The following is a 142,786-nucleotide window of genomic DNA, read 5'->3' as shown; positions in this document are numbered from 1 at the left end:
ATTCTCCAGTCATTTTTCCCTCGGTATAACCTTCACCCTCGATTTCATCGTCGTAGGGGTTGAAAGAGAGAAGACGGGCCTCCAGTTTTGAAATTTCTATCCGGGACAATTTCTACAATGGAACGTGAGATTCATTCGGAAATTGGGTCGAATCGGACGCATAAGATGCCCCCCTCCATTCCTCAGAACTTACTGAAAGCGCGATTATGAGCAATTTATTCCCACCCGTTAGGGTGGCTACGGGGGTGGGTTTTTATGACGATTTAAAGAGCTCGCATTTTTACGAGCCAATTTTGAATGGGGCGGGAGAGGAGGAGAGAGGCGCATAAATCCAGGGGACCTCTTCCTTCCGGAAAGTCTCGCGGGGGGATGAATTAATTTCTTGGCGGCGATAAGGGTGATAAGGAGGGCAAGAGATTTCGATAGATTCGAACCCTTTCGAAGGCCGCTTTGCCCCTCTCGGGACCGTAAAATCGGCTCGCGAGGTTGGGGGGGAGGGATTCCCGAAGGAGAGTGTCATCCCGGGTGTACATTCCGCACCCCCTCTATTCCTGTGGTACATATGTAAAGGGAGCTGCTCTACATACAAAGTCTCTTTTCCCGGAGTGTCGACGTTCGCGTCGAGATTGGAAACTTCCCCCGGGGGGTGGGGGGTGGAGTTTAAGGCGAAATGAAATCGGGCTAATTTAATACGAACGCGAAGTTGTGCCTTTTTATTAAAAACTCGGTCTGCGCCCCGTTTTGTGCCACTTCCGTCCCCTCTGCCTCACGCCCCCCACGTTCGCGTAAGGGAGTAGCAATAGGGTGGCCAAGGGAGGGGGGGACGAGTCTCGCGAGCGAAAAAGAGAGGAATTTTGAGTTCCGGCCTGGTGGGAGAGGAGAACGGGGATAACGGGGCTGGGTTGAAAGGCAAAGAAAACGAGGGGGCTGGGGGGGAAAAGAAGGGGGGACGCGGAAAAGGGAGGAGGCCAACGAGCTCGCAAAATGTGGCGGCCTGAAATGACGGGGGTGCGTCGGAAGTGAGACGAAAAACGAGACGAAAATATGCAGCCGACCTCGAGTCCTCGAAACGTCGGGCGGGGGTTGGGGTTGGGGGGGGAGCGCCCCTGGAAAAGGGGATGATTAATTCCCGGAGATATCGCGTACCCGGGGTCGTTACACCCCCCTCGACGTTAATACATCGCGGGTTCTTAAGCTTTATCGCCGTCGTTTCGACCGAGTCGCCACCCCCAGGCGGTCGCCACCCCCCGCGAGGACCTAGGGGGAGGGAGCCGGACAAGGAGACACCCCGGAGAACTAATTTCAAAGGGAGAGTTAAAAAATAATTTACACTGCCGGGTTCTTCCGACTGCTTCTTCCCAGCGCCGGGAGTTGAAAGTCGTCCCGGCGAGGGGGATGAAGTTTCGAGTCACCCCCCTGCCCCCAAGCCTCGCCCTAGAACAATTCATGCAAGGACCCCAACAACCGGGGGAGCGATTCCCCACGATTTCTCACCAACCCCCCGACAGTGATAACTCCTTCGAATTCGTTTACTCGGCTGCAAATGACCCCACTGGCTTTTCGAGGCCAAGTGCGAGGGGGTGGAATCCGGGATTTGGCGCCCCCGAATCGGAGGGGGAGGGGGGCTTTAACGGGACGAAGAGCTTTCACTAAATCGGGATGATTGCCTGCTGGAAAAGGACGACCCCGCAGGATCCCCCGCAACCGATCGGAGGATCTCCTCTCTTCCCCCCATCGAGAAATAGGGAATTCATTAAAAAGTTCCGGATGAGCCCCCTCGAACCCCCTACCCCCCGACTTCCGGACTCGCGTCTCGCAGATGACAAGAAACTCCGCGGACACCGGAAGGCCACGTCCGCTTTCGCTCCCGAACTATTTCTCATTCAGGGTCTGTTCATAAATGGGGTGGGCCGGCGATATTAGTATGTAAAAGGCGCGCCGTACCACCCCAGGGGGGAAAGGGGAAAACCCCCCCGGGAAAAAAGATGGGACAATGGCCCCTGCGGAGCCGCCGCTGATAATCCCATTAGGACCCCGGGGGGGTTGGCAACCCTGCCAACCCTGCCCTACCAACCAACCACCCCCCGACCCCCACCGCCCAATAGGTACATTCTTGCGAAACTCCGCGGTCGCGCGAAACTTACTCCCGCAGGACCACCGCAGGACTCGCGCAAAGGCCGGCCGGTTTTCTTGCCGATAACTTCGCGGGGGACACGCGACCCCCTGAAAACCCCCCCGGTGGTCACACGGGTCCCCTCCGGGTATGGTTTCTTGTCCATCCTGCAGAGGACGACGAGAGAACGGCTCGTCCTTTCTTACTCGCCCCCTCGACACGTGTGTCCTGACCGCACTCGGGGGGGTGGAGAAATTCACGCCACCCCCAACGAGGGCACCCCAAGTTCGGAGATTACGAAAGTCCGCCAATTACCCGGGAGTAGGAATTTTTGCGGAACTCGGGGGAATTCAGGGCCCCGGAAGTTTGCCGGGGGGGGAGTGTCGTAACTTCGTGGGGCATTCCTTAAGAACGGGGGGACGGTCAGGTGGCGCCGAAGGATGCGTCGAATGGGAGGATATCCAGGTCCTGAAGGACTCCCCGAAGTGGAAGGGCATCATGGTCGCGACACCCTTTCATAATTCATGATAAGGGAGTGCATCCGCCCCACCCCCCCGTGGATGCTGTGGCTCGATTTTTAGAGGCCGGTGGGGGAGCGGGAGCGCGTGTGCCCGGGATTTATGGTTTTCATTTCTTGGCTCGTTCCGACGGCCGGGCGGACGGGTACGTGACGGAAATATTCATTCCGCTGTGCGGAAGGGGTGCGGCCATGGGCGATCCGCGAGGTCGCGCGACGCTCCCCTCATTTCCGGCCGGGCCGGGCTCTTAATCGACCAATTAGGAGGGGTCCATGGGGACCTCTCTTTGCCTCGTGCGGCCGACTTCCGGTCTGCGGCCGGACTTCCGGCCGACACCGCACCCTCTCGCACCTGTCGATTGCAATCGCATCCCCCCCTGCAGCGAGGCATCCATTTTTCCCCGGAGACCCCTCGTCCACCTTTTCACGCGAATGTCCTATTTTCGTCCCTGCCCCCCAACCCCCCTCGCCGATCTTCCCAATGGACCACCGCGGCTGATCTCGCCTCCACACCCCCCTGGTAATGGGCGTCATCGGAAAATTGTAATTCCAAAACGCGACAGGCAGGGGTAAATAATCTCCCTGACATTTCATTTTCCACCCCCCGGCCAACATAAAGGACTCCCAGGCCGGAGAAACTCTTCGCGGAAAAATTCAGGGGGGGAATTTCCTTTCTCGTTTCTCCATCTCCCCCCTCTTTCTTTATTTTTCTCTCTGTCTCTTTCTCATTCCCTTTTCAGGGAGTCGGGGAAATTTTCGAGGTAGAAACTTTAAGATCCCTTCGCGCATCCTGCCACCTACGGGCCGGCAAGCAATTTCGCGGGGCGGCAAGTAGAAACGAAAGAATAAGATCCCCCATGCTGCCAACAAGCAAGGGGGACAGTAAGTAAAAGCAATTCCTCCCAGGATCAAGCCATCAAGCTCTGTTTCTATTATGGCGCCAATAAGGGGGAACTTTGACGCTTCCGGGGGCCAGGGAAAAGTTATTATCCTTACAAACCGAGCGCGTATAAGGAAAGTTTGATGGCGAGTGACGACGATGGCCCCCGGACAAAGAACGAGTTTTTTTTTTTGGGAGGGGAATTTGCCACCTCGCGGGATACCTCGGAATTGGCTGGCCTCGATAATCCATTTCCCACTTTTATTCCGGGGAATGGGGGGACGGCGGAAATGCATTCCACCCTTTGATGGGAATTCGACTCGATACAAATGGGAAATTAAAATTGGAGGTTATGGGGGCGTTGCTGTGATTAGGATTTGAGGGCACCGGAGGGAAGGGGAGATTCGTATAAATCCGAGCCCGAATCAATAGGTTGACAAGATAAAGATATACAGGTGAATTGAAAGGGTGCAGGGGGTGGCTGGGTGGAACAGGGACGTCGAATGAACGGCGGGTCCCCGGTGGCGCGGGACGTGGAAAGACTCCGCAACGAATCCGCACCGGCGAGTGCGGCCGTTCCGGGACCTGCGGAGTGAAACTGCGGGGTCGCTGTGACTTCCTCGGGGAACTCCCTCGGGAACGCCCGACACGACTCGGGGAGGATTTCCGAAAGGCCCGGAAACGCGAGGTCTGCGTGCTGCAGTACGCTTCTCTGATAAGGAATTTCTGTTAACAGAGGGGGCTTTTTATCCTAGAGATTCAGATAACGTCGGAAGTAGAGTACGCAAGAGGAGGCGGAATGTACTTTTAATATGCTCCGTGTCATTGGATTTCATGGAAACGAGGTAAACGCGTATCAGGCGCGTTATCGGAGGCACTTGCGAGTCGAGAAGCGGAGAGGCCATTTCCGCGCGCGGAGTCCAGGCGGATCCCGGTCCGGGAACGCATTAACGAGGGCGGCCGGGACGTGCCGGGCAGCGATTCCCGAGGGACTCCCGAATAGAGGATATCGTGTAAGAATATCTCGTTACGATTCGTAAGCCGGCGGAGGATGCGGTGGGCTCTTTACAGCATCCGGTGGTCCCAGTTGGACTGGACCCACTCCTGTGGGGAGAGTGGGAGGAAGGGGGAGGGAAGGTGGGTGCTCGCTTTGCGGAAAGGGGTTGGGTGGACGGGGGGTCTAGGGGGTCCAGGGGGATCCTGGGGATCCCGAACCAGGAGGGGACCAGCCACTGGTCGGACCGACGTGACCGGAATATCTGCCGGGGGTCTCATCCCCTTGGCGTCGCGACGACCACCCTCCCGCACGGAATCAGAGTGTGTACCTTGACAACAGACGCCGGCGCCAGGCCAAACCGAGCGTGGCCGAGGGGAGCGTGTCCAGGAGACGCGTGGACGAGTTCGGACGGTCTAGATCGGCGACAGCGGGGCTTCCTTTCCGAGACTTTTCGGCACTTCACCCTCTGGGGGAAGAAATCACGACTTGAAGAAAAAAATTTCTTCCTGGATCGAATGGAAATGTAGGGTTAGTCCCATGAAAGCTAAAGAGCCGGAGGACGATATTCTTTCTTTCACCCTCCAGAGGAATGTCCGTGGCACAAAACCTAGGACATCCACCCTCGCAGAGGTGGTTCCCCCTCGTAAACGAGGAGGAGCAACGTAATCCGCCGTGATTTTTTTGGATTTGAGAAACGGCACTTTGGCTGGCGCCAACTCCTCGTCTAGCAGAATGTCCGTCTCTTTTCTCCCGGCTCCTTTTCCCGGGAATAAAACCACCCCTCAGCCGGGATCCCAACCCCCCATCCGTTGTCATCCCCCGCGGGTTATTTATGCTAAGATACACAACACATACGCCCTCGCGTTTTCCGCTCTTCCACCCTGCAGCCCTATGGCAAGAGCAACCCCATGGCCGTCGATCCCTGGGGATGAAAGCTCGTCTATTATCGATACAAGAGGGTGATCAGGGAAGTCAGAAAGTGGAAGAAATTAATCGTTGTAAATTAAACGAAATTAAACGAAATTAAACGAATTCATATTCAAGGAACAACCCCCGAATTTGAACCCACCGTGCGTTCCAGGGCTGCGTATCGATTGAGAATAGAATCCTGAGGGCGATGCTCCCGAATTTTCCCACGAGTCACTCCACTCGGCGTGATTCAACCCCTTTCGGGGAGGAACCCCAGAAAAGGGTGCCGGGGGATGGATCGGAGCCAGACTCCTTGTACTGATTTCCGGTGGCTTATCTTATTCCATTAGATCTCCTTAAGGAAATCCTGGATAAGGGAGACGTCACCATGGGCACCCTCGACGGTTGCTCTGGGTATCCCCCAATCACCGAAGGGGTGTCTCGGGGTATTTACCTTTTCTCCTCATTCTGTCCCGATCTCTCGACGCGGAAGGCACGTAGGTTTCGGAGATCCCGCGAATTCCGCGGAAAGTACGACCGAATCCTGCGGGAATCCTGGTAGGGGGTTCCGGGAAACGCGAGTCCCCGATACCGCGCTTATCATGCCCCGGATGAAGTCGCGCCCCCCTCGGGGAGCGTGATGTTTCCTCGGGAAAAATTCTAGGAAAATTCTGAAGAATCGTGCCCGTGATACTACCTCCCTCGAAACTCGAAGATTCATATGTTTATTGCAACTCCATAATTTTTCTTAAAAATGTATATCAATTAATTTCCGTATCTTTTAATTGCGGCGGTAATCAAGTGGGGGAGATCTAAGGGAAAATTTCCTTGGGGAAATTAGGACCCTCCATTTTTCTTGGACTCTCTTGGGGGTGGTTTTCGGGTCCGTCTCCGTCTCTCCCTCGGGAGGCCTCCCCGCGTTTCCGGCCCCGGTCGAATATCAAGCGTCAACCGGAAGCCCTGGGACAGAGGGGCGCGCGAGCGTCGCGGTAATTAGCCGCTACTCGAAACTAAACCCGAGCAGCCAACTGGATTAAGTACTTTTCTGGAAAAGTGCCTAATTCCACGCTCGACGTAACGACGCCCGAAAGAGCTGCGCAAGCTCGGGCTCGAGCCTCCCTTGAGCTTTTTCCACCACGCACCCCTTTTCACTCGCGAGGGGCTGCCTTTCCTCGCAGCCGACACTTCCGGCATCCCCGACGACGCCCTGCGTCTCCCGGAAATAACCCAGGACTGATAACATGGATTTCTAATATTTTTAATATAACGAATCGTAAAATAAATCGGCGGGATCTTTGAACGAACTTAACCCTTAATCTCTGAAATTGGTAATTATTAAAAAGACCTAATCATAAATCTATAAAATGTGCAATCCACAATAATGACAGGATGTCACGCACCGGACAAATAAATCCAAATCAAAGGCTCTTATCACCCCACGATTTTTTATAATAATCCATCCTCATTCCAAATCATTTCCGTACATTTTCCCTGTTATAACCTCACCCCGAGTTTCCCGGCGCTAATGGCCGGTGCGTTCATTAATTAAAATTTGTCACTTCTGTTTTTTGCTCGGCTCCTCTCAGTGCTTTAATTCGCCCCCTGTTATCGCGGTGTCCGAACAGTGACGAATCAGCTTCCGGCGGAACCGCCGCACTCCCGGGCTTGATATATCGCGATATCAGGCCGCGCGCGTTATCAATCGAGCCGGATTTCGCCGCAATCTTCTATCTTATCGGGCGGGAATAAATCGCCGATTGCGAAATTTGCATTCGTTCAACCTGGAAGAGGATTTTCCTTTGCGAGGCGTTTGTAAAGCCGTCGCGATAAATGCCGCCAATTAAATGAGGGGTCTCGTCGGATTGCCATCTCGCTCCCGTCTCCCTTTGTCGTCGGCCTTTGTAGCTGATAATTTTCCTTTATCGATCCCGCGAATGGTCGGACGAAAGTCGGGCTCGGAATCGGAGAAATTAATATCCCCGCATACAGGGATGGTCCCGAAACGCGATTTAATGGGCCCGAAGGGTCGATGCCGATAATTTTCGCCCTCTTTATCCCGGCTTTATCCAAGCCCTGTATATTAATAATGTCCGATGCTCTTTCCGGCTTACATCCCTCCGAAACCCCCTGAATTTTTAATCACTGCGGAAAATCGAGGGAAATTTTTCACCGTGGGAAATTTTAAAAAATCATCCCCAAGGTAGGCGCCAGAATAAATTGTTCACCGCTTCGCAAGAAATCTCGAGAAATTCTCAAATCACTCTACGACTCACCACCTCACGTCTCACGTATTACCCTTTTGCGATAAAGCTCAATGAAAAATGTTTTGAAAATTCCCTGAATTTTTTTCAAAATCTGATTAAACAGGTAATTGTAGTCCCTGATGAGTTCCAAGTGCGCATGGATTTATTTCCGAATTTTTTGGAGCGAAATTCAAAAACGAGGGGCGCCGCGAAGTGGCCACCCCCTCCTTATCACGTTTCTCTTGGATCTCGTCGCGCGATAAGCCGACCCTTTGAGGTCGGGCCTATTTAAAATCCGCCTTAGTGATCCCGATATGGATCGGGCTCGGAAGCCTAGGGGTCGTAATTAGTGCACACCACTCGAGTTTATTAGTCCCCTTTGAAGACACTAACAAGCGCCCTCGAGCCACGCGCCGCCGTCACGCCCTTTTCAGTTTAGCCCCGAAAACCACCCCCGGCTTCGATTTACCCCGGAGCCCCCCGGAGGGCGAACTTTCCGACTAAACCTAATGCGATTTTCGTACCCGCGACTCCGATCGCGGAACTTTTGCGGCCCCGCGATTTCACCCCCGACGCACCCCCTGAATACCGAACAAGGGAACTCCGTCCAAGGAATGATAATCCCCCTGTTTGCCACGGACAAATTCCCCCGACTTCCGGGGGATGTTTTTTCTCAGTTCCTCTCCGACGTGAAAACGAACCGCGGAGTTTGGCTCCTCCGTGCGTGGCGAACCTTCCGTGGATTTTGCGGATTTAGGGGTGGAAACGCGACTTGCGAGTTTTTCCCCGCTATGTGACTTCCACCTGGTGCCATGTGTCAATTTTGGGTAAAATTGACCGATCATTTGGAATTTGCGAGATTATGCATTTTGGAATTGATCATTACAAAAGCAGGTGCAGGTGACCAAGATGCAACTTCGGGAGCAACGGGGGGTGCGACTTTTCCAGCTCGCCCCTCCGTACATACTATCAGTAATTATTCAACGAGCTTAAGGAAATCCTCCCTAAAGCGTATTAACCCGGACTCACATCTCCCGTCTTGCACACCTCAGCACGTTATTTTCATTTACGGCCGGAAGAAGCGGCTTTAAATTAATTAAGAGCTTGGCGCGCCGACTAAGTGTTATGAATCGTTATGAGTCGGGGGGTGGTTCTTTCGTTCGCGTAGGAAAAATAAATTCCGAGCACGGGGTAAGTCGGAATTCCCTAGGGAAGAAGAAGAAGAGACGCCTTCCCGAGTTCGCCCCTAACCTCGTATTTCTCCCCAGCACGGCTGATTCGTTAACGAGAAGTCGGCCACCCCGAAGAGGACGACGTCGAGGAATGAACTCCACCAAAGATCCTCCCTCAGCCATTCCTGAAGAGCCCCTGGTGATTTCCATAACGAAGCGACATGTCGGGATGAAATTTCCGAAGAGTACCCAGAAAATCCGAAATGAAATCAGACCCGGCGAGGGAAATCGCGAAGCCGAAAGATCAGAAAAGCTCCTCTTTTTAAGTAGCCCTTCTCTCGGGCGATTCCAAGGGGGGAATTTTTCCAACGAGCCGGTCTGAAACTGCTCTCCGAGGGGAAAGAGAGAGAGAGGACTCTTAAAGTCTCGCTTTTAGCACGCGATTCGTTACCCAGAGGATGGTCAGCGCAGGAATGACCGTCGGCTCTCTTCAGGGGTGGCGGTGCTGTAAACGAGTTTACGCCACAACGACGAGCTCCTCTTTCTCGGCCGTTCCGCCGGAGGGAAAAGCGCCTCCTGGGAAATTTACCGGACAAAATTACCGCCGATTCGGAAAAGAACTTGTTTAGTCGAATCTCCGGCCGTAGGCTTCTTCAGGTACCGCTCTTCAGGGCGCGCTTTCAGCTTTTACGGGCCCGACCTCGCTCTTTCACCGCGGATCGTATCTCTTATCACGGCGCATCTGAGCTTTGAATTATGACGGGGCTTTTTCGAGCTTTACGAGCCGCCGATAAACGGTCACCTTTAGGTCCCTCATTTCCCGGCCGGATGTTAACTCCGCCCTACCTTTTATGTTGATCTGCTGATGAAATAATGAAACTAAATTGGCTCGTTTATCCCGCGATATTGCGCCGACGAAAATTCCCCCGCGAGCGCGAAAATGCTTCTCGCTAATCGGGCGAAATGACTCGCGGCCGAGCAGTTCGACCCCGTTTCATTCAATTTGCGATTTAATTGATAATAATTAATTAAGGAGGTCTTTGCAGCGCCGGGAACTTTACTTAACCCGGATAAACTGCACTTTTTCCGGCCCGAGTGCGCCGACTTAGTCCGAATTAAGCCGCGGCGTAAGGGATGCAGATTGCCATTTTAATTCAATATTAACTTCCCACTTTTTCTCGGGAATTGTCCCGAGGACGCTCGAAGGGCGCGACTGGAAACCTCGGTTGCACTTTCCCCGGTGGAAAATAATTTGCAACCCTTCTTTCGAGAATTTCATTACTCGCAATTTCCTTTGAGGAAGCTTTTTCTTCGCGAGAAAGGGGAATTCGAATTTTTAGGGGAATTGAGGAAAGATATTAAGTATTGAAAGATACGTCATTAAATTATCCTGAAAATTTACTTCCATGAAAGGGATTTTCTTTATTGGAGGAATGAAAATAAGGAGGTGCGAAAATTCGACTTTTCAAGGGAAGTTTCGGATTAGTTTTGGTTCCGCTCGTTTAATTTCTCTAAAAAGGGGTGTCGGGGACGTATCTTCATCCCTTCGCGAAAAGGGGTGGTTTCCTCTGTACGTTTCGCTCCTTTTGGAGTCCTGCACCTGTGGCACCAGAAGGGCGAGCTGTCCGGTATCGGAAAAATAAAGGGGAGCCTCAATTTTCAGAAGAGCCACCCCATCCCGCCACCCACCGTCCACCCCCTGCGACCTCTTGATTTTCCCGGCACGAATTTCCAAGCAAGTGTAATTTACCACATCGGACGAGGCTCCGGAAGACTAAACTGTAAAAAACCGACGAACAATTTAATCATAATAATTCTAATTACGCAGCAAGGGCACCCAATCTCCGAGAGAGGGTACGTGGTCAGGGTGGACGTGCGTGCTAGAGGTGCTTCGTGGCCCTTGAGTAATGAGATTTTTCAAAATCCTCCGCCCTTCCACAACCACGAAAATGCCTGCACCCTTTGTGGCACTTTTTTCGAGCGGTCTGCACATCCGCTGATTAATAACGGAGCGGCAATTAATTTTGCATCCCTCGCAAGGGTGGCGGGTAGTAATGGCGGACGTCTCACGTGTTGGCATTATAAAAAGCGCTCGTTAAATTGTTACGACTATTACAGTCGGGTCGCAATGTGGAAATTACCCGGAGAGCTAATGAATTCAAAACGCGAGAATTATCGCCCATATTAGATCGGGGGTTGTTTTCCGCGGTAATAAAATTGAGGGAATTTTTCTGTTAATATGTTTACGGTATACAAATTTAGGAGGGGTGGTTCTTGGCGGAAAACGCAGGAGGGGATTCTTTTTTCCGTTCCTTTGGAAAGGGAGGTCTTGATGGAGCAGGAAGCACCAGAGATGTGCTCTCGGGGGTGGTTTTTCGTGCGTGGGAGGGAACGAGATATCGAACCCTCGCAGCAGCCTTGGGGGGAATAAAGAGAGTGGAGGCTCCTCCGGAGACACAATGACGTGTTTCGAGAGGGAAAAATAAGAGGACACTTGAAGGGGCAGCGAACGACACTGCAAATGCGACCGGCTGAGCGGCGAAAGCAAGGAACAAAGCCCAGGCCGACACAAAGAGCATTGAAGCTCTCGAGATTCCGGCCACTTCTCGCGAGGTGGGGTAATGAAGTGCCGTTCCGTGTCCCCGAAGCGTAAGGAACGTCGACTTGGACCCAAATCCAAATACTGCACCGAGACTTCTGAAAGGGAAAAAGGCACCGCCCCAGAAGAAGTCCTCTTCGAGGTTCAGCGAGTCGGCCGAGTGCAAGCAATGGATTGCTCCTCGGCATTGTCAAATTTTCTGTGACGTACAGGCGTCATGAACGTCATTTTCTGGGCTTAATCCCTGGTACAGAAGCATCGACTTAGACGAACATCCGTGTCATTTGGGATAAAAAGGAACGTCACTCCCGAAGAAGCCTTCTCCGTAATCGAACGAGCCACCGATCGGGTTCGATCAGAGCCCGCCTATCATCCAATGGACGGACGTCATGAACGTCACATCCCATAATTATTATCAGCCTCGAAGATCCCCACGGGAAATTTCTCCACCCTGGGGAGCAATTCCTTGCCGGCGTTTAACAACCCATTAACGATAGATGGGGCTTCGATACGCGTTCGGCCAATTATTCGCGATATTTACGAGGGGACTTGCCAGTCGGCGAGTACCCGGCTGAATTACTTGCCTCGTAATGGGGACACTCTATGTTTATAATAACAATTACTCCCTTTAGCGATCGTTAGTCCTTGGTTCGCGATATTACACAGAGGGTAATACGCTTAAGAGGTTTTATGCTCCCTGAAACCGATCTCTCTTGTCCCTGCACCGAGGGTCCTCCTTTAACGACGACTTACTGGCCCGAGTCGCGTAATGATATTACTTACAAGGAGTAGCATCACTTTCTAATATTTTTCTTCTTTCCCCCTTCAACCTGAACCACCTTTCGACCCCCTCGGCCCTTTCGATCCCCGGTCTCCGGTTTTCATCGGCTCCGTTCTCGAAAATGCATACAGGTGCATGCAAATGCACCCGAGTGCACGCCGGGATACGCGATAATTTATCCCCCGGTTTACAGGAAAACTCAGGGAGAGCCGAGGTTGCTGATCATTATCCGGATACGTATTATTTGCGTGCATAACCGATTACCAGCATGCGATACGATGTGCAACGAAGTCCCGCTCATTTTATTGAATTTCCAGCCCGAGATCGATACGCGATACAGGCGCCGATCATCTGTAATAATTATCCGACAGTGCGGCCGCATTAGTCATTAATTGTAGCAATGCCCGAAAATTACGGGGATTCACTCCATTAACGAAATCCTCCCCCAGGCCTCTATTTACCCCCCGATTTTTTTTTAAACCCCATAATCAATTAGGGGGAAGTTGCTTAATGTATAAAATGAACCACTGCAACGAAACGTAATTTAGAGGGTCTAGTTCCATCTAGTCGGTAACAAAATTTCGTTGTATTATTCTATTCCTAAATAAATGTATGGACTACAAATGTCCACGGTGATTTCAACGAAAGTCAATTGGGTTATATTAAAATATTTTTTTTTTTTTTCTAGATCAATGGTCCAATTTACGCGATTCGTTCATATGTCATATTCATTAGGCATTATTTCATACATCTTTCTCCCTTAATTTCCGCCGGGACAATCAGTAATTACGGGGATGCTCGGGATTATTCAGCCGATATCGAGGGTCGGTGACAGCCGGGGGTGGGCGGGGTGCAACTATTAAAATACTCGGCGTTTGCGGTAAATTAATGCGACGCCGCCACCAGGCGGTCGGGCCAAACACAGAGGAGTCCTGAATAACATTATGTAAAGTTCATTAAAAACCCACCTCTTGGGCCGGGGGTAGTGCTGGAAGTAGTTCGCCAACCCCTGGCGTTGCCAACCCCCTCGAGCCTCGAGATGAATAACACTTTGCTGAACCAGCCGGCAAACCCAGGCTTGAAAACTTCGAACCACTTCGCGAAGTGGGCTGGCCCTCCGTTTTCCACCCCCGCGCGGTGTTTCTTTCCCGCCCTATCAGCGGCAGAATTTTCCCTCCCTTGGGACGATCGTTTCCGAATTTTTTTATCCCTTTTTGTTTTTCCCACTCCAGGTGGCAAAATAACTTACAACAGAATTCCCGGCCCACGGAGTACATCGGGTAATGAGTTTGATTTCTGGACATCAAGTTGACGCGGCTGTCAGTGATTCACCACGAATGCGTGACACCCCCGGAAATTGCATTCTGATCAGTCGACTTCGATAATTCACGATGTGATATGACATAACAGGGTCCCTGTCCGTGTAATTTTACGGAATGCCATGGCTGGGACGGTGTGGATTTTTCTAACAATTTTTTGGGAATTTATAACGAGAGAGTAGTTTTTTATCTTGGGGGGTGCACATGGTATATTTGAGCCAGATGCATCTATGGCTGATGTGCATCTAGAGGACGTAGAAATCCGGTGTTACGGTTCCCTTGCGATATGCAATTCTCGAGACGCATCTATTTGAAAAATAATTGCCAAGAGGTTATCTTCCGATCTTGAATGGATGCACTTGTCGCTGAGGTGTCATAAAGAGCTGCATCGATGGCTGACGTGCATCCAGAGGACATAGAAATCCGGCGTTACGGTTCCCCCGCGTTATGCAATTCTCGGGGTGCATTTAGTTGCGCAATCCCTCCACCCCCGGCGGAAACTGAGACAAGTCTCAAGGGAGGGTCTAGCTTCGATATCTTGCGATTTAATATAAATCCACCTGTGTCGAGGAGGGAATAAAATTGAAAACTTATTAACCGCGGGGCCAGAAGGCGCCCTGAATAAAAACCGAAATTCGCGAGGGGATATATTGGTTTCCTGCAAATTGCCCCATTTCTCGGGAAATTCGCGGGGCGTGTACAGAGTTGGCCCAGGTCAGGGAGTTTCGCGAAGTCGAGGTCAACGCTAATAAGCGACGTATGGAAGCTCGTAAAGGCGGTCAAATTCGCATTTGTCTTGGCCGGACCTTCGGCCAGGGTCAACATTTGTCTTCGGTACGAAGAAGCGATACAGCTCAACGCCATAGGGGAAATAAACTAGCCTCGAGGAAAACCGCGGTCGAACTTTCCGCTTTAATTTTCGAAGGTGTAGGAGATAGCACAAAAGAGGAGGAAGCGAAATAGGGCAAGCTCCGTCTTCGGCAACGATTGGCTCCACGCCCGAAAGGGCTGGTCTTCGGGGTGGCTTTGGGATGACTTCGGGGTGGTGGAACGACTGCGGGGAGCCGAAAGTATCCGAAATTGCGGCATAATCTCTCGGTTAAAGTAATCGGGGGTTAAATGGCCAGATGGGAGGGTGGGAGATTACCCCGGGGTGGCCCTTTGTGGGGCACCACCCCCTCCACCTCGGAGATTACAATCCATCGGACACTCTCCCGGCTTTTTACTTATTCTTTGGACGTATTCCCGGGATATTATGGTAACTCTCGAGGGTGCATAAACAAGGGTGAGGGGGTGAGAACTCTTTGCCAGCGTCCGCTTAATTGCTCCATTTTTACGGGGAGAGGGAAAGGCGGCTCCAGGGGAAAGGGCCGACCCCGGCACACCGGAAAGTGGCTCGGTCGAAAGTTGCCTCCGGTACGTCGGATATGGCAGAAAAAAAATTATTTTAATTACGAGACGTCAAGCTCGCAATTATGGGTGTTCTTCAGGGTCCCCTTCCTGACTGCTCGCCGCGAAGCCGCCCTTCGCCCTCCCCCTGGGGAACTTTTTCCTCCTTCAACCCTTTTTCCAGCGAATTTCCTCCGGAAATAATGTCAAGACGTCGTCGATACTGCCGTAGAATACATAATTAATTAAGACACGATTTGTTTCCGTTGGAAAAAAAAAAATGAAATTTTGGAGCTTTACTAATTTATTCGTGAATTTTCTGGAGGGACCCAGGAATTTCCCCTGGAGCGACCGGAGGAATTAGCTCGGCACAGCGGAAACGATCTTTGACTCCCTAGGGGGTCCTCGCTCATTTTGGCAATACAGTCCCCCTCTTGGCTTCGAAAACTTGTCAAACGACCAAACTCGGCGGTTCGCCGCCCAACTTCCGGTAAATCCTCGGCCTCGAGACGTTCTCACCCCGTGTCCCTGGCCTAAGTGGAGCAAAGTGCAATTACCGTCGAGATAATTTTGATACACTCCTGGAAAGGAGTGGGGTCGAATTGGGGAAAAAGTCACCCCGTTAATATTTCACGTAATATAAAGTTTCCGAGGGGCACCTCGAAGAAGAAGCTCTCGAGGACGTCGGGAGTTTCGGGGGAGGCTCGCGACTTCAAACGCGCGAATAATTACCGCGACGTGTTGGGCCTAGGAAAGCGGAGGGGCTTTTAAGAGCTTTCATCGAGACCAGGATGGCCAGAGAAAAGTTTGAAAAAATGATGAGCCCATCCAACGATCCGTCCGGCCGGCCGTGTGCGTCGGAAGTGGCCCGAGGTGCGGTGGAGGCACTTTTTTCCCTCTTTCCCCCCACTTTCCTCATTTTCCCTTCGACTTCTTTTTCGCCCAGAAGGTCTCCAGGAGGTAAAAGAGCACTTTCCCGAAACTTGACTCCGTGAAATCCCAGAAATCGCAAGTCCGACTCGTTAACGTAATTTTTTTTTCTAAACCGATTATCCAACAATTTCTACGAGATGCAATTTTCCGGTTATCTGCGGAAAACTGTACCAGGCTCGACATTTCAACTCGCTTACACGCTTTCGGGGGAGATCGATCGGGTTTTCTCATTAAAACGACCTATAGATAAGGTATACATCGTATTAACTTCGACTTTCGACATCCCCTCATAATGCAACCCCGCGTGCAGCCCCTGGGGTACGGGATCCACCTACTTACCCCCCCGAGTTAAAGTAAACGGGATAAACAAACTTGCACGAACAAAGAGAGATAAATTGCCTCTTATCCGATGGGTATTGAAAATGCCGGAAAGCACGAGAACCGACCGAAAACCCTTCCGCGCGTGCGCGAAGAAATAAGGAAGTACGGACAGAGGGGGGTGCAATTGCGCAACCGGGGTGGAAAAAGCGGGATCGGGTCTGTCGGTTCCATCGACCGCGATTTAAATATGCTCCATCCACCGGGAGAGGGATGGTGTATGCCCGAGAGCTCGCATGAATTTATCAGGGAAGTTCGATCTGATTTATCGCACCGGCTGGTTCCGCATTCGGTAAATCACCCCCCGCGGGGGATGCACCCTTTCGACACCTTTTCGTCACCCCGCCAATCTCGCTTTCCTCTATTTCTCTTTTAATTTCTGTTACGACTTATAATTGCGCCGGAATATCGGGAAAAAACCCGATGGAACTGGAAATCCAAACATTTTTGAGGTTAGGATTAATCCCCCTCTTCCTCTACCTTTTTGCCATTTTCATTTGAATTTGTTATCGCGTCGGGGTGAAAATGGAAATTTAGGGTGCGTAGAGTGCTTGGCGAGTAGTCTGTATTATTTCTGTTTTTAATGTTTATCATGACTCATGATGGAGTGAGGATAGGAATTACGTTTTTAGGTTAGGTTCCAGGATACTTTCTGGATGTAAAGGGGAAATAAGGTACTAATGGACGTTTCCGGGTCGGGAGTCTGACATTAGTCCTGCCGTGGTCATGCGAGGCAATTTCCAGCAGCGCTATCAGCGAAAACCGGGAATCCCGCGATCCCGAAGTCCCTCGGGACCCCTTCCTGGATCACGAAGGACCAGCCGAGCAGACCGGAGAGCCCCTTCCTGCGGAGTTTCCGTTCCAGCGACCATGCGAAGCGAAGGCTCTCCCGAGGGAGCATCGGGAGTCAGGTGTCGACGGATCAGCCTCGGAAATGTGGAGAAGGATTGTTCCGGGACGCGCGAGTTCCGCGCCCTCGGGAATCGCCCTCTAAGTCGGACCCAGAGAGAGTCCCTAGGCACCCCAAGATCCCGCGGGACCTCCCGAAAGGACCTGGGAACGCTAATCGAATATTCAACTCGGCGTTGTGTCGGAAGGGATCCCGGGGAATCCATCAGCGACCATTCGAGTCCCGAGGGACCCGTCCAGAAGGATGGATGAGCCTTGGGGTTCCAGGAATAGCGGCAACCCTGGTCGAGATTCCCTGGATATGATATCCCGGGAAATCGGAATAACCAGGAAATGAGAATTTTCTGAAAACGAACGTTTTTTTTCAGGAAATGAGGATTTTTCAAGAGGTCGGAATTTAAAAAGTGGAATCCAAATTAGGGGGAAAATCGACCGAGCCAGTGGATGGTCGGGAAGAATCGGGAAGATTTGAGGAAATTTCTGGAGTCGTAAGCGGGATTACTCGAAAATATCTCGGGACACTTTCCGGGACTTGGGGGTGAGTTCGCTGTGGATGAGTCTCTTAAGTGGAGGTCGCGAGCTGTATTAGTCGAGACGAGAGGGGCTCCCGAAGGAGCTCCGGGAACGGCGCATACATATTTACGCCCTCTCGGAACATTATAGATAATATTTACCCAGCTGCCGCCATCGCACGACCCCTCCGGAAATAGACGGAGAAGCTTCCGTAGTTTAATTTAACTGTCGATCGCTCGGGAAGAGCTGCGGAAGTTGAAGAGACGGAATCCCGGTGTTCCCTAAACGGTCAAGGCAAAGGGGAACTGGGAAGGTCTCTTTGCAGAGGTTGGGTCAACCTCGATCCCAGGGGACGAGGTTCCTAAGCTAACCTCCGTGTTAAATTTCATTGGATCTACCCAATTACATTAAAATCAGAAAACGTGAAAAAGAGGCTCTTTCCTAACCGACCTTTTTGCAAACGTCGACCTCGATCCCGAAGGCTGACGCTGGTATTAAAATCAGGAAACATGAAAAATAGACATTCGAGCCTATCATCGAAACCACGGGAATATCCCAAATACCCTTATCATAAAATGATAAGACCCCAAGAATCTCATAAATTATTTCCAAATCTGTTATCGCGATAAAGTGGACGCTTTCCGTATATTCGATTTTTCTCGGGCAAGTTCTCTATGCGAGGCACGCGTTTCCCGGCGGGATTTTCTACGGCGTCTGCGTCTTCTTGCTGCGTTTCCGCCGGGCTCTGCATTTCCCCGTCCTGGAGGAAGAGGACCTCCACCTGGCCGAGTGCTTAATCGAGGAGGAAGAGGAGCCCTGCTTGCAGGCTCGCCCCCTGAAAGGACGCGAAATGAATTAATCGCGACGCGGAGTGCACGGCACTCTTCAGCGATGAAGGATTCAGGGTGCGGGGCAGAGGGTGCGGAAATTTTCCGCGGGCGAATTAGCCAGGAAATCGGGCAGGGGGACTCTCTAAGTGGCGGGGGGTCCCTCGACAAAGAGCCACGGCCGGGATTTCAGGAGCTTAATTCGAGCGGCGGAGAAAACGCGGGCGGAACTTTTTCCGCATCACGCACGACGGACTCGGCGAACTTTGATCCCGCCTCAGAGAGAATACCGAGCTTTCTTTTGACCGCCCTAACGAGGTCGCGGTCGGACCCTGCGGAAGGACTTTACCTTGGGGAACGCTTATGGGTCCTGCGGGAATTCCGCCTGTCCGCCACTTCGACGAGCTCCCGACTTTCCCGGCCCCTTCGGGGACACTTTCCCGGGTCCAGAGAGAACGAGAGTCCCGAGGGAGGAGGTCTCCGAGGGATGTCCCGAGGGATCATGAAGATGGGTCGCTTTCGGCAGATGCAAGACTCCATCGGCCGCAACGGGTGGTGGCCCATGGGCGCGGTGGATCTGCGGAACTCCCGCATGGTCTCCAGGATCCGCTTCCAGATCCTTAGACGGAACTCCGTGCACGTGGAGTTCTACTTAGACATAAAAAACAATCATTCATTTTCGAAAGAACGTCGTCTCTTCAACCCACGTGAGATTTATCATGCGGAGGATTTATCGAATATTGAAATGTTCATCCTTAGGATGTTGTACAAAGAGACGGAAAATTGACAAGAAAATTCAATACTCTCAATTTCTGATTTTTTCCAAAATTCTCGGGAAAAATTATCCCTTGTCGAGAATATTAGTCCACCGGAAGTGCGGAGAGGGAATTTAGGTCGAATTTGAGGAGCACTTTTGATGCCACTTCTGGGTCCAGCGCGTCTCAAAGCGGCCGCCGTGAAGATCAAAAGGAAATCATGAATTTAAATACCGCCCCCAGAGTCCTGAAAATATCCTGCGGAATCCCTTTGCGTAGAATGCGCCCCGGCGACCGCTTCCGGCTTTGGAATCGATAGAAGAAATCGATACAAACCCCACAAGGACCCCCATGGCAGGTGCGGTTAGGGGGGTAGATCCTGGGATCGTTGGGGCAGGACTCGGGAAAGCAGCATTTCCTCTTCTCCGGGATGTATATCCTGGAATCCTGCGAGCTGGTCTCGGAAAAGTAGCACTTCCTCCTCGAGGACTCGCACTCGTCGTCCTGGAGGAAGGATACGCACATCCTTGATAATGTTCCGGAAAAACGCACGGAATTTCCGCGAATCTGCCTCACCTGGTTTGGATGCAGAAGGAGGCACCCCCCAACGATGACGGCCAGGGTCAACACCACGGCCAGAGCTTCCGCCATCCTTTAAAGGGGTGCTCGTCCACCCTGTGAAATTTCCGTGGGGTCCTTCGGGGGGTGGGGCGGACGCGCATCCTGCGCGCCTCCTCAGGGTGCATTTTGCATCCTGAGGGTGCAGGTTAATTCCCCGGAAACTCCCCTCGGCGAGAAGAGACTTCGCCCCGATGGGGTCGATCCTTGATCGACTGTCAATTTCGACAGACTTCGGTCAATAAAATTCCAAGGACTACTAGACCACTGATATAAAAGTATCCCTACATTTATATATATTCTTATACCCGATGTAATTGAAAAAAAAATCATCCCGAAATTAACTAGACAATTAAATCCTGGAATTTAATCCCACCCCTTGAATAGAACTTGAAATATTCTTTCGAACTCGCAAATCGCAACCCTTCAGGTTATCACGGAAACGCGATTAGTCACATCCAGGTTATTCCTTTATCAGGGGTGCAATTACGCCGTCATTCGATTTTATTTAATCTTTTTATTTCGAGGGGAGTTGTGGGTTATGTTCGGAAGTTTGCTTTTCCTCCCTCGGGACCCGTGTCGTTTGCCACCCCCGGGACCTGGGGTGCGTTAAACCAGCTTTGGATACGTTCTCCGGGAAACGGGGTGACAGGACGTCGCTCGACGTCGCTCGGCGTCGTATCGCATCGAGCACGGCATAATTGCACCCTAAATGTTCGCGCCCCTGCCCCGGTCCTTCGGGGGAGGTTATGTTACGCGACTAAATCCACCCTCCGCACGTTTCAGATGGCCGCAACGACCCCACAGACCCGAGGGTGGGGCTAGAGAAGAGGAACTGCGCTCGAGCAGTCATGTGGCGGGTGCAGCTCCTGATATGTTGCTGCCTCGCCATGCTGTCGGCTATCGGAACGCACACAGGTACGTCGATCAACCCCTTATCAATCGTCATCGAACTCGATAATCCCCGATTTCGACGACCTGGACCGATAATCAAAACTATACGTCTCTGATTCGATGAACTCCGTTTCTCCACTTTCACATCTCTCAGAATGCCACTCTTCTGATAAGTGCTCAAATTGGGCACAAAGAATTACGCCGATTAATATTGCAATTCATACGCGGCAATAATTAATTTTGCTTTTGGACAAAAATTATCTTTTTCCTGAATTTTTTGCTACATCTTTTAACTATCCTGATGATTAGTTATCAGGTACGTTCCGAGCTTAAAATGATGACAGAGAAGCGTGGCGAGAAATAATGTAATAACTCACGGTAATCAATGAAAGTTTTGAGTAAAGTTGCGGAATTTCTTGTCTCTAATGATAAGTGATAAGCTCGGGAGACGCACCCGTGCCGAAATGAGCATGGGCGAAGGCGGCGCCCCGGTGCGAAATTGGATAGGAGAAACAATTTCGCCGGAGAGTAACGTTATGCCACGAGGGGGTGGGAAGGAGGGGGGTGGAGATATTGCTGCCGAAGACCGGGTACGTGTAACGAAACCGGAAACGGAATGCGACCATGGGTTTGGTCCTGGCAAACTTGGCCGGATGGAGCCCAATTGGGAACGAGGTTTCGTCCTGCCGAGCGAAATGCGTTTCATCTCGCCCCCTCCGACCGCCCCTAAAATCGTAATAAATCGAACGTCCGTTTCAATTTATTATGCAAATCCTGGTCGGCGAGTTTCCCCGGCAACGGGACTAAATGCGAGCCTTCCGCGCGGCCGGATTTATTTGCCGGTAATTGCCCGGAGCCGTCTGATAATGCCGATAAAAACGATTTTGACGACTTTCGTGATTTTCGACGTTACCGCTTGCTATCATCACTTCCGGGGATTTTAATCCTTCCGGAAGGATCCTCGGGTCAGCGAGGGTGAGCAGGAATTTTCCGGATGCTAGAGACGCGGATTCCGCAGCGGAAGATGAGGGTCGAGATTGCCCCATTAAGCCGAAATCCCGCAGCAATTCTCACCGTGAATCGGCCCTGAGTGCCGCAAGAAGTCGATCGTCAGGCTCGGCGGATTCCGCGCGGCGCCCGCAAGCGTTTCTGCGCGGGAACTTCCGCCGATATCCCGGGACGACGTCGCGTTTACTTAATTAATATCGCGCGAGCGGTTCCTTTGATACGCGCCGGGCGGGTAAACCAGGGCGGAATTCCGCGGGGGTTCGGAGGCGTTTAAGAAAATCCTCGAAATTCGTTCCGACTCGATCCTTTATCGGCATATAAAAATATCTCTGGAGTGCAAAACTTCGCAAGAAAGGTGATATCGAATCGGGCAAATTTTTACAACGGTGTAAATCCTCCCTGAAATTTTTCATTTCCCCGTTTTCCGCCTCCGCTTTTCCAGATCCGACCTTATTCCCGCTTCCCGGGTCGTTCTTTAAGTCACTCCATCCGTCCATCCGGCCACTTCTTCTTGGCGAGTCTTTCAGAAAAGAGTGCTCCAAGTATTTCTCCGTCGAAGCAGTCTTCGAGAGAATGGCCCCGAGCTTACATCCGCGCCTCTTCGGCTTCCATTGTCGGTCTTCAGGACTGCCACCTTCTCTCGCTTTCCCTCTAATTTCATCGTTTCCGACCCGATGGCCGATGTCGAGCCCGCGAATATTACGCTCCCGCTGGGGGGGTGACTTTTGTCGCCACCCCCCTCGCTAACTTATCCATCGGAAAACCGCCGCGGGAGCCCTGAAAATTCCCGGCTTCTCGGAAACCGAGGTCGCACGACTTCCTCGGGACGTCGATTCAATGCCGCGACTTCGAGGTCTTCCTCGGGGCCGCCGCCCTCTCTTCGGCGACCCCGCACCATATCAAACCTCAATAACGCCTGATTAGATATGAGCTAACAATCTATAAACGGATTTTGGGTGACGCATTTCCCTCTTTCCTCCTCCTTTCCTCCCTACTTCAGATTTTGGGCGACTTGGAGACCCCTCGATGCCCTTAAACCCCGTATCGATAACGACGCTATCGCGGGTGGCGGCTGATAACCTGGAAAAACCAGACCCCGTTTACAGCGGGTCGTCTCGGCCATAAATCCCTCCCCCGGCTCCTTTTTTCCCCTCGTCCTGTTCTCTTTCCCGATAATGCACGCGGCGAAACGCTGGATTCCCGCCAGCGCCTTTTTCCAGCCGCGGGTGACTTACGGGGTGCATCCGTGGGGTGCATCTCTGGGGTGCATCGAGCTTCACGGCTCCCCATGAAGGACGTTCCGACACCTCTAAGGACGATCCGAGATGAAGGGACGGGAATTTACGCGGCCGCAATGTCGGATGCGGCAGCCCTCGGGCCGGATGCGGCGCGATGCATCGGCGCTTCGAAGTGCAGTTTCCCGGGGATTACGGCGTAACGCGAGTCGTAAAGGACTCCCTAGGTCTAAGGTGGCCGAATCGCGTGGTATCGTCAATCTGACGGTCCAAGATATCAAATCTTGGCGAAATTTGAGATTAGACCTCGCGATTCGTAAAATTCATTTTTCCCTCGAACAATGTAAAACTGAGAACGGGGCTTCGCGGGGAGGCGTGATCCCGGAAATGGAGGAAATCGCGGCGCTTCCGGCGCTCCCGGTGATAACGCACGATCGACTTTATCGGAGCGCGAGCATAAAGTGTCGCGACCGTCGAGGACCGAGCCTTCGGGGATGGGGGGTTCGGCGAGAAGAGATCGTCCCCGTAAAAAATCATCCCCTGGACCGGTGGCCCCGCTTCGCGGGGGGCGGCTTTACGAGGCGAACTCCTTTACGGCCATGAATACGCGCCACGGTGCTTAAACGCGGCCCATAATCCGATCTCTTTCCCGAGGATGTTGATGCAAACTTTACAGCCTTGTAGTCGATAACGGCACTCCGCCACCCCCGGCCGCCCTAATAACCGCGGACGGATCGGGGGTGCATTATTGCCCCCGGGTGCAGCCTTCGCGGGGGGCCTCGGCATGGATCGGCGAGACGCAAGGGGTGAGCCAAGTAGCAAACTTAGGAACTTCCAGGGGGGTGAAATGGACCCGAGGGTCGGTCTTCCCCGAGAAAATGCATCCCCCCTCTAGCGAAACATGAGCCGCCCCCAGTGCATCCCTACATGCACTTTGTCAATTATTATCTATAGATTACCGTTTTCGAAATGTAAGCAGGATATAAAAATCCAGAGCTGGAAACATCGGCTTAGGGGATGCCAAAGGGTACTTCGAGTGGGGGAGGATGGCGTATGGGGGAAAAAATGGAGTCTAAGGGTGGCTTTTAAGGCCGGCCCACCGTTAAGGGCGATTAAGGCCGGTCGTAGGACGGGAAAATTGGCCGGTTAAGTAACCGCGGGAACGTTTGTCGTTATCGTTTAGAAGTCCCCGAGAATTCCGGCTCTCCACCGGCGCGGCGACGCCGCGGGGTTTTATCCGCGGCTCTATGGGAAACTCACCCCCGTAAAGCGCACCCCCAGGGTTAAGGGCTTTCGCGCGGGTAAAGAGGACCGGCAGGCGGGCGTACGAGCGAGTTGTAAGTTTCCCCTCGTACCAGGTGTCGACAGGTGAGGGACGCGAGCGGGGCTTAATCTCAACAGGGTTGAAGGGGGTGGAAAACCCCCCGGGGAGGAAAACTGCGCGTCCTCGAATGGCGACCTGCCGAACGCTCGTCGGGCGCTGACCAACCCCAAGGATTAAACGAAGGACCGTAATATCCGGAAAACCGAGAAATAAAGGCGCGAAGGGATACTAAAGAAAATCGATTTTCGATTAATCAACCCCTAAGGGAAAATAAGAAAATATTTAAGAATCGTCGAAAAATACTTCCCATGATCGAAATCTATTATCATTCCTCGTGGTAAGATTGTAATCTGATGTAGTGAAAATCCATGCGTCGGATTTAGCGATTGCAGCAAACCCCTAGGGATAAATTGACCACTCCACCCCGCTGTATATCCCACCATCTGGACATCTTATTCCGATCGATCGGCAATTTACTTCCTCCCCCCAATAAGAGGGGGCCTCGTTAAATTTGACATCGGAATTCCTATCGCAAGATTCGCCTCCCCCTCACGGAATTATTCATCCGTCTAATCTCCATATTAAACAATCCAGGGCGATTTAATTCGAAATGGGATTACCGCATCAGCATGGACCGTTCGATCGGCGTTCGATCGCTCGATTTGTCCGATTAAGGCTGCTTACTAGTTAGATTATGCCTCCACCAAGAAAAAAGAATTATCATCGGACCTCTTGTTCTTCCCTTTTCTTTTTTCTCCCTCGTTCGACTAATTCGCACCGATTAATCCGCGTCGCCGGCGCGATTCGCGGTTGAAACGTCAGCCGGCTTATATTAATCCGAGGTGGAGTTCTGCATGTGGAGGAAGGCGAAAATGTGTGCCGTATAACGGCGAGCCGTAAACAGCGGCGTTAAGGCTTTGATGCCGCCCGGGCGAGAACGAGGGGGCAGGAAAATATGGAGCGCATATGTATCCGCCGTCTTGGAATATTAATATCACGCCGCGGGTTCCGCTGCGTGCCGTAAAAAGTACCGCACGCGGCATTGCGAGCGCGACGACGGCGGCCCTTAAACACGCCTCTCATTTGTAATTAAAAATGGGAACCTCGTTAAGGGCCTCTCTTCGAGTGAGGATAAATATGAATAATTATAATCGAGGCGATTTTTAAATATCGCAATATTATCGAGATAACCTTGATTTCGAGGGATTGTAAATTAAGGGGATGTGAAAGTGCCATCCGAAAGCTCGAAACTTTTCTACGAACTGGGTGTACCGAATTGTTTCATGAAATTTCACTTTTTATAAAGAATTTTCAAAGTATCAAGGAAGAATTCATTTTTTAATTGAAATCTCATGGGCGCCAGGAACTTCCTTACAGGCTCCATATTCACATTGTCAAGTTTGAAACAATTCGATACACCCTATTCGGAGGAATGTTTCATGATCCTAGGTCATGGTGAATTCTGAATATGTGAGAGTTAAATTCGGAGAGGGGGGAGATGAGGACAAGTTTAATTGTCAAGATGCGTAACTGTATTGCAACTCGGTTCACATATTGCGCACTTGGGCCGCGTGCTGTCAGCGAAGACAACAGTTCGGTACAGAAATGAATAGCGACAGATTATCAACTGGCAGTAACTCGTGACACCTGCCAACTAGTTTGGGACTGTTTGACAACGAGTTCCGCCGACATGGGATTCGGCTGCATGCCGGTAATTTCGGAAACGCAACCTCGCCGTTGCGACAACGGGCGGATGCATTTCGGTGGGTGCATCCCAGGGATGCAAGGCGCCGCGCGATCCAGGACTCGAATTTCGAATAATTTTCGAAAGGATCGCAAATGGAATTTCAAAGAGGGTCGTCAACGGGGCCGTCTTTCGTCGGGGTTTTCGTAGCGAGAGCGGCCCTAACGACCGATATATCGGGTCGTTGGGCGTTGATAACGCGGCCAACAATGCCTTTACAGGGGCTCTGAAATTTAACGGGGAGGAGTTTCGCGGAGTCCGCAGCGAAGATTTGATCGGCGGATAAAGTCTGAAGTTGTCGGCGAGCGGGCGTTAAACGGCGTTATTGAACCCCGAAGGGCGCCGTTTAAAGGCGGCCATCGGCGAAACAATGACGCGCTCAGGGCGCGGATCGAGGCCGATAATTCCCGAAAACGACCCCTCGCCTTCCGTTTAACGCCCAGCCGAGGCCGCGAACTCGATTTAACGCCACGAAACGAGGGGGTAGATTAATTCGCGCCCTCTCCTAACGCCGACTGGCGTTTCATAGACAAGGAACGCGTCCCAACGGCGAGGGGCCGTTAATCCGCATCCCCGATCGGTCTCGCCGTTGCGTTCATCGTGATTCGATAGAAAAACGGCCACGATCGCCCCTGGTGTCGTTAAACGACGAGTAAGGATTTCGGATATCACCGGGGAATCCGCGACGAAAATTCGAGGATAAGTTAACGACCCAAGGTGGGAGGAAACGGGCGTTGAACGGCGTCGTCGAACCCCTAAAATCGTCGTTTAAGAGCGGGGATTGGCTGATAATTCCGAAAAACGAGCCCTCCGGCTTCCGTTAAACGCCCGGCCACGACTGCAAACTTGGTCTAACGCCGAGAAAACGAGGATGCCGATTAATCCCAGGCGTCCCTTAACGCCGAGCGGCGTTTCATCAACGGGAACACGTCCCAACAGCGCCGGGCCGTTAATCCGATTCCTCGATCGGCCCCGCAATTGCGTTCCTCGCAATTCCAGAGGAAGATGGCCATAATCGTCGCAGCCCTCTCGGAACGGCGAAGTCACGGGCGTCGTTAAACGACGAGCAACGATTCCGAGCGAGTCGCGAGACGGAGGCGTTGCATTTCAATTAGGGAAAATCGCAGCGCTACGGATAAATCTCGCCGTTTCGCGACTTTTAATCAAGCCCATTAACGACGTCGGCGTTATCAGCGTCGTTACAAAAACTCGGCCCGATTCCTCGTTACATATCCTCCTAAAAGCATCCGCCGATCGGAACCCTCCCAGAAAGCGATTCCTTCGCATAAAAAATCGGAAAAAAAACCCTAAAAAAACGGAAGAAGTCCCATTTCACTAGCGCGAAGTCGTGGAATCAACTGGGGGAGTCCCTTCGGGACGCCGGGAATCCGGGAAAGACGTATACATATGTATGAGGGGGACCCGGCACGGAACGGCTTCGTTTATCCCGGAAGGATACTCCACGGTCCGGAAGCGTTGCCGAGGAATAGGGATTATAATTCACACCCGGTCTCGCCTCCCTGGGGATTAATGGAATTCGGTCATACCAGGTGTACCAGACCAAAAAAGAAATGCCTCCCCCTCTAGCCTTTAAATATTAAAAAAAAAAACCTGCAAACCCAAAAAAATAAAAAACCACCCTCCACCCTGACATCACTCTCCCCGAAATTCCTATCGGCCTAGAATTTCCCATTTTTTTTTTCTTTGTTTCTCCCTCTCCCTCAGGATGCGTTGTTGTCGCCGTTAAATAATCCCACGACCGCGCTAGTCGAGCTTTCCGCGGTTTCCCGGAGTTATTAATGCCTCCCGTTGGAATCTCGTCGTTCTCCTTCCCCTCTCCTCCCCCCGGAATCGTCGCGGTCGCTTTTTAAAAGCCCCGCGGAAATTCTCCGCGGTTTTCGCGATTTCGCGCCGGATGGGGGGGGGGGGGGGTCCCGCGGGAATCCGCGAGAAAGGAGGAATTGCCGGGGCGGTTGTCGCGAGCGCGGAAATTTATTTCGTAGTTCCCCCTTCGTCATCCCCCACTTCCTCCCCTTCGTCGAAGTACCCCCTTTTCCTCGCCCTCCCTCTTTTTGCCTCTGTGTATCCGACTTGGAATCCGATTAACCAAAATGGATCGCCGCGGGAACTAAATAGACTTCCCATTAATTCCGGAAATTGTTTCGGTTTCCAGATTCGAGAGAAAAATCCCTCCCCCCCCCCCGCGACCCTCCCCTTTTTTCCCTGAGGGTCGTTCGCCAGGCGACAGGGAATTATTCTTCATTTCAGGAATTATCCGAATCGGCGTAAATTTTTCCCCTGGGGGATAAATTCCCGGATATTGCCTGGAATTTGTCGATAAGTGTTTTGGGGGAGTTTTTGGGGGGGAGGGAATTTTCCGGGGGGAAAGTCGTTCTTAAGAACGTCTCGCGACAGTTTCGGCGACACGTCGGCCGGGAAACTCGCGAAAGATGCCGTTCCTGGGACGCCTGTCGGGAATGCAAAAATTTATCCCCCCCCGTGCTATCTACTCCAAGGGACTCCTTCAGGGGGTGCTTCCCCCCCAGGGTACATCTCGAGCTTAACGCGACTCGTCAGTCACGTTTCCGAGTGTCAGGACCGGCGAGCATCTTCCGCTTATCCGATCCCACGTCCCGCAGGAGAGAGACGCATTCTGAATTCCATCCCCTTTCGGGAAGACTTCTACCCCCGGGACGGCGCCGGAAACGAGAGGAGACCTTGCCAAAAAAATGGAACCGTGCCTATGGGGAAAATATGTCAGGGGGCCTGTAAGAGAAAATGTGGACGTGCCTGGGAGGAAAAGAAGGGTTGAGAGTTATGCGGAAAAAAGGATAAGAGGGAGGATGCAGGTGCACCTGCGAAAGGAATTCGTACTTGGGAGGGAAAAAAGACTAGAGCATCAGAAAAAATTCTAAGTGAAGAGTAGTTTGAGAGTAGGGGCGAGAAAAAAATATGAGAGTATCGGAAAAAAAATATAAGAGTACCTAGGAGATGAAAGTATGAACGTGGCGGGGAAAGAGAGTAAATGAAACATTGAACGTCGTTGGAATCCGAATCTTCTTCATTGTCTCGTTTAATAAAGTGTAAAATGCCCTCGTGCGAAAAGAAAATCTCCGACGGAAAAGACGGTACCGGAGCGGCGGAAATCGCCGCGGACGCCTGGGTTTCCGCACACGGAGACCGCCACGCCTTTCACGGCGGACCCGGGAAGGGTGGGTTTCGACGTGGAATTTAATGCGATGTTCCGTGTAGTTATGCATAAAACATGAATCCAGCTCTATGCTCGAATTGGAATTATTTACCGCGGTTAGTCGCGCCGTAAAATTACGCGCCGCTTTTCCGGACCGAGCGGACGTTTTCGCGGGAGCGCTCGATTATTCGCGACCTCCGAGGGGATCTTCTTTTTTTTTTATCCCAATCATTGGATCAATTCTGACGCATAGAGAGAGAGGAAGAGGACTCCGAGATTCCTGCGAACGATCCCCCGCAAATACGGTAACGATTAAAACAATTTAATAAGGAGCCTCATGAGCCAAAAGTCAGCTGACGAGTCCACGCAGGGACTTGCGCCGAATTTCGGAGAGAAATGGCGAAATCGTGGGGGCTAATTTTTTTCTCTTTCTCTTTTTTTTTCGTAATTTCAGGAGACGGGCCATTTGTCGAGGGGACGTTAAGCTCTTTCGGCCGAGTCGTAATTCGCCGGCTCTAATTTCCAGGGGCCGAGTTTTAGGGCTCGTTTCATCTCGAATTCGCGGCGCCGCGTGCGTGCGCGGTGCGTTTATCGCGCGAGGTCGGCGCGGTCCTCTGTTATTTTTCGAGGGAAACTTTGGGGCCGCGGCGGAATTAGTTGACGAGAGAAAAAAAAACGAAAGGAGGGGGGTAAGGGGTAGAGGACGGTAAAAGAGCGAACTAGCGCCCCCGTATTTTTACGGGCGCGCCACTCGCGCGGCGCTTCTGTCGTTCCGCGCAATTAAGGGGATCCTCCATGGGCAGTCTCGCTACGCAGGGCCGTTTAATTTTTTTAATGAAAGAAAAAGCCCCGGCCCGCGACCCGCGATTTTCCGCGAAATGAAGCACGCACCCGGCCCACGGGGAGGGAATATTCGTCGCGCGGCCCCTCTTGGAAAAATGCAAGAATCCGCGAATTTCCACATTCGCTGTCGCTTAAAGGAAAAAATAACATCCCATTGAGTTATCCCCATTTTTCTAAGGTCCCTCGGGAGCACTTTCAGGCTCTACGAGAATCCGGGAATTTTTACATTCACTGTCCGTAAAAAAAAAAAAAAAAATAGGAAAAGGCGCCCCATTGAGTTACCCCCATTTTCCAAAGGTCCCTGAGAAGCGCATTCAGGCTCCGCAAGAATCCGCGAAATTCCACATTCGCCGCCCTGGAAAGAAGAAAAAGAGAAAAAAAAAATAGAAACGCTCAGCATCGAGTCATCCCCATTTTTCGATGATCCCGAGAAGCGGTTTGGGGTCCCGAGAGTCCTCTGCAGCCCTCTCGAGAAATCCTTCGCGAGTGCGTAATGAAACCTCGGTAATTGGAACTCGCCGCTGTCGCCGGTGCAGAAGTGCATGGAGGATGCACCTCCCTCGTCATGAAAGAAACAGCCGCATAAATGGAGCACGCATTGCATCCCGAATGAGTCCTCGACTGGAGGAAGTCGAGGACAGGACATCTTCTCGTGATTCCCCATATTATTCCTCCTATGACCCCCCCTCGTTAAACGGCCGCCTTCCCTCGGGAACCGAGCCGGTTCGCCCCTCGAAGCTCACCCCTTCAGGTCCCATTCACCCCGAAAAGCTCGAAAGATAAGAGACTACCTCGCGTCCTTATTTATCCCCCCAAAACTCGAGAGATTCGCGAACGGCGATATGGAAAAGCGATATCGACATCCCCCATGCGGCGCTGATCAACCCTCCCTCCCTTAACTTCATGATTCTCTCAATTTGCTTTGCTCTACATATAATGTCGCCCCGGGGTACTTTGTTCCCTGATATAATAAACCAGCCTATCTCGATACCGTCGACGGTTCGAAAATTCCCCCGCAAACTCGAGCTTCCACCCCCTCGCGATATCAGAGAATTTCCCCATTTTCCGGAAAACCTGACTGGCGGCCCTTATCGGATCTTTAAGGCCCCTTTAAGGTGATACGAAAGTAGCGTCTGAAGGGTCCTTATCAAACATTCCTCCGAACCGGGTGAACCGAATCGTTTGACATTTTAAGCTCCGAGGAAGGTCCTGACACACAAGAAATTCTACTCTTTATGCATTTGCTTATGAGGATTTTTTTTATTTCACATACAGAGTGACATTTCATTTAAAAATTGCAGGTACCACTTTCATATCACCGCGAGGGGATGTAGGTGAATAGAAATGCTGGAAAAGCTTTATCTATTTTTTTTTTTTCTATTTTATATAGTGAGGGGTCTAGGAAGAAAAGGGGGGGGAGAATCATAGGGAAGATGACGTTCATTGCGAAAATGGTCCGGCAGAGCTGCCAATTGGGGCAAGTGACGCGCTTTTAGGACAATTACCGGGGAAACGGGGGCTATCGCTCGCACGGATGACGGGGGACCCAATGGGGCGGGGGAGGAAATTCGATGAAACGCGGCTTAAATTTGGCCGGCGATATCCGGCCCGGTCGGTGCAATTGCCAGGTGCAATTGCAATTGCGCCCCTGCGCGCGAACCGCGTCGCGTCTCGAACCGGAAACGACGGGGAGGGTCAATGGGAGTCGAGCCCAGCATCCGGCTAATTACCAGCGCCCAGCATCCGTCCGGCCTAACCGCGCGTTTCCTCCGGACGCGGTGCGCCCCGGGGAGAACACTTCCCCAGGGCGGATAAAACGACGCGCCGGGAGTTACGGAGTCGAATTAGCTCCGGAACTGATCTTCGATTCCCTAAGTGCGACACCCGGATGCACCGCGATGCACTTATCGTTGCATTTGCCCAGGTTGAAGGATTGGCCCCGAAATCGGAGACATAAACAAAAATTGTCTTCCATCGGTGCATCTCTAGGTGCAACGAGTCCAAGGATGCCCGCAATCCCCGATGCAACTTTCGCGATGCACTCGAAACTTCATCAACCTCGGTTGAATACCTCAAGAGGAAGAGCCCGCCTCCGGAATCCGCATCGCGGTCATAAGCCGCAATTTCCTCCGGCCAGCACCACCTGTTTCGCGAGATGGACCGCCCGGGATTCCTGCAGGATTCCCCGGGGACCCGTTCTCCCAGAAACGCACATCGAGGTGCAGTCCAGGCCGGGGATGGCAAATGGACGAGGATCTGAGAAAAGAGCACCGTCAGGCTGCCCCAAAGCACCTGAATGGCGTCGCGACGCTCCTAGCAGCATCGGAGGTGGCGGGGGCAGGGGCGGGGGGATGTTCGACCGTTTCCAAGGACTCCGAAAAACGCGCAAGACCGGAAGGAGGTCAATTAAAGCCCACGTCCCGATAGCAAAAGGAAGAAGGACGACGCCTCCCTCGATACCCTGGGACCGCCGCTCGATGCACCTCTTCGGGGNGGGGGGGGGGGGGGGGATCGGGGGGGCTCCAATCCCCTCGCGACTTTCCGCCCCAGAACGAACTGTAATACGGAAAGAACCTGGGAAACACCTGATAGGACGTGGGAAATCCAGGGTGGTCATCCACCTAGTGATACATTATTAAAACGAAACAGGTGCGTCGATGCACCCGGGGTGCACCTGGGATGCACCTCCACCTCGAGTGGCTCATAAGACCTGGTGATTGCGAATCGATCCATTGTTCCGGAAGGGGGATGACCGAGGTTTTCAGGACTCCCGCGATACCGGGGTCGGAAAGTTCCCCGGCCAAACAAACGTCGGAGTTTGATCCCGCAGTTGACCCTCGACCCACCCCTCCGGCCGATAATAACGAGTCAATATTGTTCCCCGAGGCACCCGCGGTGTCGCCACTTCCGGCCAGCAGCGGTACCGCCGAATGCCTTCGATCGAGCTGTACAACTAGTCCAAAACAAGCAATTTCGCCCGGCGAAACATCCCTTCGACGGCCGACAGCCTCCCCGATAATCCGCCCTCATAAACTATCTCTGTTATCACGAGCTTACGTCGAATACCGATCGATAGCCCCTTCGTGCCAAGACGTATCGCTGCTGATGTCGAATTTCGATATTTCCAGGTCGGTTCTACTTTTATCTGTTCCAAGACATAAGGCGTCTCCTGTTCTCCAGTTCCACGGGTCGGGAGTAACGACGTCCACGTGGTTTTCTAGGTTAGGTGGAGGCTGGAAGGATATGGAGAAAAAAAGACCTCGGTGCCACGCGGATTCCTGCAAGTCGACATTTCCTTCAGGGTTGGGGGTAACGAGTTTCTCGCGTTCTCCAGAGCGATTTCCCCTATACGAGGCCTACCTCTCCGGCGATAATGCGAAGCCGATATCGACGTGACAACGTCGTTCAACGTATCGGTAAAAACAATACCATGCGTATAATTGAAGTATAAAAAATACCCTAGAAAAATCCCGGACAATTTTTCATTCTCCAAGGTCGGCGATAACGAGTCGGCGGCGTAAACCCGTCGTTCTTCGGGGTGATTTCCCGGATACGAGGCCCCTGCGTTCCGGAAAGACGCCTTCGATGCGGAACCGATGTCGATATGATAATGATTTCCATATTCCGAGGGGGGGGGGGGAGTCTTTGGGACTGGGGCGCATCGGCAACCGGGACACGCTTCCGGGGACTCTTCCGGAATTCCGATCAGTTCATCTTCCATTTCCCGCCACCCCCTGGACGGGAAAAGGCGCCCCTCGGTCCCGGGCCGGGGAGCAACCCCCACGAGGAAGTGCTCCGGAATGTAAGGAGGCGTCGGCCAAGAACCACGGAAAAAGAACAACCCCTCCTAACCGAGATTCCCCTCGCGGCCCCGGGTCCCGGTTTCTTCGGATCCCACCCCGGAGGCGGCTTTCTAACGAGCCCTCCACCCTTCGTTCCCTCGGGACCTCCGCATTCCGCCGGCGTCCCGGAACTGCGAAGACTTTTACGGCCGGACCCTGTCCGGCTCGCTTCCGGCCTGCGCCAACGAGGATTTATTAATACTCAACCCTCGCCCCAATTACCCCGAGTCTGCGTAAATCCCCCCTCCGGGGGCGAATTTGCCCCCGCCCGCCAATTTTCGGGACCGCCTCGCGAAATACGAAACCGCGACCTCGGGCAATTTATTGTACTTCCTTGCGAAGTGCACTTTTCCTCCCTGCACCTGACTTATATGAAATGTAAGAAATTTCGACTCAATTCGGGAGAAATAAATCCGCTACGGGTCCAGGGAATTTCTTTAACGTGCATCCTGCGATGCACCGCGAGGCCAGAAGGGTGCAACTCGCCTAGGGCCGGTGCGATCTCGTGTAATCCATCACGATGGTGCACAGAGCCTCGGTTTCGTTGCAAACAGCGTTTGCAACGACGCCGCGGGCCTGCGAAAGGGGGAGAGGGAGTGCATAGGGAGACAGGAAAAAGCGCATCTGCTTAACGCACGTCACTCGTCAGGGCGGTCGACGAGAGATGTCACCAGGGACTCGGCTTTCCCGCACAAGCGTGGTTTCGATGAAATTGGAAAATTTCGATTTCCCGTTCTCATCCCTCGGGAGCATCTTAAACAGGAAATTCGTCTCGACTCGTGGCTGACCTGCCCTAACCCCAAAAGACGACGTCGTTACTAGGAGTTCCCCCGCACGGTGCATCCTGATAGGTGGCCAGATATGGAGGAAAGTCCCATTTTCCGGGAAAACGTCCGACATCCACTTCGCTGACGGATGATCCGAGTTTAGGGGAAACAAGCCGAGAAATCCTGTGACTTTGTCTCTGGGAATCCTCCGAGGGGTGCTTTAAATCCCTCCATTAGAACTGACGTATAAAAACCATCATAAATAAATGAAATATATACGTATAGTGCTACCCGACGTAATTCCTTATAAATTCATGCTTTACCTCTGAGAATCCTCCTCGGAGTGTTTTAATCCTCCCAAGAATAATTTAGAAAATTCACATACATCTTAATAATTCCAGTTATTAATCTTTAGTTTATCTGTAATCGATCGTCTTCGTCTAGGGTATCTTTCAAAATGGCGGGGGCTAGTTGGTCGCGCAAAAGGGTCATGAAGGTGTTCGCCGAGAACGGGCCCGAGAAATACGCTCTCGGAAGGAGTCACGATCCTTGCGAAACCCCGTAGTATTGTGCAGCGATATTATTGCCGACACAATGGCCGGAAAACCCGGGAGAGAGAGAGAGAGAAACGCCCCGGCCGTTGTGCTAAGAAATTGTGTCCGACCTCGCCACCGCACCGGCTGGACCACTCGTCTCCTCGGACCTCGGCTTTTCAGAGGATTCCCCTAACGAAGCATTCTACTCCGACTTTTATGCTCCTGGGGAGTCCTGACGGTCCGGTGCCCCTGAATGGACCCATTGCCGAGGACACGGGGGACGACGAATCGCCCCTGTGGCGAGATCGCGACCCCAAGACCCCCATAAAAAATACATCCCCTCGAGATTTATCTCAGGACGATTCCCGACAATTCACTTATCAGGGTCAAGTAGCGAAAAAATTATCATCTTTCGGGATCGAGTAATGAATAATTATCATTTTTCAGAATCACCTGTGACGACGCTGCGGTCCTCGACCAGAGTGACGATCGCTGCCAAGAGATCGATCCCCACGGATGCGCCGATCCTGAACTACATCTTCGATGCACACAGCACTCTGAACAAGCACCAACACCATCACGACCATCGATGGGGTCCCCATTTCGAGGGAGAAAGCCAAAATATCACGGTCCAGGCTGGAGCCACGGTCGTCCTAGACTGCAGGATATCCCTGCTCCAGGATAAAACTGTAAGCAGACCACAGACGCAATGATAAATAAAATGCATCGACATAAAATTTCATACCAGAACAACCGGCTTCATTTCCTCTGAAATCTTTTTTTTTTTTTTTTCATCACTCCGATGAGACTAATTGTTCCGGCATCGAATTTTTCATCCACATTCCTCGATCACATCGAAGCGCAATAACTGCAGGACTGCGCTGCAGTTACACATAAAATGCACCGCGCACAGTCGTACCCTCGGTACACAATAATTCGCTAATGTACCGCACGGAGTTAATTAAATTTACCTTGGAAAATTCAATTAAAACCCAGGCTAAATTATGAACGCTGATAATCCCGGGCACGCTCGAGGAGAAGTAAGACTTTTAATTGTATTTTGATAAGGAGGTTAAGAAAGGGAAAAAAAAAGTAAAATAAATCATGGAAAGGTGTTATCCGTCAGGGTGCAAGGTCTCCTCTGCGAGGAATTCCGGGAGTCGCTTCGAAGCGTTCCCTACGATCGCCAAGTGGCCGATGCACTCGGTGCATCCCGATGCGGATGCACTGCGATAACCCACCGGCTGTCCATATTTAATCGAGTCCGCTGAAGAATTCCGTATGCAGGACGCATCGGTGCATTAGCGATCGCGAGAGAGCTCGGTTCGCTTTTATTTTCCAATTCGGCCCGCTCGCACGTCCCGGTGCATCGGTGCATCGGTGCATTTATCAGCCAGTTAATGAGGCGCCAATTTATGGGCGATAATGTCGGAGAATAATCGAGCACCTCGAAGGCCGATCCTCGGACATCTTCCCAAGGGAAGGGACGAAGTTCGAGGATCCTGGCCGGTGCGACCGTCTCGTGTCTTGGTGCACCAGGTGATGGATAATCGTGCCCTAGGTGTCCTGGGTGCGCAGACAGGAGGACGGGGAGAAGATGAACCTGTTGACAGTCGGACAACAGACATACACCGGGGATCCCAGGTACACCGTGGAGTTTCAGTATCCGAACAACTGGCGGCTCCAAATCAAGCACGTCAACAGCAGCGACGAGGGCCAGTACGAGTGTCAGATTAGTACTCATCCTCCGAGGTTCATCCACGTCAACCTGCACATCAACGGTGAGTGCACGCGAACACGTTGCATCGACGTTCGGCGCCAAAACTCGCGAGCCAATGATAAAATCCTTCCCCGTTATCACTTCGGGTACTCTACCAATCAAGGGATTAACTGCAAGGGAAGCTATCGGTTCCCTTAAAAAAAAAAAAAAAATGAAGACAAAGTACTAGGTACCAACGTTACCTCTATTACCCAGATTTCTCTACGAGGAAGCTCCCACTGGTTCCCGGGGAAAATCGGGAGGAAAGAGATGAAATAAAAGTAAGGAACCACGTCGCCGGACTCACATTTAACGTCCGCCATATCTGGCCCCGGCTCCGCAGCACATTCTTCAGGGTAAACGATATCCCGGCGCTGACTTTAAAATATCTTTAAAGCCTCCCCGAGCTGCGCCCGACGATCGGCGAGCCAATTCCCGAGGGCCGCGGGGAGCATTTCGAAAATGGATAGGTATTGTTCTCCGAGGCTTTCCGAGTCCGCCTCGGAAGTCATACGTCAGGAAAGAGCTGAAAAATTCCTCCCTCGGAATCCCGGGAATTATCGGGAATTTAACCAACGTCCTCGAAACTCGCCGTTGCCTTTCTCCAGGGTGTGGGAGCCGCGCAGTTTCCCCAGGACTCGTCGTTAAGTCGATTAAAGGTGGAGCTTAAGTGTTCCAGGACGATCGGACGGGTTACTCGGGTCCCCTTCTTGTAAGGAATCGCTGGTGAAATAATTGGAGACGAAGAGAGGAGCCTGAAGAGGCGGCGACCGCCTGGAGGGGACTCGAAGAAGTCGCGGAAGAACTTCATTTAGCTGAGTGCGAGGGACGGTATTAAAGTGCGTCGATTAATCCATCCTTGGTCCTTGTCGGACCCTGAAGAGGGTCCTGGGTTTCCAGGCAACCCCGAAGTAGAGGCAACCCGAAAACGGAGACACCTTAATTCGAGGAAAGCCATTTCGGATGACAGGTGGACCAAAAGTTCGATCTCTCCGACCAGAAGGGCGATCCTCCCGATAAAGGTCTGTACGGCGCTGATAACATATTTAGCTTTCGGGCGCCGAGCCAATTTCGGACCGACTCTCGTCCCTCGAACGGGTCTCCAGGATAGAGGGGTCCTTTGTCGAAGAGATCGAACCGCGGTCTCATTTCCAGAAGAGGGGACCTTCGTATTTTAAATCCCGAAGAACGTCAGCGGGGATGCTGGAGAACGCCCCGAAGAGCCCGCCATTCTGGTATTCGATATTAAATTTCGACGATTTCTCATTATCATCGCTATCACGTAATCATCTGTAATCGAGGCGACATGAATTGGGTATCTTTTTTTCGTCCCTTGCCGGGTGCATCGGTGCATTCCCGCGGTGATAACGATCGGCCGAGAATCGGCGACGATGCAGCTCGGTGCACGGAACACGCCGATCGCGGAACAATCCTCAACGTGGGAACCCAGGGTTCGTTCTCACGTTTCCCTCGGAGTTTCCACTCTTGCATCGGCATTTCCCGCGAGTCCCGGCTTAAGTGCCCCTCCCGACGATTCGCCACGTCGTGTCGCCCCCCGCGAAAGCCTCGGCGATGCAGCGCGATGCATTACCGCGATGCACCGGAGCTCGGTGCAAACGTAAGCTCCGAGCATCCCCCGCCGCCCTTCGCCCCTTGTTTCGAGATATCGTGACTTTCCGCGAAAGAGGAATTCCTGGAACACCTCGGTTGGTTCCCAAGGAGGGATTCCCGCGGGAGCCGTCGAAAGTCCCGCGATTCCTCCCAAAAGGACTCTTCGGGATGTTCCCTCGCGGCGACCCGAAGGGACCACAAGATTCCTGTCCCCCGTTTAAAGCGTTTATCTCTGCCAGGGATCCCGTTTCATCCCGATTCCCGAATTGGGGTAGAAATTTCGAGTCGAGGGATTTCTTTGCTTCGGTTCCAGGATCCGGGGCTCGGCAGGACTCCCCGGGATAATCCGATCCAACGATCCAGCCGGGTTCATGTACCAGGCAAACCAGGGCGCGGGATAAACCGGGGCTCAGCGGTTAATCCCGAGGGAGAGACTCCCCGAGCGCAGTCGCCTGACTTATGTATGCGACAGCCTCCAACTTCTTGACCTATCCCAAATTTCGAGCCTAGGAATCTCTTTCCCGCCTTCGCGATCCTTCAGGATCCGACCGAGGACACTCCGAAGGTGGAGGCGAAACCACCCGGGGATAAACCGAGGCTCAGCAGTTAATCTCGGACGAACCTCCGCTGTAGGTGGGGCTCGTCACTTACATATGGGACAACCTCCGACCTCTTGACCCGACCGGCATCGTCCTGGCATCGCGGCGCTACAAACTCCACCGGAAGTGCCGGCACCATCGTCCAAGATTTACGTTACGACCGGGGATGGATGCAGTTAGTCTCTCGGTACAAGGAAAAGTGGCGAAGTAGTCCGATGAGGCTGCTCCGCCACATTAAGACGTACCTTAAAAGAGGGTTTCCTCCGAGGAACCCGAAGAAAATCCTGAAGAGCTCGATTTTGGACTCACTGGTAACAATAGGACCGGGAAATGATAACCGCGTCTGTTAACGTCACCTGGAAACGCGATAAAGTTTGAGGAGGACATCTTTATCCCGGCGCCGGAATAGTTGAAAAGGGGATCGATTGGGTGCTTCTTTTGGCATGGATACTGGCTCGACGGAGAAGTAGACTCTCGTAACTTAAAACGATCTCTTAAGATTCAGTCAAGATACATTGTCGTGCTATATTTCGATGGTCCATAGACTGCTAGAGAGGGTCGAGAATACCGGGAAAGATTTATGAGACGAGCGCCAATCGATGCGGTTCCTAGCCCAGAAAAGAGTACGTTTGCCTTGGACCGAAGACCTCATCATCTTCGAATCAAAAGCACCGGAACAGCTCTTCATCATATGTAGGTCGTTAAATCAGGCTGGATAAACATCCCGAGAAAATATAAAAGACGGGAAAAATTTATTAGGCATCGTATCACCCCACTTTGAAGTACTTGATCAGGTACGCGCATGATCTCGGTAGTTCATCTTCGAATCGTAAACGTGAGAAAAATAATTCTACGCTCTTCGGCATGTCTAGGTCGTTAATTTAGACTGAAGAAAAATCCTAAAATATATGAAACATGGTAGAAAAAAAAAAAATTATTAGACACCGTATTACCCCACTTTGGAGTACCCGAAGAGCGACACTCCTCGAGAGGAAAACTGACACACGCTATCTCGGTACCTCGAACCAGGAGTGTTAAACTCTCCAGCGACGCGATTGTTCCTGAAGAGGCCCTTGTTTAACTTGTCAGCTGCAATTTCATGACTCCGGGGTCGTTCTTTGAGGGCGCCGCGTGGCGTTACCGCTGCAAATGCAGTTGTTAACATCAGGTATTTACTCCCGGAACTTATGTCAACAGCTTAGTACGCAAATGAGCAATTCCGTCGCAGAGTTCGAGGAAACTTTTCGGTGCCAATGGAACATACGTAAGGCGATTAATTGTTAGGGGTTGATTGTGTTGGAGGGAAGACAAATTTCCACCTTCAAACACGGGTTAAAAGGGATGAGGAGATGAGGACAAAGGGGACCACGAAACGAGGACTGAAGGAAACTAGGAGACGGGGACCAAAGCGAATTGGACGATGACGAAAGTGAACCAAGGAACCCCGAGGAGCGACGATGACGAAATTAAGCCAAGTGACGAAAAAGGGGAACCAGAAGATATCGGAATGACGGAAGAGGACAAAAATACTCGACGAGCGATGACGACGAAATTGAGCCAAGAGTCGACGAAAGGGGACCAGAAGACCTGCCGATAAATCGAAAGAGCAGGTGTCAACGGAGCTGTCTCTCTTCTGACAGGTCGTCGTCATCCCTGACGGCGCGAAAGCGAGACTCGATAATTTCAGCCCGACGACAGGCGGCATTATTCCCGGACCCGCCGTCAGGAAAATCCGGAAACGCGGATTCCCGGTTCCTCCATCTCCCGGCGATACAATTCGCCGGCGAAGCGCGGAAAATGTTTGTTTAAGGGAAGCAGAGGAGGGCGAGTAAATGAAGCAACGTCGGCGGCTGAGAAAAATTCCCAGCACGCCGGAACGGGGAGGTGGGATAAACAAATGGGGAAAATCAGAGAAAGGGGAGAGAAAGAGGGAATAAAAAAAGAGGGACCACGAGGTGCGACAGTCGGCGGTCCGTCGATTTACCGAACGACTATCCTGGCACTCCTGCAGGAGTTCTATTCCCTGTTTAGTCGAGGAATCAATATCGGGAAACCCTTAGCACCGCGAAAACCACCCTTGTTTCCATTTTCTTTTTTTCTCCCAACCGGAGGAACTTCCGCGATTCCCACATTCACCCGTTTCAGGGGGAAGTTTCGCGTACGCGAAAGCTTCGCCACCCTGAAAAAGATGACGAAGACGGGGGTGGATATAATGGAAAGTCAACGAGAATACGGGGTGACCTGGTTTTACCGGGGACACCTTTATACCCCCCCACGTGTACCTCCCCTCGTTACTGCCAGGAAATGCATTATTTTCCGGCCATTCTTTATTAACAACTTTTTGTTCAATTCGGCTTGCAGCCCCGTCGGTGCAAATTGTCGACGCCATGGGGGAGGCCCTGAGGGACAAGTACTACGAAGCCGACAGCACCATCGAATTGTTATGCGTGGTCCGTCACCTGGCCATGCAGGTGCAGTACAGCGTGGTGCAGTGGATGCACGGGAACCGAACCCTGAATTACGACACGACGAGGGGTGGTATCAGGTGAGGACTGCATCGACTCGCTTTCGCTGCATCCCCTCTGTACGTACCCATGTGCACCCGGTGGAAGTAAGTGCAAGTTGCGCGGATCATGACCTACTTTATATGTATGGTGGTCATGGTGGAGGGTGAGTAAACCAGCGATACGGATCCTGGCCCTGACCTAGGATGATTTAAGTAACTATACGTAAGGCGGGGGACGACCTACAGTTACGGCAACAATACCTATCTTGACCATAACCTAGAATGATTTGAGCACGTAAGGTAGGTCATGTCCAAGGGTGACCGTCACCAGGACATGAGAGGCCACCTGACTCCCCTTAATTTCCCTAAATTGCGAAACGTCCACCGAGGGGGTCCAAGGTGAGGAACGCCTCCACCCGTGGTACGGAAACAAGGTCTGCACAAGGGGGGATCGATTAAAAAGTTAAATTGCGCCCAGAGGCCAGGGCCGTGGCAGTATTTTTCTAGCCAGTAGGAAAATACCATGGCACGGTGCTTTGGAATTATCGAGCCTCGTTTATCCCGGAAATTTCCATTTCTCCCCCGAATTTGTCCAGTTACCCCGAAAAGGGTAAAAATCGACCATACGGCCGCCCATCGATCGGAGTAATTAATTTCGGAATTTATCGCCCCGGCGATAATCATTTTTTCCATACTTCGATTCGACCCCCTTCCTCCCCCAAGGTCCGATCGATGCACCCCTCGCCGCCCGGAAACGTGATTTCTGGCTCGGAAGGGAACGCAATGATTCGTGAAATATTGCTCATCGCTTAAACGGATTTATTTGCCGTAATCGAAATTTTCATTCCATTACGGGCCTCGCCGCGGCTTTGAAATGGTTTCCGAAAATATGTCTCTAGTCGGGGGTATCGATTGACACGTCGACTGATTGCATTATCAGAGGGGGGTCTTTGTCGGACCCCCGAAAATTCCCCGATTTAATTACCGAGGTGATCATACTTTTCCATGCTTGTTGAATAATTACGGAGGCACGGCTCTGGAATTTCTCGCGCCTCGGAAACCACCCCCGGAGGGTGCAACCCTTCCTTGACACCCCAGAAACGTCTCTGCACTCTCGCGGAGGTGATAACCAAATGCGATCGAGTTACCGACGTTACCCTCAAACTTATAACTCACTATAAACAATTCGGGTATACTTCCGGGGGTGAATCTGCGAGGAGGGGTGCATTGTCACGTTAGAACCTCCCCCCGAGAGGGGCGCTTCTCGACTGAGAGCAAAGTTGTCATCGGGGGTGTACTGGGGGGTAAGTGGGGTAAGTTTACAGCCGTGTTTACCCAGGATGTATCTTTGCACGTAATTCCGGTAATTTCGACACCCCTGAAACAGCCCCGATCCACGATGAGACAAATCGCCGATTAAATCCCCTCCGCTAGCAAATCCTATCCGTGGATACTATAAAAAAAATAGAAAAATATTGACGGATGGTCATGACCAATTGTCTACAAGTTTACAGTCGTGATTACCGGCGGGATATAATTGCAGGTAATTCGGGGTAATTTCATAACCACCTAAACCTCCCGAAACAACGATGATATAAATCGCTGATTAAATCCCTCGAAGGTGTCAAAACGTCCCCGTAAAAATTAAAAAAAAAAATGGGAAGGAATTATTTCCTTTCGGCTGGATCTTTTTATAGGCCGGTTAATCAAGTATGGGGTGCGATTCCGTTTTATCGGCATTTCCGGGAAATACTTTCCCCAACCACGGGGGGATTTTATCCGATCGATGGGACGAGACTGCAAGCTCCGTTCTCAATGGCCGCAAATCGAAACGGCCACTCAACCAATCAACGTCGGACTAATCGGCCGATCCGAATATTCCGGGGGCCGAATTTAAGGGTTATTTATCGGGGCCGCAGAGATCCCGAGGGAATGAAAGAGGCGGAACAGCCCTACCGGGAAAAAACATCCGCGGTTCGCCCCGTTTTCGGAATTCCGCCGATCGCCGCCGATTGGGCGAGCCTCAAGCTTGGGAAAATAAAAGGAAAAGAAAAATAGAAACTAACGAAGATCGATGAGAGAATTAATCGCATAGGAAGGGGGATTAAGCCGGGAGAAATTCGCAGAAAATGAAATCAACCGGCGAGGATGGAAAATATGTTGCATCGATGCAACAAAGGGGGAGAAGGGCGGAAGAACAAAAAGAAAAGGTGGCGACGGAATCTGCAACTCTGTGCGGAAAAACTGCCGAGGGAATAAATTTCGCAGTATTTTACGGAATAAAAGGGGGGTGAAAGGGGTGGCGCAGCTTTTCGCGAGCATATTGGGGGGAGGGAAGGAGAAATGGGGGAAGGAAGAGGAAGAAAAGCTCGCGTTCTCGTTACGGAAACGCAGGACATTTCAGAAAAGGAGATCTCCTCGAGCTTTCCTCCTTTCGCTCGTCTTCTTTGATTTTTCGTTTTTCTTTTTTTTTTTCTTGTATTCCTCTCTCCATAACTCGGTAATTCTTAAGGACACACCGTCTCCCTTAAGGGAAAAGGTCCACGGGGGAAATAATGCCCCCCCATTAATTAAGGACAAATTAAGACCGACCGGGACAAAGAATCCTCGCGAATCGATCCCGCTTTGATTAAAAACGCTCGGCGGTAATTCTTTCCGATAATTGCGGGGCTACTGCGAATCCCGGAGGAACAACGCGAAAATTACGGCGGATTAAATAATTCTGGAGAATTATAATTGTAAGCGGTAGAAGGGTACGGGGGGGCGGAAGCGCAGAGAGGGAGTACAGGCAACTCTTTTCAAGTAACTCTTAATTAAATCAACGATTTAATTAACCGCCGAATTTGGAATTACAGATCCGGGCTCGTTGCATATTCAGCCCTCAGATAAATAAAATAATAACACCGTCACTGGGAAATTAAGTCGATACGCATTACGGCGGGTATATTAACAATTTAATTAATCAAACTACACGGGGACTCCTCCAATCGGTATTTACAAAAGTATCCCCTGATTTAAATATCAATACCCGACGAGTACGGACGGCAAATATTCCCGGAATCATATTCATAAAAGGTAAAGTCTGCCTTTCGGAAATATTTACTCAAGGCGGCGTTCCGACGGTCGCGATTCCGCGCGCGGACGATTTTTCTTGACCCGAGGAGACTGACTGAAAAATTCCTGAAAATGATGAATAAATTCTGATAAATTTTCCCGATGGATTTTCGGAGTACTGGAGGCGTGTAGGAAGAGGGATGATTTAAAAATTGGAAGATGGGGACTGTGAGAGGCGAGAAATCGTCTCTTTGGGGGCCTATTAGGAGGCGGTCGATTCCTGGAAAATCGCGAGGGGTTCCGCGCTCGTAATTACGGCAAATGGATTCCTCTACTTTTCCGCGGCTCCGAGAAACCAGACCGGGAAGTTATTGTTGGGAATTATTATGACTGGTGGCCCGGGGAACACGGCCAACTGAATTTTCCCGAGGTGCCAGGCCACGGGGGTTCCAGCTTCCCCTCGAACACCCGACGAGCCCGTCCATCATCCCCAATTTATTAATATAAATCCTCCCCCGACATGGCCGCGAATTCGAAGAAGCCGCCACGAGAGAGGGGCTGAAGGGAAAATACCCTCAAAAATGTCGCCTTCCGCGGGGAAACTCTGTTATCGAACGTCAGCCGTCCCTCCTTTCCCGAAAAACCCGGAAAAGCGTGTTACGAGTATAAATTTTATTCCTTTTATTCCTATTTACCGCCTGGGTATTTTCCCGCTCTACTTGTCGCACCCGAGTCGCCTTAAGACGCGTCTCTGTAGAGCTGTATGATATGTATATCATAAAAAAATGATAATTCATAAAACTTAAGGAAAATTCGGTTGCCTCTCAAACAAGTTCAAAAGCCTCGACTACGAGTCGCGTCTCTTTACTCGAACGTCGCTCCACCGAGCATTCAATTTTCTCGCAAAGACCATTTCTAATTAGAATTAATATAGGATCCAGTTCCCAGGATTACCAATTTCCATATCTGCGTTTCCTTAAGACCACGTCGCCGTTTGCCATGATAAATAATAATTTACGACATCACTTGGAGTCAACGTGATATTCCCCCTTGAATTTCGCGATAACCTGAAAATTTCCCCGCGATAAACTCTCCCCTTTGGAGCGACATTCTGGACCCGAATTTCCGCCTCCCCCGAACTTGCTGGCCGAATTTCCAAGGTGGTCCCCGATTAAACACGCATCCCTGAAACCGCATCGGCGATTCCCGATAAAATTCCCACGGTGGGGGGAATAAATTTCGGAACCGGAAGTCCCTTCCCGGTTTTTGCATTATTCCTCCCGCACGAGAATGGAGAGGAAGAACCGCTCTAGCGGGAGGGGTTTTTCACGCTGGAGCAATATTTGCTCCCGCGCGAAATCCGGCGCGGTTTCCCCGCCGCGGGGAGCCTGTAAATTCTCCTGGACTCGGGGAAACGAATGTCAAAATGCAGGAAATAGGGGGGGAAAAAAAGAAAGGAAAAAAGAAGCATCGAAAGTCGGCCTGCATTCGAAATTTCGAAACGTCCGCGCTGGCCCTTGGCTCGCGGAGCCGCCGCCGCGGAATCGCCGCCGATGCAAATGCGCGTTTTGTTCGGCGGGTATCGAGCGCGTATTCCGCGGCCGACTAGATAACGAGTAGACAAATTGTTAAGGGGGAACTTTTTCAATTAAAGAGTTCCGCGAACGGAACCGTCGAGCGGAGTTCGCCGGCATAAATCAGCGGAAAACCTTGCGCGGAGGATCCGCCGCGGAGAGGGAGGATGGGCTGGCCAATTTGACATTGAATTATGCGACGTCGAGCTTTTAAAGGTTCGACCTGGCTTATTTCTCCGGCGATTTTCAAACTTCGCGTTCAGCCTGAAAATGTCGTCCGAAAAATTTTCATTTTCGCATTACGACCGAATTTGCATTCTCGGTGTATGTATGTCTCTTCGTTTCGGGTAATAAAACGGAAATATTTTTCCAAGGCTGGTTGGTCCTCTCTCTTATTCGCCTTTTTTTTTTTTTAATTTTTTTCTCTAGCCCACCTACATTTTCCGCCATATTGAGTATCAGTAGAGGACGTCGGTTCCCCTCCGGTGCGCCGAAGTGATTATTAAGGATGGCAGATTAACGAGGACATATTTGCCTGGCACAGAAAGACATTAATTGGCCATTGGACATTTTTCGTGTTTAGACAGCGTTTCAGTCCGCCAGGAGGGCCGGAGAAATCCCGTGTAATTGCCGGGAACTTGCTGAACCAGGAAATTCGCCCCGGCGGGCGGAGAGTGTTAAAGCCGAAGTTTCGTCGTGCCGGCAAAAAGGTGTACAATTGTTGCTCCGGCGAAATTCCCCGCAAAACCGCGTCCCAAGGAATTAAAAAGTTTCGACAATTTCCCGCCTCATTAAGGGGGTTCTTCTCAAGGGGGGCTCCGACCCCCGGCACCGACTATCAGGGGGCGAGTCGTTATCCCTCGTTCGCTTTATTTCCATTGAAACAAAGAAATTCCCGAATTCCCGAGGAAACATATTTTTAATACAACGAATAATTATTTCCCTCGATTAAATCGTCACAATTTCGAATTTCAATTATCGAGATATTTCTTTCGTGCCATTCGATGAAATATTTTTCCCCGGTTCGGGGGAAATTTTTTTTTTTTCAGTTTGATTGGATTTTTAAAAACTTCCCAAAATTATAAAGGAACATCGATAAGTCTATGACGGTGTTGGTTTTATTTCTTTCCAGCGTCAAGACGGATTTGATGGAGGAGGGTGCCAACTCCACCCTGAGCATAGCGAGGGTGGGTCCAGGTGACAGCGGGAATTACACCTGCGTCCTGACCATAATGCCGGATCGTCCTGCGACGGTCCACGTTCACGTCCTAAACGGTGAGAGACCCAATTTCGAATGCGGGTTTATCCTGGGAAAGCGGGAAATCCCCGGAAACGAGTATACTCTCCCCTTTCTGCCTCGCCGGTGCATTCGAAACATCCGAGGCGCTCCCCGAAGAGGACCAACTTCTCTGACTACAAATGAACGCACTTAAGAGTCGAGATTTCCACCCCCAATTAAGCCTTTTGTTTCCGTTAAGTAGATGTTTAACGCGTGTAATGCTCCCGGGTGTACCCAACCCCGGTTCATTAGCCAGGTGGAATAACCGCGTTTTCCCAAAATTCCGGACCCATGCTCCAATTGATAATTCCAAACAAATTATGAAATCCCCTCCCTCGAATTCACGGTCGACGGGTGGAGGCGTAATCCCTCGGAAAATATCGAGATCTCCTCCCAGTAATCCAGGATCCCCTAACGATTCCCGAAACCGTTTCGTAATTCTCTCACAATGACCCACGGTCGAGGAATTCCCTAATAATTCCCGAAATGTTGGAAATTTCCTTCGCGCTGCTAACTCCCAAAAACTTCCGCCCAACGACCTAGTCCACGTCTCCTATAATAATTCCGGAAAATTTGGAAATGTCCCGCTCGAATTGAGGATATCGACGACTTCGGCAATGACTCCCGAAGATTGGACAATTGATCGGAAATGGATCGGGAAAATTCGAGGCAGTCCAGAAATCGAGCGGCACCTCTTCCGAGTGTTCGCGGCCTGAAAGAGCTCAATTTAGGGGAGGAAGGAAAAGAGGAGCTCGATTCTAGGATTACAACCCCTGAAGGATCCCTCCTCGAGGGGTCGAAATAAAGGCGGGCGGAGTTTCCGCTCGCCGACTTCTTCCCAGCGGATTGCACCTTCAGGAAGACCTCTCCTTCCCGGGGAAAAGAAAAAAGAAATAAGGAAAAAAAAAAGAAGAAGAAAATTCCCGGAGAGAAGTCCATTGATGTCGGCGGAGAAAAAGATGACTCGATGACTCCCGGAATCGTTCCCGGCTCGTGGATGGTTTTCAGGATACCGAGACATAAGGAGCAAGGTCCATGCCCGAGGGGTGCATTGTTCTGCCAATTCGGTTAGCCAGGCAGTAATTAGGTTTACCCTGCCATTAATTTGCGACTACCTCAAGTGCAATAATACCCGCAGGTACGGGTCCGGAAGTGCAACGGCGATGCAGCTAGCTGCACTGCTCCCATCGCGCGCGTCCCGATAACGATCCCTCGGTTATTTCACTTCGTTATCCCCCTCCCTCCGCGACAGAGGGTCGTTAATTGTCGCCAATAATGTCACGCAGGAAAATCTGGGACGAGCGGACAATTTGCGAGTGATTAGAGCCGCCCTGCGGGTAATTTAAGGCCCGACTGCAGCCGGACTTGCGTCCTCCCATCGCTTTGAACAATTTAAATCCCCGACCATCGATTGTCCACAAATCCTGGAAAAATAGATCGGACCGCCCCAGTTGCGACGATAAATAAATAAATTCTCCCGCTGGAGGGAAAGGATGAAAATTTTCGGAAAATCGAGCCAACTCACCCAAATACGCTCAAAACCCTCGTGGGCTCCTGAAGAGTGCCCCTTTCAATTGTCCGAAAATCCTGCAAAATTGAGCCCTTCCTCCCCAGTTACGGCGATAAATAAATTAATTTCCCCATAAAAGGAAACATTGCAAAATTTGAAACTTTTTTTTTTTTTTTTAATCAAGCGAAATCGCATACTGATGCATTCGAGACTCTCCGGGGCTCCTGAAGAGCCGCCTGTATGAATGCATATTGCTAATATATTAGTGTAATATTTGTCCAATATTCCCGATTACTAGGCAATATTGAGCCGATATAACATTTCGGGACGCAGTAAATATTAAATTCAATATACTGGGACAATACAGGATAAATGTGATTAGGCACGGGGTATCACATTGCGATACACCTGGAGTATAAAACACAATATTGCCGTTATACATTACGACGGGAAATTCAAGCAATAAATGAAAATATTAATTTCGACATCGTGGCAACATCCGTCATATTTAACCGAGATGTGAATTCCGGTTTATCGATACGTGTCAATTGATATCGGTACATGGGGCGTGTACGGTGTTTGAGTGGAGCTCTTTGTTTCAGGAGAAAGTCTAGCCGAGCTGCACCATGGATCGGCCAGCTCTTTTCGTGACCCCTCGACCCTAGGACTGCTCTCATCCCTGGGATTCGTCCTGGGAAGGATGGTGCTGAGATGAAGAACCCGACAACGGGGCGCAGCGAATTAAAGTGCTTCGACGTAAAGGACCGGTGGGGCTCGTCGACTCTGGACTGGCCGGTACAAAATGTGACTTTTACCTTCCCCGGGGAGAAAGTGCGACACGGGGGGGTGAAAGATGCGAAGGGGAACACAGAAGAACACGAACTACCCCCGTAAGAACACTCCAAGAACGGTGCAAAAGAGCTTGGAAAAGCAAATGGCCGCGCATAGGATTTCGCCGGATTTCCAAGATGGCCGCGAAGAGAGATCCCAAAAGAATTCGGAGAAAGTTCGTTGACTCTCTGGAAACGTCGCGGGGGGGCCGGGAATTGTTTATGCAAAATCGGGAGAGCGGGATCACCGTCAGGGGAATTGGGGCGAGGAGAGCACCGGCGCGGGGGAGACGGAGCGGAAACGTCGCTGGATGGACATGAAAGGGGCCAAGAGGTAAAGAGGTAAACAGGGCGAATTGGCGGAGGCTGAGAGGGAGAGGGTAAACGTATAGCGACATAGGCGCGACAAAGAGGGAAAAAAAGCTCGTTCGACAGTGGCCGGTACAATGCGAACTTTTATATCGCTCGCGGAGAGATGGAGAGGGCGAGAGGCCGAACAGGGGGGGGGGGGGCGGAAAGGAGAGGGGGCGAATAGAAGCGCCGGAATGAAAGGACGTAAAAGGGGCCGCGGGGTAAAAAGGTAAGCAGGACGGATTACGGGCGAGGGGCGGAAAACGTACGACTGGATACGCGACAAAGGGGAAGGAAGAGGGAGATATGCTTTTCCCGTTGTTTCGAGACGGTCAAAGGGGTGAGGCGCGTTGGGGTAGGTCGCGGGCGCTCCTCGTTTTCGCGACCTAAGGGCGAGAGAAAGGATCGAGAGAGCACCTTCTCTACGGGACGGAAACGAAGTTTGGCGAGAAACGACGGGCCAGGGCGATGCCACGGAACGGGGAGAATGCGGAATTAGAGAAAGGGGTGAACTGAAGCCGGAGGAAAAATTCGAACCCTTCTGTGTGCCCGCGCAGGTGCTCGAATTCGTTCTCGCATTCGCGAGAGGATTCTACTTTTTTACGATTAACGTGGAATCCATTTTGTTACGTTTAACGGAAAATTCGATATTTTACGTCCGACGCGATATTGAATTAATTACAGATAATAGAAAAATTCATGTTATCCTCGATTTATTTACTTGATGTTTTCTTCTTTTTTTTTTGGAGCTCGACTCGATCCCCATCATATCCCGATTTTGGTGCGCCTGGGGGTGGAGGATCCCCCACGATGAATCAACCCCAAAATCGTGGACGAACTCGAAGAACAATCGACACTTCGGGATTCGCCGGTGTCGTTCTTCCCGGATGCGCGCGTTATTTCCGCAAAAAGGGCCGCGCGCGGCTGCATAATTACGCGGCCACGTGGGAATAATGGGGTATTGTTTCTACGTGACCTGGTTTCCCCGAAAACGCGGGGAATCGTTGGAGTCGATATTCTCCAAAGTCTGGGTATCCCCTCCGAGAAAAGAAGAAAGGGAAAGAGCAAAAATCAGCCCCTCACCTGTAATCGCCGGAGCCGAACTCGAGATTCCCTAGGGACCCCCCTAGGGGTATTAATCAACTCTGATCCACTTTCCATAGACCCGACGAATCCCCGAAACCCTTGACACGACATCCAGCCCGCAGATGATTAATTTCCATTCAACAAAATCATTATCATTAACTCATTAACTCCACAAGATTTGATGGGAGTAATTAAAAATTCTTGACCGAAGGACTCAGTCACGTCGACCAGATATTTGGTCGCCCGTGTAAAAATCACTTTACTGTCATACAAGCATGTAAAAAACATTTGATTAATTGACTTGATTTATCTGCATGTGATTCCACGGGATTACCCCATCGCGCCGAAATCGGAGCCATGGGGTGGCGTCTTCATTTCGGAGGGCCTTGTATCCCATTCCTCCCATCTGGCAGGGTCGAGTTAGGAGGCTCGTTTCATATTAACGGTCTTACTGTCGCGATAATAATTGTTTGCACGGGCGCACAAAGCAGAGGAGGAGTTTGCCGAGTACTCTTCCCTAAGTGCGGAGCTCCCCTGGCGAGAGCACTCGCCCCGAAAGGGTGAGTCCTGGCGGACCCGGTCATGAGCTTTCGTCCTTACGCGTGTACACGCACCTGTACACGTGTACCCGAGCACGTAGAAACACGCGTACAAACATGTGGAACTAACAGGTGTGCTTTTAGGATCCCTGCCCAGGGTACAAAACGTAGAAACAGGGAACCTCCACCGCGAGCCTCGGCATCCTCCTAACTTGCTTTGCAGTTCCCGGCATCACGATTCCCTGCCACTCTCGAGAAAGCTCCTTCGACTTACCGAAAGCACTACTTCCCCTGTCTGTCCATGAAAAGAGTATAAAAAAAATATATATATAAAAGGTGAAGAAAAAAAATTGAAAATGCCCAAAAACCTCCAATTAGAAGACCTGATCCGATCGACGAAGATCTCGCCCCGGTGGATTTGAATTTTCTCACGGGGAAATGATTATCCGGGAATTTTCCCAGGACTTCTGTATTTGGTTTCGAGGCCAGTCGGGCCTTGATGGAATGATTTATTTTTCGAATTTGCGAGCGCAATGCCCTCGGAAAGCAGAAACGATCGAATCTGTCTCCCATCGCGCGACGCAACCGGGACGAATTACGAGCCGTCCAATTTTTTCCTGGCGCGTCCAGGGAATAAAGGATTAAAAAAAGGGGGATTCGGCAAAAAAGCGAAGGTGGAAAAATCCCGCCCGACCCCCTGATTGGCTGGCGTGAAAAATTAAGACCCCGCGGATTTTTCGCGTCTCGATACACCCTCGCCCAATTCCCCGGGGTGTTCGATTAATCTTCAGGAAACGGGGTGGACGGCGTTACGGTGATCTATGCCACTTGGCAGACTCGCGAAGCGGCACGTTCGTGAAATAAACGCCGGGAAAAAGGCGGCTTCCCATGCCAGAATCTCGATTCCCAGGGAGGGGAAAATGTCCCCCTGGATGCTCCTCGATTTGCTGCATCCCCCGGGGGAGGGAATAATGATTTCCCGAATTTTTTTTTTCGGGAATTAATCCACCCCAAGTCGCGGCCTCTCCAAGTCCCAGGCGCACCACTTCGGCCCTCCCTTAAGATGAAAAAAAGAAAGCCATCAAAGGTCTCGTTTATGCAACTTTTCTCCAAACCGAGTGTACGAAATCGTGTCAAACTTGAAACCCAAATATGAAAGCTACAACGAAGGACTTGACGCCCATTGGATTTCGATTAAAAAAAAAAAGAAAGGAATTTCATGCGCGCAGGACCTTCCTTACAGCCTCCGCAATCGCGTTCTAAATTTCATAACGATTCGGTACACCCAGGTCGAAGAAGGTTTCATGAACGATCGACCCTCTCGGATGCCGCCTTCGATTTATAAATTACTGGATTTAATTTAACGCAAATTATACAAATTATACGAATAATTCGTGCGATGCCGCGACAGAAGGAGAGACTGAAGTAACGACGGAAGCTGTGAAATCGTTGTGCGATAAATCCCTGCGGAATGATTGATGTATTTGATACGTGGGAAAGTGCGTCGGGAACCTTAGTCGAGAGGATCGGCGTGCCATTTTGTAAATTTAAGATGTTTTTCATTTTTTTGGCTGGTCCCACGTGGGAAGCTAACGAAGCCGGTGCTGTGAAGATAGGGTTGTATGTACATACTTCGGCGTGTTACGAAGTCCGCGACTGGATAAAAGGAGAGAAAATAAGACGACGGTGAAAAGAAGAGAAAGAGGAAGGGAGAGAGAGAGAGAGAGAGAAGGGGCGGGCTCGAATTTTCTCCCTCCGGATTATCAAGGGCCACTTAACGACGGCAACTGAATTTAATTGCACCGATCGATCGTTCCTAACCCGGCTTTCGATTTCATTTCCCGGGCAAGGTGGACGAAGGAGGAGAAAAAAAAAATATATATATATATGTTCCCGAAGAGAGCCCAAAACTCGGCAAGAGAGAGAAAACTCGAGCCCGCTCGTCGCGGGGTCTTCAATTATATCAATTATTAGTGTATAAACTGTAAATAATGTGAAAAACCGCCGCGATCGGCCGCAAAGCGACCTGGAAGAGGAACTCGAAGACAAGGTCGAGGTCGTCCAGAATCGAGAAGAGAATACGCAGTTCATGTGCAACTTGCATTCGTCCATTGCATTCGACTATTCCCATAGCTCTCCCTTCCGGAGGAGACATTGCTCGAGGTTATAAATGTCTCTTCGAGGTTAAATTCCCGATCAAATATGACGAAGAGGAAGAATTTCAGGTCCTTTCCAGCCTCCCTTGGAGTCCACCTCCTGCGCGACTTCGACATACACAAATGTCTGACACTGTCCGATAAACCCAAAATAGTGGAATTCACGTTTCAAACGTGTAAAAACCACGATATACGTAGAATGGACGTTCAACATTTCCCTCGTGGAAATGGCGGACATTGGAACGGGTAAAGCGCATTTTTCCTTGCAGGACACTTTATTCGAACGTGTACTCCACCACTTTGGGTTTATTGGGAACTCTTAGAAATGGGACCAACACCCAATAATCCATCCCAGGAGGGATGCTGCCGGGTCCTGCCATCCTGGACCACTTCTCGAGGCCGACCTCGACCTCGGGCTTCGATTTTCTCGGCGACCATGCGGAGTTTTAAAAGGATCTAGAAATTATGCCTGACCAGGACCGTCGCGACTCGTCCTGTGCTGGTCGCACCGAGAGACGCGACGAAGGCCCCTCCTCGGCGTGGTTGTAACATAACATTACACAGATTACGAATATCCATGTTGTTCTAATGATATCCTAGCCTTAAAGCGCGACCAGTATCGCGGGATTAGGTTTCCACCCTCCCGGAAGCCGGAGGTCCTCGTGGGAAGGGCACGGCGCGTTTTTTATCCGCGTTTTCGCACCGACAATAGGCCGTTTCGTATCGGTACCGAGACCTCGCGAAATTACTCGGATTGACTTCCAGAACCCGTTGTCACGGTTTGAGGGAAGAAACGACCCCGGGAAAAGGGGATGCCTCCGCTTGGGGAAGCGTCTCTCCGACCTGGATACGAAAATCCTGTCACAGGACCTCCAACGACCTGTCGAAGAAAGTCCACCAAGTCTAAGTCCAAGTTCGCTCGCGAATTTTCCATTTCTTTTGCCATGAGTTCTCTTTTTTTTTTTTTTTCTACGGAACTTCACGCCTAAGTTCTCCAAAAAGTTGACAGGAATTCACCAATAGTACTGGCGTTTACACGATTAATTGATATCGCGGTTGGTTCTAATCGAAGTTCCTCTTTTATACGAGTAGCGATCTAACGGGCAGGTAGGGGGATAAATTTCGTCCGACCTGACGTATGGTCTGGGTCGACCGGAAGTGGGTAAATTTCGGGGCCAGGGGGTAAAGAGTGGCCGAGCCATGCATTACGTCTACCGGTCATGCACGACGAGATGCTCGCAGCATCTGGATCCCGTGTCGGGGCCGAAACACGGTCTAACCGGGATCCAAAGTACTAAATTAATTGTAAGAGCTCCAGGAACTTCAGACAGGGAGATTCATCGAGCCGGGACGCGCGTTACATCACAGGCGTTAAACGGATCGCCCAACCCTTTGCCTCTCGTTAGCCGCGCCAGCTTAGTGTGCGTGTGTATGCGTGTGTGGGTGCGTTCGAGGGGTGCAATCGGACACGCAGGTGTACTTCGTTTAATGTGACGAGCGGAATTACGTAATAAAGACCACAGTTTTTTCAGGAATACTCAGGTGACCTCGGATGTATGTACCTGCGCAATGCTCCCTGCGCAAGCGGGTCCTTGACGATCCAGCGGGATAACGCCGACGGACCTCCCGATAATTGGTCGTCCTCGATAATAAACGACGCACTGCGTAATGCAGGACTGTTTCGTCATAAAATAATTGGGCATTAAACGTACCTCACCGAGCGGGCGAGAATCGACGTCGGATTTTAATGGTACTTTAATGCGATGTAATGGCGGATTATGGGGGGGGGGTATGAAAGAGGATTAAAAAATCAATCATCCCCCGATCGGCAGACTTGGGAAATTATCCGGCAGTGAACGACGCTCGATGTGGGAGGGTTTTTTTTTTTCTTTCTTCAATTATTTTATTCAATAATTATGCACCGAACGTAAGTGGAGGCGCACCGACGACGTCTCGTCGGATTTTAATGCCACTTTGTCGCGAGATAATGGGGGATCTCCGATGGAAACGGGCAAATCGAGGGTCTGGATAAGAAGTGCGAAAACCTCCGTGGGATTTTGCCTCTCTCCGGAAGTGAAGTCCCATCACTTCCGGGCTCTCGCTCGTGGGAAGCGGGGAGGCGGAAGCGCGAAATCGGCCGGCGAAGATGGAGGCCCCGATGGCTTGAGAAAATCGATCTCCTTGTCGCGACAGAAATCGAGAGACCGATAAGTCGCCTTACCTCCTCGAGAGAACCTTTTTCGTATCGCCCAATGGTACGCGCTTTTTGCGAAACGCCGTATCTGGTTCATTTGACGTCAAAAACTGTCACTCAAGTGCCGCGTTTCGCTGTCTTGGATTTATCCACGTCTTCCTCCCCGTCCACCCCAGTTATGTAAATTTACTGGATTAATTCAAAAAGAGAAAAAAATAGAAACGTGATAACAAATCCGAGGCGCAACGAAAAATGGAAGAGAGGGAGGGAAAATATGGAGGAATCCGGAAACGGGCGAAAGCTCGGAGATAAAGTGACTTTCCTCCCTTTCAGGAGTCCCGCCGATCCCGGATACGCGATCCCGGAAGATCCCCGGAAATGGAGGCCGAAAGTCGCGCGACAGAATGGAGCTTGGCGGCCCTCAAAGATGCGAAAATCGATCGTCCTGTCAGGAGAGAAATCGAAAAAGCATACGCGCGTCCTCCCTCCCCGTTTAAGGGGGAGATCCGATCCCGCGGGAAATCGGAATTTTGAGGGAAGCTCATAGCCGAGACGAGGGCGATATTTCCGAGCCTTTTTCCAGCAAAAATCTGGCTCGAACAATCCGAGCACTCCTGAGTCGGGAGCTTGCGCACCATCGGGAAAGCTCCCGGGAGCCGTCTCGAATTAAAACCGAAGTTTCCCCAGTCGGGAAATTGGATTCGAGGTCTTTGAAACGCGCGTTTAAGGAGCCGGAAACCGGAAGCTCCGCAACATCGGATAGTCGAAAGGCGAATCGATCGTCCCAGTCGGGTTGGGAATCGAATAAAGGATAAGTCCCGGTCGGAGCTTTCGGCCTGGAAGAAGAGAGAAAGACGCTTTCCGCGCTTTCCCGGCAAACTCGGAAATGAGCCGCGACGGAAAGTGTACACGGGCGTCGCGCGATGCATAAATGCATTTTCGCCCGGCGCGATATTCGCGAGCGCGCAAGCGCGGGACTCTTTACAAATCGGCGCATTTAAATAATCCTGAAGAATAGAGGCCGAGACGAGAGAAGGGGTCGAGACAAAGAGGGAGCGAGAGATTATAGTCCGCGGGGGAGAAGACGAAGGGAAGCCTCCTCCTCTCCCGACCCTCCGGGGGACGATACAGGACGCGGCTCCCGAGGGAAGAGCCGGACTCTATGTTAATCGGCCGCCATTCGTCAAAACTCGGGGAAACTCTTCGGGAAAGCGCGGAGTAAACTTCCCGGCGCGTTGCAGCTCCTCAAGGTGGACCGGGTGGAGGCGCGGGGACTTTTCGCACATTTTTCTTCCCCACTTTTTATTCCTCCCGCAGAAGATGCCGAGGAAGAAATTCCTCTCGAGTTTTCCCCTCCCTCGGAGGAGGGAAGGTGCACCGTGTTGCGCGTTAATCGTCGGTCAGCCTGCATTTGTCGGAGGCGGTCTTCAGGGTCTGGGAGTGAATTTCATGAGTGAAGCTCTTCGAGGATGTACAGTGACGAGCGAATGCATATTAATCATTTTTTTTTCTTATCAGAGTTGCCGCGGGTTAATCGTCGGTCTGGCTGCATTTGTCGGAGCCGGTCTTCAGGGTCGGGCAGGGAACAAGGGAGCTTTTTCTCTCTTCGAGAATAAAGCTCTTCGAGGACGTCTCGGACGAGCGATCAAGTCGTTCGAGCGGGCTCGCACGTGGCGGGAATACCGAAGCGATTCCCTCGGGATAGAGAAGCGACTCCCACGGGACGACTCCTTAAACCGGCTCTTCCAGCCCGAGCATATATTAAATCCCACCCCGAGGAACAAAAGTTATACACTTTTAATACATCTCCGCGTACATTTGCATACACTTTATGGGTCCGCGTAAAGGCGGCGATCGAACCCCTCCACCCCGTGACCAGGGTCAACCATAATTCACAGAAAAAAAAAACGCATAGCCAGGTCGCCGAGGGTGTCGCCGGCTGACCTACCCCAATTCGGAAAAAGCATGATAAACCGTCGCATCGGTGGAATGCAATTTCGCGTTTTATATCGGCCCCCGGTATCGGCTTGATAGCGCATTGAACCCTGAAATATGGATAAATGGTCATTGTTGATTGTAACGGATGTCGCGGCCCGACGAGAGCAAAGCGCAAGCCAAGCCGGGGATGTCGCGGGGATGAATGCGAGCCGGCCATAATTTCGCACCCCCGCACATGCAGGCGAGCCCTGGGGTGCATTGCATGCATCCGCTGCAACTGCACTACGTGCACAGAGGGTGGATGCAACCTCGGAGCAGCCCCTTTTCGGCCCGATAATCGAATGACCGACGACGGCTCGTCGGTGGAATTATTTCCACCCCCGATCGGGGGTGGGTTTTGACACCCGATCGCCGATCGATCTCCCGAAGAGCGTTCGTTTCCATTTCTTAACGGAAGGAACTAAAAGGACCTCGCCTGATGAATCTATTTTTTTTTGTCACTTCTGAGACAAATCGTTTGACGGAAGGGCGACCACCATCGATAAGGGATCGATTCACTTTATTCGGGGCTGGACACCGGGGGTTTTCGGTTTGCGACATTTGTCGACGCGGTGCGGAATACGTGCGGAGTGGACCCGGTTCCTTTATACGAGTCCTCTATGTCAGCACGTACCGCGTGCAATAACACAGAGCGAGTACCCGCAAACGTGCACCCCACGGCGAGGGTATATAGGGTGACATCGTTGTCAAGGATTACAGCCACTGAGCAGTTAAACCTTCAGGTAAGTAAACCTAGGAGTACGTGTCGCATTCATGAATTTCCCATGTCGACGAGGTCACCTCTCATGCGCGACGTTCCACGAGGAGACACGACTTTCAAAGGATTTGTATCATCTAGAGATAAGGAAAACTCGGAGAAATAAAGAAAAAAAAAGTCAGAAACACCCCATGATTAATAATTTTTCAAAATGAGACTCGTTCATATCAGGCCCCGTGAAGTTCCCACAGGCGTTCTTCAGAAATTTAAATATACGCGTACGGGACTTCAAAGTACCGGGGCGTTAGAAAAATGAATAATCCGGGTTAATTGACAGATGTGAAAAAAATCCGAAAACCTCCCACGTGATTGTTAATCGTCGAAAAAAAATATATATATTCCCGGCACTTCAGGGAGCCCAGCTTTGGCGCGGAAATTTCCCTCGTTAGCCGGCAAACGGGTCTGAAAGTCTTCCGCGCCGTTTTCGCCGCAATCCCGGCCGGAGCTCGAGGCGTCTAAACGAGGGCGATTGCGGCCGGCGATTCCGCGACACGTCGGCCGCCTGCGGAACGCCCGACATCGGCGAGAATTAGCGGCTGTGTCACGGAAGTGGACGGAGAGAGAGAGAGAGCTTTCGAGCTTTGCAAGCAACGACTCGTTATTGAGTTGCGAACTCGAAATGTCGTTACTTTCGACCGGACCGAGCCCCGCAAGCACTCGAACACAAAGCGCCGCCCTGACGAGCTTTCCTCATAATGCGATTCCGCAAGGTAACGCGATCAAACGCACGCGTCAAGCCACCCGCACTCGAAAGTTCCCCGGACGGCTTTCCGAAGACGTGCCCGGGGACAGACAGAGGAAAATCCCCCTGGGAAATTGCGTCTCCCATGGGATGGCTCTCTCGCGCCGGGAATATTTCCGCAGGAACCGCGGAAACCGTGAGAAACGAGATCCGACCGCGGATTCCGCGTCTCTCCCCTTAAGATCGACGTCCCCTCGACATCTCGCGGAATTACGGATCGAATTAATCAGTTTCCCCTATTTGAAATATCCAGAATCTCTCCCAATTTGTCACAGGCATTTCCTTGACAGTGGATCGCGTTATTTCATCCCGGATAACCGACCAATTATTAATACCTTTATCCTACCTTTTCATAATTTCCTTGAAACAATTCACGAACTCCCTATCCGCCACTTCTAACCATTTCCCTACTAATTAGGAAAATTCACGGATATCTAATCCAACACTTAGCATATTTAAGATGTATAAATGAGGCACCGATAACAGGATAAGGGGGAAAGGGAGGAAAGGGGGCGAAAAGCTCAGACTTGGGGTCCAACTTTGACAAAGCCGGGTGTCAGAGGGGGATGAGGCGTTTTAACGAAGTTCCCACACGGCGCATACTTGTCCCCTCCCCATAGGACAAACGAGATTTCCCGTGGAAATTAACTTAAGTATTAAGAGCGTGGTCTAACTATGGCGAATTATTCAAAAGAGGGGGGGTGAAGGCGCGGAAGCGGTTTTAGATTTTCATTGGTTATTTAATCCCACGGAAGCGAGTCGCGAGTGTTGGCGGCCATTGGGGTTGAAACTTTCGGCTAGGGGATGTTTAATTCAGAATGGCTGCTGAAAGGGGGTGGACTCGCGACGATCGGCCTCGCGTGGTTGAAAATCGGATCTCTATGGGAAAACAACTCGAGGGGGGTAAATATTTAACGGGGGTTGACCAGGGTCAGGGTAGTTTTTAAAGGCCGCGGTCGAAGGGGGGCCTGCTATTGAGAGAGCGGTCACTGTAAAAAGCTCAGAAGAGAGGGAAGCTCCGCAAACACCGTGTCGGGGTATCTCCGGGAAAGAGGGAACCCTCACGTCGGTCTGATTGATCGGGCGAGGCTCCATCAATCCTCGTCGAGGGTGCGGAACTCCATTTCACCCCCCGGCCCATTGTGGGCCCCCCCATTGGCCGAGGTCTCGTCTAACTCGAGCTTTCTTTGCCCGGCGCATTGCCGCGGCGCTGGACTTTTTAAGCCCCGACGGCAAACACCCCCGGCCCGGCATTAAAAGTCACCCGGCCGGAAGGGATGAATATTGATAGCCCCCCCCGCAAACTTCCGCCTACCTTCCCCCCCCGGAAATCCTCCCGCGAAGAAGCTCGCGTTTCCCTGCAACTGCATTAACTAGTTCCCCCAACTTCCGGTAGGTACCGTGGAAAATGGCGAAATGGCGACTCCGGTCGATCGCCGGAAACCACCCGTGTCGCTAGAATCGTTAGAATAATTAAAATCCCAAGAATCGTTAGGATCGTTAGAATCGATCGAAGTGGGGCATCCACCCCCGGGGTCGTCTCCCGCCTTGGACTTAAAAAAAAAAGGCACCGCCACTTTTCGCTAGAAACCACCGAAAGCTCGCGGAATGCCCCCGTAAGGGAGCCAGTTAATTCAGTTTCACCCTCCCGAGGAAACGAGAATTAACGGCGGCGACTGTGTCGCGTAGGTGCAGGTGCATCGAGCGTAGGTGCAGGGGCATCGAGGGTGGGTGTGGGTGCCGCACCCCCCCAGGTTAGGAGGGGTCAGGTGGACCGGGAAATAAGGCCACTTGGCGCTCGTTCAAGTGCTATGCGCTACTCTTATTAAGGGCGCCGTGCAAACACACCCCCCCACGTATGACCGTCTAACTTTAATAATTAACGCCGACTCCGGCTCGTTGCAGCGTTAAGTCGCCCGGGAGTCGCGTTCGCGAATTAACGGGCGACCCGATACGCGTGCCAAAATGGAGAGACGACGAGCTACTATCCCCCGCAATTTTCTACGTAATTTCCCGTGTCATTACACGTATTTCCATTATTTTTTTATACCCCCGCGAAAGCGAAAGTGAGACATTTTTTCCGCCGCTCTCGCGTATCCTCCCCTCGAAGGGGCGAAGACAGGAGGTGTCGGGGAGAAAGCGCGACGAGAGGGGGGCGGCTTTCTTTAACTTCCGGGATTCCACCTGCTTGCCCATTTACGACGACGTATTTTCCGCACTCCTACCCCCCCTTTCTCCACCGCGACATGAAAGCGAAGCACTGTCTCCGAGCAAACCGGGTCCTCGAACGCAATACTTCATGCAAAACGCACTCCGACGTTCACTCCGCTAACTGCCAAAGCGAGTCCCTCCCTCCCTCCCCCCGCGAACAGGGAAAAAGTCGAACGGAAGAATTGCAATTTCCCGATCCCCCCTGCGACGATTTTCAAACGACCGAGGGGTGCTCGCCCCTTTCCCGACTGCATCGGTTATGCACTTTGGCGCGACGCTTCCACGCACTGCCCCTCCCCCGTTCCCTCTGTGTCTTCCTTTTTCACTTTCTTCCCTTTGTTTTTTCTCTTTTTCTCTATTTTTTCCCGAAAGTGCCGCGAAGGGGAGCGAGACTCGAATCTCAGCCCTGAAATTGAAAAGTCAGGGGCCAGGGTGGCGATAAAAAGAAAGATTCAAAGAAGAATTGCAGTTTTCCCGATCGACCCCCCTTTTCCCGCGGTGCATCGGCCGTATGCACTTCCTGCATTCTCCCAGGAAAGTGCCGCGATGAGGAATTCCCTCGAAATCCTACGAGTCGGGAGATATAAAGTGAATTCCAATGGACAGGGAGGCGCGAAATTCGCGGGGGGCGTCAGACGTCGCGACGCCGACGGGGGGTTGGGGCGCCTCCTCGGACCGCAGGCCGACTTCGAACTTTATCGGCCGTCTACGTGTGTCTGTGTAGACGCCTTGCGGAAACCTCCGGTCTAGGTGAGATATATCGGCCCGCCCGTGCAATGACATAATTCCATCGTGTCACGTGAGTTACCACAGTCATTAAGGGGGAATTATTTCCCGGGACGTTGGCCCCGGCCAATTAGTTCCGCGGAATGGCGCGGCTTCTGAAGCGACTGGCCCGAACTTCCGGTCGCGAGTTATTGTGTTTATAACCCGGTTTAATGGGGAGCCGCAACTGTGCTCGTTTCTAATCACCGTCGACTTTGCGGAAATTCGGGAAACGGCGCACCCTTCGATGGGGTGGAGGGTGGAGGCGGAGGTAGCGCACGGCAAAGCCTTTCATCCCTTCGGATTCGATACGTCCTGACGAGATAAATACGTATTGAAGAAAAAAAAAAGAAAAAGAAAGCTAACCAAAACAAGTATACACCGCTGCGCGAATCGCGTACAATTGCAAGGGACAATTATTTCGAAAATATTATTATGAAAATTGAAATGAAATCTCGACAGGGCTCCGGGAATGGGTAAGTGGGGGAGGTAGGGGATTTCTTGAGGTAATGAAAAGATAGGAAAAATCGAGGAGACCAATAATTTATCATTAGGGAAAAAGCGGCGTCGCTTTGTCGGCAGTTTTCGATAGCAGTTCCCTCACGGAGGGTCATTAGTCTAATGGAGGTATATCGCGCGGAGGATGACGAGTAAAGTCTCGTCTTCCTTAATTGACTTTCCCGGGGAGGGATTATGATTTCGACCAGGAGGAAGGACCGACCTTCCCGGGGGACGAAGGACGGGGGTGAAGAAAACGCGGGGCCGCGAGAAGAAAGTGACGGAGGGGGAGCTAAGTGGAGGAAAGTAAGAGAGGCCAAAAGGGAATACGACGAGGATGGAAAAGTGCACGGCATGGAGCCGTATCGTAATACATCCTCCTCGTGGCGGCATCAACATCGCAGCCAATTTATGCTCGGGGTACGACGAGCACCCTCCCCTACCCCCGGGACGCTTAAAGCGGCGCATTTTTCCGGGAGCGATACACGCGAAATTCCCCCGGGATCAGCTTTCCCGATGTCGCGGCAGACTCGATTCCCCGACCCCCGATGAGGGGAGGGTCCTCAAAAAGTGGGATTATCGGTGAAAAATCCCCACCCTGAAGGGTGACAATTCAGATGGCAAAACGCGTTTCAAACTCCTTACCCTGACCTGGGCCAACATGCGGGAAAGAAAAATCAATAATAAATTTCGTCGCTGATAAATTTTTTTTATGGATGTGAGACTTTAAACTAAAAAAGAAATTAGCAAAAGCGGCGAAGAAAAATGTGAAAATCGCGACCTTGAAGAGGGTGAGCTCGCTGGAATAAATTACGGAGGTCATCGTGGGTCGGGGTTTAAATGTCCTCCCACGACCTAGGACAACGGGGTAATCCTCGGTGATAAGGATCACGCGTTCTTTTTTATCCAGGGGCTTAACCAGCGACGCATTGTCCCGAGATAATTCCGAGCCTCCCCATTTCGCGGTGAACTTGTTATCTCGGGAGGGGGTGCGCAGGGAAACTTGCGTCGTCTCGAATGCCGGGGGGTGGTCGCCCCATTTCCTCCGCCTCGCCGCCCCGCGGGTCGCGAGTCGCAGCCACCGACTAACTCCTGGGGGGAAACTTTCTTTCCGGGTGAAAGAGGGCCCGAGATAGGGAGCTTTCCCCAGATATTCCGATACCTCGCGTTAGGGGGGCGGCGTCGACTTACATCGGGGTACCCCTCCCTCGAGAGTCACCCCTTAAAGACGACCCTGACTTTTACCCGGAATGAATCCTCGACCCTGACTCCGGACGAACTTCCACGCCGGACTCAAAACTGAAGATTCAAGGTCAGGGACTAGCGAGACATTCAATTACCCCGTAAATTTATTCATGGGAGGTGCTCCCTCGGGATCTGATAAAGCGGTTATCTCCTTGTTAGAGAGACAAGGGGGAGGCGTCTGAATTTTGGTGAAAAAAATCCCACAGATAAGGGAATATCTATCTCGATACTTCGTGTCAGAGGTGGCTGCATTGATTCATCCCTTAAGAAAACCCCATAAACAAAGTTTCAACGACAACCTCGACCCTGATTTTGGTTGACCTCCCACCCCAGACTCGAAACTCGAGATTCAAGGTCGGAGACCAGAGGGCCATTCAATTACCCCGTAAATTTATTCATGGGGAGCGTTCCCGGGGGATCCGATAAATCGGTTATCTCCTAGTTAGAGGGACAAGAGAGGCGCGTGAATTTTTTCTCATTTTCTTCAAACTTCCTCGTAGGTGGGAAAACCGGCCATGAAGGAGATGCGAGGGAAACAGAGGAGAACTTAACTCGGGGAATGAATTACGCGAGTCTCGAACCCCATCGGCGGGAAAAATCGATGAAGCACCCCGGCCCCTTTTCTTTTAAGTCTTTGGCCCTGCGGTAAATTACCCGGTGATGGACGGTGCCTCGGTAAACCGGACAGTTTTCCAGGATCCAAGAGCCAAAGTTTCGCCCAACGAAGCTCAAGAAGAGACAGGTGAGATCGGGACCGACAGGTGCGGCGGGGGCTCAAGAACAATTTCTTAAGACCCGTTCCCATCCACCATAACGCGTTAATTAATTCTCCCCTGCAGTTACGCCGCATTAGGGTGATATGAAAGTGTCATCTACAGAGCCGATTGATTAATAAAAATTTTTCCGCCAACTGGGTGTACCTAATTATTTTTAATTACGAGTACGGAGGCCCTAAGAGAGGTCCCGGCACTCGCGAAATATCGGATTTTATATACAGAGAGAATTTAAAAAATGAGTACAAGTAAATTCAAGACGAGGAATAAAATTCCATGGGCGTGGAGATCTTCCGTGGAGTCTTAACGTTCACGTGGAAAAATTTGAAAAGATTCCGAATACCCGGGGAAAAGTTTTATGAGCGGGATCTCTCGGATGACACTTTCGTATCGCCTTAATCCCCGCCCTATATAAACGAGGGCTTACATAAAACGCCGCGGTGAATTTATAAAAATCCACCGACGACGATTTACCCCACTCATCCCTGATAACGCTTATCACCCCCTCGTGAGATCTCTGTAACGCGAGGCTCGAAAATCCAAGTTTGATGAGTTGTTAACTAGTTTCGCGATCGCGTGCATGTCCGTCCAGCTAATTGCAGACCGAGGCCTGTTCTCTCTGTGTACCGTGCAAGACCGCTTAAAGCCGTACCGAGGAATTAACGGGTCACTGACATCACGTTGTGCACCTCGACTGTGTATCAATGACCAATATCGGGGGACACGTTTTTTCGGGGTTTACCAAAACCACGATTAAACCAGTCGCTATTGCGAGGTCTTCCCAGTATCTATCTAAATTAGACAACTGGGATTAAATCGAATTAAACGGAATTAAGGGGATATCAAAGTGACATCCGAGAGCTCGTGAAACTTTTCCCCGAATCATGTCGAACTTTTCACCGTGAACATGGAGGCTGGAAGGAAGCTTCTGACGGAAAAATTTCATTTTTCATGACAAATATTGAAAATACCTATAAGCAAATTTTTTCAAATTCAGATCTCACGGGAGTTAAAAGTAATTCCTGCAGCCTCCATATTCACGTAGTAAAGTTCCAAACGATTCGGTGCCCTAACTCCGGAGAAAGGTATGATAAGCAAGACCTCTTTGAAGCTACTTCCACATCACCTTAAATTAAATTAAACGGAATGAAGGCGGATTAAATTAAGCCCGGGCGCAAGAGGGGGGTTAAAAAAGGTCCACCCAGGAGACGCAGCGAAGCTCTCTCCAGGATTAGCGACATTAAGAAACCAGGACGCTGGCAGATTCCCTAGCTTGTAGAAAAGAGGCTCGGCCTATAAAGAGTGTCCGCGGGGATGCGAATCTGGATTTACGATCGGCCGTCGACGGACGTAAATCCGCGTCCTCGGAGAGGGCGATCGCCTCCAGGATGGTCTTAAACGCGTATCGCGGCCTCCCGGGGGGCCCTCGAAAAGGCGTAAAAAATGGCAAAAACCCGGAGGGCCTCGCTTTTTTAAGCACAGGGGAGCGTCCACCTTCCAGGCCCCCTTAACGTCCTCGGAAAGTCTGTTTCCAGTCGCCCTGGCGAGGCAAGTTGCGGTAATAAATACCGCGGGAACATGGCGTGGAATATTGAGCACCGCCACCGTATAATGCCCTGCGGACGCGGCTCGAGGTGCTGCCGTGTACTATAAATCCCCGCGATTTCATCTAACCCCGGGTCTACGTATCCGCAGGGCTCCGCCGCCTGCGTAAGTACATGCTGTCCGACCGATACTTACAAGCCGGATTGCTCCTCGAGGGCACCGCGCCACGCACCTTATTTACCCATATTTGTACATGCTTCGATAATTTTTTTTTTCTTTTTTTTTATGCGAGATACAGCGAGTATTATGTGAATCTAAATGATTCAGACTTATGAATACGCGAGCACACACCTCATTGGTACAGACTTATAAACACTTGAATTATTATCTAATAAGAAAGAGAACCTGCTCACGCGTACCGGGATTTTATGAATATGGAGGCGCTCTACACGTTACGTAAGTACACGGGGTTAGGAGGCGACGTACACTTTCGAAGTGTTCCTCAAATGAAATTCCTCGTTTAAAAAAAATTCCAGTGCTTCCGTTTTTCTTTTATGAGAAAAAAGACACTTTCTTCGCATTTAGCATGAATTCCGCATATCGAGAAAAACTCATCCGCAGTCTTCCAGCAGATAGGATGCCCCCAGGGGACGAGGAGACAGAACTGCGCATCAGACATCTCTTCCAGCACTTGGAATTTCTCCTCGAGCGCCACTCCACGTTCTTAAACGAGACATTAAGATTCTTTATACATTTGACAATGAAATAAAAACGATACCATTTAAATATATATAAATACCTTGAATGATACACCTTCACGACGCGTCCGTGCGCGAAGTCGAACGACCACTGCCCCGCTTTGGTATGTCTCTTCGAGCGGCATGCCTTTTCCGGAAAACTCTCTTGCGTGGAATTGTTTTCATTTTTTCCTCCCTTTTTCCTCCGTCCCTTCCGCAGGATCGAGAGAGAGCCAAGTTCTACCTCGGAGTCCGTACCCGAAGAGCTCAACCGGACGCGTAAGTAAACTACGACAGACAGCTGCTCACGCGCTTTCGTGTTTCCCCGTGGGAGTTGATCGCCGGTATCTCATTGGTGAGTTCCCTCGGTGTTTTCTCCAATTATATTTTTTTCTTTTTTCCTCCCGTAAGCGAGGGAGATCGTCAGCGTCCGTTAGGCAATTTACGCGTTTCCGTGCTTCGGGGCGCCGTCCATCCCGCGTCTTATTGGCCACCCCGAAGAAGTAGAGAATTGCAGGGGTGAGTTCGGCGCAAGCTTCGGTCCTTATTCCCGACTCTACATCTCAGGGCCCGTTCCTCGAAATCCCCGATATCCCGACACGCGTTCAAGGCGCTTCCGGGAGCTTTTTGCATAAGGATCGCGTCGGGGAGTCGTTCCGGGCGCAGGAGCCCGGCAAAGTGAGCGGGCTAAAGTTTTACAGCCCCTGTTTCACCGCGGATACGTAGGTACGTAAATTCGATGAGAGCTCGGAGAGCTTTCGCCGGGCTTTCGCGTTACCGCCGTTTCATCGCCGAGGGCCCTATTAATGGCGGATTCGAACCGCCGGTCCCGGATCGAACTACTTCGCCAGAGTGCAAGTCGTTTCGACCCCTCCTCCGGGACCGTTCCCCAAGTTCCACGATATATACGTCCCTCCCTGAGCTTTAGTTAACGACATATGTGCATATTAGCCCAAGCTCCGGTAACGAATCCGCCGTTAACGCGCTCTGGGTCGTCGCCGACCAATGGGAGCGCAGTCGTCGCAGTGGAGAACGATCCGAAGACGAAGACGATCCATCACCCTCTTGCAAAAAAATCGAACCCACAGAATTTTGCAGAAGGGTCAGAAAAGTTTATTTTATCCTAAATTCAATCCATGCAGGAGACCGCGAGCGAACCGCGCGCGGAAACCGCGGACGTCGAAGAGCATTTAAGCTCGTCGAAACCACGTGGAAAGGACGGCTAGGGCGGATCGAAATTTCATTTCCGCCCACCAATTTTCGGGAGGGTGACAGATTTAATTGTAACTCGTGTGTACATGTCTTGTATGTATTGTAACTGGATAATAAATTGCCTGCAATACCTCGTTTATAATTATGGCTATCACTAATTGGAGGAACCACCTTTCGTTAGATACCCCGACGTCGTCGATAGGTCGTCCGCTGCTTTTTTTCCGGGTGAGGGAAAAATGGGGAAGAATAAACAGGGGTAACCCAGGGGAATGTGCAAATGAGGCCCGGGGCGATTCAGCAGGTAATTACATCGAGGAACGTTGCTTTTCCAGGGGCCGTGAATCGAAGACGCCCCTTTGAATGTCTAAAGCGAGTGCTAATTGCGCCCCGACACCTCGAAACGAAGTCCTTCTTTTCCGTTGCTGGTCCCGGGAAGTTCGCCCCAGGGAAAGTTACTCCCCTGGGAGCATTAATCGCGCATTCGGGATCAATTAAAGTGCGATGAGGCGCCGAGCTAATAAGCGCCAAATAAACGAGGGGAGCGTCGGCCGCCGCCATTTTGGTACCGCGACTCTTGGCGTCCCTCGCGTCCCTTTGCGGAAACCCGAGATTACGTCAAAAGAGGAACTCTAAGGAAAACCGGGGAGCGACGTCCCTCGGGAACCCGGGGACACCGTCAACTCCGACTCGCCGGTCCCATACCCTAACCACCATGCACAAACTTCGCCAAGTTTCCAGGAAAGCGCGTGTATCTTCAGAATTAGTTCGCCATGTTGGGACCGGCGCTTAACCACAGGACGATTCGTTTGCCAGGAACTACTCGGCGCCAATCCCTCGGGATTGGGATCTGTGCCTGGGGGACGAAAGGCCGAAGAGACCGACTCCGACCACGAAGAGGATGGCGAAGAGTCGCTTCCCGGCGCCGCTTCGAGTTTTCCAGGCCTTGGGCGGAGCGAGGGTCGACGGGTCGCTTTTTCTTCGGTAGTTTGAAGTTTTCGATGCTGTTTGTCCGGGAAGTGACGTCGATTCGGAGGCGGAACGTCGTTCTCCCCGCGTTGTTTCGCCGGGCCTCGATCCAGGGGCATAAACGTAACGGGGCGGCACGTAGACTTTAGTGCCCTCTTAAAATTTTACTCCGACGTCGGGGCAGAAAACCGCTCGCGGATTCCCTAGAACGAGCCGCGGAGTTCAGCCCGAATCGCCTGGGAACTCTTTATCCTTCCATTTTGTTCAACAATGAGCCTTTCGAGGGCGGACGTGCCGCGCCGGACGGCGAAGAAACAAGTCGAGGAGGCGTCCGAGGGAAACTGCCTCGACACTGCCCAGGAAACCTCCCTCTTCTCTATTTTCCACCCCGGGGAGTCCGCAGGAAATGTTCGGCTTCGGGGAAAAAAAAAAAAAGAAATGGCCCTTCGGAAAAAAGACCCTTTCCGAGGAAACGCGTTACCGTATGATTTGAAGGAACTTTCCTCGGATACATCCCTCCTCCGGGAGAAACTGGGTTTAGGGGGCTCCTTGTATTTCAGAGGTAAGACTTCGGAATAAAACTCCCGGGTCAAGAAATGGGAGGTCGAGAGGGATCCCGAAGGAAGCGCTTCGCACCCCGTCGGAAACGGGAATTTCGCGATTTAGGGAGAATAAAGAAAATCCCGAAGAGATGAATCTCTATTATTTCCTTGATATCATTTTTTGTCGCGTTGGAAATTATCTTAGGTTTTATGTCGCGAGGTCGGGATAAAAATTATAAACTAGAAAATGAAGATGGATCCTGAAGGAAGTCCTTCGCACTCGGCGAGGAGCGCGAATATCGGTGTAGCATAAAGCGAGCCCAAGAGATAAATCTCAATTATTTCCCTGGTAATTCGTGTTGCGTTAGAAAATACGATTTTTCTGCAGGCAAGGGGGGCAATGCCCCATAAAGGCGGCGCCTTATAATGGCGGTTTTTATGGGGAGCATCGGCTTTCTGGAAGAACCGAGAACCTGGGCCGAGATCGATCGCGACCTAAGGACGAACGACACAATGCTAATGCTTTCGTCAATACCTGAAGAGCGTAACAAGGACTCGCGATAAAATAATCACTCCAGGCCCCGATGCACTCCCCGGGTCGTTCCAACCCCTTCGGGTGCCACCCCTTTTCAAGGGAGCTCATCTGCGATATAATCTACGGGGCTTACGATGCGTGTCGTCCCGATATTCCCCATAAACAAGGAGCCGATAATGCCCGGGAAACGTCGAGCCTCGACTTTCGAGCCCAGGTGGGGAAAGCCACCCTCGAAAATCCGCGGAAACTCCCAAAAGGAAAATCTCCGGCTAATTGCGATCTCATCGCGCAAAAAGTCACGAGGCCGGCCGGGGAGATTTAATCCTCATTATCGCGGGGCTCCTCTTAATTCGAGGCTTGATTTAAAAGGCATGAAAAATTAGGCCATCGAATGACAAAGTTAGCGTGAAACGATAAGGCAAAAACTCCGGAGGAGCTCTATTGGCTCCCCCCTACACCTGCCCTCATTTTTCTCAAAACTGGAGCACCCCTCGTAAGGACGAAAAGTCAGGATAAGCGCGGGATAATCGTGCCTCTAACGTGATTACATTTTGACTTTAGTCTCGAGTTGTCAAATGAAAATGCGTTTGAATCGGTTTATGGGAAAGTCCTACGGGATAGGACGGAGAGGGTGGAGGGTTGAATGAAAAGGAAGTTCCCGGGGGGTGCACGGCTAGGATCCAGGATCTTCCAGGATCCTGGGGGATCCTGAAGGATTCTCCGCAAATGGCTCCATCCTGGGGACCCTCGTTTTTGTCAGGACTCCTCCAGGTAGGGGGATGAACGCGATTCGCCAGGACTGTATAATCGCCCCCTCTGCTCGGACAGGGTGGAACGGAGTAAAACGGAGTAACCCCTTTTTCAGGGGTAATTCCGCGTTCGCAGGGACTTCCCTAAAATTCACGTCGGCACCTTTAACGATCGTTATGATTATCGCGTTATGGAAAAGACCGGTCGAGTGGCAGCGCCCGGCCGGGATTTTAATTAAAGCATCGCCATGGAGGAGCCTCCCCTCGCCCAGTCGGATGAAATATGCCCTCGAAGGTAATTCGGAGTGTCCCTCTCCCTCCGTGTTTATTCCTCCCGTTATAAATCTTAATAATAAATTAAGAAACACGAGACTCGCCGCCTCGGGCTGTCCTTTTCGATTTCTTTCCCCGGAACTTTCGCCAATGTTCTCGACTCCCCGTGGAATTAAATCTTGAAAGGATCTTCTAAATTATTACTAACTACTCATCACCTACCTCTCTACCATAAACATTACGTAGACAATTATTTATTCAACAATTTTTTTCAGAATTAATTTACTGGTCCTCTTAGGGCCCTCCCCATTGCCACCCATAAAATCCAGATTTCACGGAATTTTTCACGACCACCATCTTCCTGAACAATTGATAAAGCCTTAAAAAGTCGAGAAACGATTTCAAAGATTGGCTAATCAGATTTCTGCCCGGGGCCATCACGGACAGATGCTATCAAAGAGGTTTTAATCATCCTTTATTATCCCAGGATTAGATGAGTCTTCTTTTAATTGCACCCGCGAGGAATTATCATCTCCCGGGGAGGAATTTTCATTTCCCCGGGTTTTTCAAAGAATTTTCGGCCCAGCCAAGCTAACGAGCCCATTGCCCAGCCAACTAGATTTATCTCATTCGACCTATTGTTACAACGCTGTCTTCGTTTTCGGGGATGACGTGACACACTCGTCGGTGGATTTCGTCAAAGCAGTCGGTCAAATTGGGTTCTCCGAGCAAAAGAAACAGGGCCGTTTGACGCAGAGCATATGTCCCAGTTATTCCCGGCCATTTTTTTTTTTTTCCCGAAAATACTCGAAACCAGACGACACATCCTTTGCAGGGCTCCCCATTGGTCCACCGGGTGTAACGTCGTTTTAACGAGCCCGTTCGAGGGCCCACAATCGGAGTTTGGTTTCCGAGTTTCCGCATAAAGTCGGAACCTTCGTCAAAGCGATTCGAATTGCGATTTTGGGGGAGGGAGGGAAAAAAAGCAGCACAGAAGAAACGACGCATTCGACGCACCGACGCGAACAATGTCGGCCCGGTTATCCGTTGTCCACGCTTATTAATTGCCGGGAATATTTCAAGGGAGGCCGCGTAAATTTCCACGGGTCGCTGCATCATTCATTGCGCCATTCAATGGGATCGATTGTGGTCGTTTTGATTGGTTGCGTCACGGGGGGCGAATTGATTTATCCGGCTAGCCCGCGGACGGGGTGGCGAAATACGCGGAGGGCGGAAAGTTAGGATGGAATTTTTGGAAGGAGACTACGGGGGGCCCCCCTTATCCCTGGAGTGAGGGGTGATATTTCGAATACGGGGGGATTGTATATTGAATTTGTAGGTACAGAACCGACAGACTCGATCTCAACATTCTCCGCAGGGACCGCGAGTCGCTGAGGTAAACCTGGACTGAGGCGGTCCTCGTAAATAAGAAAACAAGAAAATAAGGGAATAAGGAAATAAGGGAAATAAGAAACGTTAGGAAAATAAGGGAATAAGAAAGTAAGGAGCACCTCCCTCAGAAACCACCCCGTGGAAGAGACGACTCCCGGAAGCTTGCGACCTTCTTAAACCTCCACCCTCCGCCATGGGGAGCGTCGGGATGCGCAAATCCTGCGCGACTTTTAAGCTCTGTGAAATAGCTGTAAATAAATAAATATATATCACGGTAATTAATTGTACAGTAGGTACTTTCCAGATGCACTTCTGCATCTGCGTTTTACGCTGCCGGGATAAATTCTGCACGGCATTTGAACCCAATAAAGGGAATCTATGGAACTTTCTTGAAACCTTCAACTTGCCGCAGGAATTTAGCGCGACTTTAATATTTCATTAAATATTTTTAAATGATGATGGGTGAGTATTTATGGTCGAATAATTAGACGGTATGACTTCGCCTACAGCGGGGTATTTACGAGTATGCCCGATGCACATGCACCCGTCTGACGATACTCTGGTATAAGTTCTGCACCAGGGATTACGCTATACGTATAAGGTCGACATATCACAAAGGACAGATGGCCAAGGTATGATGTGCCCGTGATAACGGGCAAACATGGAGACACGGTGGATGTCACTGCACGCGTGAGTTTCGGACATGCGTGCATTGAACATGCTGCAACCACTGAACAAGGTGGGCGTCTCCCCCTCGCGAGTTTCGCGAGTTCCTCGCGAATGGTGTCGAAAATGCGGATGCACTTTGGATGCGGATACTCGACGCAGATGCGTCGAATTACACGTCCCCGGAAGCTGTAACGAGCTTCCAACCGAGGAGGCGCAATTGCGTTCGTAATTCCCCGTAAATCCGAAACGATAAAAAGGGAGTCTCGGAAAGAAGAAAAATTTCCTCGCTGACGTTGAAATGTTTCTTTTTCCTTTTTGCGAATCCCCTCGAAAGGGGAGTCATTTTGTAGCAAAAGTGCAGTTCGATGAGTGCCCCCGAAGGGGCCGTGTTTATTTTGGAAAATAGCCCGGAGGAAGGGGGCGTGTAAGTGCGGACGACATCGGAGGCTGCATAACTCAAATATTTCTGTCCATCAATATTGACCAGGGAGGTCCAGTTTTTTATCCCGTTTTACTTACACCCTGGGAGTCCTGGGGGAGGTGGACTCCATTTCCAGGCTCCCTGGACCCCCGAGAGGTTTGCTGGAAATATGTTCCAAAGACCTCCGAAATGCGACTGGGACGAATTTGTTGATCATTTCTACGTCACTGTGAATTATCAGTTTAATGTTTGTATGCCGATAATTTTTCCTGGGCCGTTTTTCGAGGGCGAAAGTTTGATCAACGCTCTTGGATATCCAAATACCTTTTTCCGTACCATTAATCAATGGCCGACTCGTTCACGCCGGAATAGGATTTAATGCGGAGATCCGCGAAGAAATGGCCAAATCATGACCTCTTGTGTTCGCGAGATCCTCGTTACGTCGTTTGAATCGATGCGAATGCCGGCTTCCGAGACCCCTTCGAGCTTGGCGAGCTCCACGTTAGAATTTCAAGTTCCAGAGACCCTCCCTTCCTACAAGCGCCCTTCATTGCATCGCTTAAGCCGATTGAGTGGTCTTCAAAGTTCAAAGCCAGCCGCGTATCCATATGCAAAGGCCCGAAAAAGAGAAACGTCAAACCATCCGCAATCTCGACTGCATAAAAAGAAACATTCGCCCTTGGAAATTTTTCATACTTTTGGTTTGAAGGATTCCGCGGATTTTTCAGAATTTCCAGGAAAAAGGAGGATATCTCCGTTCCGGGGCTTGTTGAACAACTATGTGCCGAGGAGAAACAGTAATTGTCAAATGATCTTCAGGGGCTTGGCAGACCGCCGGAATCGAAGCTCCTCCGTCGAACGTCCGCGAGCTCGCTGATCCAAGGAGAAGTTAGATTGGATAGGGCGTTTGTGCCCTCGAAAGGGTTCGGTTAACCCCGAGCACAGCACCGGATAGTTTGTCACCATCGAAATTCCGTTAGCGAGTTGCGAATCTCTGTGAACTTTCCGAGGGGCCGGCGGAATCCCAGCGAATCAGCTGATCCCTCGCGAAATCCGAAAAACGTGAAAAATCCCGGAAGAAAAAAAAAATAATGCCTGTAAAAATTTTCCCAAGAATGGGAAGAGCACTTCTTATCTTCCTAAATCACGGAAGAGAAATCCTGCAAGGGTCGATGCCGATCAGCTGATCGAGGGAGCCAAGGAAGGGGGTCGCGGGATGCAGGGTGGGAGACGAGAATTACCTCTGGAAACGGTTCCCCTGGGACATAACTCGTCCTGGTTTCAATAAGTCCTCCGATTCCTCCAATTAGCGCCATCCATCTCGTTTTTTACGCCGATTCGGCCTCGCCTTCCGGTCGCGATCTGGACCCGTGCCGGATGCTGCGCGGAGTCGCTCGGTGGGGGCACATCGACCTACCGGAAGAATAATCGAGGTAATCGAGGTAATCGATGCGATCGACGTAATTGATCGATATGTCGCGATTAAGGCACTCGACGAATGAGCAGCATCTTCGACGGATTCCTGGGAGATAACCTCCCGGATTCGAGGCGCATCTCTCGGGCTCGGCCGGAAAGTCGAGACCCTCGCGAATGGGGTTGTTCAATTATTTATTGCACGCACTCCGCACGTCCCGTTCGCAAATAGCACCTCGGCACTAGGAGTCGGCGAGTACTCGCGGCCCTGACGAAGAGCAAACAAGAGACGAGGACTCCGTGGCACATCGAGGATGCCGAATGTTTGTCCCAGGCACCCTGCCAAAACGTCGTCCGCGAGGCTCGTTCCTCAGGATCGAGATGTCTCCCCGGTACCGCGACTCGACGATTCCATTACGCCCCGAGAGCATTCGTCCGCTCGTCAATGGGTAATGGCCCGAAATTACTCGGAATCTCGGAATCCCCGAAGACGTCTACACCCTGATGAGTCGCTACTCCCGAAGTCCTTAAAAGCGGTGGAATTTAAACCGAAGAGTAAAATGTAGAATAGTCACTCGAATCCGTGTTCATCTTATCACTCGAATTATTCGGGATCTTGAACTCACCGATGACGTCTACACCACGAAGAGTACGGCACTCTTTACAATTATTACACTTAAACCGAAAATTGAAAAGGTCAAATAATCGCTCGAAGCAGGATCAATTTGCATCGCGATGGGTAATAGCTGCAAATTATTCGGAATCCTGGAATCACCGGTAACGTATACACCCTGAAGAGTCGCTACAGAGTCGAGTGGGGCACTCTCTACATATTTGGTATTTAAACCAAAAATTCAATAATGTTAAATAATCACGAAGCGGTATCGATTATCAGCGAGGAGCTTCCTCTTCGGCGTTGCGATCGGCTCTTCAGGGCCGGGTAAAAAAAATCAATTATTCTCACGTATTTACATGGCTCGCTTTTTCTCCCTTTTGCGGGCTCGCCGGACCGTGGTTGTACGATCAGATTAAATCTGTTCCAATCGCGGTTACACGATCGATGACAATGACGACGACACCGGGAACAACGGGGACGGTTTAAATAGAGAGCTTTCGACGCGTCGCGGCCTGGCGAACGACGGTTTTCCATTCGCGTTTGTAAATTCGCTTTTCGGGTCTGGAGTATTTTTATTTAATATTTTTTTTTTCTTCCTACCCTCGAATGAACGGCACTTTTTCCCGGATAAAGGACAACAATCGATGGGATCGATTCGCGAAGCGTAATATGGCAGTTTTAACAATGACCACAAGAGATCCTCCGATGATCCTTGCAAATGTTTCACGTGAGTGCTTTTGATTTATTTTTTTACTCGTTATTTTTTTTTTACTGCGTAATCGAACGAGCACTTCCTCGCCAATAAAGGCCAATCGGTCGATCGGTAAGGCTGGAAATTGCAATGTTAACAGTGGTCGAGAGAAGTCATGAAAGACCCTTGCGAATATTGAATTGGGATGACTTTCAATTAACTTTTTTATTCCATATTAATTATTCTACGACAGTCTTGAATTGTGGATGTTTCGTTGATAGGGAGGACCAATGGGGCCATTCGCGAGGCGCGATATGGCAGCTTTAACGGGGATCGCGAGAGACCTACCGAGGATCCTTGTGAATATTTCACAGGGGCTGCTCGTTGGTAGAGAGGTGTGTACGAATTCCCAGTAAATCTTGTTTTAATTCTTGTCCCCGAGGGAGGCGACCCGGCGCGCTTCCGGCGACCCCAAACCTCCGGGGTGGGACCCCCGGAAACGGAAGAGTCAAATTGACCGATCGATCGGCCCGATCGGGTCGATTTAATGGCACATGGAAAGTGACCCGTATGTTACAATGCCAAATACCCGGACCGAGAAAAATTGCACATTGCCGGTAATGCCGGTTGAATTATCGGCGCCGCTCGATTTCCCCCATCCAGGACTGATAAAGAAAGATCCCTACGGCGCATTTCGTACAGATTTTCGGGGGCAATTGCGTTCCTGGCAGGCCTTTTAATTAAGAATTTAATTGCACCACCTGTAAGGTCCGGGTAAATGGTCAGGAGGAGAGAAAAATGCATCGCGGATGCAGCTCACGTGCTGCAACGCCGATTTAAATGGCGCTCTTTTAATTAAATCACAGGATTTATTTTTTTCTACAATCGTTGTATTAATGGGCCAGACTGTTGCCCTCGGTTATCGAGACTGGTCGATACGATTAATTTCTCCGACCTCGGAAACTAATTCGTGGATCCCGGGAATGATCCAACAGGTTCTTGGAGAGATCACAGGACGAGGACCTTCCCGTTAAATTGTCCCGATACGTCTTTCCTTTTTGTGTGCGGACTCATTTCTCCGGGCCATTTCTCTTCTTCCGCCACCCCTTTTCCGCCCGTTTTCCGCGATTTTTCTTCCCGCTCCCCCAGATTTGCCGTCCGCGGAACTCCCGAGAGCGCGGTGCCATAAGCGCCCTGTTTGCGCGCGAGCACACCTGACCGCGTAATTCCTGGCCTTGGTCTTGCAATTTTACGCCCCGATTCTTCATCCCTGAAAAGAAGGGCCTCTCTCGCGATTTTCACCCCCGGAGAAAGTCTCGAAAGGTTGCCACAATTTCCAGGAATTTTACGGTGCCCCGGAATCGCGCACACGAGCGTTGCCGGGTAATTCCTGGAATTTATTTATAATTTCACGCTCAACTCTTCGTTCCAGAAGAAAAAGGACCTTCGACTTCACTCTCAATTCTTCCTCCCTGGAGAAAAATGAGCCGTTGGGAATTTTCCCCGTGGAACGTCTCGAATGAAATACCGTAACCCCAGAAAATGTCGAGGTTCCGAAAATCGACGACGAAACAGCAGCCGCATAATTCCTGGAGTTTTCCTCTAAATGTCTACTAAATCAGGGTTCATTCTCTCGAAGGTGGGGAAACTCGTCGAATATTTGCGGTGGTCGCTTAAACGTCCCTTAAATAAATCTCGCGTCGAAAGGCACCAGGGGGCGTAATTGACAACGCCTTGTCACGAGTCGTAGGCCCTGAATTAATGCGAGTCAGCGGTTTCGACGCGGCGAAAATAGTCTCAAGAATGTAGCCCGTGATTCCGGCAGGTGCGGGGGAATATTTAATCCCAGAATGAATATTCAATTTTTCCGGAATATTCACCGTAGGACAGGGCGCCTCAGCGAATATGAATGGGACCTCGACGAACCGGGTCGCACTTCCGGCGTTCGACAATAATTCCGCGTCCCTGGAGGTGTTTCCGCATGTCGGACCAGGGTGTCATCCCTTCCGAAAATTCCGCGTCAGAGAGCGAAACTTTTTTCGAGGCACGTGCCGAGTAAATTTCCAGGAGGGAGGGAGGAAGTACAAGGGGAATCCGGAACTGTCCAAATTCGTTGCGCAGACCTCTCATAAACATCCGGGGGGAAGTTCTCGAATTCGCCGTCAAGGAACGCCCCGAAGAGGCGAGCCCTTGAGCCCCGCGTTATCCGAAATACGAGGGGAATATCTTATCGAGGAGATCCGCCAGGGCGAAATAAAAGCACGGAGCTGCAGTCGCAGCTGCAGGCCGGGGGGTGAAATACGAGGATGCGGCATCCCCGGAATCCGCGACCTACCCCACTGTCGCGAGTCCCATCCTCGGAGGACAAACGGCCTTGAATCTCGCATCCAATGCGCGACCTGCCCCACGTGGGGTAGGTCGGGCGCAACGTGTGGAATATCCTGGAAAAAGAGGATGGTATCGCTGCGAAACGAGCACAACCCGTTAAAAATACGCCGTATCTCCAGCTGTAGCTTGAAAAGTTACGATTTGTATATTTTTTCTTTGATTAATACATTTATACGTTTACAAAATTGCGGGCACTGCGCGTGAGATAGGTCAGGCACGATGCATAAAGTCGGGCACGACACGTCGACCAGGTCGAGGCCTCGTAAGTCTACCCGCGGAGCACGTCGGTGCCTAGGATTCCCGGAGACTCCTCCGCGTACCCGCGGGATCACGAGAAGAATTATTCCCACGTCCCAGGGATATCCTTCCCGGCGAATTACCCGCGTCCCGGATTCGACGGGGGGCTCGTGTTCCTTTATTGCTCGTTCGAGCCCCCGGCACCCGGGAACGGAACCGGGCTGCGTCCAATTTCCCACGGAACCCGCTCCTCTATTTTTCTCCTCCAGTCTATTTATCGCTCCTGTACGGTGTATTACGGGCCGATACTGTCTGCAACGAAGATTTATCAATTTATGATGGCTGCGCTCGACGTATCGCCCCAATCTGCGGATTATCCTGCGTTCGTCCTGCAGGGTCCGCGCATTGATCCTGGGTGAGACCCCCAGGACATACCCCATGGTTGACCATTAACCGATCACATTCCCCGAATACCTTGAAAAATAAATATTCCCCTTCTGCGATATTAATATATATGATAATTATATTCCTCCATCCGTGTCCAGGAAAATGATCTTAATTAATTCCGCGGAATGTTTCTGTTCGACGAGAGTACTCCATGACGATCGTCGAATTAATTTGTTCCCGAGTCCTGGCAAGTCACGGCCATCCAGGAAATCCACCAAAAGGCGGGGGATCCTCCGAAGAAAATGGATCTTAAAAGTTGTTATCCTAGCGAGCGATAGCTCAAGTTCGTCCTCGAAGGATGTCCTCGGGGCGAGTCGAGCACCGGGTCGACTCCGCGGGGAAGCTCGATCGTTGGTCGGGGTCCAAGGCTCCAGGATTTTATTTCACCTTTTGCGGAGATTCCGCGGATCCCGGAGCTCGCGGAATTCTGCGGTTTCCGCCGAAGCTTGGGAGGGAAACTTCTTGATTCCCCTTTCTAAGTTACGGGCCGGGAGACAGGACCTCGAGAGACCCCGTTTGTCTCCCACCTGGATCCAGATCCTGGGCCATTTATTTCTCCTGTTTCAGTCGCCTTAGTAAAGGACCTGCAATTATTAACCCGGCGAGCTTAATTGGCCATTTTACGGGAATATTTCCGCACCTACAAAAAGGACCACGATTTACGATTAGAGGCGTCAATTCGTTCCTGGACGAAATTCCTGGAGAACGTTAGACCACAAAAATTTTTTTTTTAAATAAATATTTGTTTCTTGGTATTATATATGATTCAGGCTACAATACATATGTTAACGATATATATTTCTTTCGGTGAAGTAATCTTTATTTTTCTCGGGGTGTGGGAATCAAAGGGAACTTCCGACCTGTCCGATAAAAAATCGACCCGATCGATCAGGGCCTAATGAAAAAGATGGTCAGCTCTAACCCTGGGATTCTTATTCCGGAGCCGCGGAATGACAAGGAAGCGAATCCATGAATTAAACATCAGGGGGTTCCAATATGAACGGGTCCATAAAGGGGAGGCTGGGCGGCGCGCGAGGGGATGCCTGCGGGATTACCGGGACCCGATCCTCCCTCGAAATAATATAAAAAGCATCCCGAGGATTCTTCTCCTCTTCCCTGGTGGCTCTCGTGTCTCTTTGAAAGAGGTCATTTGAATGCACTTAAGTGCACTTGCCGCGGCCGCTCTCGGTGCAACACCTAGACGCACGCTCGTCTTCGCGACCCCTCCGTCTCGACGACACCCTCCAGGAAAATATAGAAACGGTGAGCCAATAATCCGGAAACGGGAATCGCCCGATTTTTCCTACTTTCCTTTTCCCGCGAGCAATCCGAGGCAAAATAAATCCGAACGATTAACGATACCGAGCCACTTCAAAAGAATGTACAAACTCTCAGCCAACAATTGTCGAACAAAAATGCATCGATTGTCGAGTCCCTTTTTTTTTCCGCACTTCTCTGCGGCGAAACGAGCGCGGAGAAAATTTTTTATAAAACCAGACAAGGCACAGAATGCATAGATAAATATTTATTGAGAGAGTAAAGGCGAGTGGGAGATGTACAAAGGCTAAGTCGATAATTTGAAATGATAAAAACTCTTGGATTTTCGAATCTCCCTTTCCCTGGCGACATGAGTCGGGGAAAAGTGTGGAAAAAAAATTAGACCCGGCGGAAAATCCGTCGATAAACGTTAACTAAAGTAATCGAGCGAGGAAAGGCGACCGGAGGAGAGGTGAACAAAGTGTGGGAAGTAACAATGCTCTGGAGGTATTACCTCGGAGTCAGCATTTCCACAGCTCTCTCGGCCCGTTCCGGCAGTCCCATTCACCCCGAGAACTCTTGCCCAGGGAAGAGCGATAACTTTTCACGAGATTGTTCAATAGATCGCCTAAGACCCTGCCGACCCAATTAGCAAATAAATAGAGCTCCGCGGAGGCAGGAGACTCCCCGGCCAACGGGGCGAGATAATAAAGGTGCAAAGCTGGAATCCGCCCCCGAAGCTGCGCATTGTCTCCGAGGGTGAATTCCCCTAATTGCCACCTGTCATTACCCCCCCGCGTAATTGTAATGCGCGATACCGGGCGCCAAATCGATTATCTCGACCCCTCGGGAACCCCCGAAATCACCCTCCATGAAAATCTCGGTTAAAATAGAAATTACTTGCGAATCGCGCACGATCGAAAAGAGGGGAAACTCCTTATCGCAGGAATATTAAACTGTGATCGTTGTATAAATGAACTGCAGGAGAAGTAAATGAATGAACTCCTAAGTAAATGGCCACTTGGAAAGATTCCCAGAATATTAATTGCGAAAGGATTTTCGCACGGCTCGATCGGACGGACAAAAATCGTATCTTTTTGTAAACCGCCGTCCCTTGACGAGGACACGACCCCTCGTGGAAGGTTTGCAACGAGACCATCTATCCTTGTCAATTCGGTGGTCCAGGGTGTGCCCAGAGGGAGGCTGGAGTACAACGAGCCGGGTTTGCGAGGATTACGTGTCGCGATAAAGTCCTGCCCAGGAGAAAGGCTCACCTCGGTATCGGCGAGCTCTGCCTCGGAAATGTTTCCGTTCGCCGAGGTCTTTCTCCGCACTCGCATTTCTCCACTTTTATTTCTCCGCCGCGGATAAGATATCCGGAAGCGGGGCCCGCGTCTCCGGGAAAGCTCCGGGAGAAAAAATCCGATACGGACCGATGACCGGGATGGAAACAATGGCCGATGGAAGGAGGGAAAGTTGTACGTCGGGGATGTATGAAATAATGACCCAGAAGTACCTCCCATTGGGCGGAATCGGAAATCGATCGGATGCTGCGCCATTGAATCATCTCGAGTAGGCGCGAGTCTTCGCGGAGGACGGAGGATTGATAGTCACCGATGACTCGCGTACCCTCGGTCAATCTTTAGATATCAATTCCGCGTACATGCCCAGAGGGTTGCAAAACGGTGGTTACACGTTATCCGCATTAAAAATGGAGTCGAAAAGTCCTGTAGGATTTTCTTCCCCGGTGTACCATTCGCTTGTAATAATTAATTGAAAAACGATTAACCAGCCGCGGCTGATTCGCGCGCTTCGAGAATCGAAACACCTGGTTGGCTACTCTTCAATTAATTATTACAGGTGAATTATACTCCGTAGAGAAAACTACCATAGGACTTTTTGACTCCATATTCAACACGGATAGCCTTGGGAAAACCGTGGGAAAGAATTCTGAGATACCCTGTGTATACAAGGCAGTGTTATCTGAAATGGACGCCCGCGTTTCCGCGAGGAGGAGACGCGAGGAGAAGCCATCCGCGAAAGAGGCGAAGGCAAAGGCTGCATGGAACAGTGACCCAGAAATATCGAATAGGCTCAGCCAATTGGAAATCAATTGGACACAGCAAACATCCAATCGTCTGGGCTAACTGTAAAGGTCCTCTACGAATTGGCCCCTCAAAGGAGATCCCGGGCGACCCGGTGCCTCCGGCGCTGCAGTTTACGTGGCTGCAACTGCACGCGAGGATGCACCCACGTGCCTGTGTCTCGAGGATATCTTCCCTATCAGTTATATCCCGGAAAACCGGTGCTCCACTTTCTTCCCCGAGGAGATCCTTTGTCTCCGTCCGCCTTACCCTCGGAAACCCTCCCATTCTTCGGATTAATTAACAATTTCTTGTACCCTTACATTTTTTTACTTCGATGACGTCCGTGAATTTTTTTTATTTCCGAATTTTTTAATTTCGATGACGTCCATTAGAGCGTCGTCGGTGGTACGGGATGTTTCACGAGGGAAAATTGATACACATTGTCAGGGAACAATTACGAATATGGGGAAAATGGAATCCCACATCCTGGCCTGGACTCCCATCGACTGGTGGCGCTTTATAAGCTCGCATTTGCATTTTCGTGCTTTTTAGAGAGGCAAAGGGTGCACTCCCGTCCCTGCATATCCGCAATTCTCAGTGACGCATCGGTATGCGCACGTTCGGAGCCTTTGAGACGCCATATAGAGGCATACGAAACGGCCATTTCATCGCCCCGTATTGGCAGAACTTCTGACATACCCCGAGCATTGCTGCGTCATAGCCAGCCAGGGTTAAATGCAACTGCAGCTTGCATATATGCGATGTTTAAACATGTTTTCCAGCGGGTAAATAAGACGCATCGATTTCCCTGACCCTCCCAAAACGAGATCCTTCGGAGACAAAATGACACTTTGTCACCCTCTTGCCTTTCTCATGGCTTTTTAATTATTTTCCGCGACCTTTGTTACCCATACTTTGTTATAAAAAATGTATTCGACTTGTGAGGATTTCGGTTTATTTCGGAGGGATTTTTGGCGCCCTCGATCGAGCGGAAAATTCAAGGCCACCTTTCGGACCTCCTATTCCTATCGGTGACTCGGGATAATGGGGTGAGAGGGAAACTTTGCCGAACTGAGGTTTCCCGTGGGAACTTCGGTGATCGAGTTGGTAACTGTTGAAGAGGAATAAAATTGATGGAATGCAAAAAAGAGAGACGGGGTCCTGGAAACCCGAGGGATCTCTTTCGGAAGTTTCCTGCCAGATGGTGGAGGCGGCATTGAAATCTCCGCCGAGATGCCTTACCAGGCGGGAGTTAACGACTGTCGGTAAACTCGGGAAACTTTGATTTCAATTGGATTTAAATTTAATTCCCGTTTGTTTTGCCGCCGTAATGAATTACTGGATGGAGCTAATTATTGCGGGGAATTAAATTGAGATATAATCGAGGCTGGGGGGGATTTAAATCCCTGGGGAAGTCTTTCCAAGGCTTGGTCTGTTACCGACGCCATCTTGGCGCGTCCGACAATGCAGAGTATTACCCTTGCAGCAATGTCGACGGTGCAGGTAATGATTTATTATAAGGAGGGAGTTCGAACGATTAAATTAACCGCGTGGAATCTCGTTTCCCCTGGCTTCCTGCATTTCTCTATTTCCGGGGGCTCCCATTTTCCCACGGTTTTTCCTGGTTTTCCAAGCGCCTCGCATTCGGCGGCTTCTCGCAAACCCAATAAAATCCTGGAGGAATTTCCCGGCGATTCTGTTGCGAACCGAGTTCCGGACTCAAGGTTGCAGAATCAATTCGTCCCGTCGAACTTCCCGAGGCAAAAGGACGATATCACGCGGAACTTTTCAATTGGGAAGGAGTAGGTTTCCCTGAAGATTTCCTTCGGGGTTACCAGACCCGAGGGGTTGCCACAACCAGGAACGAACTTCCTGGCGATTGGGCCGATACTTAAATGCGACACTTAAACTTCGTCGGAAGGGTCCCACCTTTCCAAGTAATTCCTGCAACAATGGGCGGAAAAAAAATTAAGCTCCTCGAATAAATCCACTATCTCGGAAAATGTCTATGATGTCCATTAATAAATTTCTAAACGTCGAAATCTCATGGGTGTCAATACCTTCCTCATCGTCTCCATGTCCGCATTGAAAGTCTGAAACGTTTCGACAGAACTACTTCAGAGAAAAGTTTCATAAACGAGACCACTCTCTTAAGGAGTCCTTGAGTCTCAATTTCACTAATCGAGGCCAATTGAGCATTCGAAGACCTGACAATGGCTCGATCTCTCATATCCTCGAAAACCGATATCGCCTTTTCGAGCCCCGCGGGAAAACGGTAGGTTTCCGTAAATGGAATTCTTCCAAGCACTCTAACGCGACTTTCCTATCTTTTCCTTATTTTCTCTTAGCCCTGGAGCGATGTGACACTCCAGTCGGCAGACGCCCATTCTAGAGCCCCAGTCGAATCGATTATTTCGGCGAGGACACGAAATCCCCGAAATTACCTCTCGCGAGTCCGTAGACGCTTCTAATCACCTCGCGAATCGATAACGGAAGGGTGTTCGGAAGGGTAGAAAATTTACGAATTTAATTAACTCCCAGAGAGATCCCGTAATACCTCGGCCGAAGCATCTTCCTCCATTATGAACCAGTCCCATCGCATCGGAGAACAATTGAGACCTATGTAGGAACCACTTGTTGCTCTGCCAGACATTAAAGCTCCGGATCCGCCTCGAATCTTCCCAGCATTGTTTCCACGAGGAGGCTGATTTATTCACAATTCGTCCGCTCGGGAAATAAATGACAGATAAAGGGAGAAAAGGAGAAGAAAGAAATACCTCGATGCGAGATCAAAGTCCCCAGGAAAATGAAACCCGCGAAGGATAGCCACAGGAGGTGGAGGACCCACCGAAGACTAGAAAATGCCTCGAGGAGGGAGATAATAGATAAATAAATAAATAGAAAATTTTATGGGATACAGACATTGACTGGGAGGATGGCTGGGAATTTTACGAATGTTTTAAAATGCATGACAAATACCGCGGACGTTTACAGGAAATGCAGGACTCTCGAAGGCACCGCTTTTAACACCGACAAGGGAGGCCATTTTGGACCTCTTGGGCACTCTGGAATATTTCAGACAGGTTCGGAAAGGTCCTTGCATCCCTCGGGAGAGGACGACCTGCTCCTGCAGGGAGTGCAGTTCTCACTGGACTCGTCCCTCCTGAGTTTACGTTCCCTTTCGTCATCCTCTTCGACATCTCGCTCTCTGCCTCGTTCCAGGTCTTTCTTATAAATCTCTGGATCCCCCTGGGTCCCCCATTGTTTATCTCGATCTTCCTCTTGATCCTTCTCGAACAGGGAACACTTGACGGCGCCCTTCGGCTTCTGTTTCTTCTTCTTCTTCGGGGAGTCGCCGCATATGCACTTGAACTTGTCCTTCTTCGGCTTCTTCTTCCTCTTCGCCTTGCACCCCCGGGACTTCTTCTTCCTCTTCTTCGCCTTCTTCCCGCACTTGCACTTCGACATTTTCCCCTTTTTCTTCGACTTCTTCTTCCTCCTACTTGCCCCCTTTTTCCCGCAACCCTGACTTTTCCTCTTCCTCTTGGCTTGCTGGCGCTTCCTGCAGCAGAGATTCAGGAGTCCCAATTCTTGGGCAGCTATTTCCTGGTAATCCGTGTCATTGTCTGTTGGCAAGGTATAGTGTCCATCCGCCTTCTTCAGGATCCCATAAGCGAGGCCGCGCTTCAAGGCGGTCTGCATCTACCGATGTCCATTTTTTTTTTTAAATAGAAAAATACATCATTTTCAAAAATTAATCGATTATTCGTTATCTCATCCAATTGATGAGAAACACCAACCTGACGTTTGACAGCGGGCTCGGGGGAATCGTAAATGGCGGAGATGTAATTCAGGATCTCCTTCGAGGTGGACCCTCGAATTTCACGGAGGTTCTTGATAGCGGATATCACCAAGGCGAGTGCCTTCGAGGTCGGGTTCACCATGATTTATCATTGATTACGATCTGTCCGATTAGCTGGAGATGAGACTAATTTTTATCTTCGTCGCGAAGCACCAATGAAATAAAAAGGATACGAGCTGATATCGGTAACAAATTAAATGTCTTTACCAGCACTGGACGGCTGGGGCCTTCAATCCATGACTGAGAATTTTCTTACCCCTTTCCGAAATTCTAGCCCCCTAATTTGTAATTCACCCTCGAAGTCTTGACATCGCGAATGTCTTTTCGGGGAAAGACAAATCCTGACAGCGAGTCAATTGTTCTATATGCGAGTGCAAAAATGGGAAGCCGTGAACGATAAGTTTGGATTTAAATTTACGGTGTTGCAGCTTTCCTCCTCTGGTGGACCCCCTACAGCACGATGACGATGATCTACATGTTCTTCAAGCCTGAGGAACGAGTCAGTAAATCGAGAACCTCTCCGGAACGCAGTCCGAGATTAATTAAACAATTACAATTGAATATATCTAAATTCTCTTCCAGTTGAGCGAGGACTTGCAAAACGGAATCTTCTTCTTCGGCATGAGCAACAGTTTGGTAAATCCTCTAATATACGGAGCTTTCCACCTCTGGCCCCACAAAAAGCACCGAGTCGGCAACTACAGGTAAAAGCATTCCTCGGAAGCATAATTATCGATTCCCGAGCCAATTGAAGGACCAATAAAAAATGTACATTCTTGCGCGATTTTAGAAACAGGCCAATAATGGATCATCGCAGTATTGACATATCGGTTTGACGAATAATGTGAAATTTTAGCCAACATACGCAAAAGATGTTCAAAGCTTCCCATCGAGTCCAAAAAAAAAAATTGGAAACGAGTAAAGCGATTATAAGCCTAGGCACGGAAACTAATTTAATGATCTCCACGCCGCAAGAAGTTAAAATAAAAAACAATTTATTAACGACATAATTACAATAGTATATTCTGCATGTGGAAAGCAATAGTATTCCTCTTTACACATCGTTTCCCCCCTCGGATTGTTCGATAATCAATCTTTCATTTTTTTTATTTTTAATTTAATCACAAGCCTACTATAAAATATCTGCATTCACTTGTCACTTTTTTTTTTCTCCTTTTTTGCGTGTACGTGATTTCGGCCTAATGACTCCCCACCCTAGTAGCCGTAATGTTAGAACTTTAGGCGTGATATCGTTTTAATAAGCTGTCGGCCTTAAACGCAGTCGCGTGAGTTTCGGGTGACTTAAACCATTATTGGATTATTTTCAGCGTCCTCCTCAAGAGTGGGCGCTAAAAAATAAAAAGAGAGAAAGAGAGAGAAGAGGGACGATACGCCGATGCACCGAAGTGCAGGGATGCACGCCCCCTCCACGTGCTCGATTTAAAAAGAATCCCTACGTCTTAACACTGTGGTATAGCCGCGAAGGGCCTGCTATTTAAGGCTACGTAAATCCAGCTAATGAAATTCTGCTAAGTTACTGTACAAAAATTGGGGATAAAGTTGAAGGGAACCATTGAGACGCGCCACAGATCCGTACAGTCGCGACGACCATATTTCTCCTCTCATTTTCTCCAACAAGCAAATAATAGTCCACGGATTTCCTCGCAAACATCGTCGTTCGGACTTGGTATATCTCCATAGAACTGATCATACGACCGCAGGTAATAAGAATAAGACGTACAGAACCGAAAGGAGAGGGAAAACAAAAAAAGAAGAAGAGTAAGAAATTCCGAGACAATTCGAAACCCTGGATTTCCTACAAGCCCAAAAAGCTGAGACTTCAACGAGCGCCTCAATCGGTAATACCGTAGATTTCCGACCGACGAAAACAACCAATGGAAAGTCGAATTTCCGTACATCTTATTCCTCCCGCGATTAGTGATACAATGGACGTAAAGTTCCTCCTCGAGCGAGTAAAAAATGAAGGCCTGGGGCCCTGCCAAACAAATGGGACCTTGTACCGAAACGTAAGACCGAGTAGACACGAACGGTCGTCTCGTTCGGCTCGATTCGTATTTCATTATCACAATATAGATATATCCCGACATCGAGATAGGTCGGCCGAGCTTGCGTCTTTAGTCCGTTCCGCGTGTACGAGAGCGAAAGCACTCCCCCGAAAGGAAAAGATAGGGAAAGGGGGGAAAAAAAAATAGAAGTGAGAAATGAGGAAGGAAACGGAAAAACGGGACGTACAAGTACATCGGAGGGAGAGCGAATTACGCAAATACGATGCAATACATGCGCCTATATACCCCTATGCAAGTCGGCAGCGAGTTAACTCTTGGACGCTCTAAATTGCCGGAAAGTTCGAAGAAGGGTGCAGCACGTTTTCCTGCCGGAACCTAAGACATCGGGAAACGCTTATACTAGGGCGATCCAAATCGGGCCTTAGGTCCCTTCGAGGCCTAGTTTCGAGGCTGGTACCTATAATCGCGTGTAGAAAATATCTGGAAGATGTTACCTCCCTCCCCGCGCCCGTTGGACCACCCTAAACAACGTCGACTTAACATCTACGTAGCGATTATCGAAATCAGCTAGGAGAGATCAGCTACGGTGGCCAATTTTCCAACGCGACAGTCAAGCATTTGCGCGCACGTTAAGACCATCTAGGATTAAGGCTATGTGAAAGTGGCGTCAAGGATGTCCCATTTATGAAACTCATCCCCAATGGAGAGTACCGAGTCGTTTCCAACCTGACAACGAGATTGCAGAGCCTAAAACGAAGGTCCCTACCCCCTTAAGACTTCAATTTTCTTTTCTTAATCTGTTCATATTTCTAAAATATTTCATGAGACATGAAATTTCACGGGTGCCGGGACCATCTTTACAGCCTCCGCGTCCAGGTTGTAATGTTTGAAACCAATCGGTGCCCTCAGTTTGGAGAAAAGTCAGACGAACGGTTGAGCTTCCGGATGCCGCTTTCAGATCCCCTTAAGACGAATAAAACGTGAGTCCCTCGACCCACCCCGTGAGATTTCCAACTCGCGATGTACGTAACGAGAGCAATTGATAATACAACCGATCGAGCGAGTCGCATCCCCAGCCTCGTCCGCCGCCCCTTAATGACACCCCAATCCCCTCGTTACATATTTACAGCGTACACCGACAATAATTACCGCGATCTACTCGACTCCTTTAACTCGTCTGAATACGTGTACATTAATGTTAATGGTGAGATTACGTGTAAATACATTGACAACTTCGGTTAACGGTCATCGGCGGTCGCAATCATCGTCCTCCTCAATCGCCAGGTTATCGGTGTCGCTATCAGTGCTAAGGCCGACGACACGATCATTATCGATGCTATCCATGATCTTACAGCACCTCCGAATTTCGCGAAATTCTTCCTGGAATGTAAAGGAAGCTTTTTCGGTAATAACGCATCCTATCGTCGGCGCTTAGCAGGGCGCGTCACCGTCTTCGGCGTCGTCTTCATCGTCTTCACTTCCTTCGTCAACCCCTTCGTCATCTCGACATCCTACTCGCGCTCGGTACATCTAATTAACACCTTAAACATATCCCGTGTAACACACATATTCTCAAGAGTTCCTCGCGATCGTCGAAATCATCCACTCGCATACTGTTTCCAGGGCACCGGCGAACCTGCTGCGACGAAGGCATCTTGTGGCTATTGGCTGTATTTAACGTTAAAACTTCTCTCTAAATAAATCAATCGCAATCGTATTACGCTTACTTTTACATATTAGCATTGGACGTCAGAGCATGTGTACTCAACGGCGACAAGAGAGACTAAACCTTTACGGGCTCGCTAGTTGTTCTCGGCTTTAAATTACAGTCCTCGCGGTCATTAACACTTAGCGCGATGCAGAAAATAGTTTTTGCGGTTTGTTTAGCTCCGTTTACTATTTCTTATCATTGATTTTTTTTTTCCTCTCCCCCTTTAGTCGTAGGTGGGTTAGTTTATACCTCGTAACCCTAATCGCCCCTCGGTGCGAGGAGGCACCCGGGGGGCTTGCTCGGTGCAGGATGCACTTCGCGTGCCCATCTCTCGCGAGATGTATGCATCAGCTCCTCGGGAAATGTACAAAGCTTTGAGGGTCGCGAGAAGAACCCGGGGGTCTCGGGAATTAACCAATCCGGAATTCCACGCGTTCCTGCCCCCCCAAGAAATGCATCTCGCCACGGCGCGAAGTGGGTCTCCATCCGTTGCACTTGAGAGAACTCGGTTATTCACAAATTCGGAGGAATATACAATATTGTTCTTGTACCCTGGTGGACGTGAATGCGTTCCCATCATAGATTGTCGACCCTACATCAGCAGGGAAGGCATTTACAACCGCCACTGTACTTGATTAGGAGCCCGACAGTTCTGTATACTTAATTTTTAAGGATCGAGCTCCTGGACTGGACCAAAAAAAAAGGACATTAGAAATTAATTAAACGGGGTACATCTTTTCTTGCTGGATCCGGAGCGTGTACAGGTTTCCATGAGCGGATGCGTCCGGACGCACGTGTCTCTTGTCATCCCTTGACCGTCTTTCGATCCTTCCTCTCGCTACCTTTATTTTATTACCGGGGTGCCCTGGCTATCAGCATCCTCTTGACAGGAGTCGTGAATCTTTACGCGGCCTGAAGAAATCGCAGAGCGTACATTCGACGGAAATGCGTAAACGCTCCCTCTCGAGGGTGAATCGAATCTCCAGCGGACCAGAGACCTTTTAATTTCGAGGTAAGCTGGGATCTTAAATATAGAAGCACTCGATCGTAAGACCGATGGCTAGGAACCTTGCTAAGGCAGCGGAAAAGATCCGAACCGTAAAAACCGCGTTTTTACGTCTTTTACGCTTTTTCATTGTCCTTCGCCGTGGAAGTGTCGCGCCAACAACGCGCTCACCTTGCCTCCTTTTCCTTTTAAACATGTACAGCACATGTACCTCGCCCTGCTCTTGAACCGTCAATTTCCCCCGAACAATGAGACGCCGTGAGATCAAACCACTACAGCCTCGCAAATCGAATAATAAACCCGTGGACTCCTCCATTCCGCGTTCCAACGCCCAACTAATGTGCCCTATAACAAGACTGTACAATTAAACGTTAACGTAATACCGTTGCCGCGTTAATTGCAGAGAAAATCTCAAGAGAGAGAGAGAGACTTCGATGCCAGCAAAGACATGGACAGAAAGTTCCTACCGAAAAGCGCCTAATTTTAGAAAGCATTTCTTATATAGCGTTCCAAGTCCCCATGGCGTGTAAGAGGTTATAACCGAGGAGGGCGTGAATGATCTGAAACGCCTTCTTTCGCGGCGGGAAAGGCAAGAGGGACCTGGGAGCTGAAGAAGACACATCTCTTCGAGTTCGACCACGTATATCCGTCGAATGTACCCTTAAAGCATCCGCGGAACATCGATAGGTGCGATCTATCGGCATGCACGCCTAATAACATATACATGCGAGGATCCAGGTGCAGAGTGACCTGCGACCCCTCGTTACACCGTACCACAGAGAGCTTATTATGCTAGACGCGTCGAATCACTTCCGATTTGAACATTCGACCTGGGTCGAGACCCGGGACGAAAGATCAAAGCCATCGCGACCTACCAAGACCCCACCGTGGGTAAACAATCACCTCCACGTGTCGTTTCCCGCCACCCCACGTGTCATACGTGCATCGTGACACTCCCAAGGTGCATCCACATAGTCCTGGGCACAGAAAGTCGCGGGTCAAGGGTCAAAAATCCGGCACCCTCCTTCCGGAATCGTCGTGCCTCTCGGTACGGATACTCCAATAGTCGTGGTCGGATGTCAATCTCGTTGCTTAGGTGGTAATCGTGGACCGTACGTGTCTCGTGCTCGCATCGCATATCCTATGTACAGACAGAGAAGGATCGTTCGTTCCTGAATGCCGAGGGCTGGAGTGTTGCTGCCAATCGCTGGTCGGATCAGCCATCGCCTCGAGACGACGGGAACGGCGGGTGTGTCTGATGTACCAGGGCTGGGATTCCAATCGGGTCGCATTGCTGATTGCTGGCGACCGAACAGCCTGTCGGGGGTTGCTATTTCTTGGTAGGCGTACCGCGTTGCGTCAGACCTTCGAATCGCTTGAACGTGTAGTTGATGAAGACCCAGTCCTTGTATATCACTTCTCCATCTTGCGGCAGTGGAGCTGACGCTAGAGCGGATCAGGCAGAAACAAGGTGTCGATTAAATGCTGGGAGGTGGACAAGGTGCCGACAAAGGGGACTCAGTGTCTGATAAAGTGATCGCATACGTATTTCGAGTTTCACGTCCGGGAACTCGTCGAAGTTCGACGTGTCGTCGATGGACCTCACTTCGACCGGAATGGCAGCTGGTCTTTCTCTGATGTGCTCCCAGTCGACACCGCGGAAAAAGGGGGCGAGCTTCAGCTCCTCGATGCCTCTCTGAGAGCCTGAAATCGACGTAAACACAAATGAAATGAGAATCAAAGTCGACGTCCCAGGAAAAAGAGCCAGGAATCTGCTCTACTCGCATAGCCCACCGACCTAGTCTCCTATCGGCTTCGCAGCAGAACCTGATGATCGTATCCTTGGCCTCCTCGCTGATGGGCACTTCCGGAGGGAAAATCAACGTCTCGCGCCAGTTCATGACTTTTCGGTAAGTTTCCTGAGGATTTTCGCTGCAGAACGGGGGATACCCTGGAACGAACGGAATCGGTCGTCAGGTAATGGTTCCTTTTCTGGATCAGGCTTGAATCTGAACGGCGAGACCGACCTATGAGCATCTCGTACATGATGACCCCGAGAGACCAGCAGTCGCAAGCAGGCCCATACCCGGTCTGCAGAAAGACTTCCGGGGCGATGTAATCAGGAGTGCCGACGGTGCTGTAGGCCAGTGCTCTTCTGTTTCTCTTCCAGCTCTCGGCTCTCCTTTTGCTGTCCATCGCCCCGCCGCTCCCGCTTCCGCAGGACGTCACTGAAAGAGAAAAAAAAAGGAAACGGTCTCAGACGTCGGTGAGGAAGAATAGACAGCCTGTTGGCGATTCTTTCGGAAGTGGGCCTCCTTACTGAAGTCGGACGGTTTCGCCTGGCTGAGGTCCCGGTAGAAGTCGGTCCTGTGGGACTTCTTTAAGCCGGTGCACAGTCCGAAATCCGAGAGCTTTATGTGGCCCCGTGCGTCCAGCAACAGGTTGTCCGGCTTGATATCCCTGGAATGAGAAGAGGACCGTTGTCAACCCGTCCCTAGCCTAGCTCTCACCCTAGGCCAACGAATTCTCAGACTCACCTATGAATAAAACCTAGCTTATGTATGGAGTCGATGGCCAACGCCGTCTCCGAAATGTAAAACTGCGTGCACTCCTCGGACAGCGTGTCCTTCTTCATAAGGAGGGTCATCATATCGCCTGGGAATATTAAAAACGAGTTTATTAGGACCTGGGAACGGGTTCCCTTTCGTTCGGAGTCGACCGCCACCTTTCGAGGCGAGGCACTTTTTCCGGCATAAATCATCGAGGTAAACGGGGACCAAGGGTACCCACCTCCGGGCAAGAACTCCATGATGAGGTACAGGTTGATCGGGTCCTGGAAACTGTAGTACATCTTGACGACCCACTGGTGATCAGCCTCGACGAGGACGTCCCTCTCGGCCCTTACGTGGGCGACCTGCTCCTTCTCCAGCATGTCCGCCTTCCTCAGGATCTTCATGGCGTACACGTGGCCGGTGTCCTTTTTCTGCACGAGTCTCACCTGTCCGGGGAAAACGTCCGTTAGCACTTACTCTCCACCTCGGTGTACGATAATTACACGCTCGTAAATTTCTTCGAGCTCGGTAACCCGCTCATAACGCTCTAAAGTGTTTTAAAGGAGACCGGCAAAAAGTGATCTTTAAGTCCTCGTTAAAAAAAAAAAAAAGAGAGAGAGAGAAAAAACGCGCACTCCTATCTCAAGGATCGATATCAGGCTTTCTCCGTTACTTCACCGATTTCAAGGAAACCCGTGCTAGCGTTCCCGGGGGCTTGTTATCACAATCCATACCGCTTTTACCGCTTTTTACCGAGAAGGTCCACCCGAAGTACTCGTTACACGTCGTTTCGTAAGTTCGCGGACGAATTTTCTTTCCCAGAGAATTTTTCTTTAAGGAGGGAATCGCGTGCTCAAACGAATTTGGCTCGAGGCTCTACGGAGTTTCTTGATAACCGAAAGTGGAAGAAGCGATCGATACGCGATTCCTTTTGTCGGGGGCGATGGATTCCTCGCCGTTCGCAAATTCTCTCGGGATTTATCTTTTGGTAGAACGATAGATAGGATCCGCACATCTTGGCTGAAATTACAGGCGGTGAGGCGCTTTAGCCGCGGCGGTCTACATTAAGCGGCCATATTTCTCGTTCTTCAAGGTCCCTCGGTGGAATTACCTCGCCGAAAGCACCTCTGCCAATGACTTTGAGGGGCTCGAAATCCTCGACGCCGAGCCTGGAGCGCTTCAGCCTGAGGAACTCGGTCTCCTTCTGGGCGTGCTGCAGCCTTTTCTCCTGCTTTTGTTGCTCCGAGAGGCCCTCGTCCTTCAAGGATTCCTCCAGCTTAGCGAGCCTCTGCTTGCGCTCGATGTGCTGGGCTATCAGGTTGCTGTAGTAATTCTCAAGCGTCACCTGAAAGAGTGCAATTAGCTAAGTGACAATCCCTGCCCCTGGGCTCGAGCGCTGCCTAAAGAGTGGCGAAAACCGACTACCTTAATTGCGACCCGGGGAGGAAGTACTAATTTTAGAAAAATCCATACCATCGCGCCGCCTCTACTCGCGCTTACTATTCTCTCTTTTCCCTGCAGGTGCTAGGGACCTGTATGAACTTTTTTTCCCATTTTTTTTTTTACATAATTTCTGCTCGATCGTTACCTTCGCCTTTGTGGCCTTGTCCAACGTGTGACCGCTGAATCTGATTGTACTCTCGGTGGCCGCCATCTCCAGCACCCCTGGAAAAGACCGGAAAAATCGTACTTATTAGTAACCACTCGATGACCAATTTTAAGATCGTTAGAAATATTAATACAATTTTCGGAGAAATCTAAGGGAAATTTGATAATCGAGGGGAGACTCGCTAAGGTTAAACGAAATGTCACCCTGCAGCTGGGCCTCGCCGAAGAGTCGAACGACGAAGCTGAAGATCTGCATGACAAGTGAAACGAACTGCCAGGGAGGAAGATAAATGGCGAACCGCCTACGTGGGAGCACGTGGCCCAGGAGATGACACCCAGAGATGACGACCTCACCACCGAGGCATCGCCACTGACAGGGACAGCTCCTACACATTCTACGTATCGGGTGACTGCGGAGATTCCGATTTCAAGGCCAAGCCTGTGGAGGTGACCAATCGGTGAAAGGCCAAAACGCCTTTCGTTCCATCGATTCCAGCTTTCCCCCAAAAACCAATTTTTTTTTTCCCCTCCCCAAGATCCACCGTTAAAAAGTACTGCAATCTCATGACACACATTTTCGAAACTTCCAATCGGACACGATGCGTGTAGTTCAGTTCTTCCAGAATATTAAAAAAGAAGAGAAACCACTTAAACTCGCACCCACTATCAGCCTCTCGCGCTATCAACCTGGCGATTCGAACGGCGTCGACAGTCCGCAAAGAGGAGTCCCTGAAGAACTGAACGGAGGGTAAAAATAAGATGAAGCGAAAGAGAGTGGCCCGATAACGGAGGCAGTGAACTCGTATCGCAAACAGGGTGATAAGGGAAACTCTTGTCCGCAATTCCTCCTTGTAGGCGTTCGATTCCTGGAGCCCTGAATCGTGGCTGGAAGTGCGTGACGCACCTGAAGAGTCTGAAATCGAGGCTGACGAATCCCACATACCCGGAACCGACCTGAGGAGACTTTCTCCGGTCCACGAGGTCGCCGTAAATCGGAGAAAACGTGAAGAAAAACACCGTGAAAAGAAAAAATAATAATTCATCGAACCAAAGAGATATTTCATTGAATAGTACCAAAGAAATGCATTTTTACTTCGAGGAATAACAATTTGGCTCATAAACAATCACAATTTCGAGTAAACGTCGCGTCTAATTTATTTGATTTTTTTTTTAGTGAAATAATTATTCCTTGAATTAACAAAATATTTCTTTGATACCGTTCAATGAGATATTTCCCACGTTGAATGAAAATTCGTTTCCAGGGAAAGAGTGGAAAGGAGAGGGGAGCGTCATCCTCGGCTCAGCTTCATGAAGTGGCGCGAAGAAGCGACGACGAAGAACGAAGAGAGGTTTTTGAGAAGCCGACCGAGGTGGTGTCATCCCGGTGAATCAGCCCGAGGATTGCGCAATCGAGCACTTCGGAAAATCACGAAGTGCACTCCACCGCCTAGAGCCGATGTTTGCTCACCTGCTCGACACGCGTTGTACGCGCGCAAGAAGTGGAGGTAGACCAGCGAATCGGAAAATACGGCGGAAAATCGAGAAGGGCTCCCTCGGCCCCATGGAAAACGCTCCTCAGGATGAGTTCGGCGAAGCCGAGGTCACAGCCGACGTGGAAATCGCGAGGTAATGCCATTACCTGGGGAAACGTAAGCGAAGACCCACGGTACCGGGCACAGGTAAATAGGTACAGGTGGACTATATACATTTATTATATATTTTAGTATATATTCCGCATTTTTTTTATGGAGCAGGAAGGGCCGCGAGGGTGTCGATGGAGGACAGGAGAGGAGTTTAATCAGGGTCTGTCGAATTATTCCCTCCTATCCCGGACTTTTCCTTCGACCTCGAGTCAGACCTTTTGCGGAGGTACCGCGAGATCTCCCGGAATCGCATCTCGCGTGAATCAGACCTCGAAAGATCGGCCGAGCGTGGGCAGACCCGACAGGGACAACAACTTCCAGAGCTAGAGAGAGCTAGAGAGAGTGTCGGGCTCCCTCACAATGGCGCGTTATTCTAGCCGAGGGTCAGCCTTGGAGCCTATTAAATAATGCCCGTGACCGAGTGTCTTTACGACTGTTTACCCGACGACAAAATTGCGACGCGAATCGGCCGATCGACTCTAAAGGGGAGGCCCGAAGGCCGCGCACTTCGCCCATTTCCTGCACTTCCCTCCCTGCTCCCTTTCCACGGCGCGAAAAGTGCGCTGGAAAAAAAAAAAATCTGCAGTCCTGGAATTGTATGAAAAAAAAAAATAATAAATAAAAAATAAGCACCTTCTCGAGGCTCCCTGGAAATTGCAGCGTGCCGCACGATCGATCGCCATTGCGTGGCCGCCGGTAGTAATGGGTCGGGCAATCGCCGAGCACGAGTCACGCTCCCACGTAAAGAGAGATCCTTATTGAGCCGGAAGAACACGCTTTTCCCCTCCCCAGTTAGTTTAGGAATAATGGAAAAATCCGGGGAAAAAAATCATTTACACCTTGTAATTGCACCGTTAAAAGGAACGAGAGCCGGTCCCGTGGATGAAGATGCAGCCCTGATAGTGCGTGCAATCCGCGTGCAGGATAAGAGTCGAGGGGACCGCGATTAACCGCAATCACGAGTTTCCCTCGTGGCCGGAGTGCGTAAAGTACGCACCCGAGTAACTGTCGCGCGCCGTTGCGTCGACAGGTCGAAAGAAAGAAAGAAAAGGTCCGAGAATAGCTAAATAAAAAGAAAAGTAGAGAAAAAAAAAAGATATGCAAAATCGAGGAGCGCGCGACACTCCGTGCTCGCACGCACGCGCGCGGGGATACGCGCACGCAATGGAAAGCGGCATGCGGTAGTTAAATATAGAAATCGGTGCACGGACCCGAGGAACTTTCACGAAACGCGAGAGAGAGAAAGAGAGGGCCTCCGAGCGAGAGATCCGACACGCGGAATGCGAGTCCGGTAAAATTGATAAAATTGATAAGACTGATAAAATTGAGGAAAATCGACGAAACGCGGGAAATTCTTAGAGTTTGCGAATCTGAGGTCGCGAATGGGTCGGACGATCCTCGGGAAATGTGCGCAATGGTCCCTCCACCCGTGACGATAAATCGTTGCGACTTGCAATCTGCGCTGTTAAATCGAGATCTTCTCAGCGGCATGCGCACGTCATCCACAGGTATTCAATCTGTACGCGTCGGTTTGCACAGATTTCTCGCAACGACTCGCAACGTCACGGGTGGAGAGACCTCAATAGGTGTCAAGAGGCAGATCGATCGGGACCGATTAAAGCGTATCGACGGTGCCGCGTCTCGATACAGTAATGCCGGTCTTGCGTGAGGTACTTACAGGTAATTTCAAGGCCGGCCGTGCGTTACGTGCGCGGTGCACGGTCGCATAGGGCTTCCCTGCGATATTGCGGCCGGTGGATCTCGCCTGCAGGTTAGGTTATGTAAAGAACACGTGAGGTTAGGTCTCCGGAGAGCACGTGACGAGAGGGAGCCGCGGAGGACAAGTGCGTGGGTCGAGGTAGAGACCTACTTCGCCGGCGACGTTCTCGATAGAATGGAACGAGGGGTTTGAAATGCCATTAACGAATCTCCTTCTTAAGACGAAGGAGAAATATTACAGGAAGAAGGTGAAAATAAGAGGAGACGACCCCATGGGAGCCCCTGGGGACGTCGACGAGAGGCCCTCGTCACGAATTCGCGGGGCAATAAGGAGACCCGCGGCGGAATATCGAGGCGGGTGGATATCCCACTCGCGGCCGTTCCGCGCGGAATACTAATCCGCGAGAGAAGAGGCGGGGAGAGCGTGGGAGGCGAGTTGAAATTCAAGGTGCACCTCCAGGAGCAGTCCCGGGTCCGAAGACCCCGTCTCCTCTTCGGGTTCCCGGAGGAGGAGGCATCGCCCTGCGGAAACAGGAAAATCGACCACGGCTCCCCGGAAGTGGGCCGAAAGTGGCTCCCCGAGGACCGGAAGAGCCCCCACGAGGCTCCTCTCCTGGAGGGAAAAACGAGACAGACCTCGAAGAGATCTCGACGCCCGTTTATTATCAGGAATAACACCCGCGGCTGGGCGGACTCTTTTTATTTCCGCCGGCGGTTTACGCAAGGGTCTCCTCGCAGCTCGTTAAGGTACAAAGTAGAGGGAGCTCCGATTTAATCGAGGCGTGTATAAATAAGTCCAAGGCGCACCTCCGGGTGGTCGATCGGCCCCGATCATCTGGACGAGTTAATGTACGCGAAGTCGAAAGGCCACTTGCAGGAGTTCCCGAAGAGACCCTGGGATAATCGAGACCAGAATTTCCGACTCCCGGGTAGAGTAATTGGACGATTCTGGTCACGGGGTACCGTAACTCGACGGCGGATATATCGACTATCGATGCGCACCTCGGATAGGCTGCATCCCTTCTCGGCATCCTACGTGTGCATGGGTGTCATGTGCACCCAAATACATGTGCACCGGTACGTGTACCGCGATATACATATGCATCAGGGCACTCGTGCATCCTTGCACGGGTGCATCCACGAGATGGATATTCGAGACGACCAAGTGGAGGAGGAGAGGGGATCATAAAAAAAAAAGAGGAACCCCTCGGAGTGGACGGAGAGAGCATCCTCTTCCTCCATCGACAAGGTGTTATCCCGGTGGAAACCGTGCGAAAGTGAAACCGGAAGTCCATTGTATCGCCCAGGAAGACGGAAGATGCGCGCGTGGAGGATAAAGAGCGAGACGAGGCTTGATCCGAAGGATACGCATATTACGGAAGTGAAGTACCCCCAACTACCTGTAATTATCCACGCTAATCCGTTTTCTATTTTCAGGGGACTTTCCGAATTCCCTAACAATGAGTGCTACGAAAAAAAAAAAAGGAAATCGTCCGAGCGTGACATGCGTTAGAAAAAAATTCAAGAAGTGATTCGCGGTAATACGGTCCCCCAATTTCTTTCCGAACGACGTCCCTACGCCCTTCTTCGGTCAATCTTCCCAAGAAGCCATTCTGCCCAGAATTCAAAAAACGGCCATCACCGTTGCGGAATTCCGCAAAATCCATCGCGTTATCAGCCCCCGAGGTAGACGTCGGGGTGCCTCTTCAGGGTTGGAGAGCCTCTCGGGAGAGTCTGCCGCGTTAGCATAAGTGGATCGCGGCCATTCCGCCGCGGAATGTTTGCCGACACCTCCATGGGCGGCCCTAGCAGGTGCATGGGCCTGCGATTACGATGCACCATAACTCCCGGGGAGAGGTGATCGTCGATCCTCTTCAGGGTCCTCTTCCAGAGCCAATTCGTCGCAGTCCCCGAAATCGACGTACTCGTTTTCGGCCATTAGTAAGGACTAATTGTCGCGGTCATTACCGGGGCGCAATTAACGCGCCAGGGGAGCTGCCCTCCGCGGGAGGGATCCGCGACCACGCGAGGGGGAGGAGGGGCTAATTGTAGGTGGTTACGTATTAAAACTCTTAATTATCGTTCGGACTAATTGACGCGAGGCCGTCCAAACGCCTAACGAGCGGCGCCATTGTCGAGCTCCCTCGTCGAGGAACTGCGAGGAGAGAAAGAAAAGGTGAGGGAGAGAGAGAAAGAAAAGAGGCGATTAAAAAAATCACACGAACGGAAACGCGTAATTAGATCCCCCTCCCTCCAGGGGGGGGGGGGACAACAAATCCGACCGAGACCTCGTTTAACGCCGAAACTCGGGAACGGCCAATGTCAATAAATTTCAATAAATTTCAATGAGCTCCCCTCGATAGGTCGATTAAAAAAATCAACGAAATTACCGGCCTCGCTCCGGGGTCGTCCCAAATCTGGGGATGCCGATAAAGCGGGGCCTCGATTAATGGGAAAACAGGCCCACTTGATCGTACCCTAAAATTTCCGATTTTCATCGACGTCAATTTCAAATCACCGGACATCCGCACTTTTTTTTACGTATTTATGAATTTATTAACGAGCATCGTTCCGTCGGGAATTTTATTTCTATTTTATACCGGCACGTTGCATTTAAGGATACATGATTTTAGGGTACGACGCGCCCGTTGCAATTATTTATTAACGGTGCACTCGTGGGGGGTCCGAGGGTTATATTAGGTCTGAATACGCCGCGGCCTCCCTGCCACGTGGTCGGAAGTGAGAGGAGAGAGGGAGGCAGAGGGAAAAGTCGATATATCGACGTGCACGCAGCTCGCGAGTGCAAATCCACTCCGTATATAACGAGCGCACTCGCGTACCGACATAAACAGGGAGTACTATGCAGCACCCGATGGACTCCGACCCAGATATCCCGATATTAATCGGGCAACTTCGAAACAGCTTTCGCGGTCCCTCCATAATTCCCCCGAACGCGAAATCCCGAAACAGGCGAAAGGGAATATATCGAAAAAGAGGAAGAAAAAAAAAATGAAAAACAATGAGAGATTGAAAAAAATGAGGAAATAATGGAGGGGCAAAATATGGAGAGACCATTTCTCGACCACGCTCGCCCGTAATCAGGAGTGATAAAACGGATCCCCGAGAAATCCAGAGGACTGTATATAGTAATCAGGATCGATCGGCTCCCCGCGAGGCTTATCGGGATCGATTCCTTCCCACGAGGTGCCCGATCGATCTCGATATAAGGAAAGGAATTCGGCGGCACGAGTGCATATCTCTTCCGACAATTTCGCCCGTACGAAAAGCCGCCCATGGCGTGCGGAGGAAGTGCCGAAGTGGGTTGCGGGGGGATCGCTGCGGCCGCTCCGCATCGATCTCCCCGTGGCGTGCAGACATTCATTTCCCCGGTAGTGTTTGTCTTGGTGTTCGAAGACGTTCGGGGATGGAAGAGTGGCAGGCCGTCGTAAACCAGGACGGTCAATACCTTGTTAACCACCGAAATTATTACCGGGGTAAAAAAAAAATTAAAAAAAAAGGGGGTGGGGAGCCAATACGAGGGTTTGCCCCCCAGTTCGCTGCTGGAAAAGTTCGGAGGGGAAAAGTCGATCGCAGACCTGGCCGAATCTGGAGCGAAGTTTAAGTCGAATGTTCAAGGTGCCCGGCCACGAGGTGAAGCCGGACCTCGGAGGTGGAATCGAATTAAGGTGACCCCGAGAAAAAGGGGGAAGGCGAGAGGGCGCGACTTTTGAGACGGATAGTTTATTTTTCCAGTTACTCGAATTTTTAGTACCGCGAAGTTTCGTCGAGCTACCTCGGCCTACTCTTAGAAAAGTCGCGACCACCGGAAGTCACTCCTCGCCTTATCACGGCCGCGGGTGATAAGTCCACGCAGGTCGCCGTATGCGTGAGCGCTGGTTCCGCCCGCGAAACGAGGAAAGACAGCCCGAAGTCGAACGAAGAAGAGGAACTGCCATTTTTTTAAGAGATCGATCCGGTCGACAGGTGCAGAAATTAATGCGCGAAATTCCGATTTTTTCATTACAAAAATCGTCGGTGGTGAACGTCGCAAATTTTTTTCACAGAGGTCATCGATCGTGCAAATTGCGATTATTCCGCCCGGATGGTCGATTATCAACCGTCCTATGTTTTCTGCCGAGATCGTCAATTAGCGAACGAACCCACGGCGCCGATAAGGTCGACGCCCGTGGGAATCGTATTCGCGTCGTTTTTGCCGAAGTCGTCGATTGCAAACGGGCCTTTAACCGCGCCGATAGGGTCAACGGCCGAGGAAATTAGAGGTGCGAAATAATTCATCGAGGTGGCTGACGTGGGGAACACCTCGGTGCCACCCTGTTGACGGAATCGATGACCCCCCGCGACGTCGGTGCAGCCTTAAGCCGAGTTCACCCCGAATGTCTTGACAAAAGATGCCTAAAAAACGCGGCTACTTCCGGATTCGCCCGAACATCCCTTCGGAAGAATGGAAAAAGTTCCGCGGGAGAGGGAAAAAAAAAATAAATAAAAAAGAGGAAACGTCCCGCTGATAAATGAAAGTAGGTGGACGAGGGGGATAAAGAGGAGCAGGAGGGGGGAGGCTGGAATTCGATAGGGAGCCTCCACCCCTGCTCCCCATGCGTGTCGAGTTACGCAGGGATCCTGGCTCTTCTTCCCTTAATTAAAGATTTAATCTTGTCGCGTGCTCGGGAAGGGAGCGAAGAAAACGGAAGGAGGGTCCGCGCTCATTCATCGCCGTTTCATTCATCCGCGGGACGCCGAGGGGATTCGAAAACGTTATCACGGGCGAACCCCTTCTGTCACTCTCCCGGAACGTCTTCTTAGCGAGACGGGAGAATAAGATGTCCTACGGAAATAAAGAAAGGAAAAAAAAAAGTAGAAACAATGGAACTTGCAAGTTCAAGTTAGCACGTTTGTAGGAAGAATCATATCGTCGGGACCCCGAAAATGCTATCACGAGGGGACTCCTATTATCACTCTCCCGGATCTCTTCTTAACGAAGGAGAGATTAAGACACTCCAAGAAAAATTATTAATTTCGGAAGAAAAATGAGAAATTATGTCAATTGCTGGTTAACGTCCATCGGAGGCAAAACTGTGGAATGAAATCGGTGAGCCGGGGGAGCGGGTGGAAAAAAAAAATAATAAAATAAAGGCCTAAGTCGAGAACCTCCGGAGACCTTCCCGGGGACCGTCGACGAGGTTCTAATAATGGCCGCGTCCTGGCGAGGGTCCAAGGGAATCGCCGAATAAAAATCGGAAAACGTTCCCAACCGGCGGCCCGTCGATGGCCCGGGTGTCTCTCGTCCTCCCCGTGAAGGATTCCCCGGGTGAAAATTGCGCCCGTTAATTCCGTTACGAGGACCCAACCTGTCCGGCGCCCCGCCCTCGGAAATCGCTTAACACCCTGGCCCCGGTCGTTTCCCGGAGGTTAATGTCTAATCAAGCCGCGAAACGATCGTCGCGCGTCTTCGGCGCATCTTGCATCCCGTGCATCTCGTGCTTAACGCGGCCGCGCCGCGATTAACGACGGCGTAAACTCGTCTGACGTCAGAGGCGACGCTCATCCCCGTTTATAGACAGACTTTCTTAACGGCGATAAATCAGCGAAAGCCCCTGCCTCTCTAATACATCTCTGATTCCCCCTCGTCCCGACTTTACCTCTCAAGAGTCGGAATTTCATGAAAGACCGGCGATGATACATGAAACACCGCGCATGCCCTAAAAAAGTGCAAGCGTCACAGAGCGGTTGCACCCCCGTAACTCCGAGACTGCATTTTAGATTTCTTACTCTCGTAATAATAATCGTGAATAGCCTCTTCCTCAGACTTATCGAGGGACCAATTAACGCGATCGATTGTGCACAGAAAACCGTCTCGGTGTCGATGCACTTTCACGGTCCCCGATAAGTAAGTGCATCGCGTACCCCCATCTCATTTCCATTCGGCCCGATTTATCGATCGCCTCTGTTCCCCTTTCTCGGATTTATCAACGAAGCAATTGTCACGGTCAGGAATAATCTCGACGGTACGTAAACGCCCGTCGGCGAGTCTCGACCGAAACTGCATCAGCGAGCGTCGAGCATCGCGGTGCCGATGCCCTCTCTCGCCCCCCGATAAAAAAGTGCATCGCGTGCACTCCCGTTAAGGGGCACTCGCGCCGGAGTGCGGGGCATCGACGGGACTCGTCATTCGCGGGTAATTACTCCATTGCGAGGCGTTACCACGGGCCTGAATTTCTGGTCAAGGTCGATCTCGGCACCGGTCGTCGGTCTTAATTGACGTCTCCGTCGCGACGACCGCGAAAACCGCGACGGCCGTCCGGAGTCGTGTCCTCGGTGTCGAGGCAGTTGAAAGTTTAAATCCGACCGTACCGAACGATAAATTGTAAGAAAAAAGGTGAAATAAATAATGAAAACCGAGAGGAATTATTTTCGGAGTCCCCGGCTCGCCGCGCTCGCTTGAGCGCGAACTCTCGTTCCTCCGGACGTTTTCGTTCCCCCGGCCGTTCGTTTCCCGAGCCCTCGTGGCCCCTCACCTACTAACGGCGTTAAGGTCTCAGGCTGGGCCCTCTCTTCTCACGGGCCCCGACCGGAGAAACGGGTTTCCACGTCGGCGGGACCGGCCGAGGCGGCGGCGGTGGCGGCGCCGAGTCGAGCCAGCCCGACCCATTATCCTCGCGGAGGGTATCGCTCCCTCGGAGTGCCTCCGATTCCTGGCCATTACCTTTCCTTTCCCCGGGAGGCCGATCCTAATCGAGTTATCGGCGTCCCCGGACGGTCCGCGTAATTGCGGAGGGAGAACAAAGGTTTCCGCCGATAGAACGCAATACTCGGGATTTCCCTCATTTCGGGGTCTTCCTTCTTTTCGCCCCTCCCTGGTTACAATCCGCCCTCTCAAGTCGGATCAAAGAGCGAGGTCTGGCCAGGCCTTAAGCTCGCAAGTATCCCCGATAAAGCGGCCCGGATACAGCCCTACCCCTTTCTCTGGGGTGCCCTACATAAACGGCCCCAGATGCATCCGCGGCCATTCCGTAACTTCGGAGATTATATCGCGGGATATTCATTAAACCGCGTCCGTGTATGCGCGTGTACCGCTTACCGACCGCAAGGCCGGGATTTATGCCTCGCTCCCGTCCGGAGTTCGGAACGATTCCACGGATAGCGATCGATTATCAAAAAAGCGGACAAAATATAAGACTCGATCTATTCGTATTTCAGGTGGAAATTCGCGGATTTCCCTGCATTCGCCACTTTCCCCGTTAAAATCCCTAGCCAAGCAAACCTAGGGCTTAATCGTGCTCAATAAACGAACCGGGCTCAACAAATCCTAGATTCCCGTTTCCCCCCGCAGGATTACCTTCGATTATCGTCCGCTACTCGGGGACTCCTCTCGGCGGCGCATCGTCCGCGATTCCCGGCGGTCAGCTGCGAGGAGATCACGCCGGGCGTCCGATTTTAGCGGGTTGCAGCATCCAGCATTAGCCACTCGCGAGAATAACCCGAAGCCGCGAGTATACTCCCTCCCCCTTTCTCCGCGACCCGCAACCGGTCAGGGACCCGCGAGCGCGCGCGCGCGCCCGCACCACCGGCCGATCGGAGGAGCCGACCTGCACCGGTCGAGGGTCGGCGAGCGACTGACCGGCCCGTCCGGAAATTCGAGCGCGCCCCCTACGGAAGCGCCGCTCGGTGTCACCTGACCATACCCGCGGCGACTCGCTCGCCGGTCACGTGGCCTCTCACCCTCTGCACTCCGACGACAATTACGACGATTACGACAATCCCACAACACACGACTCCCGAAATAAAGAGAGACTAAACCGCTAGCAACGCGGGAATAAGTACAATCGACCGCGACACCGTGACAAGACCCACAACGGTGGAAAATCAAGTCGAGCGAGAGAGAGGAGACGCGAGAGATGCTCCCGGGTCCGCGGCTGGCAGCGATCTGAGAGGCGCTCGCGGTCCGCGAGCGACTACCCCCACTCTCGGCCCTTCGCGAACGTCATTACCCCTCTCCCCTCTGGGTGCCTCCGCCGCCCTCCCTCGCCCCGCGCGGTCGTCGACCGACCACTTGCACCCCTTTTTCCTCCGAGTCTTCGGAATTGTTTATCTCGGAACTCGAGTCGAGATATCGAACTTTATTTTTTTTCTTTTTTCCATTTTTCGATCGATTTCTCGCCGACCGCCCTTCCGCGGACCGATGCGCTCGCACCAGGATGAGGTGACGTCTATCCCGGGGGGTTTGAGGGATGGGACTCGAGATTTTTTATTCTAGGGACGACGAAAGATGATCGTCGCGGAGAGGGTTTCGGATCCGCCGGTGCATACCTCGGTGGACGCGCGGGTACACGAGGGCTCGGGTATATACAGGGAAATATTGATTCCGCCGCGTCAGCTGCTCGCTCGCGGAGCTGCCTGTGCGGCTCGGCCGCCCTGCCGCACTCTAACCTACATTCACCCGAGCGGAGGCACGTTCGGAACCCCGCTCTTGCAGCGGGGAGATACCCCAGGAGATACACGGGTGCATCCACGCATCCCGTGAAACTGCCGGGGTGCGGGAGTTTGAACGATCAAGTTTCGACAAGGAGGACGTTTCTTAACCCTTTCGCCGATGGATCTCGCGGTACGGACGAAATGTCATCCAATGGACCAAATGTCGCGCACGTGAGTTCACGGGCCGAAAGGATTAACGTTTACATTTCTTTTTTTTTTTAATTTCGGTACCAAAACCCTCGATTCATGCTTGACGAATTTAAACCTCCCAACTCCTATATTTTTATACATGGTGTTAATCGACTTAGACAATGGGCGGCTCACGGGCGCTCTTTTAAGAAAAAGGGTTACACCTCGCGAAAGAGGTCGTTCCAGGTCCCTTCGCGATCCAAGACCTGGTGCATAAAGAGGGGGGGGGGGCGGGAGAAGCGAGGCGCCCCGGGTTAATTTTCCCGATCCTCCGGAAATTGTCCGCCGGCGATTCGCAGACGAGGAGGATAGAGGGGAGGAGCGGGCCAATTACCCGGAGAAATTCCGTAGGAAAAATGGATCCCCGATGAGTAGTTATACCGATCGACTCGGCGGAAATTATTGATTCGCCTCGATTAAACCGGTCCCGAAATTCCCGGCGGAAAACTTTGCCGTCGAAGGAGGCTCCCCCGGTCGTTCCCGAAGGTCCGTTGAACCCGTGACTTGGCCGCAGGGTTTCCGCCTAAAGTCGCTGGAGGAGGTGTCTCGAGGGTTTCGAAAACTGCTCCGCGGAGGTTGCCCAACCGGGATATTAATAATAGTCAGCCCGACCGAAGGCTTTCTCCTAGAGAGCGCGAATTAGCCGAGCAGCTCGGAATTACTCCTCTACGGGATCGATCTCCGAGTCGAGGCCCCCCGACTCCATTATCCAGGTGTACCGGGACGATTAATAATTCCGAGGTATCCAACGGTCCTAAATTTAACGGCCTGCTCTCGGTGTCACTCTTCGAGGCCCTCGTGATATGCCTCCGAGGTTATCCGGGAAAACGGGCATCCCGGAGCTCGTAAATAATTCGATCGACGTCGAGAGAGCCGGGATCGATCCTAATCGCGGGCGACGGGCGTCGAGCTAATTCCGGCTCGTCTGTCGGACGTGGGATTTATTGAGATTACTTGAAAGGGGGGAGAAATAAAAAAAATAAAAGGCAAAGAGGCGACGAGGAATAAAATATGAAATATTCCCACGACGCCGTTCACCCGGTTGGCGAATGCGCTCCGAGATAGGAGACGCGGATGAGGCTGGACCGATCTCCGCCGGGTTCACGGAAGCGAATTATATCTCCGCCAGAGGATCGGCCGCGTCTCGACTTGAACGAAGATTAGATTCGTCTCGAGGAACCGGGACGGGAGGCTGCGCTCACGGGCGGAAATTATTTCGCAAACCGTGGGCGACACTCGCCTTATCGCGACCGGATTGGACGGTGATTAAAAGTCTGCCGATCTCTTGAACAATAATTAATAAATTCATAGTTTCGTCCTTGGTTGATTTTTTTTTTTTAACCCGAGGTTCCGGCCAGGCTAGCGACGTCTCGAGGCTGACACTCACTGCTCCGATTTCTCACCTCTTGCATGACAATTAATCAATCCAGAGTTTCGTCCTTCGTTAAAAATGTTTAATCCCAAGGTTCCGAGTAAGTGACAGGAACCGCGTGACACCGCGCGCGTAATGTGTCTACCCACGAAATTGGGTAACGGATTACGAGCCAGGGGAGAGAGAGAGAGAAAGAGAGAGATCCGTCGGTGATTAAAGCGGCGTTACCAGGCTCGCTTGCGGAAGCCGGCGTGTAATTTTCATAGAAGCATTACGAGCCGTCCCGGCGCGCAAACGGACGCCGGGCATTGTTATTACTCGGTACTCCTTTTCCTCGGGCGTAGCTCGGTGGGAATTGCGCGCAACGGTAAGCCGCTCGGCCGTTACGCGTTACGCCAGCGGCCCGGACGCGGGTAACGCGGCCGCCGTTAGACCGGGCGAGAATCGCCGCCGAAAAGCCTTCCATCCACACTTTTCTATTTCCCAGGGAAAGAAAAGGGAAAAAAAAAAGAAATACCGTGGCTTCCGTTCCTAAAGTCGATTCAACCGGGGGGGGGGGAAGTCGGAGGGGGCGGGGGTCGACGGCCGCGTTAGAGCCGCTCCAAACTAGCGACCAAAGCGGCCTCCACCGGAGCGAGTCGGTCCGCAAGCAGAAAACCGAGCGGATTCGGGCCAAACGGACTCGTACCCGCTCCCACGCTGAGAGAATAAAAAAAAAGTGCCATCGAATCAAAGAAATATTTCCTCAATTCCGAGATTAATTACTCCGCTCGATTAACTTGAAAATAAATAGGATGCAACGGTTCTCCAAAATAACGCCGATTCATTTGAGTTCAAACCGATAATTGTTCTTTGAATTTTCGAAATATTTCTTAGGTTCAGGGAATTTCTTTTCCTCGATGAACAGCAGCATACATTAAATCCGTTATCCAACCGTATATAAAATTAACCCCAGGGCTAATTATACCCTAGAATCAACTTTGTCAATCGAGGCCGCTCAAGCCGAGTCTTAACCTTCTGGCCGCAAACGGCGGGCCGTTCGCCGCAGCGTGGCCGGATCAGCTGATCGGATCGAGGGGAGCCAACCCGCCCCGCCGCCTCCCGCGCCGCGCCGACCCCGCGGGTGGTCGACTGCCTCGAGGCCTGGTCGAGATATCGAATAACGGAGGGCAGGGAGGAGAAAAAGAGCCGCGTCGGGAAGAAGCAAGGGGAGATAGGAAGAGAGGGGAGGAAAAAAAAGGAGGAGAAATCGCGAAGGGTGAAGGAAGGACGGAGAAAAACTCGGCGCTCGCGGAGAGAGTCTTATTGATTTCCCCGAACATCTGATCCGCCCGTCGAGCGACAAAAGGGTGAGTGTCGAGGAGATGAGGGAGTATCCTCCCTCTTCGTCCCATCTCGAGCTGTCCCTCTCCGTGGCCTTCGCGGCCCTGTCGCTTTTTCTCCGCGTTGCCATGGCAACAGCCTAGATTCAAAAAGGCGCGGGGAGGAGTTCGAGGGGGCTCTCCACCTCCTGCCCCTCTCTCGTCCTTTCTTTCGGAAACAGCCGATTGGCCGGCGCCCGATTCCGGTGGACCGCTCCAACGGAAAGGGCCCTTTAAATGCGCGGCGGCCGGTCTCTTTTCGGATAATCGCTCGCGGTGTCTTGTAGGGGTCGGGAAATGGAACAAAAAAAAAAGAGAGAGAGAGAGAAAAAAGAGGCACAAAGCCGAGGTGGAGTGCCCTCCTGGCCAGCAGGGTCCTCCGGAACGGAGGTAAAGAGTCACTCCGCGGCCGCGGCAGACCTCTCGAGGAAGAGAGACGAGACGGGACGTTTCTCAGGGGCCTCTGAATGGCCGGCTTGAACGTCGGCCGAGATGGCTGGACCACACTCTTCCTTACCAGCCAAGGTGCCGGTCTGAGGTGCGAGGTAAGATTTGGCGCCCTTCTAAGGACCTGGGAAAATTGGGGGAGCGGTCTCGAGAGGAAGGACGAAGAGGGGAGGCGAGAGAACCCCTTGACACCCCGAGTAATGGATAGGCCCGAGAAGTTAGGGCCGATAAGTGCGAATCCTTGCAGTTTTCGGGAAAACGAGTTAGACAAAAGTTGTCGGTCACCCAGCCCTTGACAAGTTTCGTCCGGGGGAGTTTCTCCGGGGACGCGCCGTTACGCCGATAAATCGCGTTTATCTCCCGGGATGGGAGATCCGGGGCAGGGGGTCGGCGGTCCATCCGTCATCTGGAGGGTCGGTGTATTTACTGCGCGGGCCTTCCCGGGCTTCGAGGAAAAAGGTGTTCCCGCCATTAAATTTTCACGAATCACCAGGCCGCCGGCTTTTCCCCTCCCCTCCTTCTGGATCCTCCCGAAGAGGAGGACCTGATATAGGGCCGAGACCCTAGGCTAGTGCGCGACCCGACAAACGTTTCTTCTAGAAACCCTCGTTACGCCGCCCACGCCAGGGGGGCGACTTCTTGGGAGCTTCTCAGAAGCATCGTAGCGTAAAATCCCGCGGATTTCGTTTTTCTATTTTTTGTCCCTCCACCCCTACGAGAACCGATCACCCCCCGGACTTCTTTCGAGAGGGAGAAAAAAGGGGTGGAAGTGCTTCCTGTGCCGGGGGGTCATAATGGTTCCTAAAAATACGACCGGCTTAATTTCGCGTTAACCCAGATCCCTCACCTGAGGGACGCCCCTCGTGGGACCGCGACGTCGACGCGGAACCCGCGAGCGATGCGTCCCTTGGAACCTCGTATAACAAATGGCGAGATCGACTTCCTCGACTTGCTCGCGATCGCGACACGCCGACGAGAAATCGATTCCGCGGCCCACGCGCAGCCTCGCGAGGAAACCGCCGCGGGTCCCACGTGCGCCGCGCCCACGTGGGCGGACCGGCCGGAAAAGGGCGCGGGGCCCCGCTCCTCTCGATACTTTTCCGGATTCCCAGATCGAGGTGAAAAGTGTACCATTATTCCCCAAATCGAGGATAAAGCTGGCTTCGGTGCATTTTATCAATGCCTAAACCGTAGCGAAGAAACTATGACTTGAAATTCCCTCCACCCACGTCGTTCCCACGTCGTTCCCACGATCGAGGCCCTATCTTGACCCCCCGTCCTCGAGGCTCGTTAGGCATTCCGCGTGCGTCCACCATCGAAAATGTGTGACGAGCGACGCCCCCGCTTCCAGGTCGAGCCGCGACCCCAGGGTAACCTAATTTTCCTGAAAATGCGTGCCGACCTCGCGCACGTCCGCCATTGTGCCCCCCGTCGGTCCCCCGTCCTCGAATTTAAGTGGGCTCGACGCTCTTGCACCCGACTCGCGGCCAAGACGGCGCGGAATCCCATTAGATCCCCACCGCGGGTGCGTGCACGCATATACATACCTATATCAGTACCCGAGCGGACAGTTAGCCGTCTTAGTCACCGGAGTAAACGCGGACCCGCGACCGCTAGGCGGCGCATTGGTATTCTCCGCACGCGGATTCCGCGCTACGTCGACCCGCGTCTCTCGTTTCGCAAGCCCGGTCTGAGTCAGAAGACCGGGTCGCTGGGGAAGTTGCGACACCGCCACTCGAGAAAGCGTCCAAAATTGGAAATCAATAAAAAGGAGGCAAAGGGGGGGGGGAAGCGGAATTAAAATGGAAAAACGCGGATTTTCCCCTTCGCGAGGAAACCCGATAAGGGATGCCGGCCGAAGGGAGTCCCGATAAGTGGAAATATAAATCCCGGCGGCGTTAATCGCGGGCTCCGTTCCGGATTTACGGGCGATAATAATTCCGCCGCTCCCTGTGGCCGTAAATCCTCGATTTTATTCGCGGCCGGACCCTGGGCGGAATATCTCGCGGCCTTGCGCGTCTCGATTCCGCTGGTTATCCCGGTTGCCAAAGTCGCGGAGCGGCTCGGTAACGCGATATCTAGCACGGAACTACGGCCTGCCGCGCCAATGTCAACGGCCCACCGGGGGCCTCCAACAATGGGCCATTTTTACCCTAGCGGTACACCTAGGAGCGAGTGCGAGTACGAGTACGCCCGCACACCTACGACAGGAGCGAACGTGTGCGGACACGCGAGCACGCGTGCGAGTATAGGTAAGCACGCCCACCCGAGCCACGAGTGAGTGCGTACGTTCTCGCATGTACGCACGCTCACGCACATGGGGCCGATTCGCTCCAAGGTGGCACGTGAAAGACGAGACCAGGTCCGGTGGCCGCGTGTCACCGCGTACGGAATGGATTCCGCGTAGAAGAATCGCGGAGCGGAAGCAAGGTCCGAGTGAAAGTGCGCGGCGCTTAGATTTCCCCGGGTCCCGTCTCGCGCGATCTTCCGCAGCGGTATCCGCGGAGGAACTCGCGGAGCACGCGGACCCGGAACTTCGAGGTGGGTCTCCCAGGTGCTCCTCTCGTGGGAACGGGGAAAATCTTCGGGACTGACCTGACAGGTACGACCTGGCGCAGGTGACGTAGCCGCACATCTGCCCGATCTTGGTCCAGACGGATTTCAGGAGTTCCGGGCTGTACATCGGCCCGGCGTCGTCCCGCTCCTCCCTGGCGGATCCGCGGTAGAAGGCGCACGCGCCGGCGCGACCGCACATGAGCTAGTCCGAGAGTCGCGGGGTCCTGACCGCGACCGAGGCGCGTTCCGACTTACTTAGGCGCGATCAAGGTGCGCCTCGAGGGTCCCAACCGCGACCGAGTCACTTCTTCGGGTATTTCGGGGGGACCGCGGTGCATCTCAAGAGTCCCGAGCGCGACGGAGTATCCCGCACGTCCCGACCGTGCGCCCCGGAGGAGTCGTTCCTGTCGCACCTTGCGCGACCGCCGAGTTTCACTCTCCCGCTCTGCGTCGATCTCGACCGGATTGCGGTCGCTTCCCGATCGGTGTCGGAGACACTCTACGATCTAACGGGCCAGATCAGTTCCGGGCGACGATCGCCTCGATCGTTAACCCGCCCGACTCTTCCGTCCATCCTCCTCTCGGCGGCCATCTGGACTAGTCACCTCCCGGAAACGCCTTGTGAAAATATTTAACGATAATATTATACCTCGCGAGAACCCCACGTGGAACCGCGACGCATGGAAAAGAGGGCTATCGCGGGTGATAAGGCGAGCCTCGTGATAAAGCGCGCGAGGTCGACGGAGAACCGGGTGGAACGCGACTCCGAAAGTCTATCGACCTTGCCCACCGATAGGTATCGAGCGAGGGCGATCTTAATGGAATTTTTTATCGACGAGAGAAGAGGGAGACCCCCCGAAAGCGGAGCTTCCACGGGGAGGTATCCACCTGGAGGGGACCGGGAGAGATCGAGGACGTATCTCGCGTTATCGCCGGCACCTCCTGCGTCGGTTGCGCCAGGAGTTCTCGCAATTAAACTCGCTCTCGACATCCCGGTTCGAAGCCGCTCCGCGTGCGCGTATATACATCCGTGTGTGGAAGGCGCAGCACGGCCGATTGCACAGGTGTGACGGAATCGAGCTCTCGCTCGGGGACTTGTGTAAGAATCTAACCCGGTTCCACGTAGAGGGGCGCGCCTCGTCGTAATCTTGCCGAGAGAGTCTCTCGCGATTATCGGTGCAGGAGTTGTCGCGATACCGCGGACGAGCTTTCGCGAAGTTTCCGCTTCCGGTGTGGCGATGGCTCCCCGGAATCGCGAGAGATCACGGCGAGTCGCGACAAATCACGAAGAATCACGGGCGAATGACGACGAACCACGACTAATCACGGCGAAACAGGCCGCGAAAATGCGAAAATCGAGCCGAGCCGAAGAGCGCACGCGCGGTGTGTGTATCGAGCTCGCACGGTCGCGTGTGACTGACTGGCCCGACGGTCGGAACGGGCCTCGCGGCTTCCGATTGGCCGAGCCGTGGCACGGGGGCCCGCTGCGCGCGCACACATGCGCCCATGCGGGTTCGGACGGACGCGCGCACCCACACACCGACCTATACGGATGGGCCCCAATGCAGAGGCCCATTCGCGTGCGGGCGGCCGGAGGGGACGGTCGTCCCGCGCTCCCGCGTGTGTCGGCCGCGCCGGGCACGAGCCGTCGGTCTTTTTGCGCCATTCCGACCGGCCGAAAAACGCTAGAGTGGGGATCCTCCGTCCGGAGGAAGTCAAAGAAGGCCCAAAATAGCAGATGCGCTTTCGAGTGTCCCTTTCGCCCGGGAGGGCGTCTCCGCCTCGCATTGGCGGCGCGCCAGGGACGAGCGGTTACCTCCTGGCCGGAAACCGCGACTCCGTGGACGGAAACCGCCCCGGTCGACCATTTAACCAGGAATTACGTTCCCGGGGGCGCGATAAACGGCGATAATCCCCCTTTTCCGCCGCTTTTCCAACCGAGGTGGAAGGAATCGGGGCTTCGGTCGTCGAGGCGCGAGGAATTACACCTGCCGCGGCGGAGATCACAGAGCCGCTGCCGCCGTAGTTTGTTGATAATTTCCATTTTATGCATTTTATACGACCCAGGGTGCATAGCCCGGGAGTCGCGCAAACTCTAATTGAGCGCATGCGTCGAGGTTGCCCCATTCCTATTTTCCGGGTTTGGAGGGCTGCGGATCGTTTTGGAGCTTGTAAAAAAAATCGTTCCCCGGAGGAATACCCGTTTATCGGGACGACCGAGCCGGCAATAAGTCGCCCACGGGTCTGAGACCGTGACTGTAGAACTACGCCGTGGAAACAGAGCCGATCCCGATTATACGACGAGACGAGCCGATACCCTCGGCGACGCCTTTTACGACCGCGACGTATCCGCAGGCGGGGGATTTTCTGCCGCGAAAGCAGACCCCGGAAACGCGGCGGCAAAGAGTCGACTCGGGAACTCGATGCCTCGCGATTTTCGATTAATCGGCGAAATCGAACGCCCGCGAGTCGTGACTAGCGGAAGACGCGGAAGGGCGCAAAAGTGGAACCGAGAGGATCTCGGCTCGACAACGAGAGTTCACTTTGCTTGGCCCCAATCGACGGTGCCGGCCCCCCAAGTGACGTCACCGATATAACCTCGTACATCGACACGAGGCTAACTGTACTTTGGACGCAACGAGTGAGAACTCCGTTGACGAGAGGGGGAGAAGAAAGAACGCGAGGAGACGACGCCGCGTGGCAGGAAGAAACGGAATCACGTACATATCGGAGTACGAAGTGGAGAACAGAGGCCGCGACTGTTCCCTCGCCTCCCGGGAGTGTTAAAAGAAATCCGGGATTGTTATAAGAAATTCCGTAAGGTCCTTTTCGAAGCCTTCGGCCGGAAACGAAAAAAGAACAAAAATATAGAAACACGGTGACGACCGGAAGTAGCGGTCGCGCTGACGTCAGCTCGCGATACCGGCTCGGCAATCGGTGCCAAATTGACTTCGATCCGTCCAAGATGGTATTGGCTCCGAGGTTCCTTTGGCTTGAAGCAGGAATTTGTCCCCTTAATTTTAGTCCGCTCCGATCACGTTCAGGGCCGCATCGAGAAATCGCCGATAAAAAGAGTGACATCCGCGATACGCACCCTGGCTTTCGAGCGAGCTAGAATAATCGTCTCCAAAGGGAGAAAGAAAAAATTCGAAAACTCCGAGAAAACTCGAGAAGAGGAGAAAAATGTCCGAACGTGCTTTTACGCAAATCGGATCTCCGGATTACACTCGAGAATGTCAAGCCTCGCGGTCGGTTAATACGCACGCGCCTCCGACTTTCCGGGGATTTTCAATTCCCTTTGGACGAGCAACGCTCTCGTTACGTCCTTCCGATTTAATGGACCCCTCGTGTACCTTCCACGGTAGCCGGGGTGAAACAAAGCCGAGAAGCGATATAAAAAAATATATATATGTGTGTACAAATAAATATGTACAGGTATATGTACACGTATCTGCGTCCAGGTAGAATCGCGGCGCGTGTCGGAGATATCGCCTGCTAGGGGGTGCGACTTCTTTTTCCTATCTCTTTTCTTTTTTCACAGCCGCCACTTATCAATCGTAACGAGGGGGAAACAAACGGGAGCGGAAAAGTCCCTTTGCGAGCGGGAGGATGCTTTGAGGGCGCGAGCCCGCGATCTATTATTCACCTGCTGCAATTTGCAGCGACAGGTTATCCCCCGGGACCGGAAATTCGCCGGATGCATCCCGAGGGAGAGTCGCGGTCCCTCCCTAAGAAGAAAAATTTTCTCCGCCGTTTTTCACGAGCTCGCCTTCTCTCTCTCTCTTTCTCGAGTCGACGAGACACGAGGTTCTCCCCTCGTTATCCCGTGCGTGCCCGATTCCAGCGGATTTTTCCGCACTGATTAAGCCGAAAGGCCGCCTCCTCGATTTTCCCCTCCCGGGCGCCGATCGATATCCCTGACCTTCGACAAGCGTCGAATCGCGAGCGCGAAGTGGCGAGCAAACGTCGAGGGGTCATTCATTGAGAAGAGATCATGAACTGTAAACCTCGAAATCACGGGGAAAAATCTTCGACAATCGCCGAAGCGTTATCACAATTTCAATACCAAACGTCACTCGTTTCGCTGCGTTATTCCCGATATGAAATCAAAGGAAGTCCTCTCATTGATTTCCGCCTGAATAGCCCCTCGGAAAATATGAAACGGAACATACAGTGGGATTTGATCGGATTACCCCTCTCGATTATCGGGGGAGGGGAGGGAAAAAAACGAGGTCCGCTCAACGAGTCGACGATTCGCGGGAATAACTCGAATGCCGAATAGCGGGCCGATAGAAGTGACAAACGGGCCGATAAACGCGGCAGGTGGGCCACACGGCGCGGAATCCAGGGACGAAAGGAGCAGGACTAATAACGGCGATGGCGATAACAGTAACAATCCCGCGGCACGCGCGTGTGGATTCGAGATTGCCGACCCGATGACCCAGTTCCGACATTTCGGGGGGGAATTACTGGCAGGCCAGTGTCGAGTCGAGTCCAGTAGCTGGCAACGAGCCTAACCGGAATCCGCGCCGGAATCCTCGCAAGGACGATGCGGAAGAAGGGCAGAAAAAAAAAAACAAAAGACTTTTGCAAACCACGGAGCCGTAAAAAAGCCGCCGACATTCGGTGGTCCTCATTTCTCGAGGTTCTGCAGGTTCTCCGCGAAATCCTCGTCGCGGGTCGGGATGGTCGTTAAACGGCGTCGGACAATGAATTCACGAGTGTCGTATGTAAATCTCAAGGACGCGTTTCCGTTTCCACGGCCGCGTGTACCCGTCTTGACCTATCCACCTAAACCTGGCGGCAACGCGGAGACCAGGGTCTCGCAGTCGACCTCAATTAAACGAATTAACCCACTAATTCCGTGACTTAATTCGAGATTAAAGCGAGCGAGGGCAGACGAGGCCCGGGCCGAGCTAGAGAAAGGGAGCGGCCGCGATTTCACCCGCGGCCGTTCCGCAACCTGCGGTGCCGGGCTCTTTTTCTTCTAGGTCAAGGCGATCGACGAGGCGGGGGCCGAGGTGTCAAAAACGACCTGGTGCAAGAGCTTTGCAATCCCCTCCCCCTTAACGACTTATTAGGTAACTCCGACTTTATAGCCGGGGAGGCAGATCGAATTTCCGCACTTGGCCCCGGTAAGCGGGCGAATTCCGGATCGAAGGGAAGTGCGGAGCGGCGACTGCGCTCGGCCGGAAGCGCGGGGGAAACGCGGAGACAGAGAAATCCGCAGGACAATGGCTCCTACTCGCGTGTCCAGTTCCATCCGTCCCATCCGTTCTGTTCCCACAATCCGCGCGATATGTACGCGCGCGTACGTCACGTCCGCGCGATTACGCGCGGCCGCGGTAATTCCGTCGAAAGTCCCGGCAGAACTGCATCCCCTGCCCCGAATTGCATCCCCGCGAGGGCAATACATGCCTTCTCGTGATTTTCCGTAAAAAAAAAAAAAGAAAGAAATTCGGCCGTCATACCGGGGATACATTGATACTCCTACATACACTGAGAAAAAAAAAAAAGAAAGTGTCATTGAACCAGAGAAATATTTCATTGAACAGAACCTTCCTTGGTATTAACGAAATATTTCTTCTGTTCGGTCTATCTGTATTTTTTTTTTTTTTTTTTAATGTGTAAGAGCGAAATATCGTTTTCTCGTCGAGACGTCGTCCCGAGGATACGTCGACGGAGCGACGTCGAGACGTCGGGCGCCATCCTCGAGGCGCCGGTCTGAGTACATCGGGATAGTAAATGCATCGCGCAATTAGGGGCGCGGACAGGTGTGAGTACATAGAGAAGGACGAGAGGGGAGAGAGACAGGGGAGAATGGCTATTCTCAGCACGAACTCGTCATGGCGTCGCCCAACCTGGGCCGACGTTTTATCGGGCAAACGATATGTCGAGAGAGGCGCGATATTCGATTTAGGGTCGATTAGCGCCGATCGATTGATTTCAAAGCGACGTGAAAAAAAAAAAAAATACGATGCACGAAAGTATTAATAATTTGGCGCGAAACTCTACCTGGTCTCTTGGCGAGTCGCATATTTATATATATGAAAAAAAGTTTATAGGGCGCTTTTTCCGCAGCGGAATCGCGCACTTCCGTTCTTCCTCGAACGAAGGATGAAGGATAAAGGACGGAGAGTGAAGGATCGCACGAGCGTCTAGGTCGGCGATTCGCGAGCGCGAACAATGCCGTCATTGTCGCCGCACGCGTTTCGCACGCGGCGCCGCTCGCACGGTGACGGCGTGCGTATTTTAAGTGCGTAACCTTGCGTAATCGTTAATGGAGTGCACGCGCTAAATTGCGGCCGGCGTCGGGCGCCGTCGACGGGTCGACGAGTGCGGGCCCGACGCGGCGGAAAACCGACGGCGGAAGGAAAGCGGAGAAAGCGCGAGAGAGCAATCCGGACGAAATCCTCGGAACGGAAAAAATTCCAAATGATCTCAAATCTATAAAAGATAAATTGAAAGAAAAAAATAAGACTTGGAAGTCGGATAAAAATACCTCGGATAGGTATCACTCGCGATCAGCTGATCAGAATGCGTCGCGCGTATCTGAGAAATGGTCTCACCGTGTCAGCACGCACAATGGGCGCTTTGGACGATATCGATATCGGTTATCGATTATCGACGTCAATACGGATATAAAGAACCGAACCACCGCAAGAAATTAGATAAAAGGAGGAACGACTGTCTAAATAGGCGACAGGTATTTCACGGAATGATCAAATTCCACGTGTTCGAGATCTATCGATGATCGGTGATCGATGATCCGTGATCATGGAACGATCATTCATCATAGACAATGTGACATAAAAAATTCGGCCAATGAGCGTCCTCCAAATAGCCGACAAGATTTGTCGTGGAAAAAAAAATTAGATTCCACATTTCCCGATATCGAGTAGAACCGCGATCGATAGACATTCGATTAGAGATGATTCACGACCGACACAGGAACCCTCAAGGCTGTGGATAAGCGTCGTGGCCGCAGTGCTCGAGCGACCCTGGCCGCAGTGCGGAAACGATCGGCCCCCGTTGCGTTTCTTATTTCCCATGACGCTTCCGCGTGCGTTTTCGCGCTTTCGCCTCCACGTCAGGGGTTATCGTCATCGATCAGCGCGGTTTCAGGGTTAAGGTCGGGCCGCGTGGTGAATCTTTCATTCCGCGCCCGGAATCTCGGTCCGGCCGGTTCGTTTTCAATTACCGCAAGCCGATACATCGTCGTTGTAAAAAGAGACCGCGTTATCACCGCGGGTTTATCGATCCGGGCCGCGAGGGTCAATCCGGCGGTCGCGCGAGATCGCAACTCCCGGAGCGATTTTTTTTTTTTCCGCCAATTAATTCCGCCGCCCAATGAATTTTTGCTAAATGCCGTCAGGTACTTATCGATAGCCGGTATCGATTCCGATAACGGCCGTACTTTTAGATTCTGAAAAAAAAAAAAAAAAACAGGTGCGTGGCAACGAAAATCTCTCCGATAAGAACTAGGACGAATTCCGCCGCTGCGGTTCGGGAGGCCGCAAGACGAGACCGCTATCAGACCCTGAAGACGTTAATCAAAGGTGGGAGGCAAATCGGGAGCGTCTGGCCACGCGGCCTGATTCTGCCCGCGGAATCTAATGTTTATTTATCAAGTTTACGGTTCATCCTCTTTCCGGCCCAGTTATCGTGCGGCGTTCCCGCGCGGAGAATTCCGACCTCTCTGGGCGCTCTCGCGCGCGTGCGCGCGACCGATCGACCAATCGCAAGGAGGTCTGATAAGCAGGACGATTCCGTCGACGTCCTGCTATCGGCCGCAGGTGAGCCGCACGCGATAACGCACGCGGCTCGCCATCCACTCTCCTCGAAAACTCGATAATCCTCGGCGAGGTTTCCACTTAAAATTTCCCCCAAATGCAATTTGTTAACGAAAATTATCATGACCTCCCGTTAATATTAAAAATTAACAGAAAATAACGAAAAACAATTCTAAATCATGAAAGACTTCAAGGGGCACTTCTAGATGCGACGTATGTATGCTGCAACGATTAGCCTACCTCTAATAATTTAAAAAAAATAAAAAAAGATCAACCCTACTTAAAGAAGTAATCGCAAGGCGATGAAAGACCTCGAGGGGCACTTCTATACGAGAGGAAGTCGTAACGCAACGAGTACTCGAGATCGTAGACTTTCATCGGACGATAAAACCGTACTCGTCGGCCGTTTACGGATTTAACGGCAACGATCGAATGTGGGGCACACGGGGGGTGGGGTGGGGTGTACCCACACCTCCGGCACGTCGGCGGGCCGACTCCTTTGTGCGGCGACCTCGTTCGATCTATTAGAGGTTCCCCCGGTATGTCTTGACGAAGGTAATTGCGCGCGTTTACGCGGATCGACGACGGGAAACGGAATCCTAAAGGCGGAATGGGGAGGGCGGGGGGCGAAAGAGAGAGGCCTCGGAGAGAGGGTTAGCGCAACGCGCCGAAAACTATATCCCGGAATGCGGCCAATCGCGGACGGATTCCCCCCGGGGAGGAATTAGCGACCCGTGAAAGCGAGCTTTTTGCCCGAAAGGACCCCCCGCCGTGATTACGCGAGCAATCGGCACCGCCGAAAGCGAAAAGAGAAAAAAAAAACGCGGGGAAGAAGGGAGGTAAGAGGTCTTTGTGGCTTTTTGATAATCCCGCCCAAGTCAGCTGATGATCACGATTTTGCAGTCTCGATCTTGAATTTTTTTTTTTTTTTTTTTCTATTCTTTCGCACTTTATTCAAGACCAAGACTGCAAGATGAAGATCGATGTCCACGCGAGGTCTCGGGTGGGAGGACAATTGAATTCGACGACGTGAAATATCGCGACAAAGAGAACGGCGGAGATAAGGAGAGAAACCGCGCCATCGGCGTTCGCGGAACCGCACCTCGAGGTTCGAGTCATCGAGAGCCGATCGATCGATTATCGCGACCGGCCCGCTTGATGTCGACGCAGCACCTGATGAACGACTTCCCCGCGGGGGTGGAGGGTCGGTGCTTACCTGACTTCCCGATGGGCGGCTGGCCGAGCCTGCTGAACCACCTGAGGAACCTCCTGGCGGCCGGGGGGCGACACCCCTCGAGGATGACGGTGCCGTGGTTTGGCCCGGGAGGGCCCCTGTCCCCGGGAGGCGCGGCCCTCCCGTAGGGGGACGTCCACGCGGCCGCGGTGCCCTGGACGGTGGCCCCCCCGCCGATCTTGGCCGGGTGCGGCACCCAGTCCTCCGACGCCACCGGCATCGGTCCGGCCTTGTCGTCGGAGGAGTCGAAGACGAAGCCGCAAAATAGGAAAGTCATCCAAAGTCCGTCTTCACCCTCGTGGGTCACTTCGGAGTCCCCGCGAGATCCTCCCCAAGATCCTCAAGATCCTGGCCGGCCAAACCTCGACCCTTAAAGCGACTCTCAGGTACCGTTTCCTCGAACTCCAATCCCCCACGTGTTCTCTCGCCTCTCTAAATCTATACTTTTAACTCCTCCGCCGCTTTGATATCCCCCTCCTCGGGTTCGCCTCCTTCCCCGACCAAGGGCGTCCTCGACCAGCGAGTCGACGTCTCCTCGTGGTCCGACCGCCCCAGGACTCGGCTCCGTTTCGAGGTCCTCCTCCAGGCTCCCCTGGTCACCAGGAAGCGCGACTCCGCTTGGCACCGCTCCGCACCTCCGTTATCAGCCAGCGAGAGAAAGAGAGACGGAGAGACCGAGTTTATCGTCGCGACACGTCACGAGAGACGGCGCGAGTCTTGCGTAACGTCGCCCGAGGATCCGTCGACTCTTCCCCGAGGTTGCGAAGTCGTCGATACGGTGGCGTCGCGACGCCACGTGGGCGCCGTCCACTTGTTGCGGCGACGTCAAGCTCTTCCTTCCTCCCTCTGTATCTTGGTTCGCGGTCCCCCGTAGCGTCCCGTTCTTCCTTCCACTTCCTTTTCCCTGATCTTCGTACGTCTTCGTCGACGATCCTCCACCGGCTTAAAGATCCCTAAAACGGAGACTCCCAGGAAGACGATCCTCCTGCACTGGAGCGTCGTCGCTCCGGCCTCGCCGCTCGTAACCACTTGTCGCTCGCTGCGCGTCGTCGCGACGTCGAGGGCCCCGGCCGTTATCGGAGCCGGGTGGGATCGATAAGCGATATCGCGATCCGCGGACTCGCGCGGAATCGACGGATTCGCCGACCTCCGGGGAAAAGTGCTTCCGGCGCTAAAAGTGCGGTCGCGCGATGTCCCCACGAGGGGTCGCCCTCTTGCGACACAGCCTCAACGTTGCTCTCCTCGCTCCGCGGCCGGCGACTTCCTTCTCCCTCTCCTCCTCTCCCGTGTTTTTGGTAGATTTAAGGTACTCGGTTTGCACGGTTTACTAATACTACATGTAACCTCGACGGCCTGCCGGCTCGCCCGTGTTTTGGGCAGGCTCGCGTCGCAAGTCAGACTCTCGCACGTGTATATAAATATATACGCGTATATATGTGTAGATATAGATATAGATATATATATGTCATCTGGGGTAGGCGCGGAGGAAGCGCGGCAACGTCGCGCGAGCTCGAGGTTCCGCGTTAAATAAAGCTCGCCTTAAGTACGGGTCGGACCTCTCTCTCTCTCTCTCTTTCTTCCTCCTCGTCGCTGGGGGGCAGGTACGTCGATTCCGCGATCACAGGGGGGGCTCGTCAGATGGCCGCCGGCGGCCGAGGGCCGACGGGGGGCCTCGACCTCGCGGCGCGGCGGTCGGCCGTCCTCGTCCCCCGGGCGGCCTCGCCGCCCGCCCGACCTGGCCTCTCGACCGATCCGCCCGGCGCGTCCGGGCGCTTAACCCATCCTGGCGGGACGACCGCCGGACTCAGTTGCGCAATCCGCCGCCGCGTTACCGAGCGAGACTCGAGGAACGACCGCGCGCTCGAGAGGCCCGCGACAGACTCGCCGAGCCGCCGAGCCGACCGCGCCGCCTAGCCGGCGGCCGCCGGCGCTCTCGCTCGCACTCGGCGCACCGTCGCGCGCGCCCTCTCTCTCGCACCGGATCGGCGGCCCCCACTCCTCGCTCCGTGATTCCCCTCACCCCTCGGCGCCCGCATATCGCGGCGAAGTCTCTCGTCCCTCCTCGCCCTGCCGCCTAGGCGTTCCCCCTCTCGCTCGCTCTCGCGACTCGCCCTATAACGCGGTCTCGCTTCACGAGGGACTACGAGCCTTCGAGCGCCGCGCGGCCTTTGACTACGCGCGGAAAATGCCCGGAATCATTTTCTCCCCTTTCGATTCCTGACCGATCTACGGAACGGTGAACACGTCGAACCAGGACTTCCGCGAGATTTCGAGAAAATCCAGCGCACACCCTGGAGAAATCAGGGAAGATGAATAATAGAAAAGAAAGGAAAAAAAAATAAATAAAAGTAAAAAAAGAAAGGAACACGTCGCGCGGAGTCAACAATCGGGCCGCGCTCTCGTGGAAAAGATTTCGCGAGGCGTGACACGGCCGCCTTATCGTGGAATTGCGATTCCGCAGAAAGCAGAAAGTCGCCGCTTTCGGCCTTTCGTCGGAACAAAAACAGAAAGCGTGTCCGGCGAGTCGCTTGCGAATTATCCGCGACATTCAGCGAGCGGAAAAGCAGAAATGGGGGAATTATTGGCGAGCCTCCCGGAAGACCGATCAGCTGATCGGTCGATACGCCGGTTTCGGATTTAAGGGGCCCTCGTCAAATTTTGTATGAAAATAAGGGAGAATCAGTTTACGAGGAGATCGATCTGGCGAAATCCCGTCTCCTGGCGGTAACCAAAAGAAACCCTCGCGCGATTTCTGCGTTATCACTCGTTATCGGGGAGCTGGCGCGGGAAAGCGGCTCGGCCGGCGCACGTGCGGCGTCCTCTCCCCTTCCCTCTTCTCTCGTTTCCTTTCGCATTGGCGAGTCGAGAGTAGATCCTCTCTCGATAGAGCCGGATAATTCCCACGGTTCGACGTGGGGCGAGAGGTTCACGCTGGCACGTTCCTCCGCGGAGCGGGAACAACGGGGGCGCGTGATAAGGCGAGATACGTAATCAAGGTAATACCAGGTTAACACCGAAACTGGGAACGTCTATCCTGGGGATGAAGAAAAATATCGAAAAAAAAAAAATGTCGAAGGATAATATAAAAAAAAAATTGATGAAAAATATCGCAAGAAAAAATGACGGACGATAAATGTAGCATCGAGTAAGATCGATTCGCCGAGTCCACATAGCGGATCGAAAGTGCATCTCAGCTCGTTAGAGCGATGCGCCGAAAAGGGAACTCGCGACCCCTTTCTTCTAGGTCTAGCCTCTTGGGGGTCTCCTCTCTTCGGAAACCACTTTACCCTCCCTCGAGGAAAGGAGAGAGCGACCCGACGACGAGTTCCCGCCCGAGAACGAGATTCGAGGAGCGCGCTAATAAATCCTCGACCCGTAATCTCGACGAGCGAAGAGCAAACTCCGGTCCTAGGTGCATCCCCTTGTGTACCGAGGCGCCGCGCGGGCAAACAGTCACGGAATTCGCGCGATGCGCGTGCAAACGGACGCGGGTATTTACGGAGACGGCGCGTACACGCGGGACGACAAGTCGGGCTTTAACTAGGCGAGTCCGGGTGCACCCTGGGGGTGCAGTAAAACCTCGTTTGCCAGGAAGAGACAAACCGTCGCGACGCCTCTTTTTTAATTCAACAGAATGTTTATCCTCGCCCATTTTGACGCCGCTTCTCTTTCGATACCTTTCTCCCTGGCCCTTATGAGAATTTCTCAGCGTTTCGTGACCAGTCGCCCCGACGTCCGATTATACCCCGATCGATCTGGACGGGTGACCTCACCTCGACGGCCGGCTCCGTTGTTAACGTAAACGTTTACGTTACGTGGGGTCCCGAGGTCGAGACCGACGTCGTCGACGAAAGCTCCCGATAACGACGCCAGTCTTCCGAGAAACCGCGGAATTGCGTCACGATTAAGGAGTGACCGATCTGTTTGCAGCACGCCGAAAGGAGCGAGAAACAAGAGCTAGTCTCTCGCCGGTTCGGCGAAACCAATCCGCGTCGCCGATAGCCTCTTTCCGCGTCTGCCGATAAGCCGGTCCCGCCGATACAAAGTGTCTCGAACCATTTGTTTACAACGAACAATTCCTCTAGTGTTAGTTAAGGCCGATCGATAGTTTATAAGCAGACGATAGTCTCTTCTCTCGCCTGGCGATAAGTCGGCCCAGCCTATACAAAGTGTCTCAAACCTTTTGATCGTGACGATTCATTCCTCCGGTGTTAATTGAGCCTATTGTTTCTAGGAGTTAAGGTCGATTAACGATTTATAAGCGGCCGAGAATCGGCGGTGGGGAGAAAAGCGAGAGCACGAGTGGAGTACTCGCAAGAGCACTCGAGAGTCCGCGAGGTATATTCCCGATTAAACGCTGGAATTACGGCCGGCCCGTCGAAGAGGTCGGCCGTAATTACCTTACGGTACGTACGCGGATGTAAACGCGCGAAATCCGCGGCCGGAGGAGCCGCGACGGCCCGAGAACCGGGCCGACAGTCGGCGGGGGCCAATTAACGATTTTTCGTTCAACGGCCCGCAATTACGGAGCAAAGAGGGATCTCGTTAAGGCCGGCTCCGACGCGTCCGTGCCGCGTCAGTGAGGTATCCGTGGAAGACATCCGCGCGGTTCATCGGTGCGGCACATTGGACGGAAAATTTGCATAATATCCCCAGCAATAAAGACCCGAACTACCTCGACAATTGGGTGTCCGACCATTGAAACGGATGCCGCAACGTTTCGTCGGATCGGCACCGTCACGCGTCCGTACCGATACGTGTGCGGACAGGGTGAATCCACTTTAAGACGGGTCAATACGTCAATTGACTATATAATTCTAGAATGCAATAATGGAGGTCGGATGAATTCGCGTTAGGCGTAACGTCGAGGTAGGTATTTCACGGACCGGATGCGGCTCTTTTCTTTCCCCGCACCTGGCGACCCGCGGCGTCCTCAGAGGATGGAAGAGGAGAGGAGAAAAGAGGAGAAGAGGAGAGGAGAGGACTACGGCTTCCGGGCGGACTCGCTGACTCGAGCTCCTCGGTTCCAGGAAAGCCGGCCATTTTCCCGGAATAATTACGCGAGAGACGCGGTTGTCGCCTCGGTCTCGGGTGCACCCATCGGAGCGGCCGCGGCGTTCCGCACGCGCGGCCGCGCGCCGTCCGGCGACCGTCGCGGAGCGGAACGGAGCGGCGCGAACCGGCGAGGACCGACCGGCGCGGGCCGATTACCGCGATTAGCCACCGCGAATCCGCCGCTGCGGACCGCTAGCGGCCCCTGCGACTTTACCGCTATTCCGCCTGACGGAGACGAACGAGCCTCGAACCCGAACAAAGGAGCCATTTCCACGATTCCCCTCGATTTTAACCAAAAAATGACCTTACATGTCCACCTCTCAAACCTATATAAAAAAAAAAAACCCTCATAGATATGCAATTGCGCTTCGATAACCAAAGACAACTAAAAGATATCTGAAAATAAATGAAGACAAATCAAAATGAACTTCGAAATCCCCTGATTATCGACAAGACTCTTATCAACCCAAGATAGAATTTCCTCCCTGTTATCCCGGAAAAAAGAACTCGCATGAGTCCCGAGCCAAGTGCACCCATAAACCCTGACAAGACCCGAATGCCTTCTAATTCCTCTGTCTCTCCCAGTTTATCGAACCCCTCCCTAATCTCCATCCGATTTGGGATGCAGATCGGCCATCCCAGTCGAGTTCTTCGTCGAATGAGCCCCGGCGATCGCGTCGGGATGCACACTTGACCCAGAACACCCACGACCCGGATAGGAAGAAAGTGTTCCGTAACTTCGACTAGAAGGGGGGCGACGGCCCAAAGTTGGCATCGCTTCAAGACGCAGTCTGAACGGGCTGAAATACTGCGGCACTTTTTGTATACGTGCCGCTTATCGAGCGCCTAGCGTCCCGCAGTCGCGACGCGGCCGTCGTCGCGTCACGACGTCGCTGCGCCGGGGGTCGGCCCAAGGGAGAGAGGGAGGGATAAAAAAGGCCTGCCAACATGAAACAGGGAAAGTCGAGTCTTTTTCCCATGAACTAAAATCAAGCCCGAATCGAAGCTAGATGGAACCTGGATGGACTAACGTCGCATCAAATCTGGAGGGAGGTAAAGGGGGGAACATCGCGGGGGCCGCGAAGCCGAACGGGATTTCTCGTTTCGGTGGCCTTCCCCCCCTCGTTCCTCCCGTTACCGACCGAGTGGGAAAACAAATTAGATCCGTCACGCGAGGAACAAGGAGAAACAGGGGAGGGGGGCGGGAGGCAGGATTTCCACTCTGGTGGTCCTTCGCCGGAGAGAAAGGGAGATAGAGAGGAGGAAAGGAGCCTCCACTTATCTTACGGGGATTTTCCAGGATTCGCGAGGTAGCCCGGTGTGTCTTGAGAAATGGGATGCAAGGCAGGAACCCTCTTTACCGACCGACCGGCGCGACAGGTAACGCGATGGAGAGAGAGAAGCGGATAAGCGGTGATCGGGAGGGATCGATGGTACCGATCGGGCTGCGTTCGGCGGATAGGTCACGAGACCGCGAATTTTGAGATTTGTATAATTTTCTTTTCTTTTTTTTTTTCTTTGGTCGAACAGGTAGACGGAGCTCCGTCGTCGACGGGTGCTTCCGTCAGCGGGGAAGAATCGAAACGCGGCGGAATCGGAGCGGGACCCCGGACGGTCGGTAACCGTAAGGTTGTAATCGTGAAATCGAGAATAGATCTCTCCCGGTGATCGAGGGGGGCGAAGGGGGCGTTAAACCTGACCCCTCGGAGCACTTTCCGTTTCTCCGATCGCCGCGATAAGGGAAGTCGCGATAAGGGAACCTTCACCGGGAGATCCCGCCATGTCGGATCTCCTCGTGATCTCGCAGCCTCTCTTATCGAGCCAAGAGGTCGGGCTGACATTCGCTGAGCGCGAGGAGTCCGATCGACAAGATTCCACGGCAAATGGCGAACCGGAAGTCGCCTTGTTCCGGGTCGCCGATGCCACCGGGAAGTAATAAGGCGAGAGGGCTGAGAGTTCTGGAAGACGAGGAGCCAGCCGTGCGGGAAAAGAGACGAGGGACAGATATCGCCCGACTTTCTCCGATGGATCCCCCCATTGTCTTCTGGTCGCCCGTAGTAATTTCCTTTTTCCCCGGAACTCTTCCCCCGGCTCGATCCTCTTTTCTTTCTTCGGGTTTAATTACCCCTCTCCATGCCCACTCCCCGACGAGGGAGTCGCGAGATGCCCCTCTCTGGGGATCCCCTCTTCCCCCTTCCCCAGTCGCCATCTTCGATCTCGATTCGCCGCTTCCGGCGATAATTGTTTCGACGCGATAAATATTCTACGGGAAATCGAGTTACCGGGGTCTTAAGCCACGCTTCCCTCGGCCGGGGTCGACTCAACGGAACGGGAAACCGTCGGCGGGGAAAAAGTGTCCGAGCAAAACGGTCCCGACGCGCCCGGAGCGAGGCGATCGTCCCGAGGTACCGTTGCAAAGGCAATCCCAGGAGAAGAGATCTCGAGGAAGGGTCATGATGAATTAAAAATTGTGCGAAATGTCTGTATAACGTGTTATCAAATGTTCTCAAACATTGTAAAATGTTATTAAAATTATACTTATGGCGAAACGTCACGGAGTCATACTTTTTTTTTTCCCTTCACGGCGCACAGAAATCGCGCGATCTTTTCATACAGGTGTTCCCGTTCCGCGATTTTTTGCCCCAGGTCGGACGCGGGGGTTCCATTGTCAGGAAGGAGCCGCTCGACCGAGCCGACTCTTATTTTACCAGGCGGAAGGAGGCGAGGAAACCGTTTTTTTTTTCCAAGACGCGCGTAAATGCCTGGAAATTCGTCGGAGCGTAGAAAACAATAGAAAGAGAACGGCGTCGTCGATGAATTCTTTTTTTTTTCTTCCTCCCGACTTTTTTCGGGTTTCCAAGGAGGGCTCGAAAGTGGAACCGCGACGCGGTTCGCCGAAAACGCGGCTCTTTAGCCGCGCCGGCGTGAATCACGGTCGGTCTGATAAGCCGGAGTGGACTCGCGGTCTGCGGCCGGGATAAACCGACGCGGATAAACCGGACCGGACCTTCTCGAGCCGACTTACACGTCCTCCGCTTCTCTCGGGGGCCAAGTTCAACGGTCAACCTCCGGTGACCCGGGCAACTAGTTTCACGGCGTAAAAACCGTCTCGTGCCACGGAGGGTCGACTTTTCCGAGGTGCGCCTCTCCTCGAAGATGTGGCGATACCGCTTCCACGTGGCGTCGCGTCTTCCACGTGTCCATAAACGTGTACAAATTCGCTTCAATTAATATTATTAAAAAATCATTCCCATCGCCTTGCGGAGTAAGCCCACGAGGAGGCGACCGTTTCGCGGGGCTCGATCGACGGCTTATCGCGAGAGTTCTCCGGGATTCCGCATGTGTGGTCGCGAGTTAAATAGCTGCTCGCGTGCCCAGATCAGCTGTGCTATCCGCTACCCGAGTCGCGGTGATAACGCCGAGTTCGAGCCGGCTATCAGCGTCCTGCGCGCGAGCAGCGGCCGACTCGGCCGCGAAACCTCCGGTTGGAAAAATCGTCGATAACGAATCTCTCGATGATTACCTTCTTGATTGGGATTGTTCGGGTTGGCGTTAGGGTGCGAAGTCAGGGAGGACGGCGTTTCGTCTTCGGCGACGCCCATCGTCGCTGCTGCGGTCTGCTGATGCGTCTCCACCTCCGTAGCCTCTTCGCACCTGTGGGCCAAGTACCAAGTATTAATTAATTACCTCCCGACCGGGATCGATACGACAAAGGACGTCCTGCCGCTAAACAACGGCGCGTCCAATCGGACGGGTCGGGGTCTCATTGATTTCCGCGGCGGGTCTTTGTGCGCCCTAATGCGGACGAATCTCTCCCCCTCCCCGCGCGGGTTTTCACCTGCGGCGCGCCTTCGTCAAAGCGAGAGCTCTTTCTTTTGATCATTTTCATGCCCGCCCGGATGGAAAGTGCTCGCGCGAGCCTTCCTTCTCCCGCGGAGTCAAGGACCGAAGTCTCGTTTCCGCGGTGCGTATTCGGCGGAGGCGCGGAACACTGCCGTTGATTTCTCCGATTTCTCCGTTTTCCTAATCCCCGACTAGCGGGAATTAGCCTCGATATTCTAATCTACCCATACACTAAACTCCTCTCTTTTCGTATTTCCTTTACACTATTTCTCGGTTGGACTCGCGAGATCCATAAACGGCATCCCCATGGTCGCACCTCTAAGACGGCTATCGAGAAGTCGCGACGATATGGGATTTCAGCCTCGTGTGTCCAGAGGTACCCAAAGTATCCAGTGTCGCCTAGAAGCCGTAGAGTCTCGGTACCCACGGTGCAATCGCAATGGTGGCCATTGATTGCCTCGGCACACATTGATCCACCCGGAAAACCGACGAGGCAAGGTGCGACTCGGACTCTTCTGGTACCTTGTACCTGAAGTATCGGTTTACCCGAAGCCGTAAAGTCGCAGGACCCTCGAAGGTAACTATCGATCAGTGATGGGTTAAAATCGGTCTCGGTCTCAATTTTGATCTGCACTTTTTGCAGGATCAAAGACCAAGACCGATTTCCCCGATCGCTGCCATTGACAACAACCGTAGACATCGATTGATCGATCGATCCGGAAGACCGATCACCCTGACCCCGAGCCATGCCGCACGATTAGCATTAAATTTTCAGAAGGAAAATCCCTGGCAACCTTTGGTGGTCAAGACAATATTTTTTTCCGCGAGCGGAGGTCACGCCTGCGAGGTCGCGTTCTCGCGTTTACGAGCCGTTTATCGGCAAGATAGCCGAGTCTGGTGTCGCCTCGGTAATTGACCCGTCGCCGACGCCGACGATGAGGTATAACGGCACCTGTTATTGAATCATCCTCGACACGGCTCCCGGGAGATGCCCCGGCGCAATAATTGCCGGCGACTCGCCGCGTTGCGTTTCCGCGGTGCGTTATGCCCGCGTACGGCTCGTACGGCGCCGGCGTGTCGGCCGCATCCTCCGCAGAATAGAACGCACCGTTGCGGCAGTCCCGATAACGGTATGTCGACCTTTGATGCTATCGCCACAGATAAGTGAAGGTACGCATCGCGTCACTCTCCGTCTCCCTCTCTCTTTTCCGAGACGATAAATCTCGAACGGCGAGATCTTCCCGCGATTTAAAAAAAAAAAAAATGGTTTGACAACCTCATTAAAGGGGGAAAAAAAAAATTACCAGAAGCGCAGCTTTACTTCTATGCCGCGTACGTCTAGGTGGACTCGCGTAAATATTCTGATATTCTCGCGATGAAAAAAAAAAAAAAAAAATCATGATAGAACAATACCCGACGATTGATGATACGACGAGTACCCGTGCTTTAATTTAGTCGTCGAAGAGAGTCGCGAAAGGACTCGGAGGGAGCGAATCGTCCCTGCCTCGTGTGAGTCAGGCCTTAACCTTGTCGGCGACGGCATTTAAGTTAAATATAACCCTCGGGTATATGCAATAAAAATGCATCTCGCGGCTCCCGCGGTATAACGCCGGGACGAGAGCCGGTGGGCTATTTTTACGCCGGCCATTTCTCTCGGGGGAGGTAGTCGGGTCTCTCTCGCTCCCCCGCGGGGGCCGATCGTTCTCTCTCTTTCCCCCTTCTCTCCTGGCGCGAGAAAACCGCGCGTTTCCCTCTTGTTTGGACGCGGTCCAGGGGCCGTTCGCGTTCTCCGGAGCCTCGTGGAGATAGGAAGAAAGTAGGGCTAAAAGACATCCTAACGGGGATGCGCCGGTAAACGGTACAATCCGTCCGTTCTCGGCTCGCTTCCAGAAGAGAGGATCCACGACAAGGATATGCGCCAGGGGGGAAAAGGAATCGTCCAAAAAGAGACATAGGTAGTATATCAAAGTTCCAGACCCAAGGACCCGATTCTCGAGTTCATACGATCGCCTTTCGCGTGCAAAATTGACACTTTCGTGTACGACTTCGAAATGTTGACCAACAACACGACTTCGCAACAATGTGATTTTTTTTTTTCATGCGAATCCATTCGTACGCAAAAAGAAATCTTACGTTGCCGCTCATAAATTCCAAAATTCCCGAACGACGTACCTGGAATATTTCGTGAACCCTCGCAAAGAATTCCTTGTTACTACCGATCTAATAAATATTATTAAAGAAAATTCACTCGTGGTCTACTAAAATATATATATATACAATATATTATGAAATCGCGAGAATTATCTCACCGCCCTGTTTTGTACGGACCCACGGATGAAAAATCACGTCCCCATTCTTTAAGGTGTCATCTCTGTGTTCCTTTTAAATCGCTGAAATCCTTTTTAAATCTCGCGCCGGGAAAGAAAGATGGCCGCCACTCGTCCCTCCCCCTCGAGTCTCGGGGTTCGGCGAAAACCTCCATTTTTCACGGGCTCAAAGAGTCGCCCTAGGTGTTCGCCGTTCCCTGAGAGCCCTGAGAAATGAACACGCCTCGGTCGCTCCGTCATTTCTCGACATTTACGGCCGAGGAATAAATAAATGAACGGGGAGTGAAGGCGATTCGTTATTCCACGCGCCGTACTTACTCCGGGCGGCGTCGTTTACGAGGCCACGTCGCCTCGTAACGAGGCGAATTACATCCCCGGAATTGCGGCGGCCACGTTGCGGTATCGCCGCCGCGGCTACGTGATTCCGGTAGGCCCACGGTCCGGCACGATAATATTAGGAAACCCGACAATCCGTCCGGTCTGGAGAGGTTAGAAATGATTATTACGGGCGTAATGCAACGAGGCAACGACGCGCACGCGCCGTTACATCCCGCCCGCCTTAATTAATCCTTACGCAACGGACACCGTTCGCGTTTTCTTTTACCCCCGTACTCTGAGAGAAAAAAAATCCACCGAACCAAAGAAATACTTCGCCAATTCGACTGGACTAATTGGTATGAAATAAACTCGAATTAATTGGACGCACCGTTTCTTCGGGATTATGACAATTTATTGGATTCATGGAATTAACGAAATATATCATTGGATCGATGAAATGACTTTTCTCGACGAACGTCTCCGATAAATCGCCGCCGCGATAAGGTCGGGGGAAAATTTCTTTTCTCCGCCGGGATAAAGGAGGAGACGAGTTCCGTTTTGCGCCGCTGATTAAAAGTAATCGCACGCTTTCTAGGCCCGACTCGGGCCGGATAGTTCGAATTCGCCGCGTCGGTTTCGCAACCGTTCCCTCCGCCGTTCTTGAAGATTGCGCAACGAGTTTCGTTCCGGCCTCTTCCCCATTTTTCTCCCCGGATGCGTCAAAGCCGCCGACGATTTCCGACCGGAACGTGACTCCGGATGAGGAAGAAATCGCGACTGCAGGTCGCCCTCGTTACAGGAGTTGCTTCCGCCTCGTCTCCCCCTTTCCTCCCCTGTCCTCTCCTTGAAAATCTGATCCACAGGTTTTACATCCCAGCATTGTTTTACATCCTTCCTGGCGGGGGCCGTCGAGTGCGTTTTACCGCCGGCAGGCCCGATAATTTACAGCCAATAAATCCAGCTTTACGTCCGCAGGTGTTGCTTCATTACCGCGTTCTGGAATTGAATAACTCTCCGCGTGGCCGCGCCTTTTTGCGCCCGCGGAATGGCCCGGGCGTTTAAGAGGGAACCACCTCGTTCAAGAGGAAAGAAAAAAAAAAAGGGAAAAGTCCTCACCCACTTTCGGGGGATTTTATCGCCCGGAAGAAGCGCTTCGAAATATCGACGACTACGACCTTGCGCGGATAAAAAAAATTACCCGTTTATGGGAAATTAAAAAAAAAAGAACGCGAAGAGATTAGGATATATCACAGGAACAAAGGCTCCTCGCGCAAAGAAAAAAATTGTATCCCCTATTTCTGAGTCATTCTTTTACTGAAATGCATTTTTTAAGCTCCGAAGTTGTAGGGTGAAACAATTACGGGATTTGAAATGTCGCCTCCTAATAACGCGCTTTAACGGTGTTACACGAATCGAATTAAATTTTTTCTCAAGGGTCGCCATAATTTCGGTTAGGCCCGTCGCATTTGAAGGAGTCCGTACGTGTACGGGTCGACGTGACCGTTTCTACTCGATGACGGAAACCTAACCTAACGAACGTCCGCCAAGCCGGCGCGGAGTGGACGTCGACTAGGTTAAGAAAGCAGCGTCTGCGATCGGCGGATTCAGCAAAAAGCGACGTCCAGCGGGGAGACCGGTTTCTCGCGAGCACGCACACTTCGGTTTACCTGGAGCGGCCGCACGGCTACCCGAAAAGAGTGCGAGGAGCGCGGCGCGTCGCCGTGTTTATAACAAAGCCTGGCGTCTCTGTCGCACTCCCAGCGCAGGGGTCGCCGCGTCCTTGTCGCTGGACCGTCGCGAGAGGGCAACGCTCGACCCTCCCCCCGGCCGACCGATCGCCGATCACCCATCTCCCTCCCACCGCGGTGATCCTCGCTCGACTCGCGGTCCGGAGTCCTCGCTCTGTCTCTCTCCCTCCCTTGCGCGCCCGCATAATTGCACCTCCCTCCCGAGTCGCGTTCCGGAGCCGTCGCGCCGTCTCCCTCTCTCCCTCGCGGACCCGCATAATCGCTTCTCCCTCGCGCTCGGTCAGCCGTCGCGCGGTCTCGCTCTAACGCTCTCTCGCGCAAGCCACGTTCCTCCCGGGCGTCGCGACGTGCCCCGGGGACGTTGCGGTTTCTTACTCACATCTTAATCCCGTCGCATGGGGCCGACCCTGGGCTCGTCCGCGGGGCTGCTGGGGCGTCTCGAGCGTCTCGCCGAGATCCGTCGGTCACTCTCGCACTCCCGGCGCACGATCCTCGACTCGGACGGCCGAGAGAGGCGGCGCTCTCTCCGGTGTTTATTCGGCGTCGCGCGATCCGAGGGTGACCCTCCTACCGCCCGGCGTCTCGAACGCGGCCGAGACCGAGGACGCCCTTAACTCCGCTCGCTCGGGGACCGCGAAACAAACCTCGAACCACGGGAATCGCGGAAACGACGCGGTATTGACAAATACGGCGTCCCGACTCCAGCGGCCGACATTCTCGACCGTGCCGGTGGCGCCACCGAGCGCCCGACCGACCAACCTGCCGACTGTCCGCTCGGCTCCTGCGGGGAGCACGTGACCTATTCGTCGCGCGCAGGCGCATGTATTTTCATGGCGCCTTCGACCGATAGCCCCGACTAGTCACCCTGTTCCGAGTAATTGAATCCCAATTGGGTCTGTACGTGAACGGAATGCATTCCATGTAAGAAGATTAGATAAACGGCTTGGGCGATGAGACTACCTATATGGATCGGACGGAGGAGAGCGTTGGATACGAATGAGGCAATTAGAGTAGTTCGGGGAAATGCGATGTCGACTAGTGCTGCCCCTCGTGGGAGATTCTGGAAGGGCAAAATCATCCAATAGTGCCATCTGATACGCATTAATGGCGGCTTATACATGTCGTAAAGAGAAAGGATTTACATCGCGTCGATTACGAGAACGGTATTTTCTCGCAATCGTTGGTTTAACTAAATCCACCGTGGAAACGGAGTGCACATCCATGCGCAACCACCGTCAGCTGTTGGCTACACTCGGATGTTGGTCCTTTCTCTTTTTTCAATTTCCATCAACGCGGGATTGTTGGAAACGTTGGAAACTCGCAGGGTTCATGCGTCGCACGAGATAATTCAAAGCGAGGACGGTGTTTTTTTAAGCCAAGAAATACACATTCCAAGGGAGGCGTAGAAGGTATGTAGGTTACGCGGTGCGTATATATGTATGTCCGTTACGTGAATATGTGTCTTTCTGCGACGAGAATGCGCACATGAAAGTATAACCACGTGTGCAATAGCTTGCTATTGTAATGTAACGAGTCTTAGGTCGGTGTCGTTTTCGTGTGAAAATAACGAGCAAGCGGGAAATTAATTATCCTTCATCTTATTAATGGGTTATGTCACCTCAATTGCAGATGGGTGAGACGATAAAGTACTATGGCAAGAGACGCAGCATCGTACGTCGAATTGGTTCCTATCTACCACTGAAGCCACCGCCAAAAATATACGTCAGTGTAACTGCGTTACATTCTATGACGAGTTCAATGATCAATGAAGAAACCAGTGATGATTCGCCAAAACCTAATGGCATAGAACCTGACAAGTAAGTGCGATATTTAGTGAATTTTTTGTTCTGATTAACGATGTTTATTTTTGTTTGTCTTTTTCAGTGGTCGACTCATGGGCAGCAGACCAGATCTGCTGGAACCAATCAGCTTTGGTTCCGAAATTCGATTGCTCGCACTGGAGCAAGAGCTTCAGGTGCTGAGAGAACAGGTGGCCGCCATAGTCAAGAGCACAAAGGATACCAGACATTGTAAGAGTTAGTCGATTGCTTATATGCGGTGCAATTAGAGGCAAATCTATGATACTTCGTTATTCCAGATGCATCCGAAGGACATCTTCCAAGTGGATCTGAAAGATTCCAAGCCGTAGCACCACCGCCGCCACCACCACCTCTTCCGCCACCCACGACACCCCATATTGCAAGGAGAGCTAGTTTACAAGATCACAAAATCGAAGATTCAAAAAAGGTGCCATTGATCGCTCAAAAGTCTATGAGCAATATATTGAAAGACATCGATAAAGTCAAGTTGAAGCCAGTTGCGAGGTAAGATAGGATTAACAGTGCATAGAACGTTGCTTTTGCATTGGAACGAATGGAACGTTAACCGAACAGCAAAAGTAAAAAACTATGCTTACGGTGTTTGAATTTAGATCACCGGGTGGACGACCCCTGCGAGCTAAGCGTGAAAATAGTCCCTGTAATGATCTACAAGAGATCTTGCGCAAACGGTATGTTGCAATGCGGTCGCCCGAGAGTGGAAACTCTTCGGCGACTATCACTCAAGACGACTCGTTCTAAACGGCTTTTCACACCTTTGAGTCACGAACTCGACAGTGTTCCATTATAGTGCAAATAACAACGGAGGGGAAGAATTGTGCTAAGACTTTTCTTTCTGTGATGAATATTTTATAAAGCCTTACGAATCCATATTGCATGTGTTCTGAAAAGACTTTGAGAACTGCTCGAGTGTTTCTCAGAACGTGGGGATATGAGCTCTCTTCGAAGCGTCTGAAAAAATTTGCGAAAAGCGATACAATTAAAGCGATCCATTCTGAAGTAATTGGGTGGACTTTTTATAACGTTTTCATTGGCACGCCTAAATTGATAATGTAACGTACGTCTTCTCCGAATATCCGATCCAGTCTTACTTTTATCTCTGAGGCACCAAAAAATTATTAAGTGTACTTATCTACTGTCACATTCTCGAGGTGAACATTTCAATCGATGCAACGTAAGTTACCTTTGTTTTAAGTGCTGCTACGGAAAATAGCGTTTTACCATGAAGTAGCTGGACAGAAATAGACGATCTAAGCTCGTATCGATTCCAAATTTAATAGAGATTCTTTTTGGATTTCAAAATTATCAAATAGTACCTCTGTACATATCTCTTTGCGCCAAACGTAGATCGATAAGGCTCAATGCAGATAGACAACTAGACCGTGCGTTTACAGCAGACTTGCAGGAGTGGTTACGTTAATCGTAATGTTTTCTCTTCGTTTAACGGTACAACGTGAATTACAGCAACTATTGCAGAACGTAATCGTGGCCAGAGACTGAAAGCATTAATCTGCGCTGTAACGCATGTTCGACGTATTTTACACCTGAAGCTTTTATCAACAAGTCAGAAGTAAACGTTATCGTTACATATCTCGTTCCTGCGTTTATTCTTACACCACCCCTGCATGGATTGAAGTATATCAAGCATAATAAGAAAAAATTAACGATATAATCCGCTGTGATAAATCCGTAAGTTCGTCAGAAGACGTTTCCCGAGTAATCTACTTTTCGGCGGCGGGAAAGAGTTAAATTCTACAGACAGAGTTGCGGGGAACTCTTTTTAGGTTCGACCCTAATTGGCAATACCTGGTTGGGAGAATTTTCGCCGCCCTAGTTAAGCCGTCTCGAGTCGGCAAGGAGAACGCAATTGCGAGTCAATCGGCCGAGTTAATTCCGCAGAGTGCAAACGAGGATGCAGGGTCTCGCGAAATAGTCGCGCGTTTAACTTGGTGCCTGGAACCTCGTAAAAGGAGATTGAAAAATGTGCGGGACGTGCGCGCGGTCGTTACGAGCATCGACAGTCGGGGGGTGTAAATTCCGGCCCGAATGGAGATTTCCTGGCGGAAAATCCTGACGAAAGGCGCGCTTTCCGGGCACTAACGCATAAGCGATTGCTCGGCGGAGGAAACCGAAGATTCTCCCAACATTTACGACAGGCTCGTGTTCTTAATATCAAAAAGTCCGGAAGACTCCTCAGGGATGCTGGACACGGTGAGGCAGGTTCGAGTGGAAACCTGCCGGATGTATTTTCGATTTTCATCCGCCACGGGGGGTGGAATTTCTTCTGGATAGAATAAAGGAGGATTCCGCTTTGTCAGCGCGGAGGAAATTCCTGCAATAAATGTCGATATAATCGGATGACGTTATTTGTCGCCTCGGGTCGATTCTGTCCCCGATGCCGGCCATTCTTGAGGCTCCGGCCGGGGGAGGACATTCCACGGGGAAGTATCTCCCGTCGCGTTTTCATTACTTTCCGAAACAATGGGCACCTTCGGATCGTATTTTACCTCGTTTCCTCCGGCGCGCGATCGGAGGTGACGTCGGCGCGAGTCTATCCGGGGAACAGCCCGTTGTTTGACTTTTGGGACGAATTACGAGCTGGGCGTTAATTCCGTGACGAAATTTAACCTCGCCAGCCTGAAACGGAGAGACGTTGACTGCGCGTAACGCGGGCATTTTATCACGACAAAATCGGGGGCGGCGGTAAATGTGGCCGCGCCATGTTTTTTTTTTTCTATTTTTAATAACTTTAGTCGCATGGGGAAAATCCTTTTAATATCTTTGGTCGCGTGGTCGATGACCCGAGACTCGGGGCCGCATCTCCAGGAGAAGAGAAATAAGATCCAGTCAAGAGTTACTCCTTTTTTTTTTCCCTGAAAATCCTCCTTATCTCGTTTGAAATAGTCTAGTGATTCGCCGGTGACGTTTTATACGACTGTCGGAACGGATGACGTTTGAAATCTCTCTGATTAGGAAGGAACAGAGGATTGCAGAGTCAAAGTTCAAAAGTCATCCCTTCCAGTCGCGTTTCATCGACCGGCCGACTGACGGATCCGGAGCTCGAGGGCTTCGTCCCGTTTTTTCGCATCGCTTGCCGCGGATCGCATTCGAAAAATCGGCTCGACGGATGATTTGGATCCCGCGGGATATACAGATATACGCGCGGGCGAAACGCCGCTAAGTTTCACGGTCCGAATATTCCCGGATATTTTCAACCGAGCGGGGGAGAGTCGGAGTTGAAAAATCATCGCTCCCAGAGCCGCCCCGTCCCACCGGGTATCTTCTCCCCGGGGCGGGTACTTCACCCCGTTTCCTCGTTCCTCTTTGATCGCCCTCGAAAAGCTATTCGCCCGATAAAAGCGAGTGTATATATATATAGCACGGGACATAGTAAAATAGCGAGCGAACCGTCCCCTCCATAAAAATGGTAGATTTACTGCGGTATTAAGGATTAAAATTAAATAAAACTTATCTCCTCGAGGCGGCGCCCTCCGTCTTCCGGCAGATTTATCGCGACTCCTCGTTCGAAAAACACCTTCGATATGAAAAAAAAAAAAAAGAGAGAAAAACCGAGGACCGTGAACTCTCTGGTTCTGCCTTGACGGACCGACCTGGCGAGCATAAATAAGAAATTACCATTAGGGTGCCACGGTGTAAACATTTCCGAAGAATCGGATCCGGGAGTACGAGGTGGAAATCGATTTCCAGACATCGCATCCAGCAGCCTCCCGCAACTATCTCCTCCCCGTCTAGTACTTCACCCCATTTCCTGGCGTTCCTCGTTCCGCGTTCCGCGTTCGAAAGCCTATTCGGGAAACAAAGGCAGCCGCGACCCTCGAGCCCCGAGAGGGTCGTCTCCGCTTCGATGGGTTCGGCCCTCTTCGGGTACCCCGGCTCGCTCAGGCGGCCTTCGGGGCCCTTCGGAACCCACCGGGATCCTTCGGGCCCTTCCGGAACCCTTCGGCTCCCGCGAGCGCATTATGCGGGCGCTCGGGGTCGCGCGGAGAGGCGCGGGCGGTCGCGGCTTCCTCGGGCCGATCGATCGCGCCAGTCGGTCGCGGCAGCGGCCACCAGTCGGCGCTGCGGGCGCGTTCCTTCGAATCTCCGGCTCGCGGCCTCCCTCGAGTCTCCGCGTCCTCGGGGGTGCGAAGTCGGCCGAGCCGAGTGGGACGTCAGGACGCGCGGGGCGTCGTCGGAGCCCCTGCGGACGGGAGGCGCCGCGTCGGCCGCGTCATGATCCCGTACTCCACGTGCCTCTCCTTCGGCGGGAGTCGATCCGCCCGGCGATGGGAGGTCCTGCACGACCAGCACCACGGGGTCTCCAGCTTGCCGGTGAGTTCGTACACCATACCTACTAGGAGACGCCCTGCGCGTGCGCGATCGCGCCGCGCGCCCGCCACCTGTTGGGACGGGGGCGAAGCACCGACGACCCCGAGAGTGAGAGGAGACCATCGGGGCGGCCCAAGAACGAGGGAGATGAACAGCTCGCATATCGGAGTCTGTGGGAAAAGAAACCACCGAGGGTGACGCTGTGACATTAAAATCGAAAAGAACCCTCTCGGTTCCTTTAGAAATCGATTGTACCTCGTTACGTCAACACCGGTGTTTACTTGCGAGAAATAATAAATGCAAAGGGTT

General features: G+C 51.9%; 4 protein-coding genes across 8 annotated transcripts; 2 read left to right on the top strand and 2 right to left on the bottom strand.

The window, feature by feature from the left end:
- The first annotated feature begins 18,987 nt into the window (after positions 1-18,987).
- LOC105700445 lies at positions 18,988-49,842 on the top strand. Its single transcript, XM_012426277.1, has 7 exons — positions 18,988-19,186; positions 20,639-20,770; positions 35,683-35,924; positions 36,797-37,016; positions 41,566-41,749; positions 47,471-47,613; positions 49,730-49,842. The coding sequence occupies exons 1-7, from the start codon at positions 18,988-18,990 to the stop codon at positions 49,840-49,842; spliced, it is 1,233 nt and encodes a 410-aa protein (XP_012281700.1).
- Positions 49,843-86,524: 36,682 nt separating this feature from the next.
- On the bottom strand, positions 86,525-87,613 carry LOC105700444 (histone H5). Its single transcript, XM_012426276.1, has 3 exons — positions 87,519-87,613; positions 87,250-87,425; positions 86,525-87,151 (listed from the first exon to the last, which is right to left on the bottom strand). The coding sequence occupies exons 2-3, from the start codon at positions 87,391-87,393 to the stop codon at positions 86,525-86,527; spliced, it is 771 nt and encodes a 256-aa protein (XP_012281699.1). The 5' UTR covers positions 87,394-87,425; positions 87,519-87,613.
- Positions 87,614-88,289: 676 nt separating this feature from the next.
- On the bottom strand, positions 88,290-137,013 carry LOC105700568 (serine/threonine-protein kinase tricorner). Of its 4 annotated transcripts, XM_012426524.2 has the most exons (11): positions 136,690-137,013; positions 131,598-131,728; positions 96,196-96,272; positions 95,719-95,952; positions 94,846-95,053; positions 94,593-94,710; positions 94,376-94,515; positions 94,083-94,283; positions 93,854-94,006; positions 93,601-93,759; positions 88,290-93,501 (listed from the first exon to the last, which is right to left on the bottom strand). In XM_012426524.2, coding segments are annotated over exons 1-11 (1,539 nt in total). In that variant the 5' UTR covers positions 136,692-137,013; the 3' UTR covers positions 88,290-93,385. The 4 variants fall into 4 exon arrangements, with proteins under 4 accessions (XP_012281947.1, XP_012281946.1, XP_012281948.1 ...); XM_012426523.1 differs by lacking the exons at positions 131,598-131,728; positions 136,690-137,013 and adding an exon at positions 123,002-124,877; XM_012426525.2 differs by lacking the exons at positions 131,598-131,728; positions 136,690-137,013 and adding an exon at positions 114,032-114,103.
- Positions 137,014-137,456: 443 nt separating this feature from the next.
- On the top strand, positions 137,457-139,741 carry LOC105700461 (mitochondrial fission regulator 2). 2 transcript variants are annotated; one of them, XM_012426294.2, is made up of 5 exons: positions 137,457-137,719; positions 137,940-138,127; positions 138,195-138,340; positions 138,409-138,634; positions 138,742-139,741. In XM_012426294.2, the coding sequence occupies exons 2-5, from the start codon at positions 137,940-137,942 to the stop codon at positions 138,887-138,889; spliced, it is 708 nt and encodes a 235-aa protein (XP_012281717.1). In that variant the 5' UTR covers positions 137,457-137,719; the 3' UTR covers positions 138,890-139,741. The 2 variants fall into 2 exon arrangements, with proteins under 2 accessions (XP_012281717.1, XP_012281718.1); XM_012426295.2 differs by lacking the exon at positions 137,457-137,719 and adding an exon at positions 137,769-137,850.
- The last annotated feature ends 3,045 nt before the right edge of the window (positions 139,742-142,786 follow it).

The sequence above is a fragment of the Orussus abietinus genome, unplaced genomic scaffold (assembly GCF_000612105.2).
Source record: "Orussus abietinus isolate OABI.00-Male unplaced genomic scaffold, Oabi_2.0 scaffold2, whole genome shotgun sequence".
Taxonomy (NCBI): Eukaryota; Metazoa; Arthropoda; class Insecta; order Hymenoptera; family Orussidae; genus Orussus; species Orussus abietinus.
The sequence above is the reverse complement of the archived record's forward strand: the minus strand, read 5'-3'. Positions and strand labels throughout refer to the sequence as shown.

Coding starts and splice junctions, on each gene's coding strand:
- LOC105700445 (XM_012426277.1), top strand. CDS start 18,988: ATGGGTCGCTTTCGGCAGATGCAAGACTCCATCGGCCGCAACGGGTGG. Junction 35,925..36,796: donor CCCTGCTCCAGGATAAAACT/GTAAGCAGACCA, acceptor ATCGTGCCCTAG/GTGTCCTGGGTGCGCAGACA. Junction 37,017..41,565: donor CGTCAACCTGCACATCAACG/GTGAGTGCACGC, acceptor TTCGGCTTGCAG/CCCCGTCGGTGCAAATTGTC.
- LOC105700461 (XM_012426294.2), top strand. CDS start 137,940: ATGGGTGAGACGATAAAGTACTATGGCAAGAGACGCAGCATCGTACGT. Junction 138,128..138,194: donor AATGGCATAGAACCTGACAA/GTAAGTGCGATA, acceptor TGTCTTTTTCAG/TGGTCGACTCATGGGCAGCA. Junction 138,341..138,408: donor CACAAAGGATACCAGACATT/GTAAGAGTTAGT, acceptor TCGTTATTCCAG/ATGCATCCGAAGGACATCTT.
- LOC105700444 (XM_012426276.1), bottom strand. CDS start 87,393: ATGGTGAACCCGACCTCGAAGGCACTCGCCTTGGTGATATCCGCTATC. Junction 87,152..87,249: donor AGCCCGCTGTCAAACGTCAG/GTTGGTGTTTCT, acceptor GGACATCGGTAG/ATGCAGACCGCCTTGAAGCG.
- LOC105700568 (XM_012426523.1), bottom strand. CDS start 123,296: ATGACTTTCCTATTTTGCGGCTTCGTCTTCGACTCCTCCGACGACAAG. Junction 95,953..96,195: donor ACAAGGCCACAAAGGCGAAG/GTAACGATCGAG, acceptor GCACTCTTTCAG/GTGACGCTTGAGAATTACTA. Junction 94,516..94,592: donor AAGCTAGGTTTTATTCATAG/GTGAGTCTGAGA, acceptor TTCTCATTCCAG/GGATATCAAGCCGGACAACC.